Source organism: Mesocricetus auratus, unplaced genomic scaffold (assembly GCF_017639785.1).
Source record: "Mesocricetus auratus isolate SY011 unplaced genomic scaffold, BCM_Maur_2.0 Super-Scaffold_100001, whole genome shotgun sequence".
NCBI classification, from domain to species: domain Eukaryota; kingdom Metazoa; phylum Chordata; class Mammalia; order Rodentia; family Cricetidae; genus Mesocricetus; species Mesocricetus auratus.
Window position 1 is genome coordinate 10522367 of NW_024429187.1, and position 123737 is coordinate 10646103.

Genomic DNA, 123737 nt, shown 5'->3' on the forward strand with positions numbered 1-123737 from the left:
GTACCTATGGAAGAAAGAATGGGAAGAAGACAGTATAAGAATGAATTCAACAACAGAAAGACAAATATGACACCACTAGAGTCTATGGATTCTACACCAGCAAGACCTGACCACCCCAATGCAGATGAAGCAGAAGAGAATGAACTTAAAAACAACTTTATGAAGGTGATAGAGTCCCTAAAAGAGGAAATGAGAAAATCCCTTAAAGAAAACAAACAAAAAATAGAAGAAATTTAAGAAAAGACAAACCAAAAAAATGTAAGAAATCTCTTAAAGAAAACAAAGAAAGCCAAGAAAGAAAGAAAAACAAAAACAGTCAAACAGATGGAGGAAGCAAGTCAAACTGTACAAGAACTGAAAACTAAAATAGAAACAATAAAATATTTTGGGGTAACTAACCAAACAGGTGAAAGAACTGCATGGCAAGAAATTTGAGCCTTTAAAGGATCCCTCCCATCTCCTAATTACTAGGACTGTGGGCCAAGCAGTTCAAAATGTAAGGTTTTTTTTAATTCCTAATCTTTACCTTTTATTCCTACTTGGCCGACAGATAACATGCAGGGGTCACCTGAAGACTACAAACATGCTTAGCCCTGGGCTTGCTGAAAGCTGATGCAAGCCAGTCCAACGGATATTATTCTCAGTCATTAAAGCCAGGTCAGCTAACCAGTTGTTTCATATAAATGCCCCATTGCCCAGCCTTTGACTATAATTTCAGCCATCCTGGACCTTGATAACAACGCCCTAGATTCAACAGAAGTAGTTACATGACAGAGTAGATCAGTCTTTACCTCCACAAAAGGCTGGAAAACCAAATCACATATAAGCTTTCTGGTATATAGGACAGAATGGCTATCTATAATTCCAATTGGCATACCAGGAAAGTAGACACCATGATTTACCAAAATGGAAAATTCATAATAGTTCTACAGTATAATACGGCATTCGACCTACTTTATGCAGAATAAAATGATAGTATATAACTTTAAGGAAGAAAAATTTCTATAAAAACCAGGCCAGATGGTAATCTGATTGTAGTCAAAGAAATATTACAAAAGGGAGACCAGAGATAAAATAAATGGATGTCCCCTCTCCTACATGCACACATGCACAATAAATGAATAAATAAATAAACTCTTTGTGAATGAGGTGTTGCTAACTCCTGAAATTGTTGGTTTTCTACCTTTAGTGGTCCCCATTTCATTATAAATGGCTTTTGTTGTCTTTTTAAATATATATTGTTTCTTCTTTTTGAGAATTTCATACATGTATAAAATGTACTTTCATCAAATCCCTCCTGCACTCCCTCCCCTCCAAGTCCTCCCAAGCTGTTGCCTACGTCATGTACTCCCCCCCAAATGCATTTACCCTTTTTGAAAATTGAGAGTCCAGTTAGTTTTTCCATTTGTGTACTTTATAAAATAGTTCTTACTGTGGTATTGGAAACTATTTCTCAGCATCCATGGCATTGAAAGAATGGGCCATCTGTCATTGGTTATAACTCCTCCACAAGACACTCCCTTACTGTTATACTTAATTGTTGAAATTTTCACTTGTATTTCACAAAAATAGAAAGTCCAAACTCCTGGTGTTCCTGGCATGCCATTTAACCCACAAAGACACTTAGTATGTGCTTTGCTAATATTTACCAAATTGTTAATGCGATGGTGGCCAACTAGCTCCAGTTACCTGTGTTAACACTTTACATCTATAGGATGGACATTAATAACAGAGCCTCCTGGTGACAGAGCTAAGCAAAGGAATGGGACATATGAAAACCAGCGTGCCATTTGGCAAGTCATGCATGCAAACATGGGCTGTGGTTCCTGAAGCTTCTAGCTGTCAAGGCATTTTCTGATATTGCTGACACCGAAGGGTAAAGGACATGCTATGCTTAGTAAGATGTTATTTAGTAAAAGAAATGCAGTCTTTTTATTGTTGGACTTACTCACAAAAAATATAAGAGAACAGTGTGTTATAGTAGAAATATTCATGCTGCTTTTCAAAAAGGAAATTGAATATTTTGAAACTCAAATTTGACCAACATTAGAAAAAATAGCAGAAGTCAGTGCAAAATACAACTGAAAATGTCTTTGAAGGCTGCAGTTTAAAATGTCATCAATAAGAACTGAAGGACAGAGCTTGACTTCAATGTTTTCTCTTCTCAGGGAACTCAAGCGATGCACATCTCAAAACGGCCAGTCACTCTCCTCATCTTCTCTGTGGCATGAAACCACTTGAAAGCTACACCTGTCAGAAGGTTGGTAACCTGAAAATCCCTACTTCTTTTGAAAAGTGTTGGGAAATTAGAATTCAGTGCTACTATGTAGCTAACAGCCCTTGCATTGTTCAATTTCTAAGCAAATACTACCATGAGCAGTACTTGAAGCTTAAAGGTTTCCTAATTGTGCATTTTCTGGGGACAAGGTCAGTGACTGGGCATTGACTGGTAGAACTTCTTATAGAAGAGCATAGGTAGCAACATTTGTCTGGAAATTTGTAGACCCTACAGGGCAAAGCCAGAGTAAGATGCCAGGAAAACTGGCAGGTAGACATTCATACTGTTTGAACCCAATACTAAAAGAAATGGCAGGAATTGAACAAAACATTGCTTTTTATATCATGTGGAATTTTGGTGCACATTTTCAGGGGTGTGTTTGTTTGTTCTTCAGAAGTTTCAGTAGATGTCCAAACTTCTTCGTCTCCTTCTGGACATTAAAGCTATAAAATAGGAAGCAAATGAAAGTTTTTAAAAAGTTAAATTTCAGAATTAGTTAAAAAGTCATTTGCTGTTTGAAGGTCATTCCAGGTCATGGCTATACAGGGTTATAAGTTCTACAAAAGATGACTTCTGAACATTGGTGAATGTAAATGAGTAATACCTGAAACATTTTCAATGTGTAGACTATATTACACACCATGATTTCTAAGGAAAGAAAGAAAACTAAATTGGGGGTTTAGGGAAATCTAAGGTAGTTTAAGACAGCTGGCAGACTAGTAGTAATTACAAGCTTGAGATGGAAACCAGTAAAACCTGTCATTCTCCATCTATTTGAGAGATTCCTAAGACCAAATCCAAGAATCTGATTTAAAATATGTAATGAGAATTTCTGCCTTAATGAGTTTTGCCCATATATTATTAGGAGACCAAACTTAACCCCTCCTTGGCAGTACAGAGAATTAAATTTACCTTTGAAAAGGGTGACCTAAGTCTTTCATTAGAATTATAATCATCATCTCTTTCTTCTTCTTTGGGGTATTTGTTCTTGGTAAAGGTCTGTGTCAATGTGCATACATTTTCACAGCACTAGCTATGATTAACAAAAGAAATCATCATAAAATGGCTTTGTCATCTTAATACTTACTGGTTTTCCACGGTGTTCTCTGAACTAACTGTAATTTTCAATTGGCTTTTTCATAGCTAAAAAGAATTGTAAAACCAATATGAAGTCTCTAACAAACAGAACAATTGAATCATGACAGAAAACAGACCCAGAAAATTAGGTATTACCTAATGTGTCTGCCAGTGTCTTGACTTTTTTCTTTCAGTGCAGACAGAGATTTGCTCAGCACCTTTACCAAATGTGTCTATGGGAGTTCACATCTTATACAGTGAACTTGAAAACAGAATAATTCACAGCATCGCTACAGATTAGATTATTTTGTTTTCTCTTACTTGTTTATCTTGTGCACTCTCAGAAGACATCCTTAAAATATCTTTTAATGCATTTTTTACATCAATACCCTTTTTGGTCATATACACAAACTCAAACCTATTTTGATAACTAGGAGCTCCCAGTAGTAGCCTCAGCCTACATAGGAATGTTAATATAGACATGTCATTAAGAAAAAAATACCAGCCACTGGAGCCATGCCTATCTGAGTGGCCTGCACTGCCACCTGGGGACAAGATGACTTACAAGATGACTGAATGGCTGATGAGGACCACGTCTGGGTGTGGTCCTACAACAGCCAAGGTCTGTGTTCATGTCTGTGGCCTGTGGTGCCACCAAAAGCCACATAGATGCCTGGGGACTAGGCCACAATCTGTGGCCAGATTGGTGCCCAAGGACTGTGCCACCACTAGGACCACTCTGATCTGAGTAGTCCACAGTGCCTCCTTGGGCCATGGTGTCCTATCTGGGTTTGTGGCCCTACAACAGCCAGTGGCTGTGTTGATGGGGCAATGTTGGTATCCAACGGCCACTCTTCTGAAAACGCCATGCCAGTCAGAGTGGCCTGCACTCCCTTCTGTGGCTGCTGCAACTCTATCCTGGGTTTGTGGTCTTACCACAGTTGGGGTCTGTGATACCCAGTGTCCTGAGTTGCCACCAAGGCCACACATATACCTGAGATGCAACCTGTGGCCGTATTGGTGCCTGAGGGCCTTGCCACCCCTGGAGACCTGCACTTCTACACAGGGCCATGGTTTCATCAAGGCTCAGGCTGCTTTGGTAGGGAATTTCTGGGACCATGGCCAAGTAGCAGGTGAAGTATTGTTTGATACCCATAGATTCTGTTGCCACCGGGGGCTGAGAAGATGCCTGGAGCCTTGACAGGCATCTGAAACCATATTGGTATCCAAGGGCCTTGCTGCCTGGGACCATACTGATCTGGATGGCCTGCACTACAGCCGGGACCATGGTGGCATCCAGGCTTGAGCTGCTGCTGAGGGCATCTCTGGGTCTGCATTCCTGCTTTATCTGGGGTCTATGATGATGCCCATGGCCCATGGTACCACAGAGATTAATAGGAATATGTGTGTTGAAAACTGATGTTGGTGCTGAATGAGCTCTGCCTCTTCTTACTGGCCCTGGGACAGCTGGCCCTACTCCTTGCTGGACACTTCAGCAGGAAAGCTATCCCCTGCACTCCAGAGATATAGCTCTATCCCTCACCATAGGCATAAGAGATCTGCCTTGATAGCATGGGCTTAAAAGAGCTGCCTCTGTGTCTCACCTGAGGTGTTGGTCACAGTAGCCCAGACCAACCAGCTCAGCTACCACCCAGAGCCATATCCTGGGCCTTGGATTGGACCGTGGTAACATCTACCCCATCTATGACCTTCTGGAATGCATGAAGGAACTGGTCTTGAAAATGATAGTCAAAGGATCTCCATGACTCAGAGCAACAGCAGGGTATCCAAGAAGAGTTTCATCAAGGGTCCACAGATGATGGTGTGCAGAGGCCTTGAACCAGACTGATGACTCATTTCAATGAACAATTTGCTGGTGGGACTGATTGGACAGAAGGGTATACTGTGTGGCATAACACTTCTCCCGATGACACTAGGTTTTGGAAAGATAGAGGAGTAAGTTTGGATTTGTTTGTTTGCTTGATTTTTTATTTTTAATTAATTGGGAGGTTCTGCTGGGGTGAGGGGATGATTTGGAGGAACTGGGAGATGAGCAAGATTGAGATACATGATATGAAATTCCCAAAGAATCAGAAAGCAATTATGTTTTTAAAACTACCTAAAATGAAGATAGCATATCTAGCACTCCAATGATTATTTTGAATAGTCTTGTGCATGTTTTCATCATTTTTAGAGGGAAGGTTTCTTGGGGGTAGCAATATTACATCTATGACACAAGCTTCAGAGATTGGCATTTTTATGAGGAGTGGTGGCCATTTCAGCTAACTCAATAAGATAATATTGCAATTAGAATAACTTAAGGGGCTGTTTTTGCCCACTAATGAGTTCTTGAAGTCCAGCCCCACAATTCTGTGAAGAAATCTAGTTCTCATCACTGCCAAGAGCAGCTTCAAACATCACCCTTCATTGATAGATATGTTCCCTCATATCTTAAATCTATCAGTTTTCAGGTTTAGATGCCAGCATCTAACCCCAGGTGTTTGTTTGGGTTTTCTTTTGGAAAAGTCATCTTAATGTAAATTTAATGCCTGGGTATTGGAAACACTGTCAAGACTCTTTAAAGTATAAAGTCATTTATTTGAAATATGGTATTCACATATGCTATAGCTTCAAAGAACAGATAATATCCTTGAGATGTATACAGACAAAAATGTAGATTTCACAGTATGTTGGCACACATTTATACTCCCTGAAATAGACAGGGAAGGCAGGAAGATCAAAAAGTAGAAGTTCTCTACAACAAAATGAAAAAATTAAAACAAATATCTGTGTCCCACAGGGGGCTTCTGTTGGCTACTGACTGTTTCTTTATTGTATATTTACATGAAACAGATAGGTCACTTGATGCTGATGGGAGATTGTTCTGTAATTTGAGTAAAAAACAGTAACAAGGCAAAATAATTTTAAAACTTCATATAAAACATTTAGGCATAAGAGTTACTCTACAGACATGCAATGATGATTCAACACTCCCACCCATACAGTCATCTCAAAGAGACATTCATTGCATTTGGTTCCTGTAGTGATATATTATTTATGATTTGTTAAAGCTTGCCGGAGGATTCAGAAAGCAAAGTCAGCCTCAAGTTATAGAGATCAAGTAGAGATGGTCCATACCTTTAATCCCAGGATTCAGGAGACAAAGGCAGATTTTCAAGGCCACCCTGGCCTATACAAGATTGAATCAGTATAAAATAGTAACACAGCTCATGCCTTTAAAACCAGTGCTACAGTGATATAAAGGATAGGAGCAGGGTCTTCAGGGATTAGTCTGAGGAGTCTCTAGCCATGTCGAGGAGATTGTAGCAGTCTGAGTAAATCTGAGGATCAGTGAAGTCAGGAGCAGTTTGAAGATCAACCCTTTTATCTGAGCTGAGGTAGAGGTAAGAGATAGTGGCTAGCTATTTTGCTTTTCTGATCTTCAGCTTGAAGCTTGAGCCCCAATATCTGTCTCTAGGTCTTTTAATTATCATGATACAGGTCTCCATTATATACTATCTACCTGGTCCTGGGCATTGGGTAACTCTTTTATTATTATTTTCCACTTTACATGTATCTAAATCTCAAGAGTATTTTTATTTATAAGGAGCTGGAAATTAAAACACTTTCTAATGTGTTCAAAGAATCAACACAGTAGGCAGTGTTACTATTCTATATCCATTTGAAATACCATTTTGAAAGCACATTGACAAAGTTTATTTATGAAATATATTCAAAGCCCTAAGTGTTAAAAGTTTAATCCCTAACCCATGGCACTTGTAGAAGGTAGTGGAAACTTGAGAGAGAGGACAGAGTCTGGGTTTTAGCTCATTGGACTGTGCTTCAGAGGGGGTTGAGGAACACAGTTTGCTCTTCTCCCTCTTCTTATTTGATTGCTGATTACCATGAAGTTGCCATAGTGCCTCAACTCACAGCTACCTTCTATGATGCTTTCAGAGTGGCCCATAGGTTTGGGTATGTCATGCCTTAATTGTCATTGAATTCTAGGAAGTCTTGATTTCTTCCTTTATTTCATCCTTTACCCAGGAGTGATGCAATTGAGCCTTTTTCAGTTTCCATAAGTTTATGGTGATTCTGAAATTTGTGTTCTTGTTGAGTTCTACTTTTAAGCCATCGTGGTCCAATAAGATATAGGGGGTTATTCCAATTTTTTTAACAGTTGAGGTTTGCTTTATTGTCAAGTATGTGGTCAATTTTTGAGAAGGTTCCATGTGGTGCTGAGAAGAAGGTATATTCTTTTGTGCTTGGATGGAATCTTCTATAGATGTCTGCTAAACCCAATTGAGTCATAACTTCTGTTAGATCCTTTGTTTGTTTAAGTTTCTATCTGGTGGTCCTGTCCAGTGCTGAGAGTGAGGTGTTGAAGTCTCCCACTATAAGTATGTGGTAATTAAGGTATGATTTGAGTTTTAGTAATGTTTCTTATACAAACGTGGATGTCTTTGTACTTAGGGCATAGATGTTCAGAATTGAGACTTCATCCTGATGACTTTTTTGTGATGAATATGAAATGTCCTTCTTCGTCTCTTTTGATCAATTTTAGTTTTAAGTCTAATTTGTTAGATATTAGAATACCTACACCCGCTTGCTTCTTAGGTTCATTTGATTGGAAAATCTTTTCCCAACCCTTAATTTTGAGGTGACATCTGCTTTGAAGTTGAGGTGTGTTTCTTGTATGCAACAGAAGGATTGATTCTGTCTTTGTGGTCATTCTGTTAGCCTGTGTCTTTTATAGGTTAGTTAAGACCATTGATATTAAGGATATTAATGACCATTGAATGTTGATTCTTGTTTGTTTTGAATTCATTATTGGTGGAGGTATTGTATGTGAGATTTTCCCATATTTCTAGTTTTTGGTAAAGTAAGATTACCTATTACCTATGTTATTGTGAGTAGACTTAACTTCCCTGGGTGGGGGTTTTCCTTCCAGAATTTTCTGTAGGGCTGGAACTGTGGAGAGAATATGCTAATTAACAATATCACAAATAAAAAGATGTCATAACAACAGACGCTGGGGTGTAAGAGACCTCAAAACCCCACTCTCACCACTCGATAAAACTACCAGACAGATACTTAACAAAGAAACAAAGGATCTAACAGAAGTTATGACACAATTGGTAGTAGCAGAAATCTATAGAACATTCCATCCAATTAAAAAAGAATATGCCTTCTTCTCAGCACCACATGGAACCTTCTCAAAAATTGACCACATACTTGGCAACATAGCAAACCTCAACAGGTACAAAAAAAGATTAGAATAACTCTATGCACCTCATCAGACCACCATGTATTAAAATTAGAATTCAACAACACAAATGGAGAAACCCTACAAACTATTGGAAATTGAATAATACACAATTATACCATTCCTGGGTTGAAGAAGAAATAAAAAAAATTAAAGACTCCCTAGAACTCACTGAGAATGAAGACAAAACATACCCAACCCTATGGGACACTTTTAAAGCAGTGATACGAGGGAAGTTCATAGCAATAAGTGCCCACATGAAGAAACTGGAGAATAGTTACACTATATAATTAACAGCACAACTTAAAGCTCTAGAACACAAAGAAACAAAATCACCCACAAGGAGTAGACACCAGGGAATAATCACATTGAGGGCTGAAATCAATAAAGTACAAATTAGGAAAACAATAGAAAGAATTGTATTGTTGGTGCTCTGAGAAAATCAAGAACATAAATAAATCTTTATCCAAACTAACAAAACATCAGAGTGTGAACATATAAATTAACAAAATCAGAAATGAAAAGGGGGACATAACAATGGGCACTGAGGAAATCCAGAGAATAATCAAGTCATACATTGAAAACCTGTACTCCACAAAATTTGAAAATCTAAAGGAAATGGACAATTTTATGGATAGATATCACTTTCCAAAAGTAAATCAAGAACACATAAGCTATTTAAATAGACCTATAACCCCTAATGAAATAGAAGAAGTCATCAAAAGTCTCCCACCAAAAAAGCCCAGGCCCAGATGGCCTCAGTGCAGAATTCTACCAGAAATTCAAAGAACAGCTTACACCAATTCTCGTCACAGTATTCCACGCAATAGAAGCAGAAGGATCTTTGCCAAACTCTTTCTACGAGGCTTCAATAGCCTTGATACACAAGCCACACAAAGACACAGCTAAGAAAGAGAACTTCAGACCAATATCCCTCCTGAACATTGATGCAAAAATACTCAATAAAATACTGGCAAATCAGAACCAAGAACACATCAGAAAACACATCTTTCGTGATCAAGTAGGCTGCATTCCAGGGATTCAGGGATGGTTCAACATATGAAAATCCATCAATGTAATCCATCATATAAACAAGCTGAGAAACAAAAATCATATGATCATCTCACTAGTCTTTGACAAAATCCAACACCCCTTCATGATAAAGGTCTTAGAGAGATCCAGAAGAACAGGAACTTACCTTAACATAATAAAAGCTATATACAGCAAATCAACAGCCAACATAAAACTAAATGGACAGAGACACAATGCAATTCCTCAAAAATCAGGAACAAGACAAGGCTGCCCACTCTCTCCATTGCCCTTGAAATTCTAGCTAGAGCAATATGACAACAAAAGGAGATCAAGGGGATGGAAATTGGAAAGGAAGATGTCAAGTTTTCACTATTTGAAGATGATGTGATAGTTTACATAAGTGATCCAAAAAAACTCTACCAGTGAACTCTTACTGCTGACAAATTCCTTCAGCAATGTGGCAGGATACAAGATCAACTCAAGAAAATCAGTAGCCCTACTATATACAGACGATAAAAGGATTGAGAAAGAAATCAGAAAAACATTGCCCTTTACAATAGCCAAAAACAACATAAAATGACTTGGGGTAACACTAACCAAACAAGTGAAAGACCTGTATCACAAGAACTTTGAGTCTTTAAAGAAAGAAATTAAAGAAGACACCAGAAGATGGAAAGACCTCCCATGACCTTGGATAGGTAGGATCAACGTAGTAAAAATGGCAATTTTACAGAAAGCAATATACCGATTTAATGCAATCCCAATTAAAATCCCAGTACAAATTTTTCACAGACCTTGAAAGAATAATCCTCAACTTTATATGGTAATACAAGAGACACAGATTAACCAAAACCATCCTGTTCAACAAGGCAACACCCAGAGGCATCACCATCCATGACTTCAAGCTGTATTACAGAGTGATAATCCTGAAAACAGCTTGGTATTGGCACAAAGATAGACCAATGTAATCTAATTGAATGCCCCAACATTAACCCACACATGTATGAATATCTGATCTTCGACAAAGAAACTAAAACTATACAATGAAAAAAGAAAGCATCTTCAACAAATGGTGCTCTCAGAACTGGAGGCTGACATGTAGAAGACTGCAGATAGATCCATGTCTATCACCTTGCACAAAACTTAAGTCCAAATGGATCAAAGACCTCAACATAAATCCAGCCATACTGAACCTGTTAGAAGAGAAAGTGGGAGGTACCCTTGAACAAATTTGTCCAGGAGCCCACTTCCTGAACATAACACCAGTAGCACAGTTACTAAGATCGACAATTAATAAACGGAACCTCCTGAAACTGAGAAACTTCTGTAAGGCAAAGGACACAGTCAACAAGACAAAAAGGCAGTCCAAAGAATGGGAAAAAATATTCATTAACCCCACATCTGACAGAAGGCTGATCTCCAAATTTTACAAAGAACTCAAGAAGCAAGTGTCCAAAACACCAAAGGATCCAATCAAAAAGGGGGAAGCCAGCATGGGACTGATCAAGACCCCCTGAATCTGGGTGTCAGTGAAGAGGCCTAGGGAATCGACTGAGCCTTGGGCAGCAGATCAGTACCCATCCCAAGTATACACACGGACTTTGGATTCCAATAGAACAATGTGAGGTGCACTCTCACCCTGAACTCTTGGGAAAGGGTCTAGGCCCTGCCCTATATGAAATGACACACTATGGACACCCCCATGGAGGGCCTCACCCTCCCTGGAGAAATGAGGGGATAACGGGGGGGGAGGAGGGCACGGGAGGAAGGGAGGAAATGGGAGAGGGACCTGGAACTGACTTGTGAAGCAACCTTGATTCTTATCTAAATTTAAACTGGAAAATAAAATTTAAAAAAAAGTGGGGTACAGAACTAAATAGAGAATTCTCAATAGAGGAGGCTAAAATGGCTGAGAAATACTTGAGACAGTATTCAACATTTCTAGCCATCCAGGGAATGCAAATCAGAACAACTCTGAGATACCATCTTAGTCCTGTAAGAATGGCTAAAATCAAAACCACTAATGACAGTTTATGCTGGAGAAGATGTGGAGAAAAGGAAATATTCCTTCACTCCTGGTGGTAGTCCCGACTCATACAGCCATTTTGGAAATCAGTATGGAGATTCCTCAGGAAAATGGGAATCAGTCTACCACACTATCCAGAAATTCCACTCCTAGGCATATACTCAAAAGATGCACATTCATGCAACAAGGACGTCTGTTCCACTATATTCATAGCAGCATTATTTGTAATAGCCAGAACTTGAAGCAACCTAGATGCCCCTCAACTGAAGAGTGGATAGAGAAAATGTGGTACATTTACACAATGGAGTACTATTCAGCGGCAAAAAACAATGAAATCTTGGAATTGGCAGGCAAATGGATGGCACTAGAAGAAACCATTCTGAGTGAGGTAACCCAGTCACAAAAAGAGAAACATGGAATGTACTCACCCATATATGGATTTTAGACATGAATTAGGGAAGTTCCAGCCTACAATCCCACTGCCAGAGTCTGAGAAACAGAACCTTCATATAGCAACTAATGGAAATAGAGGCAGACACCCACAGCTAAACACTGAACTGAACTCCTGGAATCTAGTGACAGAAAGGGAGAACTGATGAGCAAAAGAGTTAAAGCTGGACTGGTTTAACCCACAGAAACAGTTGACCTAAACAAGGGGGAGCTCTTGAACCACAGACTGATGGCTGTGTGGAAACCATGGGACTGACCCAGACCCCCTAAATGTGGGTATCAGTTAGGAGGCCTAGGTAATCTATGGGGTTGTGAGTAGCATTTATCCCTAGCATACAAATAGACTTTGAGTGCCCATCCCACAATGAGGGATGCTCTCAGCCTGGACTCTTGGATGAGGGCCTAGGCCCTGCCCTGCATGAAATAACAGCCTCTAGAGATCCACCATGGAGGGCCTCACCCTCCCTAGGGAGCGGAGTGGAGATTGAGTGGGGAACTGGGGGTCCTGGTGGGGATGGCAGGGGAGGAGGGGAGGGAGAGGGAGCTGGGATTGACATTTGAAACAAGCTTGTTTCTTTTTTTTTAAGTACAATGAAGTTAATCAATCACCAGAAATCTTTCTTTAATTTCTGGTGTTGCTTGGGCTAAATCAGTACAAGTTGTTAAAGAAATAAAACTGAGCTCCCAAATCTACAATAACATAAAATAGTAACCTACTACAAAGATCCATGAGAATTAAAAGTGATTTGTTTAGTTTCAGATAAAGAAGTGCATTATCTTTCTATATATATTTATATAACACATAATCTAGGGCTTTAGATATAAATAGTATTTATGGAAATAATACACAACTCTATTTTTGCAATAGGAAAATTAGCAACATTAAATAAAACTTCAAAACATTTTTCACAGCAACAAGCTTGTTTCTAATGTAAATAAATACAAACAAGAATTCAAAATGTCCATAATAAGGTTTTATTGGAATTGTAGACACTGATAATGATGTCACCAATATAACTCAAAAATCCTGGCCTTCCAGATGGGCCCTACAAGAAGTAAACATTCAATTCTTAGGGATTGGAACCTTATCCCAAGTAATACAAAGAACGAGATGGGTTGACTGTAGAGGGCCAAAAGGACAATGAGAACTACTGAGGCCATATGGCAGCAGACATTGCTATAAATCTCTGGGGTTTTGATCTATTACAGCAATGGAACAGATTAACATTCCTCCTGTATCAGATATGTATCATAAACAAGCCCTTGATGGTAGAAAAATATTGTAAGTCACTTCAGAAAACAGATGTCAACCATGCAGGCTGTACAGAGACAGGATGCTAGTGCAAAAACTACAGAGGAACCAAAAGCCCTACCCTTAAAATGGCTAACAGATGAACGTGTCTGGGTAGGTCAATGGCCTATGACCTCTGAGAAGCTAGAGGATTAGGTAAGCTGGTTCAGGAACAGCTAAATGCTGGACATATAGAAGACTCTACCAGTCCGTGGAATTCTATTGTATTTGTTTTCAAGAAATTTGATAAATGGAGGATGCATAGTGATCTGGGTGCCATCAATAAAGTAATTCAGCCTATAGGATCTCTAGAGCCTAGGATGTCATTGCCTTGTTTGATATCTAAAGGATGGCCTATTATAGTAATTGATCTAAAAGATTGCTTCTTCAATATACCTTTACAAGAAAAAGATAGGGGAAAATTTGCAATCATAATACATTCCTGTAACAATTCTCAACCAGTTAGGTAATTTCAAGGGAAGTTCTTGTAATGGGGAATGTTGAATAGTCCTACTTTGTGCCAGTATTTTGTGAAAAAAAAACTTTGGAAACAATTTACAAACAATTTCCTCAATCCATCATTTACCATTATATGGATGACATACTTTTGGTTGATTCGAAAGAAGGAACATTGGAAAAGATGTTTGAGGCAGTAAGAAAATTTTACCTCGCTGGGGATTACTGATTGCCCCTGAAAAAATACAAAGAGGAGATTCTATTAACTATTTAGGTTATAAAATAGATGTACAAAAAAATTAGACCACAAAAAGTACAGATCAGGAGAGATCCTTTCCAGACTCTTAATGACCTTCATAAACTCCTAGAGGTGGGGCCTAGAAAAAGGGAAGTTGGATCCATAGTGGTAAGTCCTTGGAAGAGATACTAGCCTATGTAAGGACATCAAATTCATTCCTATGGGTTTTTTTTTAACCAATGTGCTGCATATACACAGAACCAAAACAAAAGGGCTGAGTTGATCACAGCCCGAGACCTCTGAAAGCAAGAGCAAAATGAAACTTTCCTTCTTGAACATGGATTGGGCACAGCTCAAGTAACAGAAGCTGTCAATTTTGCTACCATGAACATCCCAATTCCCGCAAAGGGCTTTCAAGATTGTGCCTGCCTTCACTCTGCTCTAGGTTGTAGATAGTCTCGCTTTACTATGCATCAATAACCACAGTATATTGACCTCCACCCCTCACCTTCCCTTCCTTCAGCCTTCCCATTTTTAGGGATTTGTGTAACTTTATATCATTGACTTTCAAGAGAAGAAAATGAGGAACAGAAAGAAATAGCTTTGACCGTGCTAGTCCTTTGAGCCACAGCTCTAAAACAACAGCTCTTGTTCTTTTAAATATCTTCATTCTTTATTAGTCACAAAATAGGATGATTTCTCTGTTAGTTACTTTCTGCCATTGAGATAATAACACTACAAATCAATATATACAAGAAAGTGTTTATTTTAATTTATGATTCCAAAGGGATAGAAGTCCCTCGTGGCAAGGAGGTTATGGCAACAAGCATCAGGCGTGGTAAGAGGAAGCAGAGATTTCACATCCTCAAAGCACAAAGCAGAGAGTGAAATGGAAGTAGGGTGAGGCTTCTAAGTCTCAAATCCCAGACCAGTGATGTGCTTCCTCTGTTAAGGATACATTCCATAATCCTCCTCAAGGAAAGTTATCAACTGGAAGCCAAATGTCCAAATTCCTGAGGCTAGGAGGGGCAGTCCTCAATCAACTTTGTTTTTTGGGTACCTTAAATTTGATGAACCCCAATTTTATATCACACTCTAAAACTGTCTACATTTTTCATTTGTTTGCAAATGGGGAAGTACAGATACAGATGCACAGATTAAGATGACATGGGACTATGATAACATAGGTTAATTTTATTTGGGGAGAAGTCACTTACATGAGAAACCAATAACCCACAAGTTCCATTTCCAAGGATCCACACTGCTGCTCTCTGTGACTCATCTGGAACCAAGAGAGAGCAAGACATCCCAGATCCCAGACCAAATCCCACATGCTAAAACACGTACCTGTGACCATGCCTGAATGGGTGTGTCAGTGCCACAGGGAAGGCTGCTTGGATCTCTCACTACATGCAGAAGAGGGCACAGGACGGGAATCAAACCACCTAATCAGGCTTGGTGGCAAAGATCACCTTCCACTGAGCCTTCTAGCTGGTTCCTCTTTAATGGTTTTACTCTAAGATGATTTTGGAAATTAATAACCATGTGCTTTGAAGACACATGAGTAAAATGAACACTGGGCCAATAACACATAGCCCTATGTCTACAAAGGAATTTGGAAAGGACTGACTTTCTCAAATACTTGCTTTTAAAAGGGAGTTTCCTTACCATATTTGAAACCCTAGGGGAAAAAGTTCCAACCATCTTTGCTACATGATTTTAAATAACCTGATTAAATTTATCAGTTGTCTAAACAAAATGATATAAGTAATGATAGAACAGATTGAAAACAACAGATGACACATTAATTAATGAGAAGTCTATGTTTGGAAGCATCATGTCTAGAGTGAAAAAGACAGAGAGTTGACAACTCCCAAATAGATAAAGGGATATGCAAATGTCTTGCACATAGATAGGATAAATTCAAACACATTATTTCAGTGCAACAAAACCAAGGTGTAAATTTTCAGTTCTAAATACCAACAATGAAGCATAAATTCAATGAAACTGAATAGTGTTTAAGGAATGGGAGAGTTTAAACACTATTGAAGATACGTGAGAAACACATGATATGTTTTAATTGAGTTAAAAAAGAAAAGGCTATTTGCAAGTGAAGAAAGATTTAATGTTCAGTGTGGGAGCTATTAGAGTCTTCCCTGGGAAAAATCTTAAGTGCTACTTCAATGTTTTGAAAAATGCTATGAGTAAATATTTTTATAAAGTGTGAAATAATTTTGAGGTCCATAAGGATAAGAAAAGAGTTCCTATAGTACCTCTCATGATTGAAATGAAACCAAATGTACATTGCACATGGTCTTGCGCAGGCCAATAGAAACCTCATTAGAGCTTAGTTTTGAGTGTTCCATCCTTTTCGATCTCAGGACTTCTGTGCACATCTATGCATTTGATTTTCTTCTCTGTGAGATTCGACTCTGCAAGTTCAATTTCTGGACAGTCAGTTTCCCCAGGGAGTTGGCGCTTTCTCACCAGTAATACAACGAAGACTGCTGGGAGGTAGCTTGATCCTCTTAGAGCTGCTGGCAACCCAAGGTAAATGCGCCTATTGAAAACAACTAATCTGTATTATTTCTTAACATGTTCAGTGAAAGCCAATTTTGTGTATTCTCACAGATCATTTATTCTTCAAAAAATTCAGGTGATTATTTTGCATATTTACATAATCTACTTTGCGGAGTTATTAATTCTTTTTGTTAAAATGTCAAAAAATTTCCAACCTACAAGTTTAGATGTATTTCTTCATTTTGATGATGGCTAGTTTCCACTGTCAACTTGACTGGATTAGGATCATTTTAGAAGTACATCCCTGGGTGTGTCTGTGAGAATCTTTTCCATAGGTTTAACTGAGGATGAAACTCCTAACACAGCATGCAACATGATCAGCCTCCTCACTCTCTGCCACCATGCAGCCTCTACCATTACCACACACTAGGCCGTAATTCTGCCATTATTGTAAAGTCTCTTCAATACTGAGCCAAAACCTAACCCTATATCAGGGTAAGGGAACTATTGTTTTCTATCTTGTTTGCCCCGGTTTTGATTACACATATGTCAAACAAAATACCGTTACTTTTCAACATTTTTCTCCTATTCAGCATTTGCAAGTTGTATTACACAGGTAGTCTTTTGTAATACTGAAATCCTTCTATATCTACAATAGATCAAATTAATAATTTTTATGTATTAGTATATTCAATATGTGAATTTTCATGCATTAATTTGCTTGTGTGATCAATTTATCAAATAACTTTTTACTACTATTAACTATGTGTACGTTTAGGGTCTCTGTGTAGGTATGAATCCATGAGTCCTACATGCCTGGGGGTTGTAGTAATGGGAAGTTGTAAGCTGCCCAAGGTGGGTTATGGGAATTGAACACATGTCCTTTGCAAGAGCAATAGGTGATCTTAACACCTGAACCTACTCTTCAACCCCAAATTCTTTTCATTTGCTGAACTTGTCCAGTCTAAGCATGAAGACTGTAGAAACTTCTTGAAATAAATTAGGTAATTTTCCCTTTCACATCATCTTAGAAGTACTTGTAAGCTGTTATAAGCATTTGCTCTTTGTAAATTAAAAGCTTATTGACTTAATGTATTTGTGAAATGGGTGGTTTTGACATATGAATATTTCTAAATTACTATGAAAAACCTTTCATGTTCTCAGTAAAAGCTGGTTTTGTATATAACTCTGTCAGCTTCACACAATGTAGAATATCCTGGAAAGGAAGTTTCATTATGGCCTATGTGGATTATGTCTATGAGAGATATTTTGATGACATTAATTGGGGTAAGAAGACCCAGTTCACAGTGGGTGACACAACTCCTTGAGCAGGAAATGCTGAGCTAAGTAAGCATAGAGAAAATGATTGTGGCTACTTCTATAGTGGAAATGTATATGTGGAGAATGTGTGTATGGATGCTTAAGACTTCGGATATAACAGTCTAGAAATACAACTGAGATTTTTCTAGATGGATAATAGATTAATTAATATCTTCATTTATTTACCTGCCACTGTTATAAAAGACCCTGACAAAATCAATTTGAGAAATATGGCGTGAATTTGCTCACAATTCTGGGTGTGTCAAGTAACTTGAACTTTAATCCACACAGATACAATGGCAGAAGTAGTTGAACCCTTCTACGCTGTTACTATGGGAATGCGAGTCTGAGAATGGTGTATCAGCCAGTCTAAACCATACACACTTGGGAACAGGGCAACGGTCAGCCCTTTTCTTTCCCAGAATCTTTCAGTATCCTCCTCACCCAGAAACAGAGCAGAACTAGGACATAGCTAGAGAGGGCCAAAATTCCCTTTGGCTGAAGTTATTTTAAGATCAAGGGGAAGCACAGTTCAGACTGTAGCAAAGTTTCTCTGTGGGCTTTCTTGGGCCTGCTGTCCTGGAGGGACAGCAAGGGGACAGCAAAAGTGTGGTTCAAGATGAGCTTAGCATGATCCCCGGGTGTGGAGTAGCAGTGAACCCATAGTCCTTTCACTCCACTGTCAGTGACAGGTGCCTGTGGAGCACTGAGTGGTGGAACCAGGCACTGACTGCTTTTACTTCATCAAAAGCCTGAAAGCACAGACAACTGGATCTACCCAGGTCTCAAAGGCCAGGCTCCCTGGACTGCTGGTTCTTGAGGAAAATGGCTTCAGTTGTTTCAATATGTGGCAACCTCCTCTCCCTTTGAGACACTCTCAACTTGTTTGTAAGACAATCATTCTACTGGACCACGCTGTGTTCATGGTGCAGCCAACCACTAAGTGCAGTGGAGTATCTATGGCTTCCCAGAGATAAGAATGGTAGTGAAATACAGATAGCAGGTCCCTTATCAAGATAGTCCTGTGCTATAGCACCCAAAACGGTTTGTAAAATTGCAAGGGCAGTGCACCAATTTAGGTTCTTACTATATCAGGCCATAAGCGTGAGAGGCTGTGAACTTTCCAGGAGCCATAATTCCAGGATCTGCCTGAATGTGCTGACTGTCATGCAGATTCCTATGGAAGGGAAGAGTCCTCCTCTCTGACTTAGGTATTAGGAAGCTCCCTCTTTCATATATATATATATACATATATATGTGAATATATGTGTGTCTGTGTGTGTCTATGTGTATGTGTGTGTATGTATGTATGTATGTATTAAGCACTTTAGAAAAATGGGAAATAATAAAATACACAAATAGGAAAGTTATACCATCCATGGGCATTCTGAAAATGAAGGCTAATGTAATGTTACCACTCAAGAAAATGTTAGATATGAATGAGCACATTTTATGCACTACAAAAGTAGGTCTCAAAATTATCTTCTCGTTTGGGTCTGGATTGATGATTCAGTAGTTAAAAGTCCTGGCTATTCATCGAGAGGACCCAGATTCAATTCTCAGAACCCACATGGCAGCTTAGAAACTGCATGTAGCTCTACCTCCAGGGAATCTGACACTGTCACACAGGCATACATGCATGCAACATACCAATGCGCATAAAGTAAAAATAAATAAATCATTTAAAAATTTATCTTTACCTGAAGTTATGTATATCATATATCCTGCATGCCCCTGGCTCCCCACATTTCAGAGTTCCCCAGTGTAAACAGGTTCTGTCTATCAAGGCACCAAAGTAAATAGGAGCCGGAATGCCAGCTGCAGTGAAGAGAGAAAGAAACGCAACCAATTGACAGGGAGGAAGAAGAGAGAGAGAGAGAGAGAGAGAGAGAGAGAGAGAGAGAGAGAGAGAGAGAGAGAGAGAGAGAGAGAGGTGTTATTGTATTTGGAAGTACCTCACTTTCTCTCTTAAAAAACAAATCATGAATCAACGACTCTACACTTACGTTTAGAAATTGTAAGTTAATCAAATGTTTCTAGATCACAACAAATGTAAACTATGTATAAGATGCTAAGAAAGCGTCCATTGAGTTTATAATCATGAGCTTTGTGAATTTTCTGAAATGTCTTGTACTGTTCTTCAATACATCTAACAGAAACATTTTCCTTCTCACTATATCGTTAAATCTACTAAAAGATGAAAGGTGTAATTAAGTTCAGGTAAGCTCTTTAAAGACAAGGTGAAACATTTATCATCTCTGCAGTTACTTCATTCTCAGACTAATTACAAGCTGCTATTTCTAAACACAAGGACTTGTGAACTGAAGGTCAGGGTAATGTGGCCCGAGCACATGTATGTTAATCATGCCACAGGTTCATCAGAATATCCTGCATGTAGACAGTTGGGATATTGAAGATTCAAATTATCTTTACCTCTCTTATTCTTCATTTGTTGCGCCACCCCTGTGTCTGATCTCATATCTCTGTGAGGATTACATGAAACCTTTAGGGATGTTTGAATTACTAGGTTGCTAGCCTCTACTGACACAAACATTAAGAATTCCATCAGATTATTTCTGAGCCCAGAGAAGAGAACTCCATTCTTTGCTGTCACCAAACTCCTAGATATATTTGAGAAGTGCCTTATTCATGACTTCCTTTCTTCTCCAACTACAAACATCACAAAACTATAACCATGTTGGAACCTGATATTTTGATGACCTGAATCTATGTCCCCACATTATGGTGACTCACGTTTGATTCCAGAACAAAACCAAGCCTATTTCCTTTAAGGTAAGGGTTGTGTTTTGGGTTGACAACAGAGTTGCTGTGTTTTTATTAAGAGAAAAATGTTTATTAAGTATTTACTATTGATGTAATATTTAGGAAAACTTCATACCAAATATTCTTGTACAAAATGCATGTAGTCCAATTCCAAGTGACTTCTCCTCAGACTTGATACACCTGAAAAATGCATACACACATCTTAAAGTTCATCATGCCAACCCTTATCTGTACTAGCATCCTCCCAATGACAGTCATATTTTATGACCCTGATGGTTAAGCTTTTATCTTGAAGCAAGGATAATGGAACTCTGCTGTTCTACTGTTGGCACCACACAGAGGAAAGAGAATATGACATCTGAAATCTGTCCTCTGTCCTCCACACATCTAAAGCAGGCTGGAACTCATTTAATGGTTAGACATTGGTTGCTAACCAAGATGAATAGCTTCCTGGTTATCATGGTGAACACCAAGCTATCCCAGCATAATTGACCCAAAACTTTGAAACCACAAACCAGATAATCCTTTCTTCTCTTAAATGGTTTGCCAGGTATTTTTGTCATGTTGATTAAAAAAGCTAACACATATAAAAATTCAAGATATGGTAAAGGCATTTCCACATATACACAGAGAAAGACTCCATTGTGTAGACTATGACACTAAGATAAGGCCTTTGTTACATGAAGTCAACAACTTTACATGTTTGTCTTTCCTGTAATGCCTACAAGGATGGAAAAGATGGTTTTGGGAATTACAAAGGGGGAAGCTTATAAATCAGTCAGGATAAAAATTCTAAAAATATTTTTAATAAATTAGGAGTGTGGAAATCCTTTTAAAATATGGTCTCTTCCCACCTTGGATAAGAAAAGCATAATAAATGTGAATGTTGTAATTTCATTTTGGAAGGGATTCCATGACAGAGTTCAAGGAAAACAATAGACTACAAGAGTAATAGTATTGTTCAAACAGTAGCAATGCATTATCCAGCATTCACATCACAATCATCAAATTCACCAAGAAAGAGCAAAGAAATGTGAGAACAATAATTTGAATAGACCTTAACCCCATTGCATCAAGAAATCACACATTATGGCCTACAAGATGGCTCAGTGAGTAAAGTTGCTTGCCTTCAGGCTTTACAAATGGAGTTCCACATGGTGGAAGGAGAATCAACTCCTGCAAGATGTCATCTCATTTCAACATGTGCGCGCGCACACACACACACACACACACACACACACACACACACACACACACACACAAACTTTTAACAATCACACATTAAAACATTTATGAGCCACGTTGTTTAAATGTCAGAAGGTAAGATAATTGGAAAAGTAGGGAACATGGAAGTAGGAACAGGCATGCAGTAAACATGAGAACATCTCTAGAGAATGCATGGAGGTTTTAATGGTAGAGTATAACTGTTCTCATGCCCTCACCTGTGACCATCCTCCTCTATGAGCAAAACTCATCCTTATCAACTGAGAACACTGCTTTAGAACAGAGGCCCCTGAATTAGTGTAGGAGAAAGGAGACACCATGGAGCCACATCAGCTGAGCCATCCTGGCACATGATAGGGAGACAGATGTCACAGTCAATTCTCCCTCGCTTGTAATAATAAGTCTTCAGAACTAGCAGTATTTGGTGCCTTTATCTGTCCATGAACAGATATACCACATCCACATTTGGAATATAAAAATACTGTTTACAATGGAAAATTAATATATAAACTCATATATCTAACCTATTATATAATGAGGTCTACCAAAGGTAGAATCAGGAGAAAGAAAGAACCAAGGGGGGAAGGAAGGCAAGGGAAGAGAAGGGGAGGGGAGGGGAAAAGGGAGGAGGAGGAAAAGGGAGAGGACAGGAGAGGAGATGAGCTGGGAAGCAGGGGAGGGGAAGAGAGAATTAAGACTAAGGTGAGAAAAGAAGGAAAACTGAGGAGGAGGAATAGGGACAGGGATTTGTTAGAGAAGGAAAGGGGCGGGCACATTGGGACTATGGGTAAGACAACAGAAAGCACAGAGAAAAGGAGGGAGGAGTGAGAATCTTGGTCCAGTCTCTGGATAAAATAATGGAAATGTCAAATGTCATGTAGCATTGTAGCATTGTGGTTACTCAACTTTACTTCTCAATTCCAGTGACTCCAGTAAAGGTAGGATTGAACTGTTTTCGCATTGTTAGTGGATATGAAGCTTGTTAGACTGGAAAGAATGCCAGCTAAAAAAATGACTTGAAACTTGGCTTTGAATGTGTAACGCTTTATGTTAGAAACTTGAGTATCTGCTGATGCATTCCTGTACCTCCTTGTTAGACAGGACCTGCTATTGCATTCATGTTTTTCTGCTAAAGAGAAATTGAGCTCTGGATGTCTGGTCCCTTTTACCCGGAGAGTTTCACACTCTGTCAGCCAGTTATCTGAGCCATAGGAAATGAGTGCTACAAAATTTCCCACTCCTGCCAGTACAAAACACCATGCATATATGATGAAGACATGAGGGCATGGAAAAGGGCAGGAAGGAAAATACCAGCAAACTTCGAATTATTGTTTAGTCCATCAATCCTCAGCATAAGAGTCTTGATAAAGGTATCTTAGAGCACTGAGGTTCTGGAGACCATGACTCCAAGGACCTGTCTTGGGAAAATGAACTTTAGTAAATGACCGAAGAATCTAAATGGTTTTGGCCGGGCACTTGGTGTGTAAAGGTGCTTGGCACAAAGCTTATAAAACCTGAGTTTAATACCCAGAACCCAGGAACATAAGAAAAGAATAAATTAAAAAAGCCCAACTCAGTGGCATGCATTTGTAACTCCAGCGTTCCCACAGTGAAGTAGAAGAAACGAGAAGTGCTTGGGAATTTGAAGGCCAGGTATGATAGAATACAAGGCCAGAATAGCAGCAGAAAAAAATAGAGATCCTACCTCAAAAACAAAATGAATGGAGAGAACTATTCCCCAATGTCTTCTGACCTCCCCACCCAGGAGCACACACACACACACACAAACACACCACACACGCACGTGCGCACCCACGCACACACTACTAAAAACGAGAATAGAGGAAGCTAAATTAACAAGTTACTTATTACCTCAGAAGAACCATATACCCAGGAATGGCTGATAGAGAGTAGATGAAACAGCCAATTAGTGACATGATCAAATAGTACTGCAGATTGACAGTACAGTCAGGGCCTTTCTTACACAGCCCAAGGACTGCAGATGAGTTTCCTGAAGACCGAATGCAGCTGCAGTTTTGAAACACCTGTCCAAAAAGAAAGTGTCCTAAATAAGGCAGGAAAATGTTGGACAACAACCTTCAGTATTTTCTACAAGGCCAGTTATGTCAAAATGGAGAATGTAGGGGTCAAATACATGGCTGATAGGAACAGCTCTCATCTAGTTTGAATGAGGACCCTAGTTTGAGCACAAATACCACTGAATAAAAAAGACTAAATAAGTACAATGGAGGTTCCTGTCTCCTTTATTTCCATCTCCTTTTTTGGTGTCTCAGAATTCTACTATAAAATATAAGGGGGTAGATTTTTTAAATGGTAATTTTTTTCTAAATGCGTGGAGTAATTTGCAAAAATAATCAATTATCCTGAATGCACACTCTATTTTATTTTTTATATTTATTTTCAAGTTTGTTTGATTTTTCTTTGTGGGTATAAATGCATATGTCTGTGTGTGTGTGTGTGTGTGTGTGTTCATATGTGTGCATATGTATGTCTATGTGTGAACATGTATGTGCCAGGACTATATGTAGAAGTTAAGGAATAAATTATGCAACTAACTTCTATCCTTCTACAATGTGGGATGTATTTCTGGTGTTAAAACTTGGTGGCAAACACCTTTACCCAGTAAGTCAACATCCTAGATCTACAAATACCCTTTAAAAAAGTAAATACACACTTCTCTGTTTTGTGTTAGCCTGCTATTTAAGTATGTAAGCAAAATGTGTTTCAGAATGCTGATAGAATAGTCAGGTACTTAACTAATAACATCATGTCTCCAAGAAAAGAGTTTATTTCTACAATAAAGTCAATTCTTTTCTTAATTGTTGTTTTGGGGTCTGATTAAGAATCAAAATTTATATTTCATTTTGATGACCAACCAATTGTGTATTATAACATGTTTAAGGCAAGGAAAAGTAATTAGTTCTTCATCTGTTAGACTATGATGATGTGGGGCTACGGAGATGGCACAGTCTGAAAGTCCTGCACAAACATGAGGACCTGAGTTCAGATCCCCACCACATATGAGCACACATGCACTTTCAGAAGATGTGCTTGCAACTCTGCTGCTCAGAAGGTGGGAACAGGTGACTCCCTCGGGCTCACTTGCCAGGCAGCCTAACAGAATCAGCAAATTACAGGGCAGTGAGATCCTGTCTCAAAAGCACAAAGAGGATATGGCCTGAGTCAACAGCTGGGGTTGCCTTCTGGCCCCCATACGCATATGTGCCTGCGCATCTGCACACACACATGTGTGCGCACACACACACACAATAAATAAATGAATAAATGAAAGGATAAGTTTATCCCCACCTCAACTACATGGCTAGTGTGAGGTCAACCTGGGCTCCTGGAGAACCTACCTCATAAACAGGAAGATTCTGTCCAGAGTATTTTAAAGGTATAATGTTAAATGTTCATTCCTATGCATGCTTCTGTGTCTGTGTGCATTCAGACAGGTGCATGTGGGTGTCTGAGGAAGGCAGAAGACAGTGTCAGTGCCAGGAGCTGCAGTTGTGAGCTGCCCTGTGTGGGTGGTGGAAACTAAACGGGTCCACTGAAAAACCAGGAAGTGCTCTTAACAACTCAGCTAGCTCTCCAGCTCATCCTGAGAATTTTAACTCCAATCATTTGAATAGTGGTCTCAACTGCTTTGAAATTACAAGATAATTTCAAATATCAAATATCATGAAATTATAATGTCAAGTATGAATGTATAAAATATATTCAGTTGCTCATAAAAATATATTAATCTATATTAAGCATGGGCTAATTTTTGCTTTTTAGTAGGCGGGGCCTAGGTAGCACATGTTAATATACTACACAAAACATCAGCCCAAGACAAGAAAAGGGGGTTTACCATGTTGATTCCTGTTCCAATAGACTTCTCACAGCCTGCAAGGCAGGCTGAAATGTATGCGAGGCCATCATCTCCACACACCGGATCCCATGTTTTGGTTAAGCAGTTACACCTTGTGTTGCAGTCATCAAGGACATTATTCTCCACATATAATGGCTGTTGAATTCTGAAATGATTTTAAATAATGTTAGGAATACCAAAAAGCTACCCAAGCACTTAATTTTCTTCTCTTATCTTTATCTCAGTACACACCCACACACACACCCACACACAGAGAGAGAGAGAGAGAGAGAGAGAGAGAGAGAGAGAGGCAGAGACAGAGACAATTCATTTTCTCCCCACATTTAATTATATGTAATTACTCATGATTTTATCATACAAAATCTAAGACTACAGAGTATACAAGATATATCTATACCAGTGACATGCATATAAATATATTCTTAATAGACTTACAATGTATTAGATACAATTGTGCTAACTTTGAGCCCATTATAGAAACCTATGAAGGCTTGCTGGCCTGTATATTCAACTTTTAAAGTTACCTATTGATGGGAGTATAACATAGATAGATAATGTAGACTAAAAAACTCTTGGTGGTTTTCCTTTATTACACTTTAAAGGAGACTTTGATATCATCATGATGACCATGTATATTCTTGTGGAATCATAAACTTACTCACTGGTAGTCCCCAGAACTTTTTAATAAGCTTACAACTCATACCGGCTGATATAAGAATGAAGAGTAGAATAAAAATACAAGAAAACCATGGATCACTGCTACCAAGTTACAATAAAATAAACTTGTCGTACATAATCATTGAAGAAAATGGACTAGACACTGTAAAAATATTATGATCTCCCTTAGGAAACAACATACCCTTCATAAGAGGTAGTTAAGCCAGCAACTGGGAAATTGTCACAGGTCCACATAAAGTTAAAGAAAGATAGAAGATACTCAATCAGGGATAGGCAGAATGCTATGTACGCAGCTTTCTTGACAGTAATCTTGAACTTCTTCATAATCAAGCCACCAATTATATATCCAACACATATTGGAGGTAAGTTATAAAGACCTATAAACATGAGTAAATACTATTAAAATCAGCATAAAATAAATGTTATCAATCTGTCTAATACATCTTACTTAAGAAACTAATTTGGCTATAATATAAAGTGATCTTAACTCCTACAGGCTCACACATTAAATAAAAAAGTGATTTTCAAATGTCCCATAATGTCACTTTAAAAAGACTACTGCCATTTACTGAATCATTTGCAGCATGTTATATACAAGTATCACAGAGAGAGAGAGACACAAACACATGTATGTGATAACAGATATTTCATGTATCTCTATCCACTCTGTTGGGAATTTGACTCAACGCAAGGCGATTTAGAATGTCACTGTTAAATCCGTACTTGTCAACTGCAGAGTATTCTATGCATTGTTGATACTGTCCAAAACTCTTCCTTTCTGGTGTCCCTTCCCCTGACAAAAATCAAAGCAAAGAAGAAAGAAGAAGAGAAAACCCCAACTAGGTTGCATTCAGATAACACAAGCCCCAGACATGAGACAATTTAAGCCATTGTTTGCAACTCAATACCATTGCATTTGATTTTATACAACTAAAGGTAAGTCCTGGGATTTTGTAGGAGCTTCCACAAAATTCAAAATAATGAGGATGTAATCAGCCTATGATCGTCAATTGTCAAGAGAAAAAAAAAAACAGGAAAATCCCAAAGGGCTTAGGACCCATGGGTTTAGTGTACTAACAAGAAAAGCAGAGTGTGGCTCAGAATCCTCAGACCACCAGGGAACAAAGTAACTGAAATGTGAAAGGCAAGAATTGAAGCCCAGAAATAAAATCTGGAAGATGCAGAATCCCAGTGAGTTGACTCTATGCATCTTTGAATTAACATATCACTTCTTGAAAATTGACTGATATGGGTATCCTGCAAGATTTCCATGATGACAACAATTTCCATTCTTACTGGAGAGATAATAAAGACGATATTTCTTGCCTCTTCCTTTTCCTACCTTTTCTCGATTTCCCTGGAGACCGGAAAGAAGAAATTCACAAGAATACCCCAACATTTCATTTTTGTGGTAGTCTCCTAGTCACATTGTCTTACTGTTTATCTAGCCCTTGCCGATACTGCTTATCACGTCCTTGTGGGAGGGAGAAGTTTTGCAAAAGAAACAATGAGATTTCATACCTATGAGAAAGACTATCTCTGCAGTTGATTTTCCATACTGCTGTTCCAGATACTTAGGCATGAAGGTAAATGAATTGATAAACGCGTTGAACTGGAGCACACTTACAAGGATGAAAAGCATGTAAACTGGGTTGCAGGACAGGCTCTTCATGAATGGTAAGAAATCTGAAACAAGAGAGTGCCGAGACAATTAGGCTAACTTTGCCTCGAATTTTGTGTCCAGTGTCCTCCTAAAATCTCACAAAGTCTATGCTGTGACACAAATATATTTGATAAATCCTTACCCCCTTGGGAATAATGTTATATATTATTGTTTTAGTGGCTTCTGAAAGTTAGTGGCACAAGTGGCTATATGAGAATCAGAACCCAATTATGTCATCAAGAAAACTCTAAGGAGATAGGGACACATCTATGGCTGTACAGTTTCATTTCGCTTTCTTTCTTTTCCTTCTGTTAACATCCTGTATTCACTACAGATTGACTAGTCTGCCCTGAGGTCCGCAAGGGACTCTCTTCGAAGAAGTGTGAGTCCAAACACTGATGTTTTCAATCCTTTGTGTAAGAAGAGATACGCTAAAAAACTGAGGAAGTCTACAGGGATTACTCTACAGCTCAGTCAACTTCAGCATCCCTGCAGCATTTCACAACACAACACTCATTAGAAGCACCTAGTGATGTTTTTAAATATATCAATAAGAGGATGTCACTTTAAGGATTGGTGACTTGCTTTGTATATACCAACAACCTTCCAAATGACTTAATCAGAACTACTCCCTATTTTAAAACCTGAGAGTTAAGTTTGTAGCCTGTCTCTAGTAAATGGATTGAATCTGAAGGAAGATAATGTACTTCTCACTAAATAGTCTCTTTCGTTTTCCTGTCTTCGTGTTTCCTGTCTTGATTTTCTAATTTTACACTATCCTTAATAAATTACCTAAAATTTCTGGAGCACAAAGTATAAACAAGAAACCATTCCTAAGTTAAGACAGAGCAGTTTAATAAAAAGGTAACGAACTCTAGTGGCAAAATCCATCTTTATGAATGAGCGAGCTATAGTCAGAATTCCTAGTAGGTTTGAACTCACCCTTGTTTGTTTACATGTCTGTTCGCCTAAATGAGTATCCACAATTCATATTGATTTTACTATATGTCTTACAATATTCTAAGTTCCTTCCTAGTTTTGAAAATCAGGTTTCCCTGGCAGGTCACACAATTGCACATAGCATTCAGTATTAGCTACTTCAAGAGAATCATGGCAATAATTCTAAGAATATACAAATCTCCGAATTGGCTACCAGTGCCCCCACAACTTTATTACAATCCTCAACCACTCAGCTTCACCATGCCCTAGGCCCCAAGTGGAGCAAAGACTCTCTGCTCTACCAGACACAACAGCTATAAGAATCCCAGCCCCCAACACAGGGAGAGAACACTTTTCAACCACAAGCCAAACTGACCAGAAGACAAGAGAGCAAACACAAACCGAGAAACAAAACACCCATCCAATGAAGACAAACACAGAAGTCAGAACCTACACCTATAATCACCTCAAACCTAGATGACTAGACACCAGCATAAGAAATAATAAAAATCATCAAAGGAAATATGTCAACACCAGAGCCCAATTATCCCAATACACCAAATCCTGAATATTCCAACACAGAAGCACAAGAAAATGGCCTTAAAACAACCTTACAAAGATGATTAAGGTCCTCAGAGGAAATGAATAAATCACTCAAGGAAATCTAGGAAAGACAATCAAAAAATAAGAAGAAACAAGTAAATCTCTTAAGGAAAGCCCAGTGTGAAGAAAATAGGTAAGTGAACAGGAACTACAGACACAAGCATCAGCAATGGGATGCAAGAGACAGAAGACAGAATCTCATGTGTTGCAGATATGCTAGAAAAAATAGACATATTTGTCAAAGAAAATGGTACACCTGAGAAAGCCCCCTAACAGAAAACATTCAGGAAATCTGTGATATTATGAAAAGACCAAACCTAAGAATAATAGAAGAAGAAATACAGTTCAAAGGTCCAGAAAATATCTTCAACAAAATTTTAAAAGAAATTTTGTCTAACTTTAAAAAAGGCAATGCCTATAAGAACTTCATAGAACAACAGGTAGATTGGACCAGAAAAGAAAGTCCCCATACCACAAAATAATCACAACACTAAACATACAGAACAAAGAACAAATATTAAAAGCTACAAGGAAAAAAAGAACAAGTAACATATGAAGGCAGACCTATTAAAATTCCATCTGACTTCTCTTGGAGACTCTGAAAGCCAGAAGGGTTGAAGAGATGTATTGTAGACTCAGAGACAACAGATTCGAGCCAAGACTAATTTACTCAGCAAAACTTTAAACCATCATAGAAGGAGAAAACAAAATGGAGTCAGATGTAAACAATATTTTTGCACAAATTCAGCCCAACAGAAGGTACTACCAGGAAAACAACACAGGAAGATGAACTATGCCAAAGAAAGCACAAGAAACAAACAGCCTCACACAAGCTTAAGCAAAATAAAGGAAACACACACACACACACACACACACACACACACGCACACTCCACCACCACTAACAACAAAAACAACAGCAACCTAACAATCATTAGTCTTGGATATCACTGAGTATCAATGGGCTTAATCCCCCAATAAAAAGACACAGAGCAACAGAATTGATGCAAAAACAGGATCCATCCTTCTGCTACATATCAGTAACACAATTCAATCTCAAAGATAGATATTACCTTAGAAAGGGCACAGAAAGATGTTTCAAGCAAATGGATGTAAGAAACAAGCTGGTGTAGCCATTCTAATATCTAGCCAAATAGACTTCAAACCAAAATTAATCAAGATAAATGGAGAAGAAGACTTTGTACTCCTGAAAAGAAAAATCCACCAAGATGATGTTTAAGTCCTTAACATCCATGACACAAATGCAAGGGCAGCCAGGCTTGTAAAAGAAATACTAACGAAGCTAAATCACATTCTGAACCTCACACATTGATAATTTGAGACTTCAATATCCTAATCTAATCAACAAAGAGGGGATTCAGACAAAAACTAAACAGAGACACACTGGAGCTAACAGACACAGTGAACCAAACAGACTTAGCAGACATTATGGGGGATGTCCTTCTCTGTGTTGTAAATATATGTTTCTCTTATTTGTTGATGAATAAACCTATTTTTGGCCAATGGAAAGGCAGGATTTAACAAGGAGGGAAATCCAAATAGGGATAGAAAAAGGTAGAATGTCCAGTCAAGGAGATGCGATGTAGCTGCAGAGGAAGCAGTAGACCCAGGGATCGCCAGTAAGCGAAGACCACATGGGAATCCACAGATTAAGAGAAATAGGTTAATAATTAAGAAATAGCTATCTAATAAGAAGCCTGAGCAATTGGCCAAACATTTTGTAATTAATATAAGCCTCTCTGTGTTTATTTAGGGCTAAACAGCTGTGGGACTGGGCAGGACTGAAACTTCCATCTACACGGATGCGTACAGAGCATATCACCAAAACACAAATAATAAACCTTCTTCTCATCAATTCACAGAATTTTCCCTAAAATGGACCACATATTCAGTCACAAGCAGTTCTCAACAGATACAAAAAATTGCAATAACCTCTGCTTCCTATGAGACCACCATGGATTAAAAATGGATTTCAACAAAAATAAAAAATAGAAAACCTAAAAACTTGTGGAAACTGAACAACTCCATACTGAATGACTACCAGCTGGGTCAAGGCAGGAAAAACAAAGAGATTAAAAACTTCCTAAAGTCGATGAAAATGAATGCCAACATACGCCAAACTTAGGGGACACAATAAAAGTAATATTAAGAGGAAAATTCATAGCACTAAGTTGCTACATAAAGAAATCAGAGACCTCTCATACTAGCAACTTAACAACAACATGAAAGCTCTAAGAAAAAGTGGCTTCATTCATAATTTACAGAAATTAGAAACAACCTAGATGTCCCTCAACAGAAGAATGGATAAAGAAGATGTGGTACATTTACACAATGGAATATGTCTTACCTGTTAAAAACAAAATGACAACGCAAAATATGAAGGAAAATGCATGGAATTAGAAAAAAATAATCCTGGGTGACGTAACCCAGACCCAGAAAGATAAACATGGCATTAAGTAACCATAAGTGGCTATTAACTGTTGAGCCAATTATAATCAGACTATATTCCACAAACCCAGAAAGGCTAAGTAACTAGGAGGTCTCTCTAAAAGGAATTAGTGGATCTTCTTGGGAAAGGAAACAGAATAGATTTTGAGAGTGGACTGGGGATAGTTGGGAATAGGAACAGGAGTGATCCACTGAGAGGGAGTAATGGAGGGAGAGAATAAGGGGAGAAATGGTTGGCATCAGTGGGCATTCGGTTAGGTGATGTGGAAACCTAGTCCATTAGAAATTTTCAGGATTCTAAGAAAGTGACTCTAGGGAGGATTCCTAGTAATGGAGGATTCAGACCTTCAACCAGCCACCCTCTATAAAGAGGCAAGACTTCCAGAGGTGGGAATGGGACAACAAACAAGCCACAAAACCTTCAACTGTAATCTATTCCACCTGCAAGATGGAGTAAGACTTTGGAGGAGCAGAACTTAGGGGACTTGTCACCCAATGATTAGTCCACTTTGAGACCCATGTCACTAGAAGGAGCCCATGCTCAATACAGCCTGGATGACCAGCAACAGGAGGCTGGATATCCCAAAGATCTATGACAGAAAAAAATCAGTAAAATAATTACTTAAGGTATTCTTATACACTAATAGATCAGGGCCTAGCTGAATCATCGTCAAAAATGCTTCCCATCAGCAATTGACGGGAGCAAACATAAAGACCCACAGCCAAACATTAGGTAGACAGCCAAGTTGGAAGTCTCTACTGGGTCCCTCATCTCGGAACCTGGGGAAGTCCACAAAAGAGGGGGAGAATAAAATGTAGGAGCCAGAAGGATCAAGGACACCAAGAGAGCACAGTTCACATACTTCAACTAAGTGGGGCTCCTAGGGACTCCCAGTGACTGAGACAGAAATCACAAAGCATAAACCCGTCTACATTAGGTCATCGGCATGCATGTTATGTTTGTTAGCTTGTTGTTTTATGTGACTCCTAACAGTGCAAGTGGGTGTGTCTCTGACACTTTCGTCTGCTCTTGGGACCTGTTTCCTCCTACTGGGTTGTCTCAGGTAGCCTTGAGTGTGGTTTTGGGTATAGTTTCATTGTACCTTGTTATGCCCTGTTCAGTAGATATCTCTGAGAGTCCTGGTTTCTCTGAAGGAACACAGAGAAGGAGAAGTTCTGAGAGAGAGGAGGTGGAGGGGGCACCAGGAGGAAGGTAGGCAGGGAAAACTGTGGTCAAGATGTATTAAAAGTAAAAACGTAGGGGGTTCTCCCAGGCCACCTTTCCCTGACCTGCAACCACCAGACCCTTCCAGCCACTGAATCCCCTAGAGTAACCTGGAGAAGTATAAAGAAGCCAGATTCATTAACCACCATTATTGTCTTGCTCTTCCACTTTCCAGGAGAGATAAAGAGAGGGGGGGATGGAGGGAGGGACGGAGTTGAAGTTAAAGTAAAGATCCCTGAGGAGCTGAAAGCATGGGTTGTGGATGACTGGAACTTGATCACCAGACAAAAACAGCTGTTTTATCTTCCTGCCAAGAAGAATGTGAACTCCATTTCGGAGGATTATGCACATTGTAAGAAGTCTTGAGGAAATACAGGTAATAAGGAGTATGCTGTTAATGAGGTTGTGGCAGGGATAAAGGACTACTCAGTACTTCAGTGGAATGCTGGGCACTCAGCTGCTGTACAAATTTGAGAGGCCACAGTATGCCAAGATTCTTGCAGATCACCCTATGCACCCATGTCCCTGGTGTATGGAGCATCACATTTACCGAGATTATTTGTGTGAATTTGGAGCAATGTTGGCCTATACACCATTCCTTTATTACTGAACTATCTATATGACTTCCTCAAGTACCTGGTGGAAAATTCTCCAACTTTGTTCACTGCCAGTAACTATGAAGTGGACCCTCAAGAGTACCATTGGAAAACCAAGTGAGGGGCGGACTCTCTCTTTCTCTCACTCGTGCTTGGATCTCTGTAAACAGGTTGGTTCTTAGTACTTCTCTTGTACAAATGATGTGCCTTAAAGACCATTAGAGTATAACAGAATTGATGTTTCTTTTCCATTTGATTTTAAACAGAGAAAATAAAAGGAGTCAGTGCTCCTTTCTTCTTTATTTTCATTTCAATGTTTCTACCAGTGATTCAATGATGGACAACACAGAGACACAATGTAGAGTGGTGGGTTTGTTCCTTTGACACTATGCACTTTTATAAAATGTGTTAATGCTCTATGACAAAATGCTCTGATTCCTAGTGCCAAATGGTCACTTCAGTGTATATAACTGAACACTGGTCCTTTTTTTTAATGGTGCTTAAAGAGCCCATCCTTTGCAAGTCATCCATATTATTCCTTAGGCATTTTGTCTTTGCTTAGTTGTTAAAGAATGGTGGCTCGTTTCATGGATTTTGTATTTGTGTCTAATGCACATTTTAAAATGATAGACACAATGCATCATGTAGCTACAGTTTTATAGGAGTTGTTTTCAGATCTTCAATAATTTTTTCTTTAAATTTCAAAACAAAAACACCAAACATACAAAATAAAGAAGAATATTAAGAGCAGCAAAGGAAAAAGGCCAAGTAACATATAAAGGCAAACCTATCAGAATTACATCCAATTTCTCCATGGAAAATCTGAAAGCCAGAAGGACCTAGATAGATGTTCTACAAACACTAAGACATCATGAATGCCAGCCCAGACTACTATACCCAGCAAAACTCTAAGTCACTATACTTGGAGAAAATAAGATATTCCAAGACAAAACCATATTTACACAATACATATCCACAAATCAAGCCCTACAGAAAGTTCAGGAAGGAAAACTCCAACCTAAGGAGTTAACTACACTCACAATAATATAGGCAACAGATAATCACACTTTATCAAAAGCCAGAAGTAGGGGAAAAACCACAAAACCACCACCAAAAACAAATCCAAAAAAAGAAGAATTAATAATCAATGGTCATTAGTATCTCCCAATATCAATGGTCTTAAATCACCTATAAAAAGACAAAGGCTAACAAAATGGATATGAAAACAGAATCCATCCTTCTGCTGTATACAAGAAGCACACCTCACCTTCAAAGACAGATGTTACCTCAGAATTAATGGTTGACAAAAGATTTTCCAATCAAATGGCCCTAAGAAGCAAGCTAGTATAGCTAACGTACTGTCTAACAAATTATACTTCAAACTAAAATTAATCAAAAGAGATGAAGAAGGTCATTTCATATTCATCACAGGAAAAACCCATCAAGATGAAGTCTCAATTCTCAACATCTATGCATCAAATACAAAGGCACCCACATTCGTTAAAGAAACATAACTAAACCTCAAATCACATATTAAAAACCACACAATTATAGTGGGAGACTTCATATCCTACACTCGCCACTGGACAGGACTACAAGACAAAAGCATAACAAAGAAACTAACAGAAGTTATGAGCCAATTGGGTTTAACAGACATCTATAGAACATACCATCCCAACACGAAAGATAATAACTTTTTCTCACCGCCACATGTAATCTTCTCTAAAATCAACCACATACTCAGCAACAAAGGAAACCTCAACAGAAACAAAAAAATGGAATCACCCCCTGTATCTTATCCAATCACAAGAGCTTAAAATTAGAATTCAGCAACAACGCAAATTGCAGAAACCCTACAAACTCATGGGAATTAAACAATGCTCAATTGCATGACACCTGGGTAAAGGAAGAAATAAGAAAGAAATCAAGACTTCCTGGAATTCAATGAAACTGAAGGCATATACCCAAATCTATGGGCCACTCTGAAAGCAGTGCTAAGAGCAAAGTTCATATCATTAAATGCCCACATAAAGAAACTGGAAAATAGAAACACTAGAGAATCAGCGGCACAACTGAAAGCTCTAGGACAAAAAGCAGCAAACTCACCCAAAGCAGTAGACATCAGGAAAAAACCAAATTGAGGGCTGAAATCAACAAAGCAGAAACAAAGAAAACAATACAATGAATCAATGAAACAAAGAGTTGGTTCTTTGAGAAAATGAACAAGATAGACATAACTTTATCCAACATAACAAAAAGGCAGAGAGAGAACATGCAAATTAACAAAATCAGCAATGAAAAGGGGGACATAACAACAGACACTGGGGAAATCCAAATAATCTTCAGGTCATTCTTTGAAAACCTTGACTCCACAAAATTAAATGCAAAGGAAATGGACAATTTTCTGGATAGATATCACTTACCAAAATTAAATCAAGAACAGATAAGCATTTTAAGTAGATATCTAACCCCTAGCGAAATAGAAACAGTCATCAAAAGTCTCACAATCATTAAAAGCCCGGGATCAGATAGTTTCAGTGCAGAATTCTACCTGAAATTCAAAGACAAACTAATAACAATACTCCTCAAATCATTCCACACAATAGAAGCAAGAGGATCATTACAAAACTCTTTTTACGAGGCTACGATTACCTTAGTAGCCAAACCACACAAAGACACAACTAAGATAGAGAATTACAGACCAATATCCCTCATGAACATTGATGCAAAAATATTCAATAAAATACTGGCAAATCGAATCCAAGAATATATCAGAAAAGTCATTCACCATGATCAAGTATGCTTCACCCAGAGATGCGGGGATGGTTCAAGATACAAATATCCATCAATATAATCCACCATGTAAACAATCTGAAGAAGAAAAACCACACGATCATCTCACTAGATGTTGAAAAAGCCTTCAACAAAATTCAACACCCCTTCATGATGAAGGTCTTGGAGAGATCAGGAACAACAGGAACATTCCTAAACATAATAAAGGCAATATACAGCAAACCAACAGCCAACATCAAACTAAAGGGAGAGAAATGCAACGTGATTCCTCTAAAATCAGGAAAGAGACAAGGTTGCCAGTCTCTCCGTATCTCTTCAATATTGTACTTGAAGTTCTAGCTAGAGCAATAAGACAACAAAAAAAATCAAGGGGATACAAATTAGAAAAGAAGATGGAAGATGTCAAACTGTTACCATTTGCAGATGACATGATAGCTTACATAAGTGACCTCAAGAATTCTACCACGGAACTCCTACAGCTGATGAACACTTTCAGCAAAGTGGCAGGATACAAGATTAACTAAAAAAAATCAGTAGCTCTACTATATATAGACAAGAAAGGGTCTGAGAAAGAAATCAGAGAAACATCACCTTTTATAATAGTCACAAACAATATAAAATATCTTGAGGTAACTCCAACCAACCAGGTGAAAGACCTATATGTCAAGAACTTTGAGTCATTAAAGAAAGAAATTAAAGGAGATATCAGAAAATGAAAAGATCTTCCATACTCTTGGATAGGTAGAATCAATATAGTAACATTGACAATCATACCAAAAGCAATCTACAGATTCAATGCAATGCCTATCAAAAATCCAAGCATAATTCTTTACAGACCTTGAAAGGACAAATACTCAACTTTATATGGAAAAACAAAATACCCAGAATACCCAAATCAGCCCTGTACAATAAAGGAGTTTAATAAGGTAACACCATCCCTGACTTCAAGATGTACTATAGAACTATAATAATGAAAACAGCTTGGTATTGGCACAAAAAATAGACTGGAATCAAATTGAAGACACTGATATTAACTCACACACCTATGAACACCTGATCTTTGACAAAGAAGCTAAAACTTTACAATGGAACAAAGAAAGAATCTTCAACAAATGGTGCTGGCATAACTGGAGGCAGGATCCATGCACCAAACTTAATTTCAAATAGATCAAAAACCTCAACATAAATCCAGCCACACTGAACCTCTTAGAAGGCAAAGTGGGAGGGAACCTTGAACAACTTGGCACAGGAGACCACTTCCTGAACATAATGCCAGGAACACAGGCACAGAGATGGTCAATTAATAAAAAGGACCTCCTGAAACTGAGAAACATTTTAAGGCAAAAGACACATTCAACAAGACTAAACGGCAGCCCACAGAATGGGAAAAGATCTTCACCATCACCACAGCCTAACAGCTGGGAACAACCATAGGACCAAACCAGGCCCCCTAAAGTGTGGGTGTCAGCTAGGAGCACTGGTCAGTCTATGAAGTCTCTGGCAGTGGAACCAGGATGTATCCCTAGTGCGTGAGCGCACTTGGGGAGCCTATTTCCCATGGAGGGATACTCTCTTAGCCTAGATACACAGGAGAATGGCTAAGCCCTGTTCCAAATGACTTGACAGATTTTAAGGATCCCTCATGGAAGACCTCACCCTGGATAAGGGATGGGATAGGGGGGTCGGTGGGGAGCATGGGAGGATGAGAGGGAGAGGGAACTTGGATTGATATGCAAAATAAGATCATTTTTAATTTAAATAAAATGTATATAAGATCAATAAAAACTTAAATAAAAAAATAATGTTCATCTGGCAGACCATACAGTCACGCAAAAACTATCAGTATAGCATTCAGAATTGTTAAGGTGACCATGATTCTAAGAATGGTCAGTCTTCTGAACTGGCTCCCCAACTATGGTCAGTAGTGTTTAAGGTAGATATGTGATTAGTCAGTGCACAATGGTGTTGGAGTTTATGAGTGATGCAGGAAATAGAAATATCATCAATAAAGTGCTCCCCAGTGCTGTCTATGCCGGAATATCACAGTAAACCAAGAATATAATGTACTGTCACCCTCAATTGCCAGGTGAAGAAATAGGCCCTTTTATTCTCCAGGTATAAACTTTCAGAATTCCAGAGCCTAAGCCATGCACCTTTTGCAGTAACTCAGATCTCTTGAGAATACTACAGAGCTCACTACACACACACAACTGTGAAATTAGTCCAAGGTTTAAGAACAGACTGTCTTGAACACTCAACTTTTTACAGAAGCATCAGTATTCTGCACCAGAGGTTAGTAACATCCCTCCTTGTTCTACAACAGTCTGATCCTTAGGGAAAAGTTCTCCTGTGAACTAAAACACACCTTCAAATACAAAGGACTGTGTCACCTCTCAGCTTTAATTTGAAGGATGCTCAGAGCTAAATTAACATTTTTCTTTTCAAACTATAGAGTCCCTTACTACAGCTATTTCTCTCCCATTATCTTTAGCTTGAATTTCTGGTTATTCGTGTTTTTCTTAACTTGTAACAATATTTTCTATAAAATAGGCCTTTCAAAACATATGAGAAAAATTTATTTGCTTATTGAGTGTTCAGATTGACTTGAAATTTTCATAAAGTAGTCATTTTTCTAAACTAAGATAAGTTGGGTTGCAAATTAAGTCAGTTGTTCCCAAGTTGTAACTTTGGAAGAAGTTTAACACATCTAGTAGGGACCGTTAGTGACAAACTGCCTGAGTTCAGCACAGCATGACAAACACTACACTAACTGAAGCCCCATCAAATGAAATACAAGGTTTAAAGTTTTCCTGTTTGCCTTTAGTGAGTCCACGTTTTTCCTCCTTGGCTTTTTCTTGGTGTTTCCCTTCTGTGTCACTTTTAGTCATATCCACGTTATCCTCCAGTCCTTCCTTTGGGAGTGTTTTGGGAAGAAAGAAAAAGGGGATGCTGGTGAGGATATTCACTCCGGCACAGATCAAAAAGCCGACCCACCAAGCACCGACCCAGCGTGTATCCGTGGGAGTTATGGTCAGGTCACCTGTAAAGAAATACAGATAATTTATTAGTTTCCACCATTCGTTCTTGTATAAACCATAGAAAATTATAAGGATCATAATGCCGTCTAAGGACAAAATTGTGAATTATATGTAAACTTGTGACACATTAGTCATCGTTCTTATTTGGGCCTTGAACTTGTGATTCTCTGCCTCTGCTCCCTAAATGCTGGGGTCAAAGGCATCTGCTACCCTCTGGGCGAATTCAGACATTGAGAAATTGTGTCTGAGGTTGACCAATTGTGTGAAGTTGAAATTAAGAAGAAAAATTTCTGAATTACTAGCATATCATAATACTGTAAACTTCATTTTAAAAAGGCAGAAAAATGTCTGAGTAATATTTAAGGAACTGGTTTTATCCTTATGTGTTTATACCTTGCAACATCGCAGTGGGTGTAGAAGGGGACTGGAGAGACAGCTCATTGGCTGAGAGTTACTGCTCTCTGGCAGAGGTCCTGAGTTCTATAGCCAGCACCCACATGGAAACTCACTACTGCCTGTCACTCTAATGGCAGGACATCGGAACCCCTCATCTGACCCCAGCAGGCACCCACTCACAGACATAAACAAATGCATAGAGATAATAAGACATCACATGGTATCCAATTTTTACAGTTTGTGTGTGCCTTAAAAAATTAGCTGACTTTGTCTACCAATAGAGGTGATATATTTTCCAGCAGTAAATGACTATTTCTGTGTGTCTTGTGAAAACTTTTTAAATTGATGTTTATCAAATAACAGAACTATCTCTTTCATTATTCATAGTGACTGCCTCATTGAGAAAGACCTATGTGAGTAAATCTTTTGAGACTAAGGGTGTGGCTGCAGTGTGGTTGGAGAGTGGTGGGTTTTTTATCAGAAGTTGACATTTCATCGTTGCCTCTTCTTCTCTTAGATCTGAGTCTGTAAATGGTCATAATCTGCCTAACATAGGACCAAAGGAGGCAGTGGCATAGCAACCTAGAGCATTCTCTCACACTCTAAGAAATGTACTGTGTAAATAAAATGTATTGTGTTACCTGTATTCACAGACCCAGTGTCTACATAAATGTTTGCACAGAAGGATCCCAACAAAAGTCCAATCAAAGGGCCGATGATCATTCCTGTTTCCAAAATCCCTGGAAGTAAACAAAGACAGGAAGTTACACACAAAAAAATGCTTACATAAAAAAAGCCTTGAGATTGAATTGTTTTAAATATTAGATTTCTTTCCATTCCTTTGTAGAGCTGGGTATCAAATCCAATAATCTAGGCAAGTGCTTTACAATGTACCTACACCCAACTACCCCAGATACTTTATAATCAATGTATAAAAATTTAAGCTTGGTGTGTATCTTGTTAGTTCATATATATAATATATATGTATTGTTGCATGTCTGTATGTTGGCTTCTATAAATATTAACAAAGAAGCTCCCATTGTTTCTATATGTAATGTTCCCCAGAAGCTCATATGCTACAGACTTGTTCCCCAGTGGCAACCACTGGGGTCTGAAGGAACCCTTCCGATGCAGGGCGTGGTGTTGAGTCTTCAGGTCATCAGGAGAAGAACCACAGCCCCTTCCTCTTTCTGCTTTGCTTCCTGGTCACAAAATGAATGGTGTCACTCCTCCCTTCCTTCCACCATAATGAGCTGCCTCATGACAGACCTCCAAAACAGACAGCCCAGGGACATAGACTGTGAAGGGCAAGAAATCTTCTTTTGCAGTGGTGTTAATGACTGCTGACTCACAGTTGATGCTTCTGTGACAGCCTCTTCTCCCCACACAACCCCTCCAAAGAAATGAAGCAATCTAGAGAGTAAGCCATTGAATAGACCTCTTAAAATTTGTGATAGGGATCCTGAAGTGTAGCTCTTCACAGTCGATGTTTTTTGGCAGGACTAGAGGTGGGCAATGACTCTTAAAAGGTTGGCCAAAGGGAGATTGACCATGGTCAACTGAGAATATGGCTAACACAAATTGAACTTAGTATTGTTTTCTTTTTTCTTCTTCTTTTCTTTAGAGGAGGTCACAAGGGAGGAGGGGTAGCCTTGAGAAAACTGGGAAGTAAATATGATTGGGATATGTGCATTATGGGAAACTCATAAGAACCAATAGAAATACCAAAAGTGAAGATAGTGACCCATGATGGAGGTCCCCGGTGGCTCCCAGGGAGCATGTTGGAATTAGAAAGGAGCTGAGAAGAGTGAGAGGGTAGGAGTCAAGGCAGACAGCATAGAGCAGAAAAGAAATCAGTGGAGGCTGGAGATCGTGTAGGAATCCTTGGATAGAGGGCATCAAACATCAGGGAGTGTTTGAGAGAACAAGGAAGACAGAGGGTTTGGTATTGAGAAGCCAGGCTCACAGAGGAGGACTAACCCATAGAACCACACAGTAAGAGGAAAAGAAAAATATGAAGTGAAGAGAAGGCAGGACGTTGAAGTTGTTCATATCTGTTTTGTCTGTGAGCAGGGATGGCTCAGCAGAGATACTGAGCTCAGGACAGCAGGGAGATGCTGATGGTGCTTTCAAAGGAGCCACGTGAGGTTGTAAGGGACCGAGGAAATGGAAATAATAATAAAATAAGAAATAAGACAAGAGGGGATGGGGAAAGGGATATATAGGAGTTGAGGGGGAGGGAACAAGGGGAAACAAGAGAAGGGAAACTGCGGTCAGTATGAAAAATGTAAAAATAAAATTAAAATTAAAAAAATAAAAAAGAAGGCCAGGATAGCATCCAAGAGAGGTGCTGTTGTGAAGACACTCCCTTTCTTTGGAAGACACATTACAAAAAATTCACCACAGCTCATTCTGCTTTTGAAACTTTGCAAGTTTCATTTCTGTTGCTGTGAGAACATTTAACCTTGGCGAGAATGGGATTCTTCTTGCTTACAATTGCATCACAACAGAGAATCCGCAGTAGTGGGAACTTTGAAGGGGGAGGGACAGCATGCACTCTGTGTCTTTGCTCGCACAGTTGTGCTCAGCTCTTACATAGCTCATGATTCCTTGCCTAGGGAATGGTGCTGCCCACACTGGTCTGGCTCTTCTCACATCAATTAACTTAATTAAGACAATCTTTTGCTGACATGTCCACAGGGAAACCCACTAGAGATAAAACTTCATTAAAACTCTCCTCCCAGGAAGCTCTAGGCTGTGTCCAGTTGACGATTAAGTCTAAGTGTCACAGAGTCCCTTTGAAAGCATGGCTCTGGAAACGCGGAAAGGAGGTTGCTCTGATCATGTCTTCCATGGGACTGACTGTCATCATACTGCAAGAACGTTGGCTGCAGCAAAAACACAGAAACCTGTAGTGATGTTTTGTTTGTAACCTAACAAAGTTTGCCCGAAGATCTGAAAAGCAAAGCAATCAAGCCACTGCAGAGTTCTCACGTCTACCAAGGCTAACACCAAATAGGGGTGATCCTGTACTCAGAGTGACTGCAGACTGCAAGCTCTCCACCAAAAACTTCAGACTTTCCTGAGACTGCACTGAGCTCCTGCCTTATATTCCTCTCTACTGCTGGGATTAAGGGTGTAAACTGTTTCTTTTTATACTGATTCACTCTCATGCAGCCCATGGTAGACTTGAACTCACAGAAATCCATCTGCCTCTGTCTTCTGAGTGCTGGGATTAAAAGTGTGGCCACCACTGCCTGTTCTTTATAGCTAACTAATTAGTGATTTAGGTATGTGATTAACAGGTGGCTTAGTTATTATTAACTGACTGTGTGGTTAACTAGCGGCTTAGCCATGCTCTCTGATCTTCAGGCAAGCTTTATTTGCTAGATTACAACAAAATATCACTACAGAAATCAATATAGCCCTTGGAGGCAGCAGGGACCATGGACATCAACATGGCCACAGGCAGCAAGCAGCACAGGCCACACATATCAACATGACTCCAGGTGGCAAGATGGACCAAAATCATATACATGGCCTCCAAGGGCAAAATGAACTCTGGAGGTATTTCAAGGATTCCTATTCCAGAAAAAGAATCACTGTCCATCTCTGACATCCTATCATTGTTCAGAGCCTGGGAAATCCTGCAGTTGGGCAATGTGTTGGAGGTTATTACCTGGAAGATACATGTGTGTTTCATGATAATATCAAGTAATACAACCAAAGGGATGAACTTGGATATTTGTCAAAACTATGAAGAACCCTATCTAGGCTGAGAGGTTATAAGGAAGGAAAATATGTCATTAACTTCATCGAGAAGCAGAGCCCCAAGTAGTAAAAGAGAGCAGATGGAAAATAAGAAATAACTTGGTGAACATGGTAGAGGAGACATGATTAAAACCATCTTTGGTAAAGCTTAAACTACAAGAATGTTTATTACAATGCAACACAAGAAAAACACTGCAGGGCCAGGCAGATAGCTCAGCAGGTAAAGGCACTTTTCCATGAAACCTGGACCCGAATAGTCCAATTCAATTCCCAGGCCAACTACCAACAGCTGTCTTCTGACCACCACAGTTTAATGCAAGTTTACACACACACACACACACACACACGCACACACACACACGCACGCACGCACGCTCGCACACACACAGGAGGGGGGGCTAAAAATGTAAAACTGTATTTTAAAATACTACAGACACAAAATGCCCAAAATTGAAGTCATAATTACTTATAGAAGAAAGAATGAGACTCTAAAAGAAGGAAAAAAAAACCAATAGGATTTACAGAAGACTTTCCAGAAAATGTTGGTGAAGCTCTAATGGTTTAAAGGTAGTGTGGCAGCATCAGAGGAGTATAGTGTCTGCAGTCCATTGAACAATCTTATGAACTCTGCATACAGTTCTGGAAACTACAAAACATTCAAATCAATCCTCCCAGAAAGGTTGATTTTCAAATTTATGGTGGCGGTTTGAAGAAAATGACTCCCAAAGGGAGTGGTACTGTTAGAAGGCATGACCTTGTTGGAGTAGGTATGGTCTTGGTAGAGAAGTGTGTCACTGTGGAGGTGGACTTTGAGGTCTCAGACATGCTCAAGCCATGCCCATTGAGACAGTCTATTTCCTGTTGCCTGCATATAAACATGTAGCAGCTACTTCTCCAGGATCCATGTCTGCCTGCATGCTACCATATTTCCCACCATGATAAAATGGACTAAACATATGAAAATGTAAGCCATCCCAATTAAATGTTTTTCTTTCATAAGAGTTACCATGGTCGTGGTGTCTCATCACAGCAATAGAAACCCTACTTAAGACACTTACCAATGTATAAAGGAGAGTTTTCAGATTTGGCAAAATCTTCTATGTAGGAAATACCCAAGGGCATGATGGGAGTTTCACCAATTCCACGTATAATATTTCCTACTACTACATATATCCACATTAGTGATTTAATTTCTTTCACACATTCTGCATGAAAACAAAAGAAAATTGCACGAGTATTTTGACAGTCAAGTGTTACTGACAGTTACTTCAAAAGTTTTTCTAAGCCTTTCTCAGGTCACAAACCCACAATGACTATTCAGTGACTTGCCTTACTTACTAAACTGTCTATAAATTTGTAACTCACCCCTACTGCTTGTCTTAAAAGATTACCTAGCAATGGACTATAAGTGCTATGCTGCAAACAATTTCCTCTTTAGTAGGGGAGATGACTCTACAGATGGATGCCTCTTCCTGATTCAGTCGTTAGTGGCAGCACATTTGTTGTGAGAATTTACACCACAGAAATAGGCAAACCATAAAACCTAGGCATTTCCCTCACCTCCAGGGACTCAGTTTTCCACCAACCAGTGTCCACTGCCTCATTCCTCCACGACTTTGAGGAAGGAAAAAGAAGCACACATGTGTGTATATATCTGACAATTAATGCTGTGTGACGCAACACAGAGAAGACTGATGGAAGTTTGAACTCCACACAGCCACAATTGCTTCTTAAAAACTAAATATTTTCATTGAATAGTAACCATATTTTTCTATAGATTCCACTTTTTAGTATCAAACAATTCCTCCAATGCACCAAGCAGCATGTAATCGGTAAAATAAGACAAACTAAGCCAAATTGACTTGAAAGGCAAAAGGAGAAATCTTTGAAGGTTGCATGAACCTCCCAATTTTTTTCTAAGCTAAATGAACTTCCACTCCCTAAGGAAGCTTGGCACTGTGTTTTCAGAGAAGTGAAGGACAATGTACTCTCTTCTGTGAACTGGCCAGAGGCTGCCGTTAAATGTCCTAAGCACAACTGAGACATGAGATCTAACTGTTACTTATTCCTGGTTAAAGTAAAATCAGTTTCTGTTGCTAAGAATTAAGATTCATATCTTTGATAAACACAATGATTTCTGCCTTCAGATCACAGAAAAATGTCAACTTGTAAGGCAGAACTGAAGGCATCAGACACTGAAAGAATCAAGTGCTTTCCTTAGGCTCTGCACATGGGGAAGATTTTAATTCATCTACTGCAATGCAAGGAGTACAAGGGGTGGCTTTTCAAAAGTTGGTTCAGGAGGTGAGAAGGGGCTAGCTTTGAGGACACTGCTTCAGGTGTCTTTGCTTAGAGGGCTGCTGTGTCACTGAGCTTCAAGATGGCTGCGCTTTGACCCTCGAGTTATTTTGATCTCCACAGACTCCCTGGGAGCAGTAACATTCCAAGCCTTGAAGGCTGCTGCAAATTCTGTAGCATGGATCTAGCATAAGATAAAGGAGCTCTGGCCTGAGGTGATTCTGCTGAGACAGTTCTAGACTAAATGTTCAGAAGACATGCTGGTTGCTTTAGCATATGTGACATTAGGAATACTTTTTAAATGTATATCTAAATGGGTGCATGTACCTTTATGAGCATTTGTGCACATTGCGTGTGCAGGTGCGCAAGAGGGCCAGAAAAGGACACTCAGTTCCCCAGAACTGGACTCACAGGGTGTTGTGAGTACCCCGATATCACTGCTGGGAACCAAGCAGGCCCTCTGTAAGAATTGTATGGTGCTCTGAACCAAATTATCCCCCAAGAGTCCCTAGAATTAAATATTTACCCTCCAGTTGGTGGTGCTACTGGAGAGGTGGAGGAAGAGTGTGACTGGAGATGGACTTCACAGGCTCAAAGCCTTACCCTACTTCCAGTTTGCATTCTCTGCCTTATGCTTATAGCTGAGATGTGAGCTTCTAACTTCCTTCTTCTGCTGCCTTTCTTTCTACCATGATTGGTTCTCATCCCTCTAGAAGAGTGGTTCTCAACCTCTGTGTCATGACTCCGTTGAGGGTCTAGTGACCCATTTACAGAAGTCACCTAAGATCATCTAAAAACATAGACATACATTACGATTTATAGCAGTAGCAAAATTACAGTTATGAAGCAGCTATGAAAATAATTTATGGTTGTGGGTCACCACAACATAAGGAACTATATTATACAATCATAGCATTAGGGAGGTTGAGAACCTGCTCTACCACCATAAGCACAAATAAACTTTCTTGTGTAAGTTCCCTTGGTCCTGGTGTGCTATCAAAGTCAAAGAAAAGTAAATAACAGATACAGTAAGTACTTTTACACAGCATCCGGCTGTGTCTCTGAGGCAGGTCACTATGGTTCCAAAATAATCATCAATGGACTAATCTTTTTATGAAGTCAAGAGACTGACACTAGTGAGAAAGAAATACCGAAAGGTAGGAGGTGGGTATAATTGAAGGAGGTTGGTCTCAGGGATGGCATGTCCAGAGAAGCTATATTACACCACTTCCTGTATCTTGCTTCCCATCCTTCCTCCCCACCAAGAAGTGAGGAAGATCATCACCAACATGCATGTCACCATGATACTCTGTCCATAAACATGGAGCCAAGTGACCGTGAGCTGACGCCTCTAAAACAGTGAATGAAAACAAACCTTCCCTTGAGTTATTCTTTGGGATTTGGACCTCAGTGATGGGAAAGTTACTAATACAGCATATGAAGGGCAGGAGCCAGGACCACAGTGCCTGGGGCTACAGAAAATAATGGAACACCACTGGAGGGTTGGACTGCAAAGTAATGTCTCTGTTAAAGAGGGAAGAGGAGACTGAAAACAAATTCCTGGTAATTAAGGAATTCTGCACTGTGACACAGGCAGTGTATCAGGTACACAGGACAGATCTGGGGAAGCCTCTTTCTGGCTGTGTTTCATATTTGTATAATCAGTGTCCTGGCTAATTTTCGTCAACTTGACACAAATCTAGACATACCTGAGAAGAAGGAATCTCAGTTAGAGAACTGCCTTTATCAGACTGGCCTGTGGGAATGTCTAATGAGGCATTTTCGTCTTGGGTAATTGATGAAAGATAGGGTAGACTACTGTGGACAGTAGAAGACCTGGACAGATTGGCCTATGCTGTATAAGAGAGGTAACGGGGCACTCTGGTATGCAAGACTCGGTGGTGCTCTCTGCTTTGGTCTCTGCCTCCGTGTCCCCGCCTTGACTTTCCTCATGGTGGGCAACAATTGGTAACCTAGATACACTTTGTTTTACCTGAGTTGGTTTAGTCCATGCTTTATTACAGCAAAAGAAGGCCAAACTATATCAATCACATAGATCTCACCATGTGTCTAAATTCATGCTTCTAAGTCATTTTCCTTGTGGGAATAACTCTACAATTGTTCTGGAGTGGATGTCTTTGACTTGTTTTTAAAATACCTGCTTTAAGAAACAAGGGAGTCTAAATAAGTATATTCCAACTCAGGAGGCAGATTATCCTGTTATTAGACAATTTCCTTCCCTGAAGAGGTAAATGAAGTTTGTTCATTGTCTTAGATGCCCACTAAGCCCACTGTCACATTCAAAGCCCTTCATGAAAGAGTATTCTCTGACCCAGTCTCTGAGCAGAAGCAATAAGAACCATTAGTCAACCTTTTGGGTCAGGTGTTGGCATTAAGGTGTGGGTTCTGTTTCCTGAACACAAGAAGCTGTTTGAGGACAAGTTGCTTGAAGGTGAAATTGTTGTTTCGTATTCGTATCTGTGTGGACACATGAAACATTCAATGTGAGGAACTGAGTACAATGAGAGCATCTGCAGATTAGTGACTCCTGCTTCCCTGAAAACATAGCATCCAGAGCCTGTAAAGACATGATTCCACAGCAGTCATTCTAATCATCATAAACCCTATTGCAGGGGCAGCAAGAGGACTCAGCAGGCAAAAAAGAACTTGCTGTACAAACCTGATGGCCTGACTTCAGTCTCTGGAAATCACATAAAGGTGGAAACTGAGGAATGATTCCAGAGTAGTCCCCAGAAATTTTTGTGTACACCACACACCATGCATACACAAACACGTATAAACACATGCACACACACATGAAACACATATGCATACATAAATACACGTGCACACATGAAAAAAGAAGGAAAGGAAAGAAGGAAGGGAGAGAGACAGAGAGAGAGAGAGAGAAAGAAACCTGCCTCCCAGTATACTGCTCAGAGTCCCCTGAGGCCTGGGGACAGCATGGGTGGGAGGAAACCTGTATCCAGAGTCTACCAAAATCGTGGTGCTAGTCCCACCTCCACGGATGGGAGGAGGTGAGCGTGGGCCTGTTTCCAGCTCTCCTTCTGGCACCCTGCTTAGAGCCTCCTCAAGCCTGGGGACTGCACACAGGGGAACTCATCCTGGTGTCCAGGCCTTCCAGAGTCTGCCAACATTGCGGTACTAGTCCCGCCTCCTCCCACAGAAAGAGGAGATCCATCAGAAGACAACCTTGGACCTGTAGGCACCAGGAGAGGAAAAGACCCCACCAGCACCCACTGGAAGAAGGGATGGGAAGACGACAGTATAAGAACACATTCAACAATGGAAAGATCAATATGACACCACCAGAGTCTAGGGGTGCCACACCAGCAAGACCTGAACATCCCAACATAGATGAAGCAGAAGAGAATGACCCTAAAAACAACTCTATGATGATTATAGAGACTCTCAAAGAGACAATGAGAAAATCCCTTAAAGAAATAGAGGAAAAAATAACAAACAAAAAAATTTAAGAAATGTCTTTTTGAGTCAACTGACCTGCAGAGGATGCCAGACCCTACCAAATCCCAAAGAGGGACCTGGAAACTCCCCTTCCTGCCTTGCTCTTTCACCCTCCAACAGAGACAGGAGTTCTAGGGGCTCCTACAGCCAACCTTTCCCTCTTGGAGTCCCCTGACCTGTGGCCGGCAGACCCTTCCTGCAACTGAATACCACAGAGGGACCTGGAGGTTCCCATTGCTACCTTGCCCCTCCACTCTCCAATAAGAAGAGAGAGAGGGAGAGGGCCGGGGGACCTCAAGGCAGCAAAAAAACATCCACCATCGATCAGAATTCCTTTCTTGCCCTTGCACCATCCAGGAAAGAGGAGAGCATTGACCTTTGTACCCATACCCACCAGAGGAGGGAGAGACCCCACCTATACCCACTGGAAGAAGGGATGGGAAGACAACAGTATAAGAATACATCCAACAACAAAAAGACTTAAATGCTATCACCAGAATCTAAGTACACCCACACCACCAACACCTGAACATCCCAACACAGATGAAACAAGAGAATGACCTTAAAAACAACTTCATGAATATCATAGAGGACCTCAAAGAGGATATGAGGAAAATCCCTAAAGAAATGGAAGAAAAATCAAACCAAAAAAATGCAAGAAATCAACAAATCTCTTGAAGAAAGCCAAGAAAAAACAATCAAACAGATGGAGGAAACATTTCAAATAGTTCAAGACCTGAAAACTGAAATAGATACAATAAAGAAAACACAAACTGAGGAAATGCTAGAAATAAAAAAGCTGAGTAAACTATCAGGAACTACAAAGGCAAGCATAACAAACAGAATACAAGAGATGGAAGACAGAATCACAAGCACTGAAGAAAAACTAGAGGAAATAGATTCATCAACCAAAGAAAATGTTAAATCCAACAAATCCTTAACACAAAATATCCAGGAAATATGGGACACTGTGAAAAGACCAAACCTAAGAATACTAGGTATAGAAGAAGGTGAAGAAGCCCACAGAAAACATACTCAACAAAATCAGAGAAGAAAACTTTCCCAACCTGAAGAAGGACACGGCTATGAAGGAACAAGAAGCTTGCTGAACACCAAATAGACTGGACCAAAAAAAAAAGTCCCCTCCACACATAATAATCAAAACACCAAACATACAGAATGAAGAAAGAATATTAAAAACAGCAAAGGAAAAGGCTACGTAACATATAAAGTTAGATCTATCAGAATTACACCCAACTTCTCCATTGAAACCCTAAAAGCCAGAAGGACCTGGATAGATGGTCTACAAACACTAACAGTCCATGGATGCCAGCCCAGACTACTATACCCAGCAACATTCTCAGTTACTACAGGATATTCCATGACAAAACCAGACTTACACAATACATATAAACAAATTCAGCCCTACAGAAAGTTCTGGAGAAAACTCCAACCCAAGGAAGTCAGCTACACTCAGAAAAACATAGGCAACAGATAATCTCACTTTACCAAAAGCCAGAAATAGGGGGAAAACTCACACACAATATACAAAGGCACCCACATTTGTAAAGGAAACATTCCTAAAACCCAAATCACATACTAAAAACCACACATTTATAGTGGGAGACTTCAACACTCCACTCTCACCACTAGAAAGGACCACCAGATGGAAACGTAACAGAGAAACAAAGGAACTAATGGAAGTTATGACCCAATTGGGATTAACAGACATCTATAGAACACACAATCCAAACACAAAAGATTATACCTTCTTCTCAGTGCCACATGGAACCTTCTCTAAAATTGACCACATACTTGGCAACATACCAAACCTCAACACATACAAAAAAATTGGAATAACCTCCTGTATCCTATTAGATCACATGGATTAAAGTTAGAATTCAGCAACAATACAAATAGCAGAAAACCTACAAACTCATGGAAATTGAACAATGTGCAATTGCACCATTCCTAGGTCAAGGATGAAATAAAGAAAAAAATTAAAGGCATCCTGAAATTTAATGAGAATGAAGAAACAACATACCCAAACTTATGGGACACTTTAAAAGCAGTGCTAAGAGGAAAGTTTATAGCACTACGTGCCCACAAAGAGACACTAAAGAATAGTCACATTAGAAGAGAATTAACAGCACAAGTGAAAGCTCGAGAACAAAAAAAAAAAAAGCAAACTCACCCCGGATGAATAGACGACAGGAAATAATAAAAATGAGGGCTGAAATCAATAAAGTAGAAACAAAGAATCAATGAGACAAAGAGTTGATTTGCTCAGAAAATCAACAAGATAGACAAACCTTTATCCAAACTTACCAAACGGCAGAGTGTGAACATGCCAATTAACAGAATCAGAAATGAAAAGGGAGACATAACAATGGACACTGAGGAAATCCAGAGAATATTTAGGTCATACTTTCAAAGCCTGTACTCCACAAAATTCGAAACTTTAAAATACATGAACAATTTCCTATAGATATCACTTACCAACATTAAATCAAGAACAGATCAGCAATTTAAATAGACTTATAACCCTAATGAAACATAAGGAGTCATCAAAAGTCTCCCAACCAAAAAAGCCGAGGGCCAGATGTTTCAGTGCAGAATTTTACCAGATATTCAAAGAACAACTAATATCAGTACTCTTCAAAGTATTCCACGCAATAGAAGCAGAAGGGTCTTTGCCAAACTCTTTCTATGAGTCTTCAATAACCTTGAATCCCAAGCCACACAAAGACACAACTAAGAGAACTTCAGACCAATATCCCTCATGAACATTGATGCAAAAATACTCAATAAAACTCTGGCAAATCTGATCCAAGAACACATCAAAATAATCATTCACCATGATCAAGTAGGTTTCATCCCAGAGATGCAAGGATGGTTCAACATACGAAAATCCATCAATGTAATCCACCATATAAACAAGCTGAAAAACAAAAATCACATGACCAACTCACTAGATGCTGAAAAAGCCTTTGACAAAATCCAACACCCCTTCATGATAAAGGTCTTAGAGAGATCCGGGATAACATGAACATATTTAAACATAATAAAAGCTATATACAGAAAACCAACAGCCAACATCAAACTAAATGGACAGAAACTCAATGCAATTCCTCTAAAATTAGGAACAAGACAAGGCTGTCCACTCTCTCCATACCTTTTCAACATTGTACATGAAGTTCTAGCCAGAGCCATACGACACAAAAGGAGATCAAGGGGATACAAATTGGGAAGGAAGAGGTCAAACTTTCACTATTTGCAGATGATACGACAGTTTACATAAATAACCCAAAGAACTCTACCAGGCAACTCTTACAGCTGATTAACACCTTCAACAAAGTGGCAGGCTACAAGATCAACTCAAGAAAATCAGTAGCCCTACTATATACAGATGATAAAAGGGCTGAGAAAAAAATCAGAGAAACATCACCCTTTACGATTGCCACAAACAACATAAAATACCTTGGGGTAACGCTAACCTAACAAGTGAAAGACCTGTATCACAAGAACTTTGAATCTTTAAAGAAAGAAATTAAAGAAACCGTCAGAAAATGGAAAGATCTCCCATGCTCTTGGATAGGTAGGATCAATGTAGTAAAAACGGCAATCCTGCCAAAAGCAATCTACAGATTCAATGCAATCCCCATTAAAATCCCAGCACAATTCTTCACAGACCTTGAAAGAATAACCAATTTTGTATGGAAAAACAAAAGACCCAGGATACCCAAAACAACCCTGTTCAACAAGGCAACGTCCGGAGGCATCATCATCCCTGACTTCAAGCTCTATTATAGAGTTATAGTCCTGAAAACAGCTTGGTATTGGCACAAAAATAGACAGGTAGACCAATGGAATCGAATTGAAAACCCTGATATTAACCCACAAAGAAGCTAAAAATATACAATGGAATGAAGAAAGCATCTTCAACAAATGGTGCTGGCATAACTGGAGGCAGGCATGTAGAAGAATGCGGATTGATCCATGTTTATCGCCATACAGAAAACTTAAGTCCAAATAGATCAAAGACCTCAACATAAATCCAGCCACACTGAACCTCTTAGAAGAGAAAGTGGATGGAACCCTTGAACGAATTGGTACAGGAGACAGCTTCCTGAACATAACACCAGTAGCACAGACAGTGGGATCAACAATTAATAAATGGGACCTCCTGAAACTGAGAAGCTTCTGTAAGGCAAAGGACACAGTGTACAAGACAAAAAGGCAGCCCACAGAATGGGAAAAAATATTCACTAACCCACATCTGACAGAGGGTTGATCTCCAAAATTTACAAAGAACACAAGAAGCAAGTCTCCTCCAAAACACCAAAGGATCCAATTAAAAAGTGGGCTGCAGAACTAAATAGAGAATTTTCAATAAAGGAGTCTAAAATGGCTGAGAGGCACTTGAGAAAGTGCTCAACATCCTTAGCCATCCAGGAAATGCAAATCAAAACAACTCTGAGATACTACCTCACTCCTGTCAGAATGGCTAAAATCAAAAATACCAACAACAATTTATGCTGGAGAGGATGTGGTAAAAGGGGAACACTCCTCCATTGCTGGTGGGAGTGCCAACTTGTTCAGCCACTTTGGAAATCAGTATGGAGATTCATCAGAAAAATGGGAATAAACCTACCACAAGACCCAGCAACTCCACTCTTAGGCATATATCAAAAAGATGCCCATTCATACAACAAGGATGTCTGTTCCACTATGTTCATAGCAGCATTATTGTAATAGCCAGAACTTGGAAGCAACCTAGATGCCCCTCAACCGAAGAGTGGACAGAGAAAATGTGGTACATTTACACAATGGAGTACTATTCGGCAGAAAAAAAACAATGGAATCCTGAGATTTGCAGGCAAATGGATGACACTAGAAGAAACCATCCTGAGTGAGGTAACGCAGTCACAAAAAGAGAAACATGACATGTACTCTCTCATATATGGATTTTAGACATAGATCTGAAGATTGCCAGCTTAGAATCCCATGGCCAGAGAACTGGGAAACAGAAACTTCATTCAGAGGCTGATGGAAGAAGAGGCAGACTCCCACGGCTAAGCACTGAGCTGAACTCAAGAAAGCCAGTAACAGAGAGGGAGGACTGATGACCAAAGGGATTAAGACTGGGCTGGTTTAACCTCCAGAAACAGCTGACCTGACAAGGGTTAACTCTTGAATCCCAGGCTGATGCCTGAGAATCCAGCATGGGACTGATCAAGACCCCCTGATGGAGGTGTCACTGAGGAGGCCTAGGTAATCTATTGAGCCTTGGGCAGTAGATCAGTATTCATCCCGAGTATACACATGGACTTTGGACTCCCACCCAACAATGTGAGATGCACTCTCACCCTGAACTCTTGTGGGAGGGTCTAGGCCCTGCCTTGGATGAAATGACAGACTATGGACACCCCCATGGAAGGGCCTCACCCTCCCTGGGGAAATGAGGGGATAATGGGGGGCGCTGGGGAGAGGGCACGGGAGGAGGGGAGGGAAAGGGAGAGGGACCTGGAACTGACTTGTGAAGCAACCTTGTTTCTAATCTAAATTTAAACTTAAAAATAAATAATAATAATAATAATAAAAAGACCCAGGAAATCCAAAACAACCCTGTAAAAACAAGGAACTTCTGGAGGCATCACCACCATTTTTTACTTCAAGCTCTATTATAGAGCTATATTAATGAAAACAGCTTGCTACTGGCAGAAAACTAGACAGGTAAACCAATGGAATCAAATTGAAAACCCTAATATTAACTCACAAACATATGAACATCTGATTTTTTGACTAAGAAGCTAAAGTTATACAATGGATAATGAAAGCATCTTCAATGAATGGTTCTGGCATAAGGGATGCTGGTGTGTAGAAGACTGCAGATAAATCCATATCTATTGCCATGCACAAAACTTAAGTCCAAATGGATCAAAGACCACAACAGAAATCCAGCCACACTGAACCTCTTAGAAGAGAAAGTGGGAATACCCTTGAACAAACAGACCACTTCCTGAACATAACACCAGTAGCACAGACACTGAAATTGACAATTAATAAATGGGACCTCGTGAAACTGAGAAGCTTTAGTAAGGAAAGGGACACAGTCGACAGGACAAAAAGGCAACCCACAGAATGGGAAAAGATATTCACCAAACCCAGAGTGCTGATCTCCAAAATTTACAAAAAAACTCAAGAAGCAAGTCTTCAAAACACCAAAGGAGCCAATTAAAAGTGGGATACAGAATGAAATAGAGAATTCTCATTAGAATGGCTGACAGACACTTGAGAAAGTGCTCAACATCCCTAGCCATCTGGGAAATGCAAATCAAAGCAACTCTGAGATACCATCTTACTCCTGTCAGAATGGCTAAAATCAAAAACACCAATGACAGTTTATGCTGAAGAAGATATGGAGAAATGGGAACACTCCTTCACTCCTGGCAGTAGTGGTACAGCCACTTTGGAAATCAGTATGGAGATTCCTCAGGAAAATGGAAATCAGTCTACCACAAGACTCAGCAATTCCACTCTTAGGCATATACCCAAAAGATACACAATCATGCAACAAGGATGTCTGTTCCACTATGTTCATAGCAGCATTATTTGTGATAAACTAGAACCTGGAAGCAACCTAGATGTCCCTCAACTGAAGAGTGGATAGAGAAAATGTGGTGCATTTATACAAAGGAGTACTACTCAGTGGAAAAAACAATGGAATCTTGAAATTTTCAGCCAAATGGAAACCATCCTGAATGAGGTAACAGCCACAAAAAGAAAAGCATGGTATGTACTCAATCATGTATGGATTTTAGACATGGATCAGGGGAGTACCAGCCTACAATCCCACTGCCAGAGAGTCTGGAAAACAGGGTGGACCCTAAGATACATATGCATGGTACCCCAGGAAGAGGAAAGGGACAAGATCTCCTGAGCAGATTGGGAGCATGGGGGGAGGGGAGCACAGCTGGGAGAATGAGAAGGGAGAAAAGGAGATGAGAGGAGGACATGGGGGAGCAGGAAGGTTGAGTTGGGGGAAGAACAGAGGAGAACAGGGTGAGAGACACCATAATAGAAGGAGTTATTATAGGTTTGAGGAGAGATTTGGACTAGTGTGATTTCCAGAGATCTACAAGAATGACACCAACTGGCAAACTAACCAATACTGAAGAGGCTACCTTAAAAGCCCTTCCCCAATAACAAGATTGAGGACCACCTTATATGCCATCCTAGAGCCCTCATCCAGTGACTGATTCAAGCAGAAGCAGACACCCACAGCTAGACAGTGAACTCATATATGGGTTTCAGACACAGAGCAAAGGATTACCAGTCTGCAATCCACACCATCAGAGAAGCTAGGAAACAAGGAGGACCCTAACAGAGATATACATGGTCCCCTGAAGAAGAGGAAAGGGACAAGATCTCCTGAGAAAATTGGAAGCATGGGGGGAGGGGAGCGCAGCTGGGAGAATGAGAAGGGGAGAAAAGGAGAGGAGAGGAGGACATGGGGGAGCAGGAAGATTGGGTCGGGGGAAGAATAGAGGAGAGCAAGATAAGAGACACCATGATAGAAGAAGCCGTTACAGGTTTAAAGAGAAGTCTGGCACTAGGGAAATGTCCAGAGATCTACAAGGATAACACTAATTAACAATCTAAGCAATAATGAAGAGTCTACCATAAATGCCCTTCCGTGATAGTGAGACTGAGGACTACTTTATATGCCATCCTAGAGCCTTCATCCAGTAGCTGATGGAAGCAGAGGCAGACACCCACAACTAAACAGTGAACTGAACTCCTGGAACCCAGTTGCACAGAGAGAGGAGTGGTGAGTAAAGGGGTCAATACCAGCTGACCTGAACAAAGGAAGCTCATGGACCCCAGACTGATGGCTGGGAAACCAGCCTAGGACTGATTCAGACCCCCTGAAGGTGGGTGTCAGTAAGGAAGCCTCGGCAATCTATAGGGCCTCTGGTCTTAGAGGAGTAAAAATAAAATGGAAAAAAAATTTAAAAAGTGCTCAACATCCTTAACCCTCAGGGAAATACAAATCAAAACATCGCTGAGATACCATCTTACTTCTGTCAGAATGACTAAAATCAAAAACACCACTGACAGTTTATGCTGGAGAGGTTGTGGAGAAAGGGGAACACTCCTCTACTTCTGGTGGGAGTGCCAACTCTTACAGTCACTTTGGAAATCACTATGGCATTTCCTCAGGAAAATGGAAATCAGTCTACCTCAAGATCCAGCAGTTACACTCTTAGGCATATACCCAAAGAATGCACATTCAAACAACAAGGACATCTGTTCAACTATGTTCATAGCAGCATTATTTGTAATAGCCAGAACTTGGAAGCAACCTAGATGCCCCTCAACTGAAAAATGGATAAGAAAATGTAGTACATTTACACAATGGAGTACTACTCAGCAGAAAAAAAACAATGGAATCTTGAAATTTGCAGGTAAATGAATTGAATAGAAGAAACCATCCCGAGTGAGGTAGCCCAGTCACAAAAAGACAAACATGGCATGTACTCTCTCATATATAGATATTAGACATACATCAAAGTATTACCAGCCTACAACCCACACCACCTGAGAAGCTAGGAAACAGGGGAGGACCCTAAGAAAGACATACATGGTCCCCTGAAGAAGGGGAAATGGGTAACATCTCCTGAGGAAATTGGGAGTATGAGGGGAGGAAAGTGGGAGTGAGGAGAAAGAGAAGGGGAGAGGAAGACATGAGGGAATAGGAAGGTTGAGTCAGAAGAATAGAGGAGAGCAAGATAAGAGATACCATAATAGAGGGAACCATTATAGGTTTAAAGAGAAATCTGGCACTAGGGAAATGTCCAGAGATCTACAAGGATGATACCAACTAAGAATCTAAGCAATAGTTGGGAGGCTACCTTAAATGTCCTTCCCCCATAATGAGATTGGTGACTACCTTATATACCATCCTAGAGCCTTCATCCAGTAGCTGATGGAAGCAGAGACCCATAGCTAAACACTGAGCCGAATTCCTGGAACCCAGTTGCACATAGGGAGGAGTGATGAGTAAAGGGGTCAAGACCAAGCAGGAGAAATACAAAGAAACAGCTGACCTGAAGAAGGGGCAGCTCATGGATCCCAGACTGACAGCTGGGAAATCAACATAGGACTAACCCAGACCCACTGAATGGGGATGTCATTTAAGAGGCCTGCGCAGCATGTGGGCTCTCTGGTAGTGGATCAGTATTTATCCCTACTACACAAATGGATTTGGGGAGTCCATTCCACATAGAGGGATACTCTCTCAGCCTAGACACACAGGGGAGGGCCTAGACCCCGCCCCAAATGATATGACAGAGTTTAAAGATCCCCCATGAAAGGCCTCACCCTCCCTGGGGAGCAGAGCAGAAATGGGATGGGATAGGTGGCTGTTGGGGGACAGAGGAGGAGGAGAGGAAGAGGGAACTGGGATTGACATGTAAAACCTATTTGTTTCTAATTTAAATAAAAATGAGAGGAGAAAAAGAAGGAAGGATGAAAGGGAGGGAGGGAGGGAGGGAGGGAGGGAGGGAGGGAGGGAGGGAGGGAGGGAGGGAGGGAGGGAGGGAGGGAGGGAGGGAGGAAAGAGAAAAAGAAAGGTCTTTATCATTAGAGGCTGGACATGTAGCACTAGGTTTAAACTCTGTAACTGCATAAACTGTGGTGAGCAGTGCCTGCCACCCTAGCACCTGAGAAGAGAAACAGAAGCTCAAGGCCATCCTTATCTGTGCAGCAACCCTGAGGCTAACCTGGGCTTCATGAGAGACTGCTTCAAAAGAAAAGAAGGAAAGATTTAAAACAACCACTCAAATGAATAAAAGTAAGTAATCGTATTGTGAAAAGAACTTGATAATCACCAAAAATGGGCCCCTTCTTTATAGTTATCTCTCAAGTTTCTTCATGTAGGGGACATAGATTTCAGATTCTCTAAGGTCAGCTCTCTGTGATTTAATTCATCAACATTGTTCATTTATGTTTTTATTATGAGTGTCCTGCATCTGTACCTGCATGACAGAAGAAAGCATCAGATCCTATTACAGATGGTTGCGAGTTACCACGTGATTTCTGTGGATTGAACTCAGGACCTCTAGAAGAGCAACTAGTATTTTTAGCCACTGAACCATCTCTCCAATTCTGTCTATGATTTCTAAATGACTGTTTACTAAAAGTAATTGGGGTGAGATAAAGAACAATGCCAACAAAAAGAAAGAGACTCATTAAAGTACAATTGAGAAAGATAAAAGTTTTTGGAGGACACAAAACAACACAACAAATCAAGACACCCTCTCTGGATTCTCCGAGCTGTGGCCTACCCTTCATTTCTGAGAATTCAAACACTCATTCTCCCATGAGTTCATTAACTCCAACAGAAGAAAAGGTTCATATGTCATAACAAAAAATGACAGTTTCTATCACCTGACAATGCAGTGTCATAGCACTAAAAGTGCTCACAAACTCTGGTCATTTAACCTGATCAAATTACCAAAGATCAACTTGTCCTGCAAAGAAAATGACAGAATGCAATAGTAGAGGAGAATGTGTCCAGCTGAGTTTCTCTCCTTTGTAGGTATCATGTATTTCATTTATTTAGTTAGTTATCAATCTATTATTTCTAAGTTTTTTAGAGGAGTCCTGGCCATAGGAAACCAAGGCTGTGGAATTATGTGTTTGTATGGAGCTACACTTGCCAACATCCTACTTTCTATGCTGCATAATCTAGCACAGAAGTTAGAACCACTTCTCCCTAGAACAACTGCCTGGATGTCCCCACAGAAGTTGCCAGTGAAGTGTGGACAAGATCCTGAGTCTCTCTATTCATAATCCCATGAGGACAGGCCAGTTTCAGAGAATAATCACCATTGGCAGAAGGTAGGAAAACATAGTAACAGTCAAATATTTCTTGACAATGATTTGAAAAGAACAGAAAGTAAAAAATAATTTTAAATCACATCCACAAATTTTCAGTTCCCTTCAAAAACAACTGAGAAGATGAAGTATTTTTCATTTAGTTTATTATCCTCTTAAAATTCAGTTGTCCACTCAAGGTCCAAGTATTCCCCCAATTGACAATAAAATGGAAGAAAATTGTTTCAAAACAAAAAGAAGAAAGCTCATTTCCTCAAAGATAAAGAAATCTAGATACGGTAGTGTTGTTCAGTTCTTACATTGGCACCTGGGATACGCCAATCCTGGGCTTGATCCTGGGCACAAAATAAAACCAGAAACGGTGTACTCAGGAGATAGAAGCAAGAGGATCAGAAGCTCATGACTATCCTTTTAACTACAGAGTGAGTTTGAAGCCACACTTAGCTACATGAGATTCTGTTTCAAAATAAAATAAAATAAAACCCTTGTAAGATACCAGATGTACCCAGTGTGCTGATGCTTTTTTCTAAGCCTGACAACCTAGATTGCACACCAGGTCTCACAGGATAGGCAGAAGGAATTGACTTCTGAGAGTTGTTGCCTGGCTTCACATGAAAGCACATACACTTCACTACAACAACATATAAAAACAACATAGATGAAAATAAAAAATCATAAATGAGAGATTGAAAGTGTGATCAACTTTAGCTCAATCAAATCATGAGATTGGGACTGGATAAGTGAATGACTGATGAATTGGAAGGCCAGGGATATATAGCTATTATGCTTCGGGGAGCCTCAGGATACGATCCAGGTCTCCATTGAAAATTTCATGAACAGACTCCCAGTTCAGTGCCTAGTGAGTTTGAAGTGCATAGAAGGAATATCTAGAAACTCAGACTCTGCCTCAGTCTCTCCAACTGCAAATGCTCACAGATAGGAGAGAAACTGAACTGTAAACTGAGGACAGAGAAGACAAGAAGGAGGATCATATTTTAAAACTTCACACAATAAAAGATGATCTTTCCCTTCCTTTCTGGATGGTAGTCAAGTTTCTACCTCCTTAACAAGTACAGAGAATTCCTGCCCAGGATCATAGTTTACACACATTACTGAGATGGCTAGTCTGTCTCAGTCACTACACAGTCCAGATCAATCAACACCCAGTCCAGATCAATCACCACTCAGTGCATCTCAACCACCACCCAGAACATATCAATCAGCACCCATCCAGATCAATCAACTGTTGACTCATCCTACTGAAAAAGACAAAAAACACCCATTAACCAAGTCTACACTTGATTAGAATTTCCAGTTAGTTTTCCATTGTTACTCTCTCTTAAATATGAACAAATAACCAAGGGCAATCTGTGGGGGACATTTTATTACAATAAGTCAAAGACAAACAAAAGCTATTCTTGAAGAGGCCAGAAACAACAGTCAGATGAAGATAGTCACATGAGAAAAGACACTGACTTCTCAAGAAAATAACAAGATGTCCCCTCAGAGGAGATATTTGAGGTAGAGAGGTGTCCTTGACAGTAAGAATTTAGAAATATCATGACACAAGTGACAAGCCCATTCAAGAGCTAGATAACAAGGCTAAATCTCCCAGGAAGCACCTAAGAGAGTCAAGGACATGAAGTTAGAAAGATGACAAGATGAGAGTGAAATCCAGGATGCCCGTGCTCAAATAACAGCTCAATAAGAGGAGAGGAAGGAAGATATCATCAAGGGTAAAAGATGACAAAATCTACTGAGCAAAGACACCTGACTGAGGTGGCAAAGGACTTAACAGTCATCATCAGTGTCAGGCTGTGGAGCTAAAAGAGAAACCAGTCACAGGAGTTAGAACACTAATTCTAATTCCAAACTACACAAACTTTGACGCAATGTCTTCAAATGCTGTAGGGAAGTTTCTTTTGTCTACAGAAAGAAGAGATGGAGAACTAAAGAGGGAAGCAGAGGGTAGGATGTTCCTCCAGGGAGGAGCGAAGAACAAGAAAGAGTCAAACCGAGGTGGTGGTGGCGGCTCATCCTTGTAGTACCAACACTTAAAAGGCTGAAACAGGAATATCAGAGAGAGTTCGAGGCCAGTCTGAGCTACATAGTAATTCTATGCAAGCCTGAATTACATAGCAAGACCCTTGAAAAAGAAAAGAAAAGGGGGGTGTGGAGATATGACTCGATGGTTAAGAGCACTTGTTACTCTTGAAAGGGACTTGAGTTTACATTTCCAGTGCCTGCGAGGTAGCTGACAACCATCTCTAACTTCAGTTCCAGGGGATCCAACACACCTTTGTTATCTGTGGGCACCACACGCACACATGGTGCACATATAGACATCCAGGTAAAACAATGACACACATCAAATTGATTTTTAAAAAATCTTAAAAACAAAAGAAAGACAGAAGGAAGAAATAATGAAAAAGAGTAGAGGGGAGATTGGAGGGAAAGGAAAATGAGGGGAGGAAGTTAAACAAATTCATAAGGAAAAGAATGATGGAGAATTACAAGGAAATGACACTGAGCTGGGCTTGAGGTTGTAGTTCAGAGGGAGGTGGAGTAGAGCGGACAAGAGTGGGAGGCACGGCCAGGACAAAATGAAACCCCTGACCCAGTGAGGGGCCTGTAAGAAAGAGAGAGACTCAAAGAAAGCCAATCAAATAGGGGGAAATGAGCTAGATATTAAGTCTAGATAAATTGAGTTCTATGACATAGAACACTAAGATTCTATGATAGAAAACATCATTTTGCATATCATTTACTATTAAGGTATTAAAAACTAACAAGACACACTGGCAGAAAGAAGAACTGAAAACTGTCCCCAGAAAGCAGGAAAGGGGGTAAAAGTCAACTCAACATGATTTCACTTTTACAATTTTCTGTGTTACAATACATTGGTAAACATGAAAATAAACTCAGCCTTGACATTGGTCTATCCCTTGCTGACTCACGATTATGCCACACTGTAGACACCTTGTAACTGGAGAGTCTAAATAGCCCTGATGAAGGATTCAGCACAGAGTTGGCAGATTCAGAGAGTCCGTTCGTGTGTCTCAATTTCATGAAAGCGGTGTCTTAAATTCCCAGTTCACTATGGACTGGATGGGACCTGAAATGGACCCAAGGCCACCAGTCTCACAAATCATACTGGCAAAGTGGAGACCATGTCTTCTAACTTCCATATTAGCATTATGTACTTTGGGAGAGCAATGCTGTTCCCAGAGAGGGAAGTCTGAGCTTCGTTTTCTGTAGGGGAAAGTTGAAGCTAAAATATCATCAAGGACTAGGATACTCACCGACCCATCAGGAAATGAGGTAGTGATATTAAGAAACACCCTAGGCCCATAACCACACATCCAACACCAATCATGATAGGCCTGTGCAGTTTTGTTCCAAAGTAACTCACGAATATAATCAACAATAGGTTTCCTGGGAGGGGGAAATGAGAATGCTTGTTTCAGTGAAATAGTATCACATCAAAGCCAACCAACATTTGCACTCTAGAGTTCATTGTTTAACAACCACCTGAAGAATACGGGGATGGGTGCTTAGGAGGTTTGTGCAACACACACACAAATATATATATATATATATATATATATATATATATATATTCTAAAGGTTGTCCTTCATACTGGAGAATATTCCTGAATCTATTCTGGATTAATTAGCCCTTGGGAATGGATAGAAAAGCAGGTGTCAGCCTGTACATCACCACCAATCTCTCTCATGTCTGTTCTATGCACAGTCAAATGAATTTATATTTTTTAACTTACTATTCAAAAACCCCCTTATTGATCAACATGGTCAAACTGGATGCTTCTGCTTCTATGTTAAACAGAGAGAAGGTAAGAGTCCTAACCCTCCAACTGTGTCTTAGATCTAAATTGCAGGAGTCAAAAAGTCAAATGAAACATTCCTTTCTGTGGGTTAGGAGAACACTGAGGTTTAAATAAACTCACCATTCTGACAGGGAATCCTTGAATAAACATCCTCAAGAGAGGAAAGAATGAGTGTGGCTGGTGGCACACATGTGCCATCCCTAGTCATGGGGGGGTCATAGAGGAAGGCTACAAGATTAAAGTCTTCCTATCTACAGAATGAGTTCACAACCAGGCTGGGCAACTTACTGAAAATTTGAAAATAAAAAGTAAAAACAAGAGATGGGAACAGAGGGTTAGAATGATTGGCTGATGTGTTTGAGGCCCTAGACTCATTAAGTATCATGCACAGAAAAAAAGAGGAATTCAAAAGAAGCAAATATATAAGTAAGCTCTCCTCAAACAACATATTTTTAGTTTGATGATGGATATTATACATTTAGTTTGATGATGGATATTATACATAAAGATCAGAAAACTCAAACACACTTCTTTGATGATTTAGCAAATCTCTAAGTGATCACAAATACTTGAAAGAGATTTGAAGACTCTGTTTTTCTTTCAATTCCAATGCTCTCTAGTCTACTATCTATGTAGAATATATATTGCTTGAATGAGTGTAGCCCACCTCTATATTACCCTTGTATCAGCCTCTCTTTGTTTCCAAAGGCCCTGTCACTGAAATCATCATGCAGAAGGTAATGTCCCAGGATGCCCACTGTTTGAACTCTCTGTGAATCTTCTCAGTCTAAGGCTGTATGTCCCACCCCCATCAAATGCACTGGATCTTGTCTGAAATCTCTATCATTTGAAAGGAAAAGCATTCTTCTACCTTCCCATAACATTAGGCTGACTTCATCCCACCTTAAACTATTGGATGGATGGTTCACCTTCACATTTGCCTTCCATTTCTCCACCTGGCAAACCTTACTCCTCCAGGGGACTGTCCTCCCCAGCACAATCTGTTCCATAAGTCCTTGGAAAAAACCAATGGGCTGCACTTGCTGCACCTAACACACTAGAATCTGCATAAGGTCCATGTAAGACCTTCATCCTGACTGCACTGTGAAGGCCTAGGACACAGGTAGCAGAGTAGGCACCAAGGAGCTTGATCCTGAGAGACAGGATGGAGCATCCTCAATGTGGGTTTCCTTTGCTGTTTTCAATAAATACATTATAGGCTATTTCACCTTGAAAGAAGCAAAAACTAAGAGTAAACCAGAGATGAGAGGCACTTCCAGGTCACTTGGTTTACAGAGAGCATCTTTCTCTCCTCCACCCTTTGAACTCTCATATCCAAGTTTGTCACCCAAAATCAGGGCTAAAGTTCATTCACTCTTCTTAGGAATTGTGCCTGACACAACTCAAATTCAGGAAAACATCCTTGTCTGTCTAGTGACTAGGAGCTGAGAGCTGTCAACGTCAGAGACACAGTAGGGCAAGAGAAGCATTTGCTCTCCTTAGGCTCACCAGTTCCTCCAAGCTCCCACAGCAGCCTTCTAAATGCCATGAAAAGGCATTAATATCTCTTTCAGTTATCAAACGATGGATTTAGATATTAACACTCTGAATTTTCTGTCTGGTGTCAGAAAAAAAGGGGGGACCATGTCAAGGTATGTGACAAAAATTGGGTGTGACAATTGGCATGTGTACATAGTGGATTCTTCACACACAAACCAGGTTATTCAATCACATCAGTAAGCATGTAACTCGGTCAGATCAAGTAGTCTAAATGCAGGAAGTAAGGGGAGAACGTCAATATATAATATGTAACCGTAAAGATAACTCACCAATCTCAAAGCTCCCATTGATAAATCCAACTATAGATGTGGGGATATCGAACTGTCTCTCTATTTGTGTGAGCATGGAATTCATATAAGTTCCTGATAGTGATTTGGATACAAATGCCCATGTTAATGCCACCAAAAACATCTAGGAAGGAAAACATTAAGAAAAAAGTGAGAACTTTGTTTGCCACGTATGTATATCTGGAATCCACTGGCAAACAGGGTTGTGGGGTACTTGCATAGTGTGTGAAGGTGTATTGACGTGATTGGTATAATAAAAGACTGAACAGTCATTAGCTAGGCAGAATGTATAGGAGGGATTTCTGGGAAGAGAAAAAAAGAGGAGAAGAATATAGGTGCTCAGGAGATGCTGGGAGACTCAGGAACTAGGAGGTGCAAGATGGAAGAGAGATAACACCATGTGATAGAATATACTAATATAAACATGTTAAATTAAGCTGTGACAGCTAGTTAAGAACAAGCCTAGGCATCTTTAATTCAACCAACGTAAGGACCCAAAAGCAGAAATGACCTCTATTCTGCTAGTTACTCACTAAATTTGAAAACAAGCTGGAGAGGAATATACATTATTCCATTGTGATTGCATCAAAGTCCACCTGACTTAACTGAGTTCATGGTCTAGAAAGATGGTTCAATCTTTTACATCAGCCATCTACAAGGCTGAGGTAGGAAGAGTTTCAGTTCAAGGCCTGAATGAGATACATAATGAGCTCTGTGCCAGCCTAGACAACTTAGTGAGACCCTATCTCAAAACACAACAAAACAAAAAAATTTTAAGGGCTAGAAATGTATCTTAGTGGTGGATTTGCCCATCATTTCTGGGTCCTATACTGAGGGGGGATGATTTCATAAAATATAAAAGTATTTTAATCAAAAATTACTAATTCTTCTCATAGCTATAGGTTGTAACTGATAGTGACAACCTTGAACTGGCTAATACAGACTGTAAGAAAGAAGACTTGTAGGTAAAATTGATTCAAAATTAGACACCAGGGGCTGGAGAAATGGCTTAGCAATTAAGTGCATTTTCTGTTCTTGAAGAGGACCCAGATTTGAGACCCAGAGCATAAGGAGGTTTACAACCTTCCTTAACTACTGTTCCTGGGTGTACTCTCTTCTGGCCTCCTTAGGAACTAGGCATGCAAGTGATATACAGACATTAATTCAGACAAAACACCCATATACATAAAATAAATTAAAATTTTAAATTAGACTCTAAAACATAATAGCTGAGAAAGATTGGAAAAGGTCCTTAGCCTTTCTAGGCCTCCATTTTCCCACTGAGATAGGAATAATGGAAACCACATTAAAATGTTTATCTGTAAAGCAAAAAAAAAGAGAGCAAACCTAAGCTATAGGCCAAGTTTTCACAATTAATAAGAAGTCTCTGTGACATTATTTGGGAGCTGGCTGGTGGGACAGAGAAAAAGACTCCTTACAAAACAGCCTCTACCAAGAGGTAGAGGATTGTATCCAACATGAATGGCCCTTGAACATGGAAGAAACGTTAAAGTGTAATCTCTCCTCTATCATAATGTCATAACTTGGAAACTCGGCTAGCAATGGCGAGTTTTGAAGATGGGTGTAGATTTGTTCTTTTACCAGTGTATCTTATTCTTACAGAAAGACATGGAGTTATTCTATGTACGACACAGCTATTGATGGGTCTTCGGCATTATACTGTTATCTGCAGGGCACATGCTGTCAGCTTTAAGGAAGAGAGGGAATAAATCCCAGAATTACACCACGGAATTGCTTCTACAGTAAGCCTACAGTGTTCTCTCTGTAGGAATGACAGGTCTCTGGATGTCCTTGGCCAGTCCAACACTTTGTCCTCTTTGTCTACATTCTTAAGAGCGACAAGCTACATTCTCACTACTGGAGGAAATGGCCACAGCAACATAACCTATTTTATTTTTCCTCCTAGGACAATATGCCTGATAACCTTTTATCTTGGTAGTTCAAGTGGTACTTACATAAGGCATATAAACCCAGGGCCGAACATTTTGGGGTCTCTCAGGTGCAGGTTATAATGTGGCTGTGTACCAGTAAGACTCCTCATTACTTTCAGTGATGTAGTGAAGGAGCTTCCTGTTTCCCTTAACTTATCTTCTAGTAGCTGGTTGATGCCAAATGTCATCATCCCAGCTTCCAGAACTTCTGTACTGTCTCATATGAAATAATAGGCAAATCATCCTGTGTTAGAAAAGTTTTTACTGCTAGTAAATTTACTGCCACAAAATCAATTAATTTGGATAAACCAGAACAGATATATATGCAAAAACAGAACTGAGAAATGTTCAGTATAGCTCAATAGTACTCTATAATGTAAGATAGTGTAATTCCAGCTCTAGAAGTTATGGGAGATATCATTGTGTAAATATGTTTCTCTTATTTGTTAACAAATGAAGCACTGTTGGCCAATAGGGAAGCAAAAAGGTGGGAATAGAAGAGGTGGAGGATTCTGGGAAACAGAGGCAGAGTGAGTTACCATGTAGGACACAAGAGAAGTAACGGGTCTGGACCCTTTCTCCAGTAAGAGAAGCACATGGAAATACTTAGATTATTAGAAATGGGTTAATAATTTAGACAGAGCCAGCCAATAAGAAGCCATAGCTAATGGCCAAAGCCTTATAATTGATATAGCGCCTGTGTGTTTCTTTGGGGCTGAGAAGGGCAGCAGAACTTAACTGGGCCAAGACAGCTCATATTTCATAGAAGTTTGTCTTCAAACTCTACCTGACATTGGCAGAGATGTTTCCTCTTCCCACTACATATCTTTAAGGGATGTAATTGGTACTTGATAATTTTCAAATGAGTTTTATAATTCAGGTCCTATATTTAAGAGCAGATTCTATCAAATTAAGAAAATCAGGCTTGGAGAGGTCATTTATTTGATTTATGTATGAAGAAGAAAGCTAAGCAGATTGTGAACACAGTGCTCTTTCTTTAAACTATTCAGTTCTGGGCAGAAAGTAAAAGAAACAAGTGTTCATGCTGGTCCAGGTCTACTGCTACATAAGATCTGTGTTTATAAAGTCAGTCTTGCTGACTCTTCTCCTCAGCACTCCATAATTTGAAACAAATTCTCTCAGAGCAATCTTTTCATTCTTCCTGAGGGAGTTCTCCTTTTTCTCCCTTTTCTTTCTTCCTTTTTCTTTGTGTAAGTGTGAGCGTGTTCATGTGGAATGAATTCATGTATATGTACGTGGGAGACAGAAGACAACCACAGGCATAATTCCTCAATATTTGTACTTTTTTTTAACAGGAACTCTCACCTGCCTGGAATTCACCAAGGAGGCAAGGCTGACTTGCTGGTAAGCACCAAGTATCTGCCTGACTCTGTCTCCCTACATTGGGAGTGTAGTTATGTGTCACCATGCCTAGTTTCTACATAGGCCTGAGGACTGAACTCAGGTCCTCATGCTTCCAAGGCAAGTACTATACTGATCAAGATAACTCCCTAATCCCCTTAAGAAATTTTTCTTTCTTTTGTTTAATAATCTTATTTAACTAAAATATTCTTTCTCTCTTCCTCTACTAGCAGTCATTTTCCAAGTTTCATGAGTTTTGGTTTAGTTTTTTGTTTTAACCAAGGCTGTATGTGTAGCCACTGGGTTAGAACTGACGGTTGGTGCTTGGGTAATGTCATCAGCGTCTGCATGACTGAAGGTCATTAAGGCCATCTTTTCCCTTGTCCTGGACACTTTTCATAATGATTACATTTCTAACTTTAGGAAGCAAGAGCTCCAATCTGGAACTGTAGACCATTTGGCCACCCTAACATTCTAGATAGTTCTAAAGTCAGGGAAGTCTAATTATTTTTAAACAATTAATTCTAAATTTGACTTGTAAACTTATGGTTTTAACATTTCCCCACAACCTCCACACCAGTATCTACTGCTGTCAAACTCCAAAATGATTGTGGTGGTTTGAATAGGAATGGCCCTCATAAACTCATAGATTTAAATGCTTGACCACCAGATACTGGCACTAACAGGAGAGGTAGCCTTGTTGGAGAAAGTGTATCGATGAGCACGGGCTTTGAGGTTTCAGAAGCTCCAGTCAGACCCAATGTCACTCTCTTCCTGCCCATCTGGATGTAGAACTCTTGGATCCCTCTTTAGAACCATATCTCCCTTTTGCCCCCTTTTGTCCCATCATGGTGATAATGGACTGAACCTCTGAACCTGTAAGCCAGTCCCAATTAGTGTTTTCCTTTCTAAGAGTGGCAGTGGTCATGGTGTCTCTTCACAGCAATAGAAATCCTAAGACAGTAATCAAAGGCAGACTTCGAGAAGTAGTGTTTACAGTAGTGTCTGTGTTTATCACATATGGTTCAAAACCACCTGTAACTCCAGTTCCAGAGGACCCAACACCTTCTTCTGGCCTCCAAGAATACCAGGTACACAAGTGGTGAACAATGTGCATGAGGGCAAAACATCGATACACACAAAACGAAACAAAAATTTAAAGTAATTGAAACATCTTAAAGGTGGGGGAAGAGGTATAGTATAGGAGACACCAGCCAGCCTCGAGGAAGTAAGACATGTAGAAAATGAGGTAACATTTTTTAATGTAAGAGCTAGCTAGTAATAAGCTTGAGCCGTTAGCCAACCATTTATAATTAATACCAAGTCTCTGAGATATTATTTAAAAATGGCTGTAGGGCTGTGTGGGGAAGAAAGCCTCCAGTTATACTATAGACCAGGATTAGAGGAGTTTTATGGTATGTGTAAACATCTGGGTCTAATCCTTCATACCAGTAGTTTAGAATAGCCCTTAAAGACAAACATGCACATACATATAGAGACAGAAACACACACAGAGAGAGACACACACAGGTCTCAGAATGATTTTTTTATCTTAGAAAGTAGGGGTACCATTACCCTTTCAGATGAAATACACTGACGTATAAACAATTTGCATAACGTCCAAAGTGACACATTCAGTGTGCGCCCAGCAAAGGTTAGGAGCCAGGGGACCTGGGCTCCTCGGAATAAGGTGAGAACTGAAGGATAAGTTGAGGAGGGTTGGGTTCCATAATTCATGCACCACTACAGGTAAAAACTTTCCAGGGCTGAGTCTGAGGCCTCCCCCTCTTTCACACTTAGGCAGGGAGTCTTCTCCATGTGACTAAGGTAAATGACCTCGCAATAGGCTGACTTAGAGAGGAACCTGTGAGGGATTTGCAGAGACTGGGCCCAGTGCTCAGGTTCTGGGTTAATACAAGTTCACACTTGTGATGCAAAGATGCCTTTGGAACTGAGAGTGACAAGCATCTCTACAACACTGAAAACCACCAAAAAAGCTTACAGAATGGACATTTTCTTACAAATCAAGGATTGTAGTACTGCCAAAGCCTGAAGCAAATATTTGTCTGACTAGGTCATAAAGTCATCTTTGCATATTAATCTACAGAGCACTTCTGTTGGAGAACTGGTTCCTACTGTGACCCCCTGACCTTTTGTCGGGAACCCCTTGGGGCTGAGCACTGGATTAGCCCCTGACCTCAGACTAAGTTCCAGCACAGTACAATATACACCTAAAACATTTAAAATTTCATCCTCCTTTAAGAACCTCTACATCAGTGACTCTCAACCTTCCTAAGGCTGTGACACTTTAACACAGTTCCTCATCTTCTGTTGACCCCGAACATAAAATTATTTCATTTACTACTTCATAACTATAATTTTCCCATTGTTATGAATCATAGTTTAGATATCTGATATGCAGAATATCTGATACACTACCCACATGAAAGTGTCATTTGACCCTTAAAGGCACAGTGACACACAGATTGAGAACCACTGCTCTAAATAATTCTTATTAAGTTTCCTAGATGAATTACCCTGGTTAGACATCCTAATTATAAAAATCAACTTCTTTAAGGAAGGAATTAACAACACATTGGGAAAAATGGCTTTGGTATTGGGAAATTTCTTGTAAGCTGAGAAATGTTACAAGGACTTTCAACGCTTGCTTAAAAGACTCCCATGTATATATACATGCACACATGCAAACACATGCAAGCAGTTCATACCTTGATCTTGGAGAAGCATCTCACCCCATGAGTTGCAGACCTTTTCTCAGGTTCTGCCATGTTCTTCTGGTTGTTTCCAGATGTCTGTGCTTTAAATGTCTTACTGCTGTCTTTGCAAGAAAACAGACAGTTGTTAATTATATTATTTACTGAATAGTAACAAGTCATTTAAAAAAAACTCTCAGGACTGGGCTGCATCTTTTTAAAAATATTTTTAATATTTTAAACATAATTCTTTATTGATTCTTTGGGAATTTCGCATCATGTAACCCAATCCCACACACCTTCCAGTCACTCCATATCTGCCCCTTAACCCTGAAGTGTGCCCCAAAAAAATTAATTTTAAAAAGGCCTCGATTCATCTTTCCGACACCTCTTCATTCATCCTAGTGACATCAGGAGCTGTGGCGTGTCACGTCGTGTACTCTTCTGTCCAATCAGCTCGACCCACAAAATGCTCATTTTTTGGGGGTTTTAATTTTTGTTTTATTTTGCTTTTAATTTTTATTTATTCTTTGTGCCTTTCACAGCATGCCTCCTGACCCCATCCTCCTCCCTCCCCATCCCAAGATAAAATATAAGAGAAAAAGGACGGGGGGAAGAATGTAGAAATCTCATCATGGAAGCTGCAGGGTGACACAGTGAGTCCTGCAGTAAAACCCTCTGTCCGTGTATTTAATCACTGGTCTGGCTCGAGGCCTCTGGCCTCTGCTGCACCAATGATGATGCCCCCCCCTCTGAGACGCTTCCTGGACATCCATTGCTGCCCTGTGTCCTTGAGATCCTGCAGCCTTGGATCCGCAGGACTGACACGCCCCCAACCCACCTCCCTCATGCTCCAGCAGATCACAGACTGGGCGGATATTGGGATGGGCCACCACGTGACCCTTGTTATGGACCTGGGTAGTCGCAGGGTTGGGTCAGCCTGCCACCTCTCCCCTGCCTTCATCACCACCTGAAAAGGGGAAAGAGAGGAGGGGCTTGGCTGAAGGAGGTGGCTTCATTGCCGCTCGAGACAATGTTCATTAATTCTAATGAGACATGGGTCTTGTTCAAGGCCCCTGGCACACCATCATCGTGGGGCCCTCACTGAAACTTATCTCCAATGTCCCGCTGCTGCCTGAGTCATGGGTAACCTGCCTTTATTGTTGCACGGGACCAGTCCCTTCATGCACTCCAGCAGGTCATAGATGGGTAGATGTTAGGGTAAGGCCAACCCAAAGCCCAGAATGTGGGTCTAGGTGGTAGCTGAGCTGGCTGGTCCTGGCCCTTGAAACCACTCCCCTCGGGTAAGAGGCAGAGCCAGCTCTCCCATGCCCATGGTGAAGGGTGGGGACATCTCTCCCAAGTGTGGGAAAGCAGCTCTCTTTTGGGGGTGTGGGACCAGCTCTCCTGCTGCAGTGTCCAGACATGGGCAGGGACAACTGTCTCAGGGTCAGTGAGGTGCAGGTCGGCTCAGCAGGGTCCTTGGATTTCAACAGGAATCGTTCCTTATTAACTCCTGTGGTAATGCAGGCCATGGGCATCATCATAAACCCCAGCTTCCGCAGCAACACAGACCAGACATGCCCTCAGCAGCCATTCAGGACTGGACATCACTATGGCCTCAGCAACCACAAGGACCTCTGACAAAAACATAGTCTCAAGTGGATATCCATACCACAGGCATCTATATAGCCTTTGGTTGCACCATAGGCCATGAACATCACAGACCCTGACTACGGTAGGACCACACACCCAGACATGGTTCCTGGCAGCAGCCTAGACTCAGAAGTCACCATGACCCCAGGTGGCAGCACAGGCAACTCTGATCAGCATGGCCACCACGACAGAGTGGCTCTCAGACACCAACATGGCGCCAGGTGGTGTCTCAGACCCCTGGTATCGGCATGGCCTTTGATGGTCAGGGGCCACGACATCAACCCAGACCCTGGCTGCAGAAGGGCCACAGAGGGCTGGGGTGTCTTACTCGGGGTTTCTATGCTGGAATAAGATACCAGGACCAAAGGAAAATTAGTGGGGAAAGGTTTTCTTTTAGCTCACAGTTCTGTATCACAGTTCATCTCTAATGGAAGTCAGGGCGGGAACTCATGGCAGCAACCTGGATGCAGGAGCAGATGCAAAGGCCACACAGGTATGGTGTTAACTGCTTTGCACCTCACGGCTCGCTCATCCTACTTTCCTATACAACCCAGGATTGCTTGCCAGCATGGAAAATGCACCACAGGCTAGACCCTCAGTCAATCTCCTGGGACATTTTCTCAGTTGAGGTTCCCTCTTCCCAAATGACCCTAGCCTGTGTCAAGCTGATATAAAACTTTCCCACTCGGCTGTGGAGATGGTTCAGTGGGTCACATGCCTGACTCCTAAACTTGAGGACCTCAGTTAGAACTCTCAGTAAAACCTGGGTTTCTGTGCACCTGCCTTTAATCCGACTCTGGGAGGATCCAGACATCAGGATGACCACAGTGTGCCAACCTGACACTCTATCCAAGTGAACAACTGACAAGTTCAGTGAGGACACTCCATTATAAAACGAAGGTGGAGCACTCTAGAGGAAGACATTCAGTATTGATTTCTGGCTCTCATGATACGCACACCTGTATGTGTACACATGCACTTACACACATACTTGTGTTTAACACAAATCCATGCATAGATATTCACTGCACACACACACACACACACACACCACTTGAAAAGGAACAACTTAAATATTATAAAATTATCTAGAAAGGTTTTTTTATTCTGACTGACCTTAACAATAATGCCATAGGAGATTTGGTTAATTTGAATTTTGTTGAAAAAGCCAGTGCAAAACTGTACTTGGTCTTTGGCCATATCAGTCTTGTTAGGCTCTGACCTTAAGCTAATGACAATGTGGTTAAAATAAATCCTTTCAATTCTTTAGCAAAGCAAATGAGACCCAAGTGATGCCCTTTGAACTCACTTGAAGGTTGCTGCCTTTAAGAACATGAATATATCTGTTATGTTTATTCTAAACCTCACTGAGCCCATGAAGGCTGCTGGACCAGGCTTCCTTCTTGAAGTCTTTGCATTCCAAGACTTCCCTGGAATCTCAAGAAGAAAAACAATTTCTGGGGCACTGTTGATTCACAGAAACCTTGGAGACACAAATTTTTAATTAAGAAAGCAACCTAAGTAAAAACAACAACTTTGGGCTGTAAAAACGTAGGGTTTAAGAAAAAAACAGACACCTAAACAGAGATCAATATGTGGCTATTTATGACCTACATTATGTATGGATGAATATGTCCCTATCTGTAAAGGTACATGTAGGTATGAGAATTTATATACACTGCAGAAAGGTGACTTGAGTTCCATTCAACAGTACTAGCCTTGTCAACCTATTTTGTGTCTTGAAAGCAGGCTATTTTTTGTCACCACCAAAATATTTTAATTTCACATTTATTCTAGAAAATCTTTTTCAACATATTTGTATGATTTCTCAGCAATATCCAGAGCACTAATTTATGAAAATCCTGTGAAAAACATCCAGAATGGATCTAAGTTTATATGACATCTAAAACATTTTCCAAAGTTCCAAGTCCTAGTAGTCACTGAGTGTTTACATATGACTGTAGTTCTCTTTACTACCTTGCAGTGCAATAAATACTTAATGAACATCTACTATGTGTTCACTCACTGCATGAAGCACCAAGACTGAACAAAGAACAAGAAAAGCATGCTGTCCTCTGGAGAAGTGAAGTTGTTTGAGATGCTGCAGTCACCACTGGAAGCTGCTTGGACCCAGATCCCTAGGAACCTATGCTTCTCCTGGGAATGATACACTTTCCAGTAAATAAATATAAATAAATAAAGACGCACTGGGATAGAATGGGGCCATGTAGGCTGAGGTACAGCTTCGTTATTGTGGAAATAGGAAAGAAAATTCATAGGATATGGATGAAAATTATGGGGACTGTCGTGGTAATTATGAACAGACATCGGACTGAAACCCCAGACTCAAGACTCCCACATAAAACTTCAAGTTCATTGAACTCCACAGGGCAGCTGATATTAGTTGTGGAAAGAATGGGAGGAGGGGGTGGTTCCAACAGAGAGGAGGCTGTGATTTAAATCTCCACCAGACAAAAGTGACACATCAACCTCTCAGCTCTCCTCACCTGCTTCTCCATTCCTCATCCTCACTGAAATCTCACCAGCCTTTCCTTTCTTCTCTTTCTCCTTGTGCGTTCCTGAGCCCAGGACGGTCTCCCTACCTAACACTAAGAGAACTTACTCCTCTCTCAGATCAAAGTTGTCTTCACTTTCTTTATATCTGTTTTTCATTTTTCAGCCAAGAGAAACTGGAGTTAGCATCCAGATCCTCTGATGGCTCTTTCCGTGCACGCTAAGTAATCATCCGGGTTGTTTTTAAAACCATCTTGAAGATTCCTTTCAGAACACTTTTGCTGTGTCAGAGAAGTTTTAGAAACAAGTGTTTTGGCTATAAATAAAGCATACAATGACAAGCACTCAAAAGCAGATTCAATGTTAATAAACTAACCCCCATCTTCCTCTAATGTGCCAATGTATCCTGTAAAAAATATAACTTTTCAGAGGCAAAACAACATCTCTTTCATTGATTCAACAAAACCTATGCATACTAGCTCCTGTCACATTCCCCTGTTGAGCACTTTGAATCTAAATGAGAAATGTGCACAGAGTCAGTGGCAGCCACATGAACAGTGTCCTTTTGTTAGCACAGCATTGTTTAAACAATGGCTTCTGCTCCCAGGATCACACAGGATCACAACCAAATCCATGTCAGTCATCACTGCTAATGAAAACAGGATGCTACACTTTTATTAAACAGACAACACAATCTCTCTTTAGCATCCGCACGAAAACAGGGAACACACCACACTCATTCTCAAGCAAAAGAGTCCACAACTCAACCGTTTTGCACTGTTTGTGTTACTGTAAAGATGTTTGTTTGATGGAATGTCTGCTCTCTCAGACATTTTAAGAATACAGTGCAGAGTCCAAAGGCCGTGTGTATACTTGGGATGGGTACTGATCTGCTGCCCAAGGCTCAATAGATTCCCTGACTCCCATAGAACAATGTGAGGTGCACTCTCACCCCGAACTCTTGGGGAAGGGTCTAGGCCCTGCCCTATATGAAATGACAGACTATGCACACCCCCATGGAGGGCCTCACCCTCCCTGGGGAAATGAGGGGATAACGGGGGGGGGCTCGGGAGGAAGGGAGGGAATGGGAGAGGGACCTGGAACTGACTTGTGAAGCAACCTTGTTTCTTATCTAAATTTAAACTGGAAAATAAAATTTAAAAAAAAAGAAGCAAAAAAAAAAAAAGAATACAGTGCAGAACTGTTAAGCGGGTGGGTGAGCATACTACAAAGCAGATCTCTAGAACAGCGGCTACTTTGCAGTACTGGCACTCGATACACACTGAGCTGCAACCCTGGAGGGGGGTTGCTTTGGTTGATGGTCCTAACCGCATCACAATCACAGGAGCATCACAATCACAAGAGACCACAACTCTGTACAAGGTGAATAAACACACTCACTCATGCTCGGTACCCACCCAGTTTGTGACTATCAGAAAATGCAAGCTGTTCATCCCACCTCACTCTGTGCTATTGAATCAATGAAGCAAAGGCTTTGCTTTACCATGGCCGAGCAAATAGTACATACATGAAGAAGCCGTTAGGAGATGGTCCTCTCCCTGGTGAGGGAAAAAAGAGTCACAGCAGCAAAAGCCTTATGAAAGGCACATTGTTCTGGAATCCTCATGTTGTCTCTGACTGATAGAGGCAGCCTATTGGGTGTTGTCCAGTTGAAATGCTTTCAACCAATACCAAGCTAGGAAAGGGTACAGAGAATCAACAATGACTTCTTGTTTGATTCCCAGCGAACCATCTAACTTTGACAGCTTTTTCCAGTCAGAAATCAAAGGATACAAGATGGATTCTGCCTGTTAAGTCTGATATACATACGATCGATTTTAGTTCCTACATTCAAGGTACCTGAAATGTGCCACTCTAGAGAAAACTTAACCAGATATCAAGAGTATTACTCATTAGTGTGGTTGTACCGTGAACAAGACCGGAACATGAACAAAACCTTCACCAGCAATCTAGACCATTTGTGACTTCGGATGTGTCCTAAGTCCAGACTGAGAAGCAGAACTGGACATTTAAAACATGAGCTCTGCCTTTAACGCAGCCACCTGTGAATGTCATCGGTGTCACTTCCTGTACCACACACAGCTAGAGAACGAAGAGATGATTGCAGGAGATCCAGTTCCCACCTTTGAGACACTCACTTTGACCTAGGTCTCTCCAGGCAGCTTTAAGCTCTCTAATGCCCAGTGCTGTTGAGCCCTGTGCCTTCTGGTTAAAGCAGGAATCAGGCGGAGCCAGCGTGGAGCAGGCTCACTCTGGATACACAGGAGCCAGCGTGGACACGCAGGCTCGCTCACTCTGGATACACAGGAGCCAGCGTGGAGCAGGCTCACTCTTGGTGCACAGTGGCTTCGATGTTTGCCCTGCTTCTGCAGCAATGCCAACCCCTCATCCTTGCCAGCAACAACTGTCAGGTTGGCTCAGCCAGGACTAGAGCAGCTGGCATGCTGCTTCCCGTTGGTGACAGCCCCCCCCGCCCGTCCGCAAGTCCCCACTGCGCTCCACTGCATCCTGAACCGCACCCCGTTCTACACGGAAGCATTCATTCTCTGCAGCTGCCCCCGTCCCTGAGAAAAGCTCGCCTTGCTCCGCTCAAACACTGGGTATTCTCAGAGAGCAGTACCATGGGGGTTGCAATGTCTTCAGACTGTCTCAGTCATGTCCTTCCTTTTATCTGCACAGGCGTAGCTTGAGGGACAAAGGTAGGCATCTCTACTTAATCTCATGGAAGGAAATAGCTGAACTCCTTTTTCCTCACAGAAGGAAGAGTTTACCTTTTCCCAATGTACCCCACATATCTGGAATAACAAAATCCCAGGACTTCCCCCCTATTCAGCTTCTGTGCACATTTTCTCATTCACGTAGTAAAAAAGGAGGACACAGTTGAAGAGTGTCAGGTGTGAGACATCATTCCGATTTTAATCACTGGTGAGCTGACTGGTCTATATGTGCTTTTAGCCTGTTTATATTGAAAGAGGGAGATCTTTATGTCTACCATGTAAGGCTGTTATGAAGACTGAATAAAACAGTCACCCTGTAATTGAGTATTATTAATTCATTTCACAAATATTTATTAAGCCTTTACTAAATTCCCAGCACAGGAGCGGGTGTTGGGGACCTGAAGACAAATGGCTTGTGCTTGCTCTTAAAAAATCTCAGTAGCTACTGGAAGAGACAGACCATGAAGTGGCAATGGGTAGCTATTGCCATGATGCAGTCAATATCAGAGGGAAAAGAGGGTTAATGGAAACGATTCCCCTGCCTGTGTCATTTGGGTGCAGCATAATAGTTTCAACACCTTACGCATTAAAATAAGCACAAGTCTGAGGATCTGTTTGCAAACCATCTGCACGCTTTTGAACAGGCCATTCAGTTTCTCATCTACAAATGAAAGCATTGTCTATTGTTCTCAAAGTACAGGTAAGAAGACAGAGTTCGTGACTGATACCAGAAGAATTTCATGTGGGGAAACAGTCACAAAGACACAGTTAGAGTCGGGAAAAAAAATTAAGGACTGTAAATTTGACTCTTTTACAAAAATACTATACACTTCTGAGCCAGGCTGACATCGAATCTTCGATATTCTTAATTACTATCTAACTACTTTTATTTCACTCAGCACATCTGTTAAGTCCCCTCGTTTCAGTTTAATTAGACAGCCCAAGGCCATCCTAAGTTTCTACCCAGAGCCGTTGAATAACTCACAAGTGCCTTCAGTCACCGTTCAAAACGCCCTACTGACTGCAATTGTTTGATGTCAGTGCAGTGTGACTCAGATTTCTGTGTGGGAGACGGAAAACAAAATATTTGTGTAAACCTGACAAAGGGAACAGCTTGTGACTCTGGATAAACGCAGGGGGTAATCGGGCTGGGCTCATCAGAAGTGAGCCTGTGTATAACTTGTCATCCGCATCATGATTCGGATCATTAGACAACTTTCCGTGTTTATTTGTGGTCATGTGCCTCTGTGTTTACACTTCTAATGGGCTATTAGATCAAGAGGGAGGCATGAGGAACACTGATGGGAAGGCTGAACCCACTGAGCTTGAGAAAAACGACTTGATAAATTATTTTCTCCTGACCATCAAATTTGATTTCTTATTCAAAATTTTATCTGGTACCTCATTTTGTGGTCTTATTGCTCAGAAATCAGTTTCTGAAAGAAATTAGTAATGAAAATTGTAATATACCTAGGCATTCATACTTCAAGAAATATCTGCAAATACATACACAAAAAAACACTCTAACCTCAAATTTAAAGAAAATGAATGTTATAAAAGTTTATTCCTTTAAAAAAAACCATTCTATTTGTGTCTGGGTTACCTCACTCAGGATGGTTTCCTCTAGTGCCAACCATTTGCCTGCAAATTTCAAGATTCCGTTGTTGTTTTCCGCTGAGTAGTACTCCACTGTGTAAATGTACCACATTTTCTCTATCCACTCATCAGTTGTGGGGCATCTAGGTTGCTTCCAGGATCTAGCTATTACATATAATGCTGCAATGAACATAGTGGAACAGACATCCTTGTTGTGTGAATGGGTGTCTTTTGGGTATATGCCTAAGAGTGGAATTGCTAGGTCTTGTGGTAGTATGTACTCACTCATATATGGATTTTAGGCATGGATCAGGGGAGTGTCAACATAAAATCCCAGTGCCAATGAGTATGAGAAACAGGGAGGTTCCCAAGAGTGATGCATGATACCCTAGAGAAGTGGAATGAGGCAAGATCTCCTGAGCAGATTGGGAACATCAGGGGAGGGGAGAGGGAGCCAGGAAAAAGAGAGGGGGATAAGAAGATGTGAGAAGAAGGTATGGGGGAGCAGGAAGGTTGAGTTGAGGTAAGAATAGAGGAGAGCAGAATGAGAGATTGAGTCATTATAGGCTTGAGGAGACAGCTGACACTAGTGAGATCTCCAGAAATCTACAAGGATAACACCAACTGGCAAACTAAGCAATAGTGGAGAGACTATATTAATTGCCCCTCCTTGACGGTAAAGTTGATGAATACCTTATATTCCATCCTAGAACCTTCATCCAGGTACTGATAGAAGCAGAGACAGATACTCACAGCTAAACACTGAACTGCACTCCTGGAACCCAGTGACAGAGATGGAGGATTGATGAGCAAAGGGGTCAAGACCATGATGGTGAAACCCACAAAGACAGCTGACCGGATAAGGCGGAGCTCTTGAATCCAGACTGATGCCTGAAAGGTGACTGATCCAGACTTCATGAATGTAGTCTCACTGAAGAGGCCACAGAAATCACTGGGGCCTTGGGTAGTAGATCATTGTTTATCATGGCTTATGACTGATCTTTGGGAGCCCATTACAAATAGAGGGATGCTCTCTCAGCCTGGACACATGGGGAAGGGCTCCTGCCCTAGATGAAATGACAGACTTTGCAGATCCCCCCAAGGAGGGCCTCACCCTCCCTGGGGAATGATGTGGGGATTTGGTGGGGGGTTGGGGAACCTGGTGGAGGGACAAGGGAGGAGGGGTGGGAGAGGGAGCTGGGATTGACATGTGAAGATCCATGTTAATTTAAATTTAAAAAATGTCAAAAAACAAAAAAAAACATTCTGTCTTTGGATATGGAATTTGAAACATCATCACACCAGCTTTTTCTGATTTCATCAAGTTAACATACAGAATAAATGCCAAGTTATAACGTGCCATCTTTGAATTCATTTAAAGGTCATTTTTCATCCACACAATATTAATGAACTATTAAAAGTTTATATCATGCATTAAGTGACATCATATGTAAGAAAGAAGACATTTGTTTGTAGTGAATATTGCCAGACATCATAATAAACTTCACACATTATCTACACATTAGCCTAAATAAAACACTTTAGGTAGAGCCATTTGTTTCAAAGCAATCATGCTAGAAGTTAATGATATGTAAATAATACCTTTGGGTGTCAACTTAGATAAAGAAGAAAGAGCAAAGGTCAAACCTAAAGCCTGCTTTCTCGGCAGCCCTGGTAACTGACATATAGAATAAAGAAGGGAGAGAGGTACAAGGAAGAAATTTATATTTTGATATAAAGAGTGCTCCACCGTCAGGTGGGTATGACCAGTGATAATGAGACATGAATCACACGGTTGACTGTCCACATAGTATGTGATCATGTCACCCCAGTGCAGAAATATGGGCCACTGGATCAGAAACGGGGAGGAAACTTAGCTCCCCTGCTGCATCTGGATTTGGAGCCTCTGTTGTTTTAAGCTTTTAAATTTGAATTATTATTGGTGTGGGTATGTGTATGTTTTCAGTGTATGAACGCAAGCACAAGTGTGCCATGGAACAGCATTGGAGGTCACAGGACAAATATTAGGAACCTGTTCTTTCTTTCCATTGAATGAGTTTTGGAAACCAAAATGAGGTTCCTGGGCTCAGTGATGAGTGTCTTTACCTACTGAGTCATCTGACTAACTCGAAACCTTTTCATCCCACCACATCCTTATATTGCTGCCTCATGTGACTGACTGCTTCTCTCGTGTCTCCTTAAAATAATTACAACACTAATTACTCCTAGTCCTGTGGTTATTTCTCCCTGCTCTGAGAACTAACCACACTTACTATCTCCTACCCACAGTATCCACAGCAAGGTTCTGTGTGTAAGCAGGTGATCAACAAAAATTCATCTGGAATGCCTATAGTCATTGAATAGCTCCATAAAATTTTACTCTTTTCTGTTAAGAAGCTTCTGTTTCTCAACTTCAACATCTAACAAACTTCAGACTACTTCAAAATTAACTTTTAAATATAAGGGAGCAGTTCTAGATCGAGGATTATCTTCCATAAACACACCACTGCATACCACTCATTTCAGAAAACCGAAGAGCCTATCTATTTCTCATTTCAGGGAAAATCAAGAAGTCTATGAAGGTGAGATTACAAAGAACTAAGGTGACGGTAATATAGCATGACAAATCTGATTCCAGTTGCTGTTGTTTTGTAACTTTGGTCTAGTTACAAAAAATACATCTAAGAGAGTGACTAATAATAATAAGAACCAAGGAGACTCTTACGTTTGTTGTCTTGGCAATTTTCCTCAACAAGAAGCCAGAGGGCATGAATGATTTGAGTTCAATTGTCCTTGGAATGGGTGAAGGATACTCTTTTTAACATGATTGAAGTTCTAGGATCCCTTTGGAATAATCACAGTTGTAGGGGGTGTTCAAAGAAGAGTATATTTACATAAGGGCCTGGAAGAATGGAGAATATTCCCTCAGGTTCTCTAAGGGCAGCTGTGTTCTTTTGCTAGACTTCCACAATTACATAGGATAAAGGATTCTCATTATCATAAAAATCCATGAACCAACATCCCTGGATTACCTCTAATCCTTGAAACACCATGAGCAGTGTACCTGCTCATTTTCATCCTCTTGGCATTCTGGTCTTCAGAATCCTGCCAGAATTATGTTATGTTCTGCTTAAAGCATTCTAGGCCTTCTCCGGAATGAATCTCCAAACTCTTCCACCTTCACACAAACCAGTCCCAAAGGAGTGAGGTCATTTACTCCTGTGTTTCACAGCAATGACCATTCACGTGTGATTGTGAAAGTGGATCATACATGCTCCAGTTCACACACATGCAAGTTAGAGGATATTGCTGGGAAGTCAATTCTCTCCTTCTACCACATCTGACTAGATTCTGTCCATGGCTGAGAAACTGAGTAGCAGTGAACTAAAGGGAAATGGGTTCATCTCTTGGGCAGAGGAAATCTCCCGATAGCACAGTGTTCAGGCTGTAACATGGCTACTGCTTACTGCTCTCATTCAGATCTCCAGAAAAAAAAAAAAAAGAGGAGGAACTCCAGAATGGAAGTTTGGTGAAGGAAGTGTGTAATAAAGTTCAAAGGGGAAGACAACGAGACACAACTGGTGGAAGGATGTGGATTAAAAGTTTTATGCTTGTGTATCACGTTGGCAAGTAGACCTATGATGGTTGGTACCGATTGCCACTTTCACAGATCTAGAATCCCCTAAGAAATTTATTTCTAGGCATGTCTGTGAAGGAGTAGAGTTAACTGCATAGAGAAAACCAACCCCCAAGTGCAGCACCATTCAGTGGTCTAGGGTTCTAAATGGAATAATAATAAGAGAGCTAACTGAGTGCCACCATCCATCTCTCTCTGCTTTCTGAATGCAGATGCAATAGTGCCTGCCATGATACCTTCCCTAAAACTAGAAGTCAAAGTAAGATTTTCGTTCCTTCAGTTGACCTTTTTATATATTGAGTTGAAATTGTTCAAAACGTTTTAAAAGTTGCTATTCATCAACACACATATTTGCTGAATGCTGTGTATATTAGAGCTCAATATAGTTATCATTAGTAGAATATGATAAAACCATGTGACAGAAACCCGTGTGACTATTTGAAATTAAATGACAAAAATGCAGAAAGATGCACATGATAAATCATATGGAAAGAAATTTGCTGAACTGTAAAAAAAATCCCATAAACCTTATTTTGAGATGCAACCTTGTATTATGTTCCTCTTATGAAGCCTTCTTAGCATTCCAGAAGCATCTCTCCTGCTGTGGTATTTGCAGCATGGCGTCACCAATATGGTTTCCAAATACTGGGCTCAAATGTATATCTGTCTGTAATTCCATCAGGAATGTCCATGTGGCTATTATATTAGTATATTTTCTTCATCTTTGGACTTGTGAGTGTGTGTGTGTATGTGGTTTATGCATGAATGCATGCATTTGAGTGTGTGCTCACACATGAATATGCATGCCTGTGTGTGTGCACGTGTGTGTGTGTGTGTGTGTGTGTGCATGAAATCAAAGTGACCTAGAAAAATCAAAGCAATCAGGGCACCATGGACTGACTGCCCAGGTAGAATGAAAACACTAAACATGGGCACCATGGAGATTAAAAATAGAAGTGAGTGACAAATCAGTGAGCCCAACTGATTTTCTACTCTGAGAATACGGATGAGGGATGCTTACGAAGAAGTTAATGGAGAGCACGAGAGGCGCACAAGAAGTATTTAGCAGTATTTAGCATACTTTAGCGTGTAATTTCTCATAATAGTTACCATGGTGGGAAACACATAGTATCAGAGCTCAAGGCAGCCAATCACTTCACACCCTCAGTCAGAAACAGGAAGAGACAGAGATTGCCACTCAGCTCTCTTCCTCCTGTTCTACTCTGTTCAGGACTGTAGTGATACATTATTTATGATTTATTAAAACTTGCCTGAGGATTCAAAAAGCAAAATCAGCAACTACTCTTAGAAGCCAGGCACACACCTTTAATCTCAGCAGCCAGAAGCTAGGAGGTGGTGATGCACACCTTTAATCCTAGGACTCAGGATTGAGAGATAGATGGATCTCTGTGAGTCTAAGGCCAACCAGATCTACACAAGAGTGAATCAGTCTAAAAGAGAAGTATGGCTCACACCTTTAATCCCAACATTAGGGAAGTATATAAGACAGAAGCAAGGTATGAAAGAGGCATTTCTTCTCCAACCACACTGAGGAGAGGTTACAGTCTGAGGCTTGGTGAGAGCTCATGGAGACAGGATCGGCCCAGACAGCCTGAGGTAGGGATAATAAGCTAGTGTCCAGCTGCTTTGCTTTTCTGATATTCAGCTTGAACCCCAATATCAATCTCTGGGTCATTTATTTTTCATGTTACACAGGACTACAGGCAATGGTATGGAGTTGCCCACCTTCTGGATGGGTCTTTGCTGAGTTAACAGCTGTGGAGACTCACTTCTGTGGCTACATTTGAGTTTCTACATGTTTACAGGTGAACAAACATGAATTATAGTATGAGCACGACAAGGAAATGGTCCAAGTTGCATCTGGTCTAAGCTGTCTTCCATGAATCAATGGTTTCTGGAAAGCTGCAAGCAAGTAGCCTAGTAGCCTTCCCGTTAGAGACATTGTTAATGCTGGCAGAGCCACATAGAATTCACTTGTGCAACCTAGCTGAGAATAACAATGCTATGAATGGAGAAATGTATCAACAAAGACCAAGGCATACACCCAAAATAAGGGAAACAGGTCCAACACAAATGGCAGTGCTTGGCTGCTGTGGAGGCCAAATGCAAAATCAAATAACAGCGGAGGACTCCTATGAAACGTTTAAACGAGCTGTTTCTACTAACAGTTTGTGGAGAGCTACCTGCTTTCTTCAACTTTGAGGCTGAATAGAATTATTATCAGTAGACCAAACAGCTACAGTATCATTTCTAGCTCACCAAGAAAATTTTGAAGCAACTTCCTAGAGGATATTTTAAGAGTTTGGGTTTTCTTTATTATTATTTTAACTAAGTGTATCTGTGTGTGTGTGTGTGTGTGTGTGTGTGTGTGTGTGTGTCTGCATGAGGGCATGTGCATGGGAATACAGGTGCCCACAGAGGTCGGAGGTGACAAATCTGGGGTTGCAGATACAGGCATTTGTGAACCTCTCTCTCAACACAGGAACTGAACTGGGATCTTCTGGAGGAACCCTGGGTCCTTTTAATCACTGGAGCCGTCTCTTTAGCCGCCCTGAAAGATGCTACCACATAATGTAGACAGACACGGGTTAAGTACAAACGCAGCCTGTCTGAGTTCATCTAATCTCCACGTTCTCAGGACATTAGCTGAGTCACCGGAAGTCTTGATTCACACAATAAAAGAAAGAATCGCGGTGCTAATTGGCTATGGTCAAAGGATTCATTTCCCCTGAGGCTTTTGCAAAAGACCCATTTAATTATGACTCATCAATACTGGTTAATATAATTTTTTTACTAAATGGACAGTAATTAGGCTCTTGTGGAAATGCATCTTTTTTTCAGTCTCATCTCCACGAGACCTGAAGGGCCTTCATTAGACAACTTAGCAAACAGATGTAATTTATTCAGACTCCTTTTCTTTGGCGTCCCATTGGACCTGCCGTTACGCAGTTACCGCTTCCTTTCCTCTGATGACGGTGTTTGTGCACCCAGTGCAATTTTCAGTACACCAACGCTGAGACACCACCTTAAGGTGGCTCGTTTCCTATACATCTCTGTATGAGGTCGTTGAGGACTATCGGTTAGAAATGCGATTCAGTATGTGAGAGTGTAGGGGCATATGCACACAACCCCGGAAGAGGAGAAGGTGAAACAGGAACGATCTGGTGCGTCCTTGCCATAAACGTCCGGCAAGTTCCAAGCAATGATAGAGACTGTCTCAAAGGAGACAGTTCAGTCCCTCTAAGGATGGGTGTCTGCTGGCATTGTCCTTGGACCTCTACACATATGTATGCACTCAAAGCCACACTTAGACATGCGCGTGCGCGCGCGCACGTACACACACACATACACACACACACACACACACACACACACACACACGCACGCACGCACGCAAACCCCGTGCACCTTTGTACAATGGAGGAGCTTCTGTCACACTCCTGATAAATCGTTGGTTTTCTCTTTGGTGTTCCCCACTTCCTTATAAATGGCTTCTGTTGTCTTTTTAAAGTATATATTGTTCCTTGAGAATTTCATGCATGTTAACAATGTGCTTTGATCAAATCCATCCTCCTCCTCCCCTCCAACTCCTCCAGACTGTTCCCCCACCTCATGTACTCTCTTCTAAATTCCTATAATCCTTTGAAAACCCACTGGGTCCATTACGTACTTTTTACAAAATAGTTCTTACAGTGGTGTTACAAACTATTTCCAAGTGTCCATAGCATTGGGATAATGGTTATAACCCCCCCATTTCTCTAACATTCTCTTTGCATATAAACACACTTTTTCCCTTAAACTGTCTTCAAAAATGTCACTTCCTTACTGTTATACTTAATTGTTGAAAATATCACTTATATTTCACACAAAATGGAAACTCCAAACTTCCACTTCCCCTGACACACCATTAACCCCACAAAGGCACTCAGTATGTGCTCTGCTAATATTTACCCAAGTGTTAATATGATGACAGCCCACCTGCTCTGGCTGCCTGGGAAGCACTTTCCATCTATAAGATGGAAATTAATGACAGCCTCCCTGGTAACAGAGCTAAGAAAGGCGAGGGGTATATAAAAGCCAGCCTGCCAGTTGCCGAGCCGTGCATGCAGAATTGGGCTGTGGTTCCCGAAGCTTCTGGCTGTCAAAGGCATTTCTGATATTGCTGACACTGATCACTGAAAGGTAAAGAACATCCTGTGCTTGGGAAGATGTTATTTACTAAAAGAAAAGCAATCTTTGTGTTACCTGTAGGAATTACTTCAAGAAGAGAGTATAAAGAATAGTATGTTGCATTAGAAAATTTCAGTGTTGATTTAGGAATGAAATTGAACATTTTGTTGTTTCAAAGTTGACAAGCATCTGCAAAAATTAACAGAAGTCCTTGTTAAATAAAACTTAAAATGTCTTTGGAGATTCTAATTAATAATTGCTTCCATCAGAACTGAAGGAGGGAGCTTGACTTCAATGTTTTCTCTTCTCAGGGAACTCGAGAAGCGATGCACATCTCAAAGCTGCCAGCTGCTCTCCTCATCTTCTCTGTGGCACTAAACCACTTGAAGGCTACACCTGTCAGAAGGTTGGTAACCTGAAAATCCCTACTTCTTTTGAAAAGTGTGGGGAAATTAGAATTCAGCACTGCTTTGTAACTAACAGCCTTTGTATTGATAAATTTCTAAGCAAATACTGCCATGAGAAATATTTGAAGCTTAAAGGTTTCCCTAATTGTGCATTCTCTGAGGACAAGGTCAGTGACTGGGGATTGACTGGTAGAACTTCTAACAGATGGGCATGGGTAGCAACATTTGTCTGGAAACTTGTAGACCCTACAGGGCAAAGCCAGAGTAAGATGCCAGAAAAACTGACAGGTAGATATTCACACTGTTTGATCCCAATACTGAAAGAAACTGAGGGAATTAAACACAACATTGCTTTTTATATCACGTGGAATTTTGGTGCATATTTAAACAGCTTATTTTTCCTCTTCAGAGGGGTTTGGAAGCATCCAAACTTCTACACCTCCTTCTAGATTTGAAACTATAAGAGAGGAAGCAAATAAAAGGTTTTAAGAAGCTAAATTTCCGAAGGAGTTAAAAAGCCATTTGCTATTTTAAAGTCATTCCATGAAGTGTCTATACAGAGTTATAAGAAGTTATTCTACACAAGATGACTCCGAGCCTCTGTGAATGTAAATTAGTAATACCTGGAATATTGTCAATGTATAAAACTGTACATGTACACCATCATGATTTCTGAGGAAGGCTTATTGGAAATATCAAAGAAAACTAAATGGGGGTTTGAGGAAATCTAAGGCAGTTTAAGGCAGCTGGCAAAATAGTAGTAATTACAAGCTTCAGATAGAAACCAGTAAAAAGAAGTGTATTCTCCATCTGTTTAAAAGATTCCTGAGGCCAAATCCATGAATCGGATTTAAGCAATATAATGAGAATTTCTGCCTAAATCAGTTTTGCTCCAGATACTATTAGGAGACCAAACTTGGGCACAAAGAAGGAATTTTACCTTTGAAAAGGAGTATAATTTAAGTCTTAGGAGAATTATCATCATTCTTTTTTCTCTGGGGTATTTGTTCTTGGGTGAAATCTTTGTCAATGTGCATGCAGATATTTCTACAGCACCAGCTGTGATTAATACCAGGAATCATCAAAAATTAGTTTTTGTCATCTCAAAACTCACTGAGTTTCACCCAGTGTTCTCTGAACTAACTGTAATTTTCAACTGGCTCTTTTAATTTTCAATTAGCTAAAAATAACTGCAAAACCAATATAAAATCTCTAATAAGCAGAACAATTGAACCATGATGGAAATTTAACAGCATTGCCTAATGTGTCTGCCAGTATCTTGATTTTTTTTCCTCCCAGTACATATGGAGATTGGTCAGCACCGCTATTGAGTGTGTCTGTGGATGCTTACATCCTAGTTAACTTTACTCTAAAATAGAATGAATCACACCATTACTGTCTGTCACATTATTTTCCTAATTTCTCACAATCATTTATGTTGTTCACACTCACAAGACATCCTTAAAAATATTTTAATGTATTTACTAACAACAGTAGCCTTCTAGATGATGGGAGATGTATACATACACATACTCATACCTAGGTTGATCACTAGGAGCTCAGAGTAGTAGCAAATACCTCTACATGTGAATGTTGATGTAGACAAGTCACTAAGAAAAAAAATACCTAAAGTGGAGATAGCATATCTTGCACTGGCGACGTCATCTTTACCTGCATTCTAAGGATTATTTTGAGTAGTCTTGGGCATGTTTTCATCATCTTTAGACGGAAGGTTTCTTAGGGGTAGCAATAGTGCATCTATGACACAAGCTTAAGTGTTTTTGGCATCTTTCATGAGGAGTGGTGGCCCTCTCAGCAAACTGAATAAGCTAATGTTTCAGTTAGAATATCTTAAGGTGCTGTAATTGCCCTATAATCAACTCTGAAAGTCCAGTCTCACAACCAGCCTGTGAAGAACTCTACAGTCTGCTTCCATCACTGCCAACAACATCTTCAGAGATTGCCCTTCACTGATAGATCATGTTCCCTCCTGTCTTAGATCTATCAGTTTTCAGGTTCACAGACTAACTTCTTCTAACCCCAGCTGTTTTCTAGGAAAAGTCATCTTTATTTAAAATTTACTGTCTGGGTTTTTGGAAGACTGGCAAAAGTCTTTAAAGCACTAGGGTCCTTTCTTTAAAAATACAGTGTCCGTGTATGCTTTGCCCTCAAAGAACAGGTAGCATCCTTGAGATGAATACAGAACAAAAATGCAGATGGCACTGTGAGTGGTGACACTCACTGCAGTAGAGAGACAGGAGGATTAAAAAGTGGGAATTTGCTTCAACAAATTGAAAAGGTGAAGACAAACTTCTGGGTCCCACACTGGGCTTCTGACTGTTTTCTTTATTGTGTATTTACATAAAACAAACAGCCAGGTCACTTGATGCTGACAGAAGAGTTTTCTGTAATTGGGGGAAATATAGTAGTAACAAGGCAAAGTAATTTTAAAAGTTCATGTAAAACATTTCGGCTTAGGATACCTCTGCACAGAGGCAATGATGACTCAACACTCCCACCTAGAAGGTCCTCAGAAGACACGTTCATCGCTCTTAGTCCCCAGTCATGTGTCACAGGCATGGTCCTGAGAACTATTTTAGCCCCATAACTCTTGATTTCCACTTCACGTGTATCTAAATTTTAATAATAACTTGATTTCTCTGGAACTGAAAACTAAGACACTTCCCATCGTGTTCTAAAGATCAACACAGTAGGCAGCATTACTATTCCATATCCATTTGAACTATCGTTCTAAAAGCACATTGATAAAGTTTATTTCTGAAGTATATGTCAAAGCCCCAAGTCTTAAAAGTTTGATTCCTAGCACGGTACTTGTAGGAGGTAGTAGAGACTGGGGGGTGGGGAGAGAGAGAGAGAGAGAGAGAGAGAGAGAGAGAGAGAGAGAGAGAGAGAGAGAGAGAGAGAGAGAAGACTGGGGGTTTTGGGTCAATGAACTTGTACCTTCAAAAGAGGTTTGGGAACATACTTTATTTTTCTCCCTCTTAGTTTCCTCTTAGTTTGCTTGCTGGTTGCCATGCAATTACCAGCTTGCCTAACCTCACAATTACCTACTGTGATACATGTTGTTAGCATCCAAAATAATAAGACCCAATGACTCTGGGCTGAGTCCTCAGGATTTCTAGCCCAAATTTCTTTCCTGTTTTCAAGTTGATTTGTTTCAGGTATTCTTACACACACAGAAAACTGACCAACAGAGGCATGAGACATTCTTAGGGTATAGAATCGGAAAAAATAAATGTGTTAAATAGAGGTGTAAATCCAGGTGTGGTAGTACATATCTGTAACCCCAACACTTGGGAGAAGTAGGACAATCACAAGTTGGAAGCCAGCCTGGGTTGCATGGCTAGGTCCAGAAATAAAGAATAAATGAATGCATCAAAATTCAAATAAGTTCTAAAGCACAGTTATAATTTTTGAGTTGTTGCTAGTGGCGTCATTCCATTGTTCAGGTAAAAACGTGGTGATCTTAGTACCCTCGATATAGAAATACCCCAGTTGTCACAGTTAGTGTAACGTTAAATGTTTTGAAAAACAGAGATCTACGTATTCATGTCAAGGATGGCCATGGAGCAGCAGGTGCTGGCACAGTAATCAGTCCACTTGTCCTGTGACTCTATAGCAGCTTTTAGATGTTCTTTTAATCACCTAATATCTGCCTTTTGTTTTTTGTTTTTGTTTGTTTGTTTGTTTGTTTTGAGACAGTGTTTCTCTGTGTAGCTTTGGATGTTCTAGAGTTCACTCTGTAGAGCAGGCTGGCCTTGAACTCACAGAGATCAGCCTGCCTCTGACTTCCTAGTACTGGTATTAAAGGTGCACACCACCACTGCCTGGCCTTATCAGTCTTTTTAATGTTTCTATTCTGTTTATTGTAGTAAAAACATTCCATGTGAAATCTGCTTTCACATTTTAGCGTGCAAAATTTCATACTGCTGACAGACTGCTGACAGTGATCTTGAGGACACATTCACCTTGCTGCCTATTGCTTAGTAACCAGCTATTTGCCTCTGCCCATTACCTAGTGAACAAGATTCCACTATTTGATTCACAAATGTGACTGGGGTTTCTCATATGTATTCACTCAACATGTAACTTCCTGTGCCTGACTTACCTCACTTTGCACAATGTCTTCAGCGTTTCATATTGCAGGATTCCCTTATGGAATCTTTCTCTTGATATTTTCACTGAGTAATCTCAAGAAACACACCAAAATACTGTTTAATTTTTGTCAAAAAGATAGAAGAAATGAATGCACCTTTGGAATCTCCACATAACCCAGGCTAGATATAAATCATACACTCCAAATCCTTTATATATAACAGAAAGCATGTCCACCAAGACTCAGAGTAATACAAGATAAAGAGTTCCTTATTATAAGAACATGTGCCAAATATCCAAAGAGACCGCTCCTTGTGTTGTGAACTGCGATGCTGACCACAGTGGAAGGTGGTGTATGATTTTTTTTTTTTTTGTGGTCAAAAACTGATTCTTCTACATGTTCTAGGTATCAGGACTTGGAACAACGTCCTGAGTGGCTTCTGTAAAAATACTCCCATCTCTTACTGCATGAAGTAGTGGGGATGATATGGCTGACTCTCAACCTGGTGCTTCTCTCTTATTTGTTCAGTGGCACCAACCATCAGATGGACAAACGGAAGTGCAACACGGCCACGTGTGCCACACAGCGCCTGGCCAACTTTTTGGTCCATTCGAACAACAACCTTGGTCCCGTCCTCTCACCAACCAACGTGGGATCGAACACGTACGGCAAGAGGAGTGCTGCGGAGATTCCAGACGGGGATTCTTTGGATCTCTTCCTCCTTTAGAGTCGGCATACTTCTTCATCTCTTGTTATTTTGTGTGTAAATACTCTGGCACTTTCACGAATTATTTAACAGTGCCTTTTTCATTTCTACTTGTGAGTGCACTGCAACGTGTTCCATGCTTTCTGGCTCTGTGTGTGTAAAATCCTCATCCTAAGAATGGTTTTTAAACTGAGGGCTGATCAAGATCAGGCTGAAGACCATGTCTCTTGACACAACATGTTCTTGAAATACTGAAAATTTTCTTTTTTTTTTTAATCTTATAACTTTGTGATTCAAGTCTAACAATAAAGGAGACTCCTGGAGCATGAAACTTGACAAGTCGCTAACTGCTAATAGTAGAGTTCTGATTCTGGGCATTGGAAAGCCTAATATTCTAGGTTCCTGCTCAGATGCCATTTCAAAATAAATTAGCAAAATTGAAGCCGGATATTTGATCACACTGTGAACCCTGAGATTTCATTTACTGGAAAAACCTGTTTCTAGTTGTTGTGTGGCCCAGCCTCGTCACACACCTTTGATCCAAGAGCTTTCTTCTTATAGTAAACAGGATTAAATAAAGTCAACCATAGGTCAAGAGGTGGTACAAGCACCCAGATGACAGGAAGTGAACATAAGGAAAAAACCATAGAGAGTAAGAGGGAGTCAGGAGGACAGACATAGAGATGCACATGAAGTGGGAGGGTGGGCGACATTTGGTTTGAAGTTTTTTTGTTTGAGACTCTGTAGGGAAAAGGCCTTGCATTCTACCACATTGGTGGAGGAGGATTAAGGTCAGCCAGGAGCTTGATCTGCCTCTCTGAGCTAGTAGGCTTTCACCCCAGCATCTGGCTCCCGAGTCTTTATTGGTAAAATTGAATGATTTAATTAAAGTATTTTTAATTCTGTTCTTTACTGTGCTTTATGGCACTAAAAAGGTATTTTGAATGATGAAGGTAGTTTGTGTTCATGAGGGGTTCATTGCAGTTTCTGCAGTGAGCTTTAATGATATGTCAATGACTTCATTCTGCTAAATATTTATATCCAGTATATTTCAAAAGGGTCCTGTCTTCTGCTGTTTATGTCTTCAACTAAGAGACCAGAGATTCTTCAAACTCAAGCCTATATGTCAATTTATTCTCTTGGCTAAGTCAGGAAAGTTTCTAGAGGAATGGTGTGACTCTATAAGTCAGTGTTACAATTTACATGCTTTTCCTTGACTATAAATTGGAACCACTAGAAATAACATTAGTGTATACAAATGTCTATAATACTACCTTATATCATTTTTCTAAATGGGGTCTGTCTATGGAGCCCTGGATGTCTGGGAACTCATTATGTAGACCAAGATGGCCTCAAACTCATAGAGTTCTGCCTAGCTCTGCCTCCCAAGTCTTGTGATTAAAGGTGTGATCCAAGACACCTGGCAATGTTTCTTTAAAAGACAATAATAGGGGCTGGAGAAACAATAACAGAGTCTGGAGGAACAGCTCAGAGGTTAAGAGCACTGACTGACTGCTCTTCCAGATGGTTCAATTGATGGAAACCACAGGGTGGCTCACAACCATCTGCCATGAAATCTGGCGCCCTCTTCTGGTCTGCAGGCAGAACACTGTATACACAGTAAATAAATCTTTCAAAGTCGTAACATTTTTATGTATTCTTTTATATTTCAGACACATAGGCAACACATTATGATTTCATATATTCCTTCATTTCCCCCTGCAACACTCCTGAATTCTTGCAACACGTCTCCCTCCCAACTTCATGTCTTCTTTTTCTCTAAAGGCACTCAGTTTAGACTTCCAGAAAATAGAAAATAAAACAGAATCTCATTCTTAGTGGCAATCTGACTTACAGACATGATTTGAACATTGAAACTCCCTTCATGAAGTATGCCTTACATTACCAATTTTTTTGCTATGGTTGTTGTTTTTAGTATTGGAATCAGGAAAAGATATTTATGTGGATATTATTAGTCTAATATTTAAATGAACAATTATATAAATTTCTCTTTGTGATATACCACCATTGATCCTGCTTTGAAAATAGATTAATTCCCAGCATTTCAGGTGGTGTGAGGTTCGGCTTATTTCAAAATGTGCCACAATAAATTCAATAAAGCTTTATTGTATGCCACATCTATAGTTGAAGAAATAATATTCTAGCTGGGCAGTGGTGGCACACGCCTTTATTCCCAGCACTACGGAGGCCAGCCTGATCTACAGCTACAGGGTGAATTCCAGAACAACCACAGGGGGAAAAAAAACGAAAGGAAGGAAGGAAGGAAGGAAGGGAGGGAGGGAGGGAGGAAGGGAGGGAGGGAGAAAGAGAGAGAGACTATTAAACTATGTGTGCTACACAATCTATCTGTATTATATTTAGGTTTTAAATTAGTTCGTGGCTGCCATGAGATGAGCATCTCTGCTCTGCCACACCCTTCCACCAGGATGTTTCATCCTCACTAACTTAGGGATGTCTGTGGCCTTTCTTCGTAGATCTATAAACTAAATCATGAACATTTGAAAAGAAAGAGAAAGAAATCAGAAGAGAATTAGAAAGAAAGAGGAAGCAAGGGCTGGAGAGACGACTGACTCAGCAGTTCTGAATTTCTCTTCTTATGGAGGATTCAAGTTTGGTTCCCAGCAATGATAGAGGATAACTCACAAACACCTGTGACCCCGAATCCAGGAGGATACAGCTCCCTCTAGCGACCTCCACAGGCACCTGCAGTCATGTGCACAGACACATGCATTCACAGAGTACAACTAATAAAAACATAAATCTTTTTCAAAGAAAGCAATGGGATGATTTCTAGGTGCATTTATATCTTCATTGTGTGTGTCGTCGTTTGTAGTGATATTTTGTTTGTAATCTAAAAAAAAAGAAAGCTCTTTGATTCTGGTACCTTTATGAAATAACATCGGTGAGCTAACTCATGTAAGATCACGCAGCTAAAACACGCAGTTGGTGCAGAGCTGAGACACAGACACTAAGGTCCACTAATTTCTGTATTTTACAAACAAATGTTTCTCTCCTCCTTCCATTTGCACTGTACCATCTCCTCTTTCTGAGCTGACCCCTAAGATGGCAAACAACAACGGAACTGAAATACTTATTCTAACTGTGAAGAACTTCACACTGAGAGTAATGATCTTTGCCCACAAAACAGAATTTTTAATGCATGTTTTGTTTAATTTATATTTTCAGAGCCCAAACTGGAAGAAAGGGGGGTCTGGAAAGCACTAAATCTAACAAATTTAAATATTTCCAACATTGAAAGATTTCTCATGGTGTATAATTTTCCTTCCAAAATTGGAATTATTTTAATGGCATATTTCTATGATCCAGTGTGTGTGTGTGTGTGTGTGTGTGTGTGTGTGTGTGTGTGTGTGTGTGTGTGGTGCATATGTAAGCACACATGTGCTGCACTACATGTGTGGAGGTCAGAAGTTAATGACCTTTGCCAGTCTCCGACTCCTGTCTTCTTTGAAGCTGGTTTTATCCCTGTTTACTGGTTCCTTCACTGCAGATGGAAGGCTTCCAGGGATTCTCCTCACTCCTCATCCCATCTTAAAACAAGAGTTCTAGGATTGTAGAAGCTACTGTCCAGCTCTACATGGGTCCTGAGGATTCACACTCAGGTGTGCAAGCTTGTGTGGAAAGTCCTTTAACCCCTGAGCGATCTCTCTGGCACAGTGTCCATCTTCCTCCTGAGACTTTTGCTTCTGTGCTTGATACAAAACTGAAATAAAAACTTTCTTATTTGATTCAATGAGAACTTGGATGCTAGAAAAGCTACCTTTGGCCTACAGAAACAGCTGACTTGAGCAAGTGGGAGCTCACAGACCCCAGTCTGAAGGCTGGGGAGCCAGCATAGGACCAAACCAGGCCCCCTGAATGTGGGTGTCAGTTAGGAGACCTGGGCAGTCTATGGGGCCTTTGGCAGTAGCACAGTATGTATGTATCCCTACTGCAGGAATGGGCTTTAGGAGCCCATTCACTATGAAGGGTACTCTCTCAGCCTAGATACATGGGGGAGGACCTAGGTCCTTTCCCAAGTGATGTGATAGACTTTGATGAGCCCCCATGGGAGGCCTCACCCTCCCTGAGGAGTGGATAGGAGATGGGATGAGGGGGTTGGTGGGGGAAATGGGAGGATGGGAGGAGAGGGAACTGGGATTAGGATGTAAAATACTATTCAAATAAAAATTTAGTTTTAAAAAAGCTACTCTTGGGCACCTGACTTCTGTCCATTTCACACCTTACACTTGTCATACCTCCGCCCTCCTGCTTATACGTTCTGGTCACTCAAAACAGCTTTTTCCATCTCTGGGATGTGCTCAGCTGTGCAAATGCTACACATGCTCTGTGTGTGTGTGTGTGTGTGTGTGTGTGTGTGTGTGTGTGTGTGTGAGAGAGAGAGAGAGAGAGAGAGAGATCTCCAAGTTAACTGTCTGTAGCTTGCCAGTTTGCTCAAACATTCCCTGACTACTGTGTATACCACTTGCTTTTGTATTTGACACTGTGGTGGTGATTACAACCTCAAAACTACCTTGGAGAACCCCACAGTTTCTAACCTATATTTTGATCACTATGCTCAGTTGTTAGCTCTCTGTCCATCCCCAAAGCTTCTTGAGGTCAGAGATATATGACAGCTATCTATAACCCTCACAATCCTCAAGTTCATTATTTTCACAAAACAGGTGTCTGATGAACACTGGTGGAATTACTGTCACCCGTGAATGATGAGTGAGTAAATGCACAAATGCATTTTGGTATAACAATAATGTTGTATAGCACAATGAAATTTTTTAAAGCATGGCTTTTTTATGCTCTCTTTATAAAACATAGTAATGCCTTTCTCACATATTTTTATTAAGGATTAGGACTAAAGGTATCTGGCATGTCTTTTGTGATTAATCAGCCATGGCTATTTTAGTCATGATGGCTTTATCTAAACAAAGGGTAGGGTGGCTTGGCATTACAGAGTGTACTTATGTTGTTGTCTAGCAGGTCTTGAAAACTGAGAAAGGGAAACCTGAGAAAGGTTGGCGGCCCAATTGTACGTACAACAATATTGGAGAAAGCCTCGAAGATAAACAAACAGAGAAACAGAAGGACAATAAGCCACCCACACACTAGGATATGCACCACCAGATCTCTTCCTGCCGCAAGAGCCAAGGGGCACAAAGACATCTGTACTGTACAATTACATCTAGAATTTCAAAAATTTGACAGAACCATTTAAGATCCAGGGTCCGTAAATCCACCTGCTTCCCTGTGAGAACATTCCTGCTCTTCTCTAGAACAAAGGCTAGCATCCCCCAAGGAGCCAAGAAAACTCTGTTATAAGCAGATTAGAAGAGCAGGAGGACGGAAAGCCCTCGTTATAAGCTGATTATTAGAGTAGGAGGATGGAACCCAAGTCGACAGAAATTTTACCAAATGCCTTGGCTGCTCTTCTTGCTGTGACAAAAGAGCCTGACTGACATAAGACACTTGCAGGAGGGAGAACGGGTTTATTTTGGCATGCACTTCCAGAGTAAGGTCAGTAAGTACATCATGGTGGGGATGTCAAAGCAGCTGGTCACGTGGCTGGTCACGCGGCACCCGCAGTCGGCCGCCGAGATCGCTGAAAGCTTGTGTTCAGCTCATTTTCTCCTGTTTCTGTAGTCTAAGGTACCATCTTAGTTAGGGTTTCTATTGCTGCGGTGAAATCATGACCTAAAACAACTTAGGGAGAAAATACCCTTCCACATCACAATGCATCACTGAAGGAAGTCAGGGCAGGAACCTGGCGGCAGGGGCCATGGAGGAGAGTTGCTTACTGGCTTGCTCCTTGTATCTTGCTCATCCTGAACCCAAGACCACCGGTCCAGGAGTGGGCCCAGCCCATTGTCACTAATTAAGAAAACGCTTGCTACAGCTGTATCCTATGCCGGCATCCTCTCAATTAAGGTCTCCTCTTCTCAGATGGCTCTACTTGTGTCAAGTTGGCATAAAAACCTAATCAGCACTGGTGGGCCCCAGCCCCCGAGGGGTCTCTGTAAGTTGCTTGTCAGCCAATAACGACAGCTGCATCCTGTTTTCTAGTCCTGGCTTACAGCCCCGGTCTTGCCCCACTGGCATCAACCTCTAATTATGAAAACACGAGCTCTGACACCTGGGGTTTATCCCCTGTGCTGAAAGTCTGTATATAAGGCTGCTCCCTCCTTGCAATAAACACACACACACACACACACACACACACACACACACACACACACACACATTCTCTTAACACAAATGGCCGGACGTCTTGTCTTTCATCTAAATCTCCAGGTTTTCACCCGATACATTAGACTTGTTCATGGCGCAGGCGCCACACAGCACACCATCCAAGGGTTGCAGATGGGTCTTCGCACCATCCAATAATCTAGTCAAGATAATCTCCCCACAAGAATGCAGCGGCTTGTCTTCCAGGTCAGTCTAGATCTCACTGAGTTGACAATTGAGACTATCACACCACATACATAATAAACTGCTACCAAATTAAGCTTATTTACAATTGACTCCATGATCCGGCATTATAAAGAGGGAAATTACGTCCACCAAACATGTGGAGTTAAACTTATGTATGTGTGTACTTGTGTGTGTGTATGTGTGCGTGCATGTGTGTGTGTGTGTGTGTGTGTATTTCATCAATGACAGTTTTATATATATACTTATATACGTATTTAAATCTAGGTTCTACACGTGACAGAAAGCTTGTGATGACTCCTATAACTGGACATGATAGTTCACATCTGTTACCCAGCACTTGGGAGGCTGAGGCAGGAGGATTGCTCAAGGCAGGCCTGTGTTTTCCAGAAAGACCCATCTCAAAACAAAACCAAGGGACTTGTGTGGAGCGCTGAGGATTAATTTCTGACACATACAAGAGCTTTGAAATTCAAGATCCTCAAGGTAAAAGAAACATCCCTCTGGCAGGGGAAGTTCTTACCAAGTAGTATTTGAAGTTAGTTAGCAACTAGCTAGGAGCTGTGAAGGAATTGTCAGGGTTAGGGTCCATGATAAATGATGGAGGAAGGCTCCATATGAGCTGTGAGGTCCAGAAGAAAGTACTAGAAAATAATAATGATAATAGTAGTAGTAGTCGTCGTCGTCGTCCAGCATGCTGAGCAGCGTGGGCTTAGGGAACAAGGCTGAGCTCTCTGAGCATCCTGGGTGTTTTCAAACCTTTGTGTACATTCCTAACCTTTTTAGCGTCAGTGTCTTCATTTGTACAAGAAATAGTGATATGCACACATACATACAAAGAAACAAGAAAGCAGGACAAAGCGCAGCAGAGGCCTTCAGCAAGCAGCAACACTTGACAGGATAGCAGCACATTTTTGCACTCTAGAATATTATGAATATAATGCTATGAAAAATATTATTGTTCAGACCACGGAATGTTGAAGGAAAATACCAATCAACAGTTCTCACACTTGCTCCCAGCTTGCTTCCAAGCCTTCCGGGAGAAACAGTGAGAAATGAAGAACACTCACAGTTCAAGATGTTTGGGAGATTCTAGCAGCTACAGCCGGTAAAATGCTACAGACCTCGGTTCTGGGATACATTTGGATGCAGCGAGAACCTCACTGGAGGTCACCACTGTAAGCATACACCCCAGTTCAAGGACTGCCCAGGGTGGCTGATTTGAGATACAATGTGCTGAGCTTCCTTAATGTCTGAGGTTGACCTCATCTCCAGTACAGGTCGTCCTTTGGGTACGTGAGCTGCAGAGGCCTGAGTCATGCAAGGTGGATAATACACTGTGTTTCCTCCAACAAAGAGCTTGGTCACTGTGATCAGCAGCCTGAAGTAAATCAGTTTTCTATCTATGGGACCTAAAGGTAACAGGATATAAAGTTGACTTGTTGTCCTCGTCACTCTGGCTACCCTGTGGTTTTCTTATTGTGGGTGTAGCATCAGAAAAGCTTTAGGGCTCTTCTCTCTCTCTCTCTCTCTCTCTCTCTCTCTCTCTCTCTCTCTCTCTCTCTCTCTCTCTCTCTCTCCCCGACCATGCATACACTTTTCTTTCCAGTGTTTTCTAGGAAAACATTAGCAACTATCCACCATTAAATCAAACTCACAGGTAGGCAAGACTGGCTGGCTAGCTAGCCTGAGGATGCACACAGCCCCACCTCTCCACCATGACAGAGCCATGGGAAAGAGATGGCTCAGTGGCTAAGAGCACTGGCTATTCTTGCAGAGGACCTGGGTTCAGTTCCCAGCATCAACATAAAGTTCCTAACCATCTACAACTCTACTTCCAGATAATCTATCACCATTTTCTGGCCTCTTCAGACTCCTGCATATAACACTGCGCACATGAACTCATGCAAGCACACACACACACACATGCACATAAAAATAAAATACATTAAAATTTTCAAATTTCAGATTATCTAGTTTTCTCCATCACAGTTGTTCCTTTCACCTAATGCTTACTCTCTCCCAAGTTGAACAAAGAGACTCAATTAACTTCGTGGTTCCAGCTTTCAGGGGAGGGTTTGACGAAACAGACTTGTCCTCCCTGCCTGCCTAGGCTGGGGGCCAGTGTTCAGATCTGACTCCTTCTGTTCACAGTAGCACTGTGGGAACCTTTGAAGATCTCAGCCCTCCTTCTTCACCTTCCTGGTGAATGCATCTCTTCTGATTGACATACAGTTTCTCCTGCAGCTGTAGCTACTTTCTCTTGAGCTTGTGTCACTATACCATACAGTTCAGTTCTTGTCTAAGACAGCCCCAAACTCCTACCAGTTAGCCCTCTGGCCCTAACTGCATAAGGGGACCTTTTTAAACATAGACCTTGTTCATGAAGCTGGAGAAATGGCTTCGCAGTTAGTAGCGCCAGATGCTCTTAAAGAGGGCCCAGGATTGATTCCCTGCATCCACATGGCAGCTCACAACCGTGTGTAACTCCGGTCCTAAAGGATCCAAACTATTCTTCTGGCCTTTATATGCACACATATGGTACACAGACATGCATGTGGGCAAAACACCCTTGCACACAAAATAGATAGCCAGATCATAGATAGATAGATAGATAGATGATATATAGACAGACAGATTCTTTAAATATATTCTTCTTTATTGCATCTGATGTGATGTCTGCATCAGCCATATCCATTTTTAAAGATGGGATTCTTTGTATCCCACGATGACCTCAAGTTTACTAAATTAGGATGACTTTGAACATCTTTAATTAAGATTCATTAATTATTTTTATTTTACACATATGTGAGTTTGCCTGCATGCCTGCCTGGGCAGCGTGAGCATGCAGTGTCCATGGAGGCCAGAAGAGAGCATTTGATCCCTTGAACTGAAGTTACACATGATCTGTAAGCCACCAGTTGTACTGGGTTGCAAACCCTCTACTCTGGGAAAACGTATATGGAAAAGCCAGTGCTGGGCTATTAAGAGCTGAGCCATCTCTCCAGCCCTGACCTTGACCTTCTGGCCTTCCTATCTCCACTTCTTGAGTGCTGAGCTGACAGCTGTGCACCACCACACCTGATTTTATGCTGTGCTGGGGTTCAAACCCAGGGCTTCCTTCAGGATATGCAAGCATTCTTATCAACTGAGCTCCACCCAGGCAGAAGCTTTGGTCCAGATTCATTAACCACAAATCTGACATCAGTGCCCAGTAACTTTCAAACTTCAGGAAACACACATAGGGACTTAGAGTATGCTTCTTAAAGTCATGCTTACTGGACTTGGGGTCAGGAGAAGGAGCTCTGTTACTGCCTCATAGAGCTAGGAAAACAACACAGTCCAACTCTCACTAAAAGATTTCCATCTGTATAAACACAGAGAGCTTTCAGAATTCATTCATTCAGTCATTCATTCATGCATACGCACATGTTGCTAGGTAGAGGTCCAAAGACAATTTGCAGCAATCATTTCTTCCCTTACACCAGGACCCATTACATCCACTGGCTGTGAAGCCCACTGAGAGTTTAGGATCCTGTGCTCTAAGATATGAGAATATTTAGGAGTCACGTTTCCCACCTGGATATTAATAAGTTTAAGGAAATCCATTTTCTGTTTCCTTCCAACAAAACCACTTACAAAACCAATCTAAAATGTGCCCGCAGTTTAGACATCATGTTTGTCTGTTTTCCCACTCTCCTCTTGCATGATTTCTTCTCCTACATTTCAGAAGAAAGTCTCATCTATCACCTTCTTAAATGTTCATTCCTTCGTTCCCCTTCATCAAAGAGCTCACTCTGCTTCTTCCGCCAGGAACATCCCATGAGGCCAGGCTTCCTGTAAGTGTCCTATGTAGTAGGAGCAAAAATACTTTTGCTTTGTAGTTAATTTTCCAGCTGGGGATTCACTGCACTCTTAAAAGCATAATGCCTGCATGTTTATGGAAGGAAAGTAAATGTTCTCCAAAACCATTGAAGTGACAGCACCCTAAGCCTTAGGAAGCTGTTTCCTTTGTTTAACATGGACACTCTTGCTCAGGGGATGTTAGCACTTGGACGGAAGACAAACTCTAACTTTTTAAAGCACTGTGAATTCATGAAGAAAATGTCTAATCAATCTAGATACAAAATTCTCCAAAAGCTGTTTTTCAATCCATCTTGAATATGTGTTGAAGCATCTCAGAGACTTCCAGATTTAAAAAATTAGAAGTTAACTGAAGTAAATACACCTTCCTTTAACTTATTCGGGAGTAGGGAAGTCCCACATTAGATATACCCAACTAATTATTTACTCAGAGTTGACGTCCTCTAAGTGGGAGAAGTGTGGTCACCAATCCTTTCATAAATTAGATAATATATTTAAAAATATTTCTCAGAAATCAATAAAGGAATTATTCTCATGACCAAATAACACATCTGTGAATTTTGATTGCTTTCAATAAACGTGAAGTAAATTTGCATTCACCACTAATCTTCAGTATTTCAGCACCTTTTTTGAATATTCAACTTTGAAGAATTCAAGTGAACAGGGCTTGGTGGAGCATGTCTGTTATTCCAGCACTCAGGAGGCAGAGACAGGAGAATTGCTACAAGTTCGAGCCTAATCTGGTCCTACATAGTGAGTTCCAGGTTATCACATACTAATGGGACTCTGCTTTTTTAAGGGGCACTTATAAAATTAGATCTTCATACAAAAAAAAAGAACTAAAAACGAGCCCTTTGTCCTTTGTGAACAACAGAAACTTCTGCAAAGCCAGTGAACTGATTAGAACATCAGTGGCTGTGGAGAGGTTATAGCATGGCAGGTCCAGAGACAAATTGTCTTGGGCCATTTTTATCCCTCTTAACAGCTGTGTGCTGCCATCCTGTGTGTCTGGCCTGATAGTTTTGTGCTCATTGGATAAATCATTAGAAATGCACAAAGTGCCAGCTTTATAACAAACCGAAAAGCTAACAACACTGCCAGAAAACTTATCCAGGCCTACAGCAGAGGTGTCTCCAATTTGTTTTAATCCTCCTACCTAATGTTTCCACTAATGTATTTGTAAAGTGACTTGGTCTGTGATTTTCTTTGTTCAGTTGCTACAAACTGTTTCCACATTGGAGCATGGACCTTGGGGTAACCTAAGTCTGTGTTTGTAAGCCACGGTCACTCATATTTGGCTCCAGACTAAACTGTCCCTTATCCCTTTTTGGATGAGACCTTTGTTTTTGCATCGATACTTTTGCTCAGTAAGTCTAATCCAGCTGTGATTCAGTGATGATCTTCACAGAAAAAAAAAGTTCAGTCAAGGGTTTCTTGAAGTGGTGAACTGTTGCACCCACAGACAAGGCAACACTTCACAAACCTGAGGATGAAATCCTTGGAGCCTTTTGGAGGACATCCATCACTTGAGTGAGTCTTCAAGCATCTTCCCGATCTTTCAGGTCAGCTTGGTGAAGCAGCTGAAGAAAGGCATGAATTGTGACTTCACTTCAAGGCAGCAACTTCAGCGAGTGTCCCCTGAGTGGGGTTCTGGACAGCTCTACAGACTTAGCTTGGGGAAGAATAAAGCATGCCATAAAAAGCCCCCTCTTGTGCTGTCATGGATGAGAATGTTGTCTGCAGGCTCAGCTGGCCATGCTGTTTGGGAAGCTGTGAGACCTTTAGGACATGAAACCCGTCTGAAGGAAGCAGGCCCTGAGGGGGTGGCCTTGTGGTTTCTAGTCTTTGCCCAATTTGTCCCATCTGTCTGCTGGTCCAACAATGGGCCACTCCTGCATAAGCCACCATGAATAACTTTACCTTAAACCATCAGCTAAAAATAAGCCCCATCTCCCTCTAATTTTCTTCTTGTTGGGTATTTGATTACAGCAATGAGAACGTAACTTAGTTGATCCAGAAGCATACGTGACTGATGGGAGATGTCATTCTGTAATTCTGTCTCTCTTATTGGTTGTTGAATAAAGCACTGTTGGCCAATAGGGAAGCAAGATAGGTGGGACTAGGAGTCAAGGAGGATTCTGGGAAAGAGACAGAGTCAGACACCACCTAGGCCACCAGAGGAGTAAGAGGTTCGGACCCTTTTCTCCGGTAAGAGAAATACTTAGATTAACAATTATGGGTTAAATACTTAAGTCAGAACTAGCCAGTAAGAAACAAGCAAACAGCCAACAGCTTCATAATTAATATATATAATGTCCTGTGTGTTATTTGGGGGTCCAGACAGCACAGCAGGGCCCAGGCAACTGGTGGGAAAAACTACACCCTACACATGACAACCTTAGGTATTCAGATATTGCTAGCACTTAGAAATAGTCTTTTACTCAATGGTGGTCAATGTATGAAAGGACAAGTATGAAATAACAACAAATCCCTTCCTCACCCTGTGCTAGTAATGGAAGAAGATAAAAACATCATAGCAGAAATCTTACTCTTCCAGCATCCACGAGGGAAGTAAGTCACCCCCACAACAGCACCAGAATTACACAGCAAAGCAGTGTTTCTAGCCTATTAGGACAAGAAATGAAGTGTGTGTGTGAAGTGTGTGTGTGTGTGTGTGTGTTAATAAAGGAAGCATTGCTTTAATTGTAGGAAATTATGAACACTTACAAAACACACAGTTTAGGGCTGATGAGATGGGCCAGCAGGTAAAGCACTTACAGACGAGCCTGACAGCCTGAATTCCATTCCTGGAAGCCAGGCACTGGGAGGACAGAACTGATTTCCTTGGTGTGTACATACACATGCTACATGCACCACACATACACACTCACTCAGACACACACAGATCAGTAATTAATGAGCCAATTAATGTAAAGTTTCAAAAGATAAAGTGAAACAACTTTAAAAGTTATGTAACAAAGAATAGATATGTCAGATATGCCTATCAATACCAAAAAAAGATGGTAGGCACTGCCATGTGTGAGATCCATGATCATGACACTGCTCTCATTAAAATGGTATGCTTTGAGCGCGGATACAGACAAGCAGGCTGCTGCCCAGAACCCGGGTCAAAGGAGGTATAATAGGTAAGAGTAAGATAGCAGGAGAAGAGAACCCTATTAATAAATGGTCTTCATCATGTATCCAGGCCCCCTCTAGGGGCAAAAACAGAAGAGAGATGGCCCTGGACAATATAATGCTCAAAAACTTAAAAGCCAAGAGATTGGCGATTTTAATAAAAATAAAAGTTACAAAAACACTAGGGAAATACTAAGCTGAGGAAAGTCGTCTTTAAAAATATATTTTTAGGTGGTGGGGGCACACAAACAATATAAGCCAAACAAACAAAAAGCATAGTGGGGAAAAAATGTGGACCTACTGCATACTAACACAATAACGCACAGGCTTGGGAACACAATACACAGCACAAAAATGATGTCATAGGGAAATGCCTGAGACATATGAAAAGCAAAGTCTGTGACTCTAACGTGGGAGAGAAGAAAGCTCTATAAATGGGAAAGAAGCACATGAGGAAATGACCAGCGTGGGATTTCACAGGTTTGCTACGTGCTGAGAAAATGCTCCCCAAGCAGCATGCACCTCTGGCTTTGCACAGGAAACTGAAGGAAATGAGAAGGTGCCGAATACTTAGTGGCAGGGCGCGGAGTGGTGGGACACCAGGCTTCTGTGATTCCACTTTGGGGGGGGGCACACCTGTTGTCACCTAATGACCAAGCACGCTGACAGGGAAAGCTTTCCACAGTGCAGCATCAAATGACAGCAGCAACAAATCCTGACTATCAGATGGCCTTAAACTCACGAACAAAAGGGGAACATGTCTATGGTTGCAAGCAATGACATATGCTATCATACATTCTTCGTGAATACAGAAAGAAATATGAAGATAAGCAGCAGCCGACTATGTTTTGTGTTTGAGTAATCATCTTGTTTTTGTTTTTGTTTTTGTTTTTTTTCATTTTCAGCGTAAATGCCCATGTGTGTGACTTTCCGTAGTGTGTGTGGACAGCACGGACGGTCACAGCTCTGGGCTTTGGACTTGAAGGGATAGAGATAAGAACCTATGGAGAGATCAAGGCGTGTAAGAATTAGGAAGTGTGATATAGAGCAGCTGAATAAAGAAGGAGCGGCCTTCCAGGACACCGACTGGCAAAGCAGAAAGAAAACAACATTCCTGAGATTCAGACAGACTCCCTTCTAATCCACCAAACCACTTTTAGCTACACACTTAAAAACTCCAGGCACACCAAACTTTGTGTAGGAACAGACGAACAACCATGCTGCATTGCATAGAATAAATCCACTGTTAAGAACAGTTGCTGTTGCTATCAGGAATGTAAAGGCCAGATATTAGAAAACTCAGAGAATCTTAAATTTATAATTTAGGATTAAATCTGCCTTCTGTTTTCCCAAGCAAAAAAAAATTGCTGGATTGCATCCCCCACAACACCCAGAGGAAATGAAGGACGTTTACCTGAGCATCCTTCACCATTCCCATTGACGGTTGCTTCTGGTCTGTGAGCTCATCAATGCTGCCATATGTTAGTTACCTACTGAGTGACTGGCAGGAGACAAGCACTGTGGAATGTGGGCAGGAGCCTCCTGTCCCTTGGAGAGGCGGAGGGGTAAATCAAAGGATCTTTGTTTACATAATGTTTAATCCTTTGTTAAAGTTTCTTTGGTTCTGAGGGTTGCATAAAACTGGTTATAATCTTGGAAACAGACTCCAAGATTAGCCACTTGGAGCCCGAGCGGGGGCTCCTCCTTCCTGACCTGTGATTTCAGTTAACTCCTCAGTAGCCTGGACTCCGATTGCAACATCTTATCAAAAGACCCCAGAGAACTCCCTTGATGTTACTCCCATGTTACTGGCCTGCAGGTTTTCTTTGTTTTCTTTTCTGATTAAGAAGACAAGCTTCCTGTACTTGGATAACTGCCCACTTGATGAATTCAGTTGTGCATAGAGGGTTGGAGAGGTAGCCCAGCCAGGAAAATAAAGGCACCATAGCCAGGTGGGTTCTGTATCTCTGTCAGTTAAAGAATTAAAAGACAGAGAAACAAGACCATGTAGAGTTAGTTGTGTGTTTGGGAAAGCCTTGCAGACTTCTTATATAGAAAGGGAGCCCCCAGAGCAGGGAAACCATCAGCTTTATTGGATCTGGAGTTTTCTTTGCATTTAAGATACCCTACCTGGCAAGTCACCCTCTTTCCCTTTTCCATTGCTCTAAAGATGTCTCTGTACTCCTTCTCTAGCAGAGACAATGTTTCTGCCTCTGGAATTGTTAATCATCTGGGGTAAAAGTGGGTCCCCTGACCTCCTCTGTGCTTTGTGGTGTGGTCAGTACAGAGAAACCCAGTGCGTGTGGAGAAAATGGGCTATATTTTAGAGAAATAGAAACTTACTGCTGGAGACAAAGGCCACCACAAAAACTGGGGTGAGAAAGGGAAAGAAGGATAGAAAGAAACACAGGAAGGGAAGAAAGACAGGAAGGGAAGGAGGGAGTGGGAGGGAGGGAGAGGGAGGGATAAGGGGGAGGGAGGAGGAGCAATTGAAGAAAAAAGGAGAGAGAAAGAAAGAAAGAAAGAAAGAAAGAAAGAAAGAAAGAAAGAAAGAAAGAAAGAAAGAGAGGGGGAGGAAAGAAAGGAAGGAAAGAAGAAAAAGACAGAGAAAGAAAGGGGAAAAGGAAGAAAGGAAGGAAGAAAGGAAAAGAAACCTTATTGCATATTTCTGGGGGGCAAACAGTAACTCTTTAGCAAACCGCACGGGACTTGTGCCCCCATTTCTCCCCCCCCTCAGTGCCCATTGCCTCAGTTCTGGCTTTGACCTCCAGAACCCGCCTCGCAGAAGCCGGCCTGCTGGTGTGCACTCACAATCGCAACACCTGAGAGCGAGCTAGGCGGATCCCTGGCACTTGGTGTGGAGCCAGCTTCGCCTGCTTGAAGAGAGACCCTGTCTCAAAAACCAAGGTGAATAATGTCTGAGCAATAACCGGTAAGGCTGACACAGACCCGCACTCACATGGACAGGGACAGCACACACAAAAGTACAATAAACGTATAAAAGAAAGACAATGAAGATAGTGGAGAGATGCTTAGCGTCGGGTCCCCAAAGACACCCGAGACAAAGTCTCGCTGGATGTCTGTGGTTTCTCCCAGCCCTTCCCACCCTAATGTGACCTCTGGGACCCAGGGGCTGGGCTTCTCTTTCCTCCCCGCCGCTTCTCTGGTCGCTATATAGCTATATAACTCAGCTATTTGGCTGTGTGCCCTCCGGTTATCTTTGCTCTTGGCCTGTTGGTCTGCACCGCTCCTCTCTTCCTCCTCTCTTAGTCTCCCTCTGTCTCTTTTCTTCCTCTCTCACCCCTACGCACCCCCCAGACGCCTCTGGCTGTTCTCTCCCTGGAGTCTACAGCAAAACCTTCTCCTCAGCCACACCTGGGAGCAAGCGTGTCCTCAACTTCACCCACTCAGCAGTCAAGTGCACTTGTTGCTCTTTCAGGGGATGCAAATCCGGTTCCCAGCATCCAGGTGGGCAGCTCACAATCGCCTGTAGCTCCGCCTCCCAGGGCCTGATGTCCTCTTCTAGACGCCTTGGGAGCCAGCACGCAGGACACACGTTGACAATGGAAAAGAAAATATTTTAATACAATGAAAAGGATGCACATTACATAAAGGTTCGATTTCAGTGTAGCTGGACAGGCTAAGACCAGTTTAACAGGAATGAAAGGAAGGGCTGAGGAGATGCTGGCAGACACTCTTTTCCCAGGATGCTACTGATGCTGGAGAACCCCAGATTGTCTCGAGAGAAACAGCGCTCACAGATCGGTGCACCAGTGGTTTTTCTAGCTAGATTGGACTAGAGACTGTGTCAGGCCACGAGACAGTCACAGCCCAGGGACATTTAGGATGGAATGAAAATAATAGTGGCTTGCTGTCTTAAGGTGAGAAGTGTGACATGCTGCAGGTCATTTAAAGGCCTTGACTCATCCCAACTCTAATAGTAACTACTTGCAATTTGGGGCTAGCTTCTAAGCATGTGTTTATTTTTTTAAGATTTATGTGGGAGGGGGGATGTGGTGTGTATATGTGTGTTCCTGTTGTATGTGTGTATTTGTGTGGTGTATGGTGTGGTGTTGTATGTGTGTTCGTGCTGTGTGTGCATGTATATTTGTGCAGTGTATGGTGTGGTGTGATATGTGTAGGTGTTTGTGTAGTGTATGTGTGCTGTGTGTGCTTGTGAGGTGTGTATATGTGTGTTTATACTATTGCGTAGTTGTGTGGTATATATGTATGTGTGTATGGTGTGTATGTGTGTGTGGTGTGTGTCTCTGGCATATATATGTGTTTATATTGTATATGTGTGTGGTATGCATTCGCGTGTGTAACTGTGTATATGTGGTGCATGTTGTATGTGTGGTGTGCATATGCATAGTGTGTATAGTGTGTGTGTGGTATGTGTATGTGTGTGCTGTGTATGTGAGTATAATTGTGCATGCGTGGTATGTGCACGTGATACGTGTGTGGTGTGGTGTGTGTACATGTGTGGTCTGTGTGTGTGCATGTGTGTGTGTATGTGAATGCACATGCCTGTCAGGAGGGATGTATGCTTGTACGTGTGCACTGGCCACAGAGAGCTCTGATGTCCTCTGCCACTCTCCACCCATCCCTTGGAAGCAGCAGCTCTCTGGGAACCTGGAGTCTACATTTCTGGGCTCAGCTGGAAGCCTGGAAGCCTCAGTGATCTGTCTCAGCCTGCATCAGAGCTGGACAAGGATAGCAGCTCGGTATGTGAGTGCTGTGATCCAAATTTTGATCCTCAAGATTGAGTTGAGCAAGCATTCTCATCTACTTGGTCGTTTATCCAGCCACAAGTTCTGGCCTTGAGGTCACAATGTAGCTGAGGCTGGCACTGAATTCCTGATCTCCCTGCCTCTGCCTCCCATGTCTTAGCAATGTAGGTATGTTTTGGCCAGCTTTTAAACCCACCTCCGTGGATTACTGGGATTGTACATTCAACAAATGTTTGTTAAGTGCCTAGCTGATGTCAAATGTTTGTCTGGGTGCTAAAAATATTAATAAGCAACATCACCAATGTTCCTATCTGTGAGCATTGTTTGTTCTAGATGAAAGGAGAAAGAAAATAAGAAATTAGGAAGGATATTTTTGCTGTATCTATTTAATAAAAACATTTAAAAGCTGTGAGGAATGGAGATAAGCAGATGTTTGCACAAGGATCTGTTTCTGTTTAGGAAAAGGCAGACCTCCCATGAATATCAACAAAACACGGCATATCAAGTTGCAGTAAGACTAAGCACCTCCCCATGTATTAGGGCTGGGCAAGGTGACCCAGTATGAGGAGTAGGGTCCCAAAAGCCAGTAAAAGAGTCAGAGACAGCCCCCTTTCTCACTGTCAGGAGTCCTACAAGAGGACCAAGCTACACAATTATACCAATATGCAGAGTGGCTAAGTCATGCAGTCTCTCTGGTTGTCAGTTCAGTCTCCCCTGTGAGGCCAGGTGAGCTGATTGTGTGAGCTTTTTGTGGCGTCCTTGACCTCTCTGGATCCTACAGTCCTTTCTTTCCCTCTTCTGTAGGATCCCCTGAATTATGCCTTATGTTTGGCTGTGGGTCTGCATCTGTTTCCATCAGTTGCTGGATGAAGCCTCTCTGATGACAACTGGGCTAGGCACCAATCTGGTCACAGGAGATGTCCAGTTCAGGCTACATATCTTCTATTGCTACAAGTCTTAGCTTGGGTCATCCTTGTGGATTCCTAGGGGATTCCCTTGTGCCAAGGTTCTGCCTGACCATGGAATACGCCACACACACACTTTTTCAGTAGTCTCTTTCAGTATTCTTCCTCTTCCCCATCCCCCAACCTCATCGCTCCTGCCCACATCCCTACCAGCCCTCAATTCTCTTAGGAAATCTCTTCCATTTTCCCTCCCCAGGGAGATCTGGAAGTTTCCCCCATGAACCCTCCTTGTTACCTAGTATCTCTGGGTCAGTGTATAGTAGCATAATCATCCTTAATTGTACAATTAACAGCCACTTATGAGTGAGGACACACCATGTTTGTCTTTCTCAGTCTGGGGTACCTCACTCAAGATGATTTTTTTCTAGTTCCACCCATTTGCCTTCAAATTTCTTGGTGTTCTTTTTTTAACAGCCGAGTAACACTCCATTGTGTAAATGTACCACATTTTCTCTATCCATTCCTCAGTTGAGGGGCATCTAGGTTGTTTCCAGGTTCTGGCCATCGCGAATAAAGCTGCTATGAGCATAGTTGAGCAAGGGTCTTACACAAGGACACTTAACCAAGTCAGCTGGAGCATGTTCCCAGTCTCCTTTGGTCTCTGATGTCACACATCAGCTACTGCTGGTGAGATTTCTCATCATTTCAGCTCTTCCATTGTTTCCATAAAAACAGGCTCCCCAAATGCCTGCACAGCATCAGGCTCCAGAGTAGGAGGCTGGCTGAGGTCAGTCACCTCACCCAGAGTAGACCTGCAAGTTCCTGCCTTTCACCTCTCTCCACAGGCCGGGTGGTTTTCTCTTCTGTGGTAAGAAAGTGAGTGTTTCCTGAGTGCTTCTGTGTCCAGACAGACTAGGAGCCCATGTGTGCTAGCTGTGTGTTCTAATTCCCTTACTAACAGGAAGGGGATTGGGTTGTGATCCCACCCATTGCAGAGGAAGACTGGGTATAGACAGGCTCTGATGGCCCAAGATCACAGATCTGGTAAGCACATAGAGAGTGTTTAGTTTTGTTCCAGGGTTCTACAGTGCACTCTTCCTGGGTAACTGAATAAAATAGCTGACATTTGATTAGCAAAATGGTAGACGAATGCCTACAAATGACTTTACAGAGAATTGCATGTGCTCTTTTTTATTAGAGAATTGCGTGTGCTCTTTTTTATTAGAGAATTGCATGTGTTATTTTTTATTAGAGAATTGCATGTGTTCTTTTTTATTAGAGAATTGCATGTGCTCTTTTTTATTAGAGAATTGCATGTGCCCTTTCCTTCTTTTGCTGCAATTTTGATAAACCATCTCTCAGACCTGCCAAAACCTTGGAGGACCATACTCAGGAAAAAATTATGGCAGGTCATGCATTTGTATATGCCACCTCTCTTTCTAAGGAACTCTAACAAAATTACCTCTGTCCAAAAAGTAGGTCTTTACCCTGCCTGATGCCCTCCTGCTCCTGCGTTCCCGCCCTCACCTCAGCTTCTGACAATGTCCCCCCACACGAGGATTTTAAAAAGGACTTAACTAAATGGCCTGTGAATGACACAAGAGTTATGAAAACAAATCAAAGTGACAGGACTAAGCAGCACGGAGCCCACACCGTGCGGTGGTTTGGGAAGGTTTGTGAGCAAACAATGCTTGTACTGAGGCGGGTTATGAAGAGACTCAAGCACTTAGACATTTAGGGATGGAGCCTTCCGAGGGTGTGGAGCTGTCATTGCAAAAGCTTGAGGAAGAAGGAAACGAGCACACATGTATGACAAGAAAAGCGCTGTCGATGGAGAAAGGTGACTCTCTGAGGAGCCAAGAGGCGAGAAATGAGAGCAGTGCGCACAGGCCAGGTGACAGGCAAGTCCAGCACTGGGCCATCTGAAATAAGTTCCCAGACTATGGAGCAAGAAAATGAACTGATGAAGTTTTCAGGGTTTTTCTTTGGATTTTTCCTATAGTTGGCTTTTTCAAAACAAATGTTATTTTTATTGACTGTAGGAGTTTGGGTGCTTCTTTAGGGTCTTTCACATGTAGAATCACATCTGCAGAGAAACATAAATTGACTTCTCACTTGCCCATTTGTAACTCCTTTATCTTTCATAATGCTAGGAGGTGTTGCACACGCTACTGGGAGAAGCAAATTATCACCAGTTACACCCAGCTGTGAACTCCGTGAGCTACAGTATTGGATGGCCTGGCAAGCTATGCCCACTGGTACAATAGTGGCATGACCATCATGGGCATAACCAGCCACTTTCTGATTGGATTTAAGGTACCCTCCACAAGATGAAACCCATACCTGGTTTCATTACAGGGCTAATAAGAATCTAATGGCTGGACAGGTCATAGACCCTACAGGAGAACCTACTACCATTATGTTGCCAAGTGGGCATAGTATTACACCAACTCCTAATGACTTACCATTGTACCCATAGATAAATACATCTTTCATCCCTCATCTGAGAAGCTTCTATCTGCAGTAGACGGTGGTTAGCACAGAGATCCACACCTGACTGCAAAATGCTCAGCTCTAAGGAGCACATGGAGTGCATTCTCCCTGACCAGGGTCCAAGGACCATTGCGGAAGAGATGAAAAGAGTGTGAGAGCCAGATGACTGCAAGCAGACAGCACTTTCCACCTACAACAGGGCGATAGGGCTATAGTCACACGAACTCACGGGGACTACAATAACGTGCACAAGCCTGTGAAAGTCCGACCCGGACCAAATTCTGGCCTGGAGAGTACTGCTGGGCATGAAATCTCACCTCTATCCATGCAGTTATTGGGCAACTGTTAGCTTCTGGGAGAAGAGACGGTTTTCTCTAAGAGTGTAGCTCCTGGTAAATTGACCACACATCCAAGAATACTTGAGCAGCACAGATTAGTCTCTTTTCTTAAATTTAATTTCATTATTTAAAAATACAAACTTGTAAGCCAGGCATTGGTGGTGCACTCGGGAGGCAGAGGCAGGTGGATCTCTGCGAGTTCGAGGCCAGCCTGGTCTACAGAGTAAGCTCCAGAATAGTCTCCAAAACAATACCCTGTCTCGAAAAAACAAACAAAAAAATGCAAACTTGTAAATAAATCAAATCATCACACACCAAAATTAACTAGACCCAAACTCTATGCAACTTAATGAACTGACATAAATTAGAATTGTCATTTGAAAGGGAAGCTATGAGGCCCACATTAAATTTTACAAATTTTATGTACTTTACCACCATCAAACCCAAAAACTCCATTACAGAATTAAAACTAGAAAAACCAGTAGCTTTAGCTGGTCTCAGGGAAACAAAGCAGAACAAGACAGAGACAAGTAGTGTGTCTAGGGAAAGAGAGTTGAATCTGTGAAGAATTAGGGGAGGGTGTGAATATAATCAAAACACTTATGAAACGCTCCAAGAACTAATAAATGTAAAGGGAAGCTTTTTCCTGAGAGAAGCCTTCCTGCCAGCCTGGTTCTAGAGCCGCATCAGTCCCAAATAAACACACAGGAGGCTATATTAATTATGAAGCTGTTGGCCTTGCTTGTTTCTTATTGGCTAGCTCTGACTTAAGTAATTACCCCATAATTGTTAATCTAAGTATTTCTCTTACCGGAGAGGTTTCCGGGCTTCCTACCCCATGGTGTTACATCTTGACTCTCTGTATTTCTCCTTCCCAGAGTCCTCCTGGACTCCTAGTCCCTCCTATCTTGGTTCCCTATTGGCCCAACAGTGCTTTATTGACATAATCACATGACTTCCCACAAATAAAAATACTATATACCATATTCTTTGAATATATAGACAAGCAGTATATCTTGCTATCATACTATGCCTCATTTCTCCCTCCAACTCGTCCAGAGACCTCCATGGCATCTCTGCGAACTTCAAGTCCTCTTTTCATATTTATTTAATGCCAGCCATATGCACATGTCAGGGGGTGCCATTACAGAGATGTGGGGAAACCTACCAGTGTCCACACTCCTGAAGGAAAGCGACTCTCCTGTCTCCAGAAGCCACCAACTGCCAGTAGTCTCCATGCAGCAGTGGAGGCCTGGGAGCCTCTCCCGAGTCCATGCTAGAATTTTTACTTGGCTTGATTTTGCACACGTCTTGTGTAGGTGACCACGGCTGCTGTGAGTGTGTGTCCAACAACCATGTCACATACATGGTGACAGACTTTCATGGCCTTCCTCTCTGTCCTCTGACTCATTTTTTGTAGTTTTTGTTTTTCAAGACAGGGTTTCTCTGTATTGTTTTAGAAAATGTCCTGGAACTCGCTCTGTATACCAGGCTGACCTAGAATTCACAGAGATCCCCCTGCCTCTGCCTCCCGAGTGCTGGGATTAAAGGTGTGTGCCACCGCCGCCCCGCTGTCCTCTGACTCTTATTCTGCCCGTCTTACTGATGTTTCCTGTGCACATTCAGAAGGTTTTGGGGAGATACACCAATGACTTACCTATCCGTGCTTTCCATAGGAAAGGTCTAGAAAGCTCCATGGTAACTCCTTGGGTGCAGCTCTCAGTGGTTAGGACACCAGATTATCTTTTTCTGGTATCCAGCATTCTGAGAGGTTTTGTTTTGTCTTTGTTTTTGTTTTTAAACAAAGTCATTATCCTCTGACAAACTTACTGAATGACAACTCTGAAAACTCTATCTGCTGATAATTGTCACTTGGTTATAAGCAACATGTTCTTCCCATTTCTTCGTTTCCGTCAGCTGCCCTCATTGTTTTTTATCAGAGATGATGCCTCCCCTCTGAATACACATGTATCCAAGGCCACCAGCCTTCCCAAGGCAGGAAGCAAAGTGGGTTGTTAGACGGCATGGCTGCCTCTTGCTCTGAGTTGAGATTCTGTGTGGCACCCTAGTACATACAGGAGTGTAGCCAGACATATGTACCCCTCTGAAATTTAAACGAAGCTCTTGTGCATACATTCAGCACTGAAAAGCCTCCTCACAAATGAGGGAGTAAGCCAACAAAAAGAATGTGTGGGTACCTGGGGAAAGGAAGAATCCACATAAACACTGAATGTTGATCTTAGACTTATAAATGCATCGAATGTATGGAGAGGAGTTTCATAAAATCCAGTGTAGGCTCTTTCCTAATATCAAAACTTTGGAGGTAGAGGCAGGAAGGGACACCACAAATTTAAAACCAGACAGATCCACACAACAAGTTCTCAGGCCAGGCAGGGTTACATAGCAAGTTCCCGGGCCAGCAGGGGCTACACAGCAAGCCCCTGACTCAAATGGCAACCCCAAATAAAGGTATGTTGCATGGTGTATTTATTGGTACATGGGAAAATGAGTTCTGTACAGTGGATGATTTTTGAAAATTCTATCCCCTGCAGATGCAAGCACATCTTTTAAAAAGGGCAGGAACCCATCTAGTTTTTATCTTTTTAAAATAAAAAAGGGAGTGATAACACAAGAAGCTATGCAAATAGTTTCTACGGAGTGGGGTCTTATGTCATTGTTTTTAAGTCTGGCAAAATGATTTGATTTGTTCAATATCTGTAAAAGGTTAATTTAAAACAAGGTAAAATAAATACAAACTATATCACATAAATAACATGTCAGAACAAAGTAAGTAGAAGGGAGGATGCAGCCAATATCACAAAGACATTAAATCTATATTTAGGCAGCTAAATGCTGGTCTAAAGATGGCTAAAGGACTTGCTGTTCTTGCAGAGGACAGGAGTTCAATCCCAGAACTCACACTCAACAGCTCACGACTGCCTCTAACTCCATCTCCCCAGGATATCTGCACCCTCTTCTGGCCTTCAAAGGCACCTGCATGCAAAGACAGACACATACTTCCAAATAAAAAAATAAAAATAAATGCTTTTTTAAAAGACATTAAAAAAAAAAAAACAAAGCCGGGCGGTGGTGGTGCACGCCTTTAATCCCAGCACTTGGGAGGCAGAGGCAGGTGGATCTCTGTGAGTTCGAGGCCAGCCTGGTCTACAGAGCGAGTTTCAGGACAGACTCCAAAACAGTACAGAGAAACCCTGTCTCGAAAAACCAAAAAATAAAAAAAAATAAAAGACATTAATAGCAGGTTTACTAAGATGTCTGAAAAAATAGCAGAAACACTTTTAGACCTTACAGTGAGTGTGGGCGATACACATATATTACAATGTACAGGTAATGAGCAAGCTTGTAAATAAGATACTGCCCTTTGGACCAGGCGTTGGTGGTGCATGCCTTTAATCCCAGCATTTGTGGGGCGTAGGCAAGCAGATCTCTGTGAGTTTGAAGCCACGCTGGCCTACAAGAGCTACTTCCAGGACAGGCTGCAAAGCTACACAGAGAAACCATGTCTCGAAAACACACACACACAAAAAAAAGATACTGCCTTGCGCTCTAGCTCACATCTGATCAGGGCGCGTAGCTTCTGCACACTGTGGGTCTTCCCAGAGGGGAGGAAAGGAGACTTGGTAGGGCCCTGTCCTCATCACAGGCTGCCTCTGGTTACTTCAGAGTGAGAGCAGTTTTAGCCAGCATTTAGAGGTAATGCTTTAGTCTGGGAACAGCAGAGAGAAGCTGGTAAAGTGCTCTCTCACAGAGTCAAATCTCCAGAGGAAGCTCCCAAGCCCGTGTTCTGGGTGTCAGCAGAGACACTCATAAAGCGTGTAGTCGGGTGACAGTCTCCACAGAGTGAAGAAGCAGACCTTTGGAGTGGGGTGCAGAAGAGGTAATCAGCATGAGGATCCTGTAAGGGGCGAGAGCGTTTCCACGGAGGGCTGTGCAGGTCTAGACGGCTGGGGTGGTGTGAAAGGAAATGCCCCCACAGGGAGGGACACCACTAGGAGGCGTGGCTTTGTTGGAGTGGGTGTGGCCTTGTTGGAGGAAGTGTGTCATCATGAGGGTGGGCTTTGAGTTTTCATATGCTAAAGGTATGACCAGTGTGGTTTACAGTCTCCTTCTGCTGTTTGTGAATCCAGATGGAGGACTCTCAGCGCCTTCTTCAGCTCCTTGTCTGCCTGCATCCTCCCATACTTCTTGCCTTGACAATAATGGTCTAAACCTCTGAAACTGTAAGCCAGCTCCAATTAAATGTTTTCTTTATAGTAGTTGCCATGATCATGGTGTCTCTTCACAGCAATAGAAACCTAGCTAAGACAATGACATGTTAGTGAACTAACTACCAGTCTGTGGGCCACATTTGGTGTTTGTGTGACTTGTGAGTAAGGACAATTTTTATGACTTTAGATGACCTTTTAAAAATATAAGACTCGTACACTGTAGTCCAGAAAACTCACATTAAATGTGCAGTGCTTTGTCTCTGGAAGATAAACAGATAAGTGGATGGGCACATGTCAGGCCATGGAAGTGGCCTAATTTCCTTTGTTTTGTTTTCTTTCTCTTGTATAACCAGTTTTGCTGGATAAACTGGGAACCCAAACATAAGACTGAACACGGGGGAAAAAATAACAAAAACATCTTTGTTCTCCTTAGCTAGACGATCAGAGGAGGGGCAACCTGGCCAGAGAGGAAACTCAGAGATATTTACCTCTTTTCCAGCTAAATACCAGAGAAATGGAGTGTCCACTGCTGTCAAGAGAGGAAACTCAAAGACATTTGCTTCTTTTCCAGCTAAATACCAGAGAAATGGGGTGTCACTGCTGTCAAGAGAGGTGGAGTAAAGAACCAGCCTCACCCCTTCCCCAAAACCATTCTCCTTGTGGTGGCATCACAGAAGGAAAAATGGGAGTCAGCAATTTCCAGGACAGCCTGAAAGGAAGGGAGGGGAGGGGAGGGATAAAATGGCCAGTTATCTGTTTTTTTTGAGATGAGGTCTCTCCCATAGTGTCACAGGCAGCAGTAACGAGCTGCTACTTTGTTTCTGTGGGAAAGCCAACAGAAGTCTTGGGACATAAAGACCTTCAGCATCTCCCTGTAGTACCAAGGCAACTCCCACCGAAGGAACCACATGGGAACAGTGTCCCTTCCTAGCAGTAAGCAAGAGGCTCAACCCATCACTGAGCTACCAAGGGAGCCACAGATGAGACTGATCCCATCCCCCTGGCTATGCGTAGTAGCCATCCACACCTCTTCTGAAGGAGCAGGTGTAACAATCAAGGCATGCCGAAACCAAGATCTCCAGATGGTTAAGGGAAGTGAAAGGGGACAATGCCATAGAGTATCTAAGTGCCCGATTCTGTTTCTATAACATTGTGTGGTAGAATTTCAAAAATAGAAAACAGATCGGAGGTTATGAGGGCATGGACTGGGTGTGTGTGGACACCGCTATTAAAGAGAAAGGAGGAGCTGGTATGAGGAAACTTTCCGGGCTTGCTCATACAGTTGCGGCCATGGGTTCAAGGTCAGTTTGAACTTTATACGTTTAGTTGTAGGAAGAGCTGAGGCAAGGGTTAGAGGCCTAACTCATCCATGGTCTCAATGCTTCTGCAAGGAACCTACAAGTTATTTACATTCTGACTTGAGTGAGGGGTAAGAGTCAAAGTTAACCTGTGAGCCCCACTTGCCCAAGGACAAGATACCTTCCTGAAAAGATGGGAGCTGTCATTCTCGGGAAATAACAAGCCATGGGCGTTTGTTCTCCTAAACAAGTTTGTTTACACTGGACGCGCTTGACTGGATGAGGGTAGGAGGTACACAGACAGGAAATATGTCAGGATGTATGCTTGCCTCTGATTTGACCTCATGAGAAATTTAGTGAATTATGGATTTTGTCTTTTTTAACTCTATGCAAAATGTGACTCCCAGGCTATTCCCTGGAAATCCAGGGGTGCACATGGCAAGAGTCCATCTTCCTGGCCAGTATTTAATTAAAGCTTTCGTCAAATTTGCCTCAAAATTGTGGAATTGGTTTTTCTCTGGAGAACCTGAGGAGATAGAGAAGCAACCTGGTTCCTATGGGTTAGCTCTGCCCCTGGGTGCAGCCCCACCACCATGGATACTCTTCTCTGAGGACAGTCTATCCTGCCAGACTTTCGCTGTTCCTAGAATCCAAAGGGACTGGAAGTTTCAACGATGGCTTATTGTCATGCCTCCAGCTTTGAAGGGAGCTGATATTAGACGAACAAACATTCCTTGAGTGACTAAGTATATAGAACAGGGAGGAAGTCTGACCCAGAGAAAATAGGCTCAGGAATCAGGCACTGCAACAGCAGGCTTCCCTGCGGCATTTGCTACGATATGAGCTCAAGTGAGCAGTCAGTTTTGTGGCTTTTAGAAAAATCAATTTCCAAGTGCCTGTTAAAGAGTGGGAAGATTTCTTTTCATTTGCAATCTTACTGTTTTGAGTCTGGCATTCTCAGTGTGAGTCCACGCTATTGTATTTTAACTGGTTTGTCAATTGTTGATACCTGACACTCAAATGTCTCACAAAATCCTGAAAATATTTTTGTCTTAGGGCTACTATTGCTATGATGAAACACCATGACCAACAGTAAGATGGGAGGAAAGGGTTTATTTGGCTTACACTTCCACAGCACTGCTCATCCTCAAAGGAAGTCAGAACAGGAACTCAATCAGAGCAAAACCCTGGAGGCAGGAGCTGATGCAGAGGTTATGGAGGAGAGCTGCGTACAAGGCTTGCTCCTTAAGGCTTACTCATAGAACCCACGACCACCAGCCAAAAGGTGACACCACCCAAAATGGGCTGGGCCCTTCCCCATCAATAACCTACTAAGAAACTGACTTGCCAGCTTGCCTACAGCCCAGTCTTATGGAAGCATTGAGATTCCCTCCTCTCAGATGACGTTAGCTTGTATCAAGTTGACATGAAAGGACCCAGCACAATTTTCAACAGTAAAAAGTAGCATCTGTCTATGTAAACTTCAAATGATGCAGACCTCTCTCTGTAAAATTTGTAGAAAACCTATGTACTCAATACGATACATCCTTGTATGCATTTTTGTGTTAAAATTTATCAACCTGATGATGATTACAAGATCTTTACTATTACCTACTCTTTTCTATTTTACTTTCTAGATAATAAATTTCATCTTCTTGATTTTTGAGTTAGCATACAAAGTATGAAATATTTGTTATTCTATCTTTTGTTCTCATTTATTCTTCTTCAACACACACATTGTTTTTTCTTAACTTTCTTTGTGTGTGTGTGTCTTTAGCATCATGCATCTCAATCCCATTCATTTCCCATCCTTGAGTATCTGCTCTTGCCCTTGCAAGCCCCTGCTACAGAACAAAAGAAAAAGAAAAAAAGTCCTGTCATGAAAGCTGTAGTGTGTGATACAGCGAGTGATGCAGTGAACTCTTTTGTCCATGTATCTTTACTTCCAAGTGCTCATTCCAAAGAGTCATTGCTCTGGTTCCAGGCCTCTGGGTTCCGCTCCACTATCAATGGTGGGCACTCACTAGGACTCCTCTTGGATATCCTTTTCTTGCCCTGTGTTGTGAAAATCCGGCAGGCTAGGTCCCTCGTGAGCTCCAGCAGATCACAGATGGGATGGACACGGGGGTTCAGGGCCTGGGTTGGTCAGCCCACTGGCTCTCCCTTGTCCTCACCACCAGGGTGAGCTCTCCTGCAATGCCCAGGGTAGGGCCAGCTCTCCTACCCTCATGTCCTCAGGGTGGGATCTCCCATACCTAAACCTTCAGGCCTGGTGCAGG

General features: G+C 41.1%; 2 protein-coding genes and 1 pseudogene across 15 annotated transcripts; 2 read left to right on the forward strand and 1 right to left on the reverse strand.

Moving 5' to 3' along the window:
- Positions 1-1971: 1971 nt before the first annotated feature.
- Positions 1972-109131, reverse strand: LOC101831756 (solute carrier organic anion transporter family member 1A5). 14 transcript variants are annotated; one of them, XR_005876597.1, is made up of 16 exons: positions 108880-109131; positions 72458-72563; positions 66397-66538; positions 64022-64154; positions 48700-48806; positions 45089-45235; positions 40901-40999; positions 39644-39865; positions 28060-28224; positions 26720-26915; positions 25840-26005; positions 23835-24007; positions 20854-20918; positions 19655-19772; positions 4960-5288; positions 1972-2721 (listed from the first exon to the last, which is right to left on the reverse strand). XR_005876597.1 is itself a non-coding variant. In XM_040743516.1 (16 exons), the coding sequence occupies exons 3-16, from the start codon at positions 72515-72517 to the stop codon at positions 16455-16457; spliced, it is 2013 nt and encodes a 670-aa protein (XP_040599450.1). In that variant the 5' UTR covers positions 72518-72563; positions 105811-105907; positions 108880-109125; the 3' UTR covers positions 14863-16454. The 14 variants fall into 14 exon arrangements, 13 of the variants coding, with proteins under 13 accessions (XP_040599452.1, XP_040599450.1, XP_040599447.1 ...); XM_040743516.1 differs by lacking the exons at positions 1972-2721; positions 4960-5288 and adding exons at positions 14863-16674; positions 105811-105907 and having other exon boundaries at positions 108880-109125; XM_040743518.1 differs by lacking the exon at positions 4960-5288 and having other exon boundaries at positions 1976-2721; positions 108880-109129.
- Positions 33159-34153, forward strand: LOC106021374 (annotated as a pseudogene).
- Iapp (islet amyloid polypeptide) lies at positions 88705-94335 on the forward strand. Its single transcript, NM_001281574.1, is given in 3 exon segments — positions 88705-88786; positions 89086-89180; positions 93827-94335. Coding segments are annotated over 2 exon segments (279 nt in total). The 5' UTR covers positions 88705-88786; positions 89086-89100; the 3' UTR covers positions 94026-94335.
- Positions 109132-123737: the final 14606 nt, after the last annotated feature.

Excerpts from the sequence above, each read along its gene's own strand:
- LOC101831756 (XM_040743513.1), bottom strand. Across the intron at positions 26,916-28,059 it reads AGAGATAGTCTTTCTCATAG|GTCTTTATAACTTACCTCCA; the intron begins GTATGAAATCTC and ends TCATGTTTATAG. Across the intron at positions 26,006-26,719 it reads TTAACTACCTCTTATGAAGG|AATTCAACAGCCATTATATG; the intron begins GTATGTTGTTTC and ends AAATCATTTCAG.